The 140,757-nt window shown below is 39.2% G+C and overlaps 3 protein-coding genes, 1 non-coding gene and 1 pseudogene across 9 annotated transcripts; 2 read left to right on the top strand and 3 right to left on the bottom strand.

The window, feature by feature from the left end:
- Positions 1–3,643: 3,643 nt before the first annotated feature.
- On the bottom strand, positions 3,644–20,424 carry TRIM16 (tripartite motif containing 16). Its single transcript, XM_019757428.3, has 6 exons — positions 19,681–20,424; positions 14,238–14,333; positions 11,698–11,931; positions 9,426–9,591; positions 8,818–8,910; positions 3,644–4,573 (listed from the first exon to the last, which is right to left on the bottom strand). The coding sequence occupies exons 1-6, from the start codon at positions 20,158–20,160 to the stop codon at positions 3,990–3,992; spliced, it is 1,653 nt and encodes a 550-aa protein (XP_019612987.3). The 5' UTR covers positions 20,161–20,424; the 3' UTR covers positions 3,644–3,989.
- A 40,114-nt stretch (positions 20,425–60,538) lies between these two features.
- On the top strand, positions 60,539–78,179 carry ZNF286A (zinc finger protein 286A). 3 transcript variants are annotated; one of them, XM_088801907.1, is made up of 6 exons: positions 60,539–60,675; positions 61,087–61,329; positions 62,265–62,353; positions 65,817–65,931; positions 68,264–68,356; positions 73,821–78,179. In XM_088801907.1, the coding sequence occupies exons 2-6, from the start codon at positions 61,293–61,295 to the stop codon at positions 75,047–75,049; spliced, it is 1,563 nt and encodes a 520-aa protein (XP_088658033.1). In that variant the 5' UTR covers positions 60,539–60,675; positions 61,087–61,292; the 3' UTR covers positions 75,050–78,179. The 3 variants fall into 3 exon arrangements, with proteins under 3 accessions (XP_088658033.1, XP_088658032.1, XP_088658034.1); XM_088801906.1 differs by having other exon boundaries at positions 60,564–60,675; positions 61,000–61,329; XM_088801908.1 differs by lacking the exon at positions 60,539–60,675 and adding an exon at positions 60,689–60,863 and having other exon boundaries at positions 61,000–61,329.
- Positions 78,180–102,639: 24,460 nt separating this feature from the next.
- ZNF624 (zinc finger protein 624) lies at positions 102,640–134,431 on the top strand. 4 transcript variants are annotated; one of them, XM_074320336.2, is made up of 8 exons: positions 102,710–102,768; positions 108,885–108,976; positions 109,464–109,550; positions 111,021–111,086; positions 113,041–113,231; positions 113,690–113,816; positions 115,221–115,316; positions 123,258–134,431. In XM_074320336.2, the coding sequence occupies exons 6-8, from the start codon at positions 113,747–113,749 to the stop codon at positions 125,474–125,476; spliced, it is 2,385 nt and encodes a 794-aa protein (XP_074176437.1). In that variant the 5' UTR covers positions 102,710–102,768; positions 108,885–108,976; positions 109,464–109,550; positions 111,021–111,086; positions 113,041–113,231; positions 113,690–113,746; the 3' UTR covers positions 125,477–134,431. The 4 variants fall into 4 exon arrangements, with proteins under 4 accessions (XP_019612962.3, XP_074176437.1, XP_074176436.1 ...); XM_074320335.2 differs by lacking the exon at positions 113,041–113,231; XM_019757403.3 differs by lacking the exons at positions 109,464–109,550; positions 113,041–113,231 and having other exon boundaries at positions 102,640–102,768.
- LOC148756463 (synaptosomal-associated protein 23 pseudogene) lies at positions 105,463–108,426 on the bottom strand (annotated as a pseudogene).
- A 5,512-nt stretch (positions 134,432–139,943) lies between the features above and the next one.
- Positions 139,944–140,073, bottom strand: LOC148756462 (small nucleolar RNA SNORA33). The gene has a single exon (XR_016018120.1). It is a non-coding gene; the product is annotated as a small nucleolar RNA SNORA33 (small nucleolar RNA).
- Positions 140,074–140,757: the final 684 nt, after the last annotated feature.

The raw sequence follows: 140,757 nt of genomic DNA, 5'->3' as shown, positions 1-140,757 counted from the left end.
TTTTTCACTTGTATATGAGACACACACACACACACACACACACACACACACACACACCCTCTCTTTTCAGGTAATCCTTAGGGTCACTATGTAAATCATTAATTTGGAGGAAATAATTTAACCTCAAACGACTGATCACTGCTATGCCAACCCTGCGTCCTTGTTAGATGACCTGTTCTGCCTCTTTCTTTCCAGTACCTGGCCTACTTCCTTCAGAGAGGTGGTGGAATTTTCTCTACAAGACTACAGAGCAAACCAGAAATAGAAATCAAGACTAAACATATTCCAGCAAATTCTGGACAGCCAATCACTCTACCCGAGCCATCCACAGTATGTGCCCTGCATGTGGATATCAGATACTCAGGGTACAGTGAACCTCCCTGCAAGAACTCGTGTGCCCCGCCCCCCACCATGATGTCTCATAACAGGTGCGGAGGGAGGGGAGTCAGTGCCCAAATCGGAGGCAGCTAACAGAAGCAGGAAATGTACACACTACTTTTCCTTCCATCTTCTGTTGAGGCTAATGAGGCTGGAGTGGTGGCCCCTGGAACAGGGGCAGTTGGTTATAGAAATGGGGAGCAATCAGGGAGTAGGTTAGTAATGACACAAAATGGAACTCAGTCACTGAAGATGGCTGAGAAAACGTTCAATTAGAAGCTTGCACCAGAATATAAAAAAGTCCTGGTTTCACATACCACCTCATCTGTAATTGTCTTACATAGTATATTCCTTAGTTCTTAACACACAAACACTTTTCACTTCGATTTTAATCAACTTCTTGTGACCAAAATACACAGCTAATTGTCTTCTAAATGACTGTGTCTTAGCAACTAGCACAGTGGCTTGCATGTTATAAACGCCGCATACATTGGTTCGATTTTATTTGAGGACGGTCATTCCAAAAACATTCTGAACCAAGGTGAAGAGATAAGGGCTCTGTGACTGAGCCAATATTTATATTTCCTCATTTTATCGTGATTCTTGGGGAAATGTGGGAATTCATTCAGAATTAGTAAGATTCCTAGAAGAGAATGTCACATGCCCTTGGATTTCAAAAAGTTGACACAAGAATAAATTATGTAGTGGCTAAAATCGCATTCTGACTCTACAATCACAAATGGTCTGGTAATGGAACAAAATAATCTGGCACCAAAAGGAACTCTCAATGAGTTTAGATTTTTTTTCTTTTTTCCAAAATGAGTCTACACAATGGAAGAGGAAGTAAAAGTGGGTAAATACAGAAGAGTGACACACAAACAGGTTGGGGGAAATGGCAGAGAATATAAAATTGGCCTTTGTTCTCTTTTTTAAATTCTTTTGCTTGTTTTTAGGCAATTTTCAGTTTTCAGACCAAGAAAAAAGATATGCCTATCAGTTGAGGCAATGACAGAATTGCCTAATTCTCAATTTTGCTTTGATCTTTTATATCAAGAGGAAAGGTCTTGAAACTGAAAACAGACAAAAAGAACTGACAAGGAAACAAAATTCACAACAAGTAAGGAGGTACCCAAAGGGATCCTTTTATACGAGTCAAGTATTCGGGCCTAAACAAAATACATCTCATGACACAGACACAATTTACCAATGTGACTGAAAACCAGGCATTAATCTTAGAGAAATTAGGGAGAATGGTAGAAGATGGGAAGCAGAAAATTGTTTTGATTTTTAAAAAGAAAAATAAGGTAGATTCTGAAAACAACCGACTAGTTAACCTGATGTTAACCTACAGCAGAACTCTAAAATGGTTTATCAAATAGTTTGTGAGCATTTAGAAAAGAAAGTGACAAGCACCAATAACCCACAGGGACTCAACAAAAACAAAGCAGACCAAGCTAATCTCATTTTCTCTTTTGAGAGCATTGTTCGACAAGAACAGCAAGGAAATGTAGACATAGCTTATCTTGATCTCTGTCACTGAAAAAGTCCTTCTGTGGGTCCAGTGAATAAAGGGGCAAAAAAGGTAGGCTCCATTATTGTTCCGTTTTACCGATGCATAACTTATTGAATAACTAAACCCAGAGCGTATTGACTAAGTGCTATAAGATTTTGTATTTGACCCTACCCTAATATATATATATATATATATATATATATATATATATATATATATATATATATATACCGTGTTTCCCCAAAAATAAGACATAGCTGGACAATCAGCTCTAATGCATCTTTTGGAGCAAAAATTAACACAAGCCCTGGTCTTATTTTACTAAGCTCGGGTCTTATATTAATTTTTGCCCCAAAAGACACATTAGAGCTGATTGTCTGACTTAAGTCTTATTTTCAGGGACACAGAATATATATCAACAAGATCAAGACTTAAGAAGAAAAGGTTAACAATTCTGTCCATGACACTAGGCTAGGAAGGAGAGCTAATATATTGGAAATAGAATCACGAATAAAAACCATTTCAGCAAGCAGCAATAATGTGATCAAATTTAAAATTCAATAAAATTCAAATTTTTAAAACTCCAATAAAAAATTCAAGTCCTACACTGTATATATCCCCAGATACAAATAATAGGACAGGGTCTCTGGAAACAAGTCAAGTGACACTGAAGTAATAAACTCTTGAGACAGAAACATCAGACTGGTCAAAGGCAAGACAAATATTAGAACAAAAGATGCTCCCACTATTCTTATCATTTAGGAAATTACAAGGGTTTCAGGGGCTTTGTGCCAGGAACTGGGGGGCAGAGACCAAGCATGTATTTCTTATTATAAATCATAATATCACATTTATGTTCTCTGTTTTCTGGTTTTCACCCATCTATTTTCTGGGGGGAGCATCGGTCTGTGTAAACAAATTTGTCTTGACAAAAGTCACACAAAAAGAACCACAAGTTATATTTCTGATAGGGACTTCAGGTCATGTTCTCAGAAACTCATTTAAAGACAGTTTGTCGTTTGTCTAAAGGCTCGATGAACATTCTTACGGAGCATCTGTTGAAAGGAAGATGAAATGATGGGGGGGCAAGGGTGAAAGTTCTGGAAATTATGAAGAAAAGTGGCAAATACAGTGTGAAAACAAAAAAAGTGGGAAATACAGTGTGAAAAACTTCCTGGGAGGATATGCGTGAGAACCACCCTCAACAACCTGAAGAACTGTCCTTTGAATGAGACATCAGAGAAATCAGGTGACTTCAGAAGATAGGAATGAGACCCTTCCTAGAGGTCATGGGGGCTAAGACTTGGACTCCACTAACACATTTCTTATATCCCTGGATGTCCAAAAAACAGGTGAGTTTTCTGCTGCTGCAGAGCTGCGTGGCCCCGTCAGATGTGGGAAGTACAAAGAGATTTCGAAACTCTAAGAAGCAGGTTTAAGATGCTCTGTTTCCATGCGTGCCATTCATCATGTTGTTTATGCCCTTATACACAACACCCACGATCTAATGAGGAGGGCAGCATGGTATAGATGTTAAAAGTTCAATGTCAGCCCTCCCAGTTTGAATCCCAGCTCTGTCACCCACTCACCGTATGACCACAGTGACCTTGAGTAAGTTAACTAACCCCATGGACCACAGTTTCCCCATCTGCAAACTGGGGATGATATGAGCATCTACCCATGGGCTGTATGAGGGTCACGTGAGTTGATACACAGGAAGCACTCAGAACAGTGTCTGGGACATAGGAAATGTTCAATAAAGTTAGCAATTTATTAAAATTACTCTGTGATCTTTTTGATCTCTGAAGATTGCTGGTTACCAATTCTGGGCACAGTGTGCTGTTCACCTGAGCAGACAGAAGAGTATCATTCAAAGATAATGACGGGGACTTAGGCACCTGAACATGACTGCAAACACAAAGAGCAGCACAGAATGGAGCAAAAGGGAGAAGCCAGAGACCATTCTCATCCACAGGCTCACATGATTTCTGGAGCCAGTTACCACTGGCAGAGATTTCTGCTCCCAAGTCACCCTTAAAATGAAAGCTGCTGCCCAATCATTGTGGTTAACAAAAGTCTGGAAAATAGATCCTGGAGCCTACGGAGCAGTCTCCACTGAAGTCGCCGCTGGTTTCTGAGGTTCCTCGCCCAGATCCACAATCCGGATGCTGTTTTCCTTCTTGGAAAGCCAGAAGGCAGGGTACACTGGCTCTGAAAACTTGCAGTCAAACTTGTGAACCAGAGTCATGGCGTCAGGCTCCACGCCATAGAAGGAGAGGATCCCCCCCGGGAAGTTGACGTAGATCCCCAGCCTCCGGAAAGGGTTGGCCTTGAGCGGGGTCTCCGTGTCACTGTGCCAGGCAGTGAACTCCTTTCCGTTCCAGTGGAGGCTCCAGGAGAAGTTGTTTCCGGAAATGCAACCATTGCGCTCCTCCCCTTTCCTGTCGATGCCTTTGTAGGTCAGGCCAACGTAGGTGCCTGCCCCAAGCAGCTCTACCTCGAAATAGTATCTGTGCAGATACAGGCTCTGTTGGGACAGCACCTGCCGCCAGTGCACGAACCTGCTGGGGAGATCCGGGTAGGGATGCTCCCACGGCGTAGTGTTGGTGACCTTGCGATTGTCCTCCTGCAGCCGCAGATACCTGTGTGCTGTGTCAGGGTCAAAGGTGATGTCACAAGCATCTGAAAAGATACAGAAGTCAGAGAGAGGAAGTCAGAAACCAACAGCTAATTGAGACAGAACACTTCAAACCTGACCAGCCTCCAAAGTATGAGAAAATACCCATCTCCCTGTTCTCTGTTTACCCAGGCTGCTGTTCCTCCTGCAAAAGAGGTGGGTGAAAACCAGAAAACAGAGAACACAATGCGATATTGTGATTTATAATAAGGAATACATGCTTGGTCCCTCTCCCTGCCCCTCCCCCCATCCCTGACACAAAGCTCCTGACACCCTTGTAATTTCCTAAGCGATAAGAACACTAGGAGCATATTCTGATATTTGGTCTTTGATCCCAGTTCCTGACACAGGGCTCCTGAAACCCTTGTAATTTCTTGGGTGACTAGAGCATTTTTTGTTCTAATGCGGCAACTTGGGTGGGCTCCTGGATGGCTCCTGGATGAGGGCTGGTCACCAGGAAGACCAAGCTATGACTAGAAGCTTGGAATTTTCAGCTTCACCCCCAGTTCTCTAGAGAGGAGAGAGAGGCTGGAAATGCAGTTAATAATTAATTGTGCCTACATAAGGAAACTCCATAAAACTCCCATTAGTTGGGGGTTCAAAGAGCTTTCAGGTGGGTGAACACATCGACACCAAGAGGTGATGGTGATGCACCCCTGCTCCTATGCTTGGGGTGCTCCGAGACCTCGCCCTATGTACTTTTTTATCTTGTTATTCATCTGTATCCTTTATCATATCCATTAACAAACTGGCAAACATAAATGTTTCCCTCAGTTCTGTGAGCTGCTCTAGAAAATTTATTGAACCTGAGGAGGGGGTCGTGGGAACCTCTGATTGGTAGCCAAGTAGGACAGAAGTTGTGGGTAGCCTGGGGTCCTGCTACTTGTCATTGCCATCTGAAGTGGGATGAGAGAAGTCTTGTGGGAATGAGCCCTTAACCTGTGGGATCTGATGCTATCTACAGGTAGATATTGTTAGAACTGAGTTATTGTAGGAAACCCCCACACACGTTGTAAGTGGTCCCAGACCCCTTTTAACAAGTCACTCCACTTCCTTTCTTGATGAAGCTCAAATTGCTTGGCAATTAAGATGTTATTTGCGGGACTGAATCAAGAAATAAAATCCGGGCCGGCCTGGTGGCTCCGATGGTTAGAGCTCCATGCTCCTAACTCCGAAGGCTGCCGGTTCGATTCCCACATGGGCCAGTGGGCTCTCAACCACAAGGTTGCCAGTTCGATTCCTCGAGTGCCGCAAGGGATGGTGGGCAGCACCCCCTGCAACTAAGATTGAACCTTGAGCTGAGCTGCTGCTGAGCTCCCAGATGGCTCAGTTGGTTGGAGCGCATCCTCTCAGCCACAAGGTTGCCGGTTCGACTCCCGCAAGGGATGGTGGGCTGTGTCCCCTGCAACTAGCAACGGCAACTGGACCTGGAGCTGAGCTGCGCCCTCCACAACTAAGATTGAAAGGACAACAACTTGACTTGGAAAAAAGGCCTGGAGGTACACACTGTTCCCCAATAAAGTCCTATACCCCTTCCCCAATAAAAAAAAAAAAAAATCTAAAAAAAAAAGAAAAGAAATAAAATCCATCGATTCGCTCATTCATTCATTCACAAGTATGTAGTGAAAGCCAAGCACCATTCTACCCAATGTTGGCAAGGTTTTGGGGGAATAGGCACTCGCGTACCCACAATTGATCCATTCTTTATTTTTTTTAATATTTGAGCAATATTTAGCCGGGTGGACTCTCAAACAGTGCCCCACACATCTTCTTTTCCCACTCCCAGAAAATAATAGCTCCTCCCAGATAATAATAGTACACCCAGTTGCTCAAATCACACTAAAGTTATTTTCAACATTGTTTTGCCCTCATCCTCACCCCCACCTTGCTCCTCCTCACACACACACAGGCAGCAGGAAGCCCTATGGCTCCCACCCACTTCTCTCCAGCACACTGCTTCACCCCCCATCTAAGCCACCACCAAGTCTCGCCCAAAGTAGGGCAGTAGACTCCTTGCTGGTCATGTGGCCCTCCCCTGCTTCGTACACCTTCCCCATGACAGGGCCACAGTGCTGGTTTCAGGGTATAGGCTAAGGTGAATCTTGCCCAGTTTATAGCCTTTGATGGTGCCCCTTGCTCTTAAGATAAAGTAGTGACCCCTTGCCCCAGCCTGCATGGTGCCGCACGCCTGGCCCTTGCCTGTGTCTCCAGCCTTGTCTCCTGCCCGCTCCGGTTTGATCAGCATACTTCAGCATCCTGACCTCAGCTCCACCTAACACTGAACCCACTTCAGGGCTTTAGCACAGACCATTCCCTCTACGATGGGGTCATCGCTCCAACCTAACTCTGGGTGATTCCTACTGATCCTTTCAGGCTGCAGCTGACAGAGCACGTCCTCAAAGAGGCTCTCTCTGACCCCTACCTGAATCCGTCGCCTCCCCAGCACTGACTCTCAGAACACCCTGACTTTTTATACTTCATGCTACTCATCAAATGTACAATAATCTAGTTGTGTGTTTGTTTCATGCTTGCCCTCCTTCTTCTCTATAAGATCCACATTTTATGTGGGACTCTATCCTGGGGTTCTAGCCCAGAGAAGGTGCTCAGTATACACTTTGCAAATGAATTAGCATATTAAAGGCTATTTAAAAATCCATTAATTTAAAAAATTATCTTAGTTTAACCCAGAGCTTTCCATACACCTTTGGCAAGAGAAATTCTTAGTAGTCAATGAGACCACATCCTGGAAGAAAAGGACACAGCAGTTCAAAAAGTTAAAAGGAAACATGAGTGTGAACTAAGGACCTCAAAGGTGTATATAGTCTTCAGCTGTTACTAAAAGTGGCCCCCACATTATCTGCAGCAGCACTTTTACCCATCACCAACTCCTTTGCAATTCTTAGCACCCAGATTTTGAACAGTAATATTCCTCTAAGACTCCCAGGAGGGTAGGTGATTTTATGTCTTGGGACAAGAAAACCAGAATAGGAACATTCTGCTAGAAAGCAATGATACATTTAAGAATGTCAAGGGTAGAATGTTAATGAAAACGGCCAGTGTACAAGCAACCCCAACCGGTCACATTGGCAATTTGAGCTCCAGAACTTGGAAAAGTGAAACAGTCTGAGTCTATAAAATGTTAAATGTTCATAACAATACTCAAAGAGAAAAGGTTAATATCGTGTGTACAAAAAGACATTCATAATGCAAAAGAAAATAGGTTATAATAGGGTATGTGTCATTTTTAATGTGAAGAATGAAGGGTGTTTGGCTTCTTGTATTAATTATATCTGTCTGTAAAATACAGATGTGCTTCTGTCAGGAAGCAGGAAAGAGTAAAGAAAATTGTGTGGAAACCAAGAGGTCCTGGGAAAAATAGCAGCTGTGGCAGGAATAGGAGATTGGCATCCAAACCTGATGCTACACATAATAACCAGAGAAAAAGGAGGTCCAGGAGTTAGTCAGCTAGTGGTCACTCCCAGAAAACAAGCAGAAGCAGGATTCAATGGCATGTTCCAAAAAGATGAATTAGCCAAATGTCATAAAAATGAGCCTTAAATACACAGATGCAGTCCTTCCTCTACTAGGAGATGAAACCGCACCAGCTTGTTAACCATAATGCAGTATTGATTGGAAATGCAGTGTTTTTAACACTGCTAATTGACCAGGTCAATACCACATATGGTATATACCACATATGACAGGACAATGGGTTATGCAATTCTGGCAAGCCAGACAATAGTGAGCCATTTGGCAACTAGCCAGGATCTTCAAACATGCCAAGGTCACAAAAGACAAAGAAAGACTAAGAGACTGGACCCAGATTGGGGGAGACTAAGGAGGCATGAAAGTATTTGCGATCCTGGATCAGACTCTGAGCTAGAAAAAGGACATTGGCTGGAACACTTGTGAAACTTGAATAAGTTCTGTAGATTAGTTAATAACATTGCAGCAATGTTCATTTCCTGGTTTTGATAAGTGTACTGTAGTTATGTAAAGCATTAACGTTTGGAGAAGTGGGATGAAAGACATGTGGGAATTCTTTGTCCTATCTTTGCAATGTTTTTGTAAGTTTGAAATTGTTTCAAAATGAAAAGTTAAAAAAAATTTTAATTTAAAAAAATGTATTATTTAAGGATTGAACTGAGATTGCAAGAACCTGAAACCTATGTGAGAGACGGCATTCTTGCTTCAGCAAAGCATTATACTCACATCAATAGTGAGGAAGGGAAAGCTGTTTACAACTTACATTGGAGGAACTGCTGCCTGGTGCTGGGCTCAGGTTTTGAGGTCCAATACTTGCGCTCAGAGGTAGACACTTGAGTTCTGATGTTATACTCCTCTAGAAAATCAGAGAGTTGTGAATGCACACCTGTCCAGATGGTCAGGAGAATTTAAGAAGCAGGTCTTCCCAGCCACTCTTCCTTGGGCTTCTGGGGGAAGAAGGGGCTGGAGCCTAGTCATGTCTCAGAGAACCACACTCAATGGACTACACTTTCTCTGGTGGATGAAGCAAAATAGGCTGAAAATGATCTCAAACTGACTTGGATTTCACTTAAAAGCACAGATATTAGCAATCTGAGAAGCTGGTCGTAGACATGTCAGCCAATTGCATGATGTGACTAACTAGCCTTCTCTGGGTCTCAATTATCAAATGAAATCAAAATAAGTGTCCATTAGTAACATGGTCTAGCCAAAGAATGGCTTTGAAAATGAGACATTCCCCTTGATTTCGCCCTCCCTCCCCTGTCTCTCTCTCTCTCTCTCTCTCTCTCTCTCTCTCTCTCTCTCTCTCTCTCCTTCCCCATCAACCACTATGAGAGACACACATACCACAGCCCACAGAAAAATTTTCACCTTCCTTGGCGAACTCCTGAATCTTTTCCTTGTAGTTCTGTAGCAACTGGATTAAGTGCACAGTGGAGTCCGTGATGACCTTGCGGATGCCCGAGAGCTTATCCTTAAGTCCTATGTAAACACTAGGGAAGGAGCTGTCCTCGATGTCCTTAAACTTGCAGTACTCCTACAGGAAAGGAAACATTGGCTTGGTTTCTGTATTTCTTAAACTGGGGCGCTCGCCTCATTCATCACTTTCTACATCTATAAAATGGGTCAATGGTAATGTGCACTTCACAAAGAAAGTATGTAATGTGTCCAGCCCAGGGTCTAACAACACAGAAAGCATTTATTTTTTAAACTGAGAATGTGGGCTTTTAAAAAGGAAGAGACCAGATGGCACGAGCAGCTCCAATACACAGCCCAAACTGGAAACCAAAGAACTAAAACACATTTTATGCCAACAGCCCAAATGGAGATAACATTCCTGCTACACTCATACCCTCAGGACTTTTTAAAAAATCATTTAAACACAAGCCACAATAGGGAATGGAGGACCTGGTGCAGCTCTCAGAAGATTCACAACCATGTCCTCAGACAGGAATGCTGGCTGCCTTTTCCTTGTCAATTCAATCCAATACACGATTTTCTCTGATTCTTATGCTGTGATTTAGAGTTTGGAAAGTGTCTCCACATAGATAATCACCTTAAGCCGCTACAGTTCCAAACAATGTGGTGATCAGGAAAGGTTGCTTTCAGATATAACACATTATCAAAATTCAAATGCAGTTGAAGCATTGAGCAGAATGGATACAGCGTAAAACTTGGTGATGAACACCATTGTACCAAAAGGGTTTGATAGATCAGTTGGAAGAGAAGGAAAAGTACAAACCAGACAGTTGATAGAGAGAAAGGTTGATAAATATTTCAATACTGTATATAGATTTTGTACCACCCATGCTAAAAATAGTGTTTTAAATCAGTGGGGGAAGGCTAGGTTATTCAATGCATGTTGTCATTTCAACAGCCTAACAATTTGGGGGAAAGGAAGTTATTTTTAATCAAAATAAATAAGTTAATTTATTCTAAAATGTATTTTGTTTATGTTACACTTTTCATGTTAAAGTTATAAAAGGAAAAACAAAAATAAAGAGAAATCATTTATATACTCTTTGGGGAAACTATGACCTGGAAAGCCAAATTTTTATTCCCATTTTCTTTGTGTTTTGATATTGAAAAGCAAAGGAACTGGTAAAGTGACATTCTATCAGTATTTTTGCCTGCTTTTCTTTCTCTCACTCATTACAAGGTTAACTATGGCTGTCTTTGGGTGATGGGAGAAAGGGTGATTGTTTTCCTTCATGTTTTTCTGTATTTTCCAATTGTTTTCCACAATGGATATTTATGTTTGGAAATAAATATTCAATATTGTAACTGGAAGAGAATTTTTTCAAAAATGCAACTGAGAAAAATTACTAGTATTTAGGAATATTAGATCTGAAGGAGCCTTGCAATCACTTACTCTGAACTGATTGATAAATGAGGAACTTGAGACCCAAAGAGGTTAAGTGACTTGCTAAAAAACGACACTATTTGGTGACAGATCCAGGATGACAGAATTTATGCCCAACCCAGTGTTCCTTCCCTGCAAGACCACATGTGCTCAGGCCTAGCTCTGATTTGGGCCTTAGTGTATAACGGCACATTGTGATAGAAACTCTTGTCTCCACTGCTGGGCCTTTCTCGATCACCCCAGCACACATTAGCCCTCTTCGAAAGGCAGCAGGTCTCCAGTCTCACCCCGACAAGCAAGCCTCCTTATTACTGTGTGAGAGGTTTCTAAAGCACACTGATCTGAGCTCATCACTCCCCCATCTGATGCCCCCCAATGGCTTCTGTGACTTCCTGATGAAAAACAAACTTCCCTCACAGCCAGACGTCTGCCTGGCCCGGCCAGCCTCATCATCCATCGTTTATGAAAGCACCTAGTTCCCCAAATCAGTTGTGTTTTCTCAGACCTCTCTGCCTGCGCATATAATGTTCCCTCTCCTGGAGCATTACTCATCTTCCATGACCTGATTCCAGCCTCCCGCTCTGGGAAGTCTTCTCTCCCCTTCCTGTACTCCTGGACTCTGCTGAATCAAGACCTGCTTCTCTCTGTCCCCACAGCTCCCTGTGCCCCTATGTATCAAAGAGCAGTTCCACTGCCACATCTGCCAGTTAGTTCCCAGGCTGAGTTGTGTGGATGCCTCCACCTTCAAGCCCCAGCTGCCCCGCCCCCGACCACCTGTACCTCCAGAAACAGGACAGTGTTGCTAATGGCAGCAATCCTCTCCAGCTCCTGCTTGCTCTTCTCCATCTCCGCACTCCTGTGCTCCAGGTGGGTCTTGATGCCATTGGCCTGGCTCAGAGCAGCTTGCTCCTTCTCCTCCAAGAACCGCATCACATCGTCCTGGGCCTTCCTCATGGCAGCAAGGAGTTCCCCAAACTGCTCCTCAGCCACCGTCTTCACCTCTGACACCGACACCTGGCCGGGGGCGGGGGCGGGGGAGGGCACTGTTAGCAAGGCATCCAACCTTATTAAAGCTTAGCACACAGGAATGTAAACCTAAGAAACCTGTTAATTAGGGAGCAATATTCTATAGTAAAAGGAAGCTTTTATTCTCGTAGGAATTCTGGGTTCCTAGAATAAAGATTTACTCTCCAGCTTGTGAGAACTTATTTACCCATCATTAACAATCTCATCCATTGGATGAGAGAGTGAATTACGTGATGTCTGAGACCTCTCCCAGCTCTGCCAGTCAAGCTGCTATTCAAGGTTCTGATTAGTTTTCCTACCAGGGCAGTGCATGTATTCAGTGCACTTGATAGCCCTATTTATAGTGGTAAATGAATAATTTGGCTTCTTTGTACAAATCAGTAGCATGAATTAACTTCCTTAGCATTTCATTATGTCTTGTTAAAGTGCCCACTGAGGCCATGAGAGCCAAAAGCACATCTAAGCTTATGGTGTCTCTACCAGGCAAGGATGCTGTCTGGATGATGGTGGTCTAGAAGATGGGTCCAGGAGGTCTGGTCACACCGGTGGGTGTGTCAGGATAATGGGTGTCAGGTGGATGTCAGGTAGCTTGGATATGTGAGTCATTCAGGGGGTCATCAGAGGGTTATCTGGAGGTCGGATGTCTGTCCAGATGTATATCCAGGCATTGACACAGGGCTGGAAAGTTCAAAAATTTTAAGTTCCTGGGCTAGTTAGAAAAGAGTAGAGTCTTTCCTCATGCTTCTGCCTTCATAATTTTAGCATCTTGGTTAAAGTGACTCCATTTTATATATTCCCTATCTTCCCTCTTTTCTCAGAGGCAACAAGCATTTATTGGGAATCAAAAAGAATTGCAGTTTGGGGAGAGCTGATTCAGGCAGAAACCCAAATAGTGTCCCAATCACAGGATGAGGGCAAAGGTTTTTTATGAGACAAGGAAGAGAATAATTACATGAATAGAAGAAATAAATTTCTATTGGTGCTAACAAGCTGAGTTACTCTTTAGCTATACATGGCTGGTTGCTGATTCTATCTTCAGAAAGAGTCCATTGTCATCAGTCTTGTGGTCAGATTGTCTGCTTTCCTGTTAGCTTTGCAAACAGTTGTTTGTAAGACAATGTTGGTTTGGTTATGGGAAAAGAGTGGAATCCATTTACTCCCTATAATGACAACATGTAGGTGCCTTAGAGAAGCATGATACCATGGGGCTGAAAGCCAAGAGCCTAAAGTATACTTCAGGGTCCAAATCCACCCTCCTTCACCGAGGCCCTTCTGAGGAATGCGGGAGACAGCAAGCCTCAAATGATGCTAGTAGATTGACTCTTCTGCTGTCACATGCAGCCTCTCATTCCTAAACCTGCCCATGGACAAATGCTTCTTACTTTCATGTAAATGGAATGTGTGAAGGACATAACTTACTGCTCAAATGATGACAAATAAGGACTATGGAAGGAGGAGCCACAAACATATCAAAGTACGGAAGATAATAGTTTAAAGAGGTTAAAGATGGTACACATGCCCATCGATGTACTGAGGAAATTAAGTTGAAATGGATACATGTATTAGATATGGATGGATGGATGGACGGACGGATGGACAGAATCATTCTTGGTATGCAAAATGCTGCTGCTCACTCACTGTCTATGGCATTCTCTTCTGAGTGGTGGTTATTGGCTTGCCACTAATGAGAAGCATTTACGGGACTGTTGGAGTCTATTTAGAGTTTATCTGTAAAGTGGTCATGAACCCCAACAGACTAAAACTTAGTAGCCTGGCACACCATTGGCCTTAACAAGTATCATCCACTAATCCAGCAGTTCTCAACTCTTTTCTGGCTGCCAGGACATAGGACTAGCGAGACTCACATGCAGAACACCCTCCCATGATGGAAGAGGCCAAAATTATGCATAATACCTAGAGCTCTATTTAAACACCCCCTTATACTCCCCCACACCCCTTCTCTTGGTCAAAAAAAATGTAAATGTAAAAATAAGGATGCTGTTATTACAGGACTAGTCCTGCTTCTACTCTATATTATGAAAAAGTAATTCACTTGTCAGTCTTGAGCCTTAAACTAATGTTCTAGCAAATCCCAACAGCAAGGTTTGGCCACCCAGTGGTGTAGCCAGCTGTATCTATACCTACAATTCTTAGTTGCTGAGAAACCCCAAGGAGCCTATGGACGTGGAGGCTGGGCCCGCTGCCCTGTGTCCTACAATCCTGATGGGCCTGGCTGAGCCCACAGCAGCAGCCAGGTGTGCTGAAGCCTGGCAGGTGACCCAAACCAGCCTTACCAAAACCGATTTATGGTTGGCTTGGAGCCTGGCGATGGCGCTCTCATTCAACTTGAGTTTCCGCTCCAAGTCTAACTGGGTGGCCCGAAGCTCAGCCTAAGAAAAGGAAAGGACAGCGTTAAGCCCAGGGCTCACAGAAGGTCCCAAGAGCAACAGCACTCTCCACCTTCTTCCATGGAAAGGAGAGTTTGACCTTGAAAGCTGCTCTCAGAAGCTGGCCTAGAGTGCACTAAATGGAGACGCAGATGGTCATCTGTGTGCCAGCACCTTCTGGGGCTGAACTCAGCATGAATTGGCTAAAATATAGGGAGCACATACATTGTGCTGGTCATCATTTCAAGCATTTATATGGATTACCTCATATTATGCTGAGCACACACACATCATTATCTCCATTTAAGATAATAAAATCAAGCCACCCGTCCAAGTTCACACAGTTCAACAATCGAGTTGAGCCCAGGCCATCTGACCCAGAATAACCTAACAAGGAACACGGGCTTGGAGCAGGTAGTGGGGATCCCAGTTTTCTACTTAGCAGCTGAGACTTTGGAAAAACCTATTTAACATCTCCAGACTTCCATTTCTTCACCTGTGAAATGGGGTAAATAAAGTGCTTAATTTTTAGGGTTATTATGAGGGGTGAACGAGATAGCATATGTAAATAAGAACTTTGTACAGTAGCTGGTGCATTGTAAGGGCTCCAATGATGTCAGCGCTGCCATCATCATCACCATTAGTCTTATTCTTATTGCTGCCATGCCTGCTTTCCTTCACACACTCTTGTTCAGTTCTGGAAGCAGGCAGGCATAGTGAACTCTCCCAGCTGAGGCAAGTGCCTGCCTGAGAACCCACTGCCCAGCTTCACGGTCACCTCCTGGGACTCCTTAAACACTTTCTGCCAAAAAGTGTGCCAAGGCATGAAACCTAAGCGTCTGAAAACTTGCCTGCTTCCACAAGGGCAGGAGACGGCAAAACAAAAGCTTTAACTGCTTTTAATAGGTTATGTCTGTATTCAAAGCCATGAGTCATTATGCTCTAATAGAACTCAGAGGGTATAAATGACGTGTCTCACCCTTCTCCCGCTGAAGCCTGAGGGAATTCCCAGCCTCCCAGTGAGGGAAGCCTTGGCAGGCAGGGGACTCGCCTCACAAGGACACTCTGCAGAAGGCAGGTAACATTTACTCAGGCTCTGAGGGAACCCCAGGGACCTCCCACTCCTGAGACCTGAGACCTGAGACTCAATGCCCAGGAGTGAGGAAAGGGAGTGGGAGGGGAGGGGTTCTGGCCCATTTGGGGACAATCGTGGAGTCTTAATGTGTCGAAAAGACTTACACAGTGACCTGTTGGGGGAGGGGAGGACATAAACTGCTTGTTTAAAGGTGGTGGCAACACAATAGAACACCCTGGCAACATGCATGGACATGAGAATGTGGTACAGCCATCAACCCCAGCATGTCCAGAGCCACAGGGAGGCCCTCAGTGAGTCTCCAGTGAGAGATTTCTCTCCACTGTCTGCAGATTGCTGTAAAAAGAGCAAAGCACTCCTAAGTACCTAATGGAGGCCTCGCTGAGTGAGTCACCCAACTGGAAGTCTCTTCTGTTCACCACAAAAAGGTGGGGCCACTTTGGGATACCAGTATCTCCAGTTATTCCTGTTCCTAGAAAATGATGGGGTGCCTCAGACTCTGGTTTCAGGCTTTCCCAAGATGCCAGCCATACACACCTCTCAGGCCAGGGTGGGCCATGCACCAAAGCAGGACAGTGGTGCCAATGAGCGTACACAGCCCTAGTTGAAGGGTACAACTTCAGCAAGGTAATGACAAATTTTGTGCAAAAAGCACCGTATTTGGGGTCTGAAGACCTGCCATTGCTGGCTATACGATCTTTGTCAAATCATTTAGTATCTCCTGTGGTGCAGGGCCACAGAATAGGTCTACAGAATTGTTCTTGCTTCTATCTACAGAGCAAAGGTGGCAACGTGGAGCTTGGTGGCCAGGGATCGGGTTAGGAATGCAGATAGGAGGAGCAGAGAGCGTGAGAAGATAAAAGAAACTTCCAGGTGGCAGTAGTTCCTTTGTATTTCCAACCATGAGATGCTGGCCTTTCTGGAGTATTGGCATTTGGTTTGCCCCTGACTTCATACTTCCGTCAATTGGTCAGAACCTACTACATGCCAGTCCAGTTAAGTAAGACTCTCTCTAGGCTCTTGGAAGACATACAACCTGGTAGAATGTTTAAGAAAAAATAATTTACATAATACTGAGTCCAAGACATTCCTCAGAATTTCTAGAAGAAATTCCTTTCCTGAGTGGCCTTGAATCATCCATCTTCTGGATACCAGCAAACGGGCTATAAATAATGCTGGTTAACTCCCCGCCGCACCCAGATGCACAAAATGCTTGTGTCCCTCAGAAACTTGGCTCCTGCTCTACATGGAGACTTTCTGAGAGGCAGCATCCAGGTTTGAACTTTCTAGAACCAATGCTGATGTTGAATGTAATGCTCTGTCACTAATAGATTTTAAGATTTGAGACGGAGCCCGGCTCAGTTATCTCTCTGCCAAGAACCCTACCCTGACCTCTCCTGCCCCCGCCCCTGGACCACTCCCCTCTTCGATCATGTGGCAGTGTGTTGCCCCAGCCTTTTGGCACTACAGCGAGCCATGGAATGTGCTTTGGCTTCCTGATTAAAGTCCACACTCGCTGAGGATGCACAGCGTAGCCTCACACTTAGACCATAGGAAACACTCCATAATGTTTGATAAACTTGAGGAAGAACAAGAAAGAACCATGTGCATTTCGTGGGCCAGAACAAAGAGGAAAACAGTCAAAGGAGTGCACATTTTACAGCACATGCATGCACACAGTTTCATTTCCACATCAGCAAGCCTGAGATTCGCAGAAAGTGAAAGGAGGTAAGACCAGCTGCTCTTAGAAGCAAAGGGGCCTTGGGAAGCTGGCCTACAGCAAAGGGAAATGCTGGGGTCCCCATTAGGAAGAGCCCAGCAGAATAGAACAAATAATCAAAGAACACCCAGGACTCCCAAAATCCAGAGTTTTTGCCACCTGGAGTAGCTAGAGTCCTTCCGAAAGGACTCACTTGGTTAACTAAGAAATAAGTTGCTCTGCGGACCCAATGCAGGAGCTCGGCTGCTTTGTGTCCTCATGGCTGACCCTGCCATTTGCAGTTTACTATGCACAACATGCCTGCTTGAGTAATTAGCCCTTAACAGGATCCAAAGTGACCTTCAGCAAGTTATGCCAGCAAACTTGGGCCAGCTGAAGGGAGTATGAGGCTTCGGGAGCCTTAGTTACATCTAATAAAACTCAAAATAATCCTGGTGGCGGTTACTGCGTCTTTTGGGCTGCTCTCTTGGGCTCCATGCAAGAAATCTTTTGCTCCTAAGATTTGGCAGTGCCACCTAGGGTGTTGCTGCCACTTACAGAGTAAACTTTTTCTTAGAGCTGAAAACAAGGACACAGGATGGAAAGGACAAGAACTCTCTTAGGCAGACCAGAAAGTAGAGGTTGTGAATTGGAGCCATCACCAAAAATCTGGGGACTGGGGCTGTTACATTGTACTTACAACCATGATTGCTTTCCAGCACCAAAAACTGCCCTGGAACCCTTACCCAGTTGTCCTTATTTTGCCTTACCAGCTCTTTCCTAGCACATCTGGATTTGGGGTTCCGCACATGCTCTACACAACTCTTCTTGCTCAGAATTACCATTACCCTAAGTCTCAGTAATGCATCAGTTTACGCACAGAACATTTCTGAAACAAAACAAAAAAGTGTGGATGGTAGTGTTTGCCTCTGAGGAGAGCGATAGAGGACCCAAAATGGGAGAGAGACCTTTTCCTGGTATAATCTACTGCAATTTTTGGTGGAGATTGGTTTTCAACATGTACATGCATCACGTTTCCAGTTAAGTATAATGAAATTCAGATATTAATACCCAAAGGGAAAAGCAGTACACTTTGTCTTAATATCTCTACCAAATGTTTGGTAGGATTTGGGTGGGAAAAAAAGTAAGGTTGTAATATTGTGATCTTGGGTTCCTTCCCTTTTGTTCCTCCAGTGGGGTGGCTTCCCAGAAGCTTCCGTTCCTCACTCCATGACTTAGTTGTCTGCATGAGTTTGGTCAAATGTGGTGGAAATAAAAAGCTTACCACCTCATAGGGTTATTTGAGGACTGGATTAGGAAATCCACGGACAGCAATGCACAATGAAGACTAATTTCCTCAATTATACAGAGATCTTTCCTTTGATCTATCTATCTGTTAATACAGAACCTCTTCATAGTTGTGAAAGTAGGGAAATGAGGGACATTCCCTGACACTGGCAAGTGGAAACGATGACTCATTGGCCTCTGGAATACACAGCTTTCCAGAAAAATTCCCACTAACACTTGTTAAAACTGGTTAAAATCTATGTCTAAGAAAGGGCGTAGAGAAGGGGCCCTGGCAAGTAAACTACGCCTCCCAGAAACCTCTTTCTTTCGCTGCGCAGGACCACTAAGCCAAGAGTGGGCCTGCCGCTGTGTGCAGTGCAAAACAGGGAGCTGCCAGGAGTGTGAATATAAGGAATGTGGGACAAAAGTCAACTGCACTACCCCAGTGAGGACAGAAAAAAAAGGTGCTCATGGAAAGTCAAAGTATGAGAAACAAAGCATATAAAGTTGCTAAATCCATTCACAAGAACTTCTCTAGGCTCTCAGCTCTAGGGCTGGTTGTTCTAGAAACAGTGTCCCTATCTGATGGGACTAAAATTACAAGCTATGAGCATGGTGTTTTTCAGTCTCTCCTGATACCTCTATCTGATGAGGAACTTTTATTTTTTCCCTAAGTTAAGCCATCCTTGAAATTGTATCTGGAGGTAAGTTTCCAGTTCTCTGTTATCTTAGAGCTTTTCAAGCTCTTAGATTTCACACTGAGTACCTCCAGAGGGGCACTTTCTACTGGTCTGTTGTTTGGGGTAGAAGGAAGAAAATAAATTACGGGAAAGGTTTGATTCTTTTCTCTTGAATTTCTGCCAAGGTTTACACTTTGTTGTTAATAATTGCCACACAGACCCTGCCAGAGGGAAGCATCATTGCCCCAAGCCCCACAGTTTCTGCGCCCCACACTCAAACACATATCAATCACCACAGCTACAGGAGAAATAGCAGGGAACTAGCCAGCACGAGGAGACAGACACAGGCAGAGATAACAGAGAGCTAATGGGACCACGATGGGGACATGGTGACCGACTTCAGTTTCCAAAGCCAAGTGCAATAGATATTTATGCTGGAGGAACAGCCAGGTACTAAGGGTCAAGTCCTTTTCAGGTGAACTCAGACCGCAGCAGTGAAGTCAGCCCCTTTAGGAGCTCCGGCAGTGGCCGGGCCTCTCCCTGGGCACACCGTCTCCCACCTCCCTCTGCCGGATGGACCCCAGCACTTGCCTCCTTGTCCCTGCGGGCGGCATCTAGGGAGACTGAGCTGTGGCCCCTGTGCTCACCCTGGCCACACTGCTGGCAGATGCACTGCCGGTCGGGGTGGCAGAAGGCGACCAGCGGGCTGTGGTGGGCAGGGCAGGTGCGCAGGTCCCGGTCCTTCACCGGCTCGGTCAGCTGGTGACTGTGCAGTTTGCTGTTCTCCTGGTGCGGCCGCAGGTGCTCCTCACAGTAATTCACCATGCAGGTCAGGCAGGACTTCACCGCCCTCACTCTGCTGGCCCCAAGGCAGAAGTCACACAGGATCTCCTCCTCTCCCTCGCCACCAGGCGCCCCCTGTGCCTCGATCTCCCTCTGGGGGCTCCCCAGGGAGCCCTTGTCCTCTTCTTCTGCCGGACTGGCTGAGCCAGAGTCTGCGCTGAGAGTGGCCAGAGAGTGAGCAGAGATCTCGGGCAGTGGCCCTGAAGGCATCAGATCCAACTCAGCCATTTGGAAGGCTCTGCCGCCTGAGCTGTCCTTCCTCTGCTCCTTGGCCCAGGATCTGCGCAGCCCAAATCAGACCAGAGAACCACGCCTAGATGATTGCAGCTGCAAGATTTTAACTGTTTCCGCCCTCCCAGAGGAAGCTCCGTTAATCATTGCTTGGCTCAGGAATTGGACAGCCGCCAGCTGCAGTGACGACACGACAGCTAGATTACTTAGGCTCAGGACAGCTGGCTGCTCAGGATGTCTCCACACACACTCAAGCCCTTCCTCGGTCCGCCCTAAACTTCTGTTCTTATGTGAATCATTCCTCCCCCATTGGCTCAGCCGAAGACCACGTGTGTCTGGGCTGCTTTGGAAAGGACTAAAGATTCCTGAGCTTTGTTCCAAAAAGCCTATGTTGTTTTACAGTGTTTGACAGGCTAAGTTCTTTGTTTTCATTTTTCAAAGGGATCCAAAAATGTAAGGACTTGGATACATGTCTCATAGAATTGGACAGGAGGCAGCTAAAAACACGATACGTGTTTCTGAATCTGACCTTTTCTATTTCACCGTCTTGCATATTCCAGGAGACAGACTTCAGACGGGTATTCAGTGTGGATCAACAGGGTCGGGGGAAGAGCTTGTCTCCTTCCTTATATAGCTCCATTCAAACAGCCCTCCCAGCCTACACATCCTGCCCTGCGGTTCCTAGAAAGGGGTGTATGCCAAGAAATAGCCCTTTTTCCCACTTAATAACGTGCTCCTGGACATGAATATGAGTTTGCTTGGGCTGCCATAACAAAATACACTGACTGGTTGGTTTTGTTAACCTAAGAATAAAAGCCCAAATCAAAAGGCAACAAGCATTTATTTGAGATAAAAAAGAATAGCTAATTGGGAAGCACTGATTCAAGCAGAAACCTGGGGCAGAGGGGAGGAAGAAAATTTCTTCTATCCTTCTAGGTTCTTCTGACTGGTCTAATAATCAGATAGACATGAAACAGATTAACAAGAGAAAATAACCAAATACGGGAACCCCACATACATGGGAGAGTCAGAGCCCCCACATACATGAGAGATTTGGGGACCGAAAGGGAAAATGAGGTATATATGGTATTCTGAGCTAAGGATGAGGTAAGGCACCTTGGGGCTTCAGAAGGGAGAAAGGTCATTGTAGGATAAAAAGAACAGATGTTCAGTAATTAGTAGTTTGCCCTGCCCTATAAATAGGTCATGAAAAGTTCTCTCTGGTCATAACGCAAGGTCCCAAATTCAAATTGTTTAAGGGAGAGGTCAAAGTTTCTTGTGAGACTGCAGGATCTTAAGTGCTTTCAGCTCAAAAGAACTCATATGCCAAAGTGGCATAGCTTGGGGAGGCCTGTTCTGAACCCCTTCAAACCCAAATAGCTTTTTGATTGGGGGGTGAAGTCAAGGTGTTTTTATGAGAAAAGGGAAGGGGAATACTTGCATGAATAGAGGGAAGGAATTTCTGAAGGTGCAAATAAGCTAAGTTATTCTTTAGCTATATATGGCGATGCTAATTCTAAAGAAAGTCCTTATTTTTCAATCCAATAGTTAGGATGCCTGCTTTCCTGTTATCTTGCAAACGATTGTTTGAAATACAGTGTTGGTTTGGCCCAGTCCAAAGATTATTTTTCCCAGTTCAAACATTCCAAAGGTTGGAGGAGAAAGACACATGCAAGGCTGCCCTAGCTCTATTTTTAAATGACTTCAACTTATGTCAACTTTTCGCAGTTTAAACAACAGGAATTTATTTTCTCACAATTCTGAAGGCTGGAAGTCCCAAGATCAAGGTGTTGGCATGGTTGGTTTCTCCTGAGGCCTTTCTGCTTGGCTTTTCGATGGCCATCTTCACCCTATATCCTCACATGGTCTTCCATCTGTATATGCCTGTGTCCTACTCACCCATTCTTATAAGGCCATCAGTCATATTGGATTAGAGCCCACCCTAATGATCTCATTTTACCTTAATGATTTCTTTAAAGTCCCTGTCTCCAAATACAGTCAAATTATGAGGTACTAAGGCATTAGGACTTCAATTTATGGATTGGGGTGGAAGGGAAGACACAATTCAGCCCATTACACATGGCCAAAGGATGAAACAGGAAGTATCTAGCCTCTTAGAAGAAAGGCATCACCTAGGCATCCCCACTGGATAGGGATACACAGTGTGCTTAGTATTTGCCATATGAGCACCAAAGAACCCATGGACCCCAATTCTGTATCCTAGAGAGACTCTACAGCTTTCCCCCAGGATTTCTTCAGATATACTCATATGGATTTGGAAAACAAATGGAATAGAGAGAGAATAGGGGACGGGTCCCTGGTCCAGCTCACCCCTAGGATCAAAATTTTTCATTCCGCATTGCTCTCCACCCCTGCAATGAGTTCCGCAGGATCTGGATTAATCCAGATAAACCAAGGGAAGTTTCCTGTCAGTGACCAGGATATTTCATAAATCCAAGAAATCCAGAGGCTGCTCAGAATTGGGGGCAGAGAAGACTATAAAAATCTTTTTTCTTTTCAATCATGCACAGAATATGCATATCATGATTACCTAAAGCAGCCTTTTTCAGCAATGTGTGTCAAGTTTCCTAAGTATCCCTGTCCTGACTACCCTCTTCCACTGCTGAAGATCCCCCCAGAGAGGTTTCCTCATATTTCATTTCTTGGTTTTTAGGTCTCCCACCAGGAAGGAAAGGAACTGGCTTCTGCCAGTTGCCCAGACAGGCCTTAGGACTTTGTCCAATATTAAGACAGGGTTGCTTTCCTTTCAGAATGACCTGATGCTGGAAGCTGAACAGAGACTTTGATCTTTCTGGGGAGGAGGAGGGGAAGGCGGTTGTCTGCCTGACCCGTTCCACAGCTTCAAGTGCCAATTAGAGGGAACGGATTTAGCCTGGGTTTCCTTGTGGCTTCTCAGTCATCTCCCATTCTTTCCCATCTCTTTCCCACACTCTCCTTTGGTGAATTGTTTCCCGGCCACACCTGGAGGGCAGCTCATGGGCATGCTCAGCCCTTCTCTAGTGCCCCATTGAAGCCCTTGAGCCAGCTGACATTCCACAGCTGAGTGGAAAACAAGAAATCTGAATTTCCAATCCCAGGCTAGCCTGGGAAAATAATTTGTCCTCTCTTAACCTCAGTTTTGTCCATAAAATGAACAGGTTGGTCTAAGTCAGGGCTGGTAAATAAATTCCTGGTTTGGTTCTGGGTAACTGTGCTATGTCTAATTCATATCTGAGCTGAGTGGGAAAGGGCACCGTGCTCATATGACCTCCTTCCAGGAACTGCAGTGCATCTCACCATGCCTCAAACCTCTGTTCCACACTTCAGCACCAGGAGGTTGGGGCTCACGCCCTGTGTGTTTCCTAAACTCAAATTCCTATTGAAACAAGTGCTCCACAACCACGACCACCACCACTCCTTTCCTCCCAATGTGCCCTAGGACGTCCAATATCTTCAGTCTCCTCTTAGCCAGTTCCTCTTGTCTCCTTGCCTTAACTGAAATTTGGTTTTCCCCAAAGACTCCATTTCTCCCACTATCTCTCAACTAGCACTGTTCCTTCTCTCACTGGTTATGTATCTCAGAGCCAAGGTGGGGTGGGGGACCTCCTCACACTCCATCTCAACATCCAGACCGCCAGCCACCTCCCAGCCATCCTGCCAGACCGGCTTCAGTGATGCTCATTCTACCCAGCAATACCACCCCCTCCTCTCCTCTGAGCTGTCTTCTACCAGCCTCCCAGTCATGCCCCTTACTCATGGGAGACTGAAGCTCCTGCATCGCAGCCTCCCTCCCTCTCCACCCCAGCTCTGCCCTCATTCTCAATTTCCACCTCTGAATGCTTCCTTCACCACTTCATAGCTGAGGTTCTTTACTTCAGCCACCCTCCCTAAGGTCATGCCTGGGTACTTTTGGTTTTTTCTTTTTGTTTAATGTGGTAAAATACACAATATAAAATTTACCGTCTTACCCATGTTTAAGTGTACAGTTCAGTAGCATTCACTCTATTGTGCGACTATCATCGCAATCCATCTCCAGATCGAAATTTCATCTTTCAAAACTAAAATTCTGCCCCCAATAAACACTAAATCCCCATGCCCTCCCCCCAGCCCCTGGCGACCACCATTTTGCTTTCTGTCTCTATGAATGTGACTATTCTAAGCACCTCACATGAGTGGAATCATATAGCATTTGTCCTTTTTTGTGTAGCTTATTTAACTCAGTTATATCCTCAAGTTTCATCCATGTAGCAGAATTTCCTTCCTCACACATGGATTTTGAATTCACCAGAAATCTGTCTCCCAAATCAGGAAATGATAGTCCTACTCTCTTACTATACCCCACTGGCTTATTTTCAATTTTATATTTAAGCCCACTGGCTTAAAAGCCCTAGGGAAAAAATGCCTCAGCTTCCTCGGGCCTCTCATCTACTGCTCCCCACCATTTCCTCTTTGTTATCTTTCTCCTCCTGTCTTCATTTTCTTCTTAGCTTTTTTAGACTCCAGGGTCTACCACAAACATCATTCTCTTGTAGCTGCCCTCAGGTCCTTTGCCTTCTATCAACTTCTCGTGACAACCCCAGAACCCTCAATAACTCCAATTATCCACCTTCCCTGAGCCTGCACCTAAAAGTAAGGGTTATTGGAGCAAAACCACCAATCACACAGAGGAGTGCCTCTATAAGTTCAAGATCATTACCTGCCAGTGGGACCCTGGCATTGCACAACCATCCTGCTGTGTTCCTCTCTTCCCTCCCCAAAGACTGTGTTCCTCCCTCCTCAACCCTCTTACTTCTTCCTGCCTCCTCTCTGTGCAGAGGATCTTGACTCATGCTTTATAGTGAAAAAGAAGCCACTAATTAGGAATTCCCTAATATTCCTATGACCAGATCTACAAAGGTGTCAGCATCTGTAGCCTATCCTCCTCTTTCCTTCCTGCTGCAATGAAAGCAATGTCTCTAGAACTATTAAAGTCTAGTCCCTCCTCATGTGAGCTGGACTCCTCCCCCCCCCCCCCATTACTTTATCAGGGACTCTGCTCCTTCAGTGATGCTTTTGCGCATTTACTCTGTCCTTCTCCACCAGAGGCTTCCATCAACATGCAAACATACTCTAGTATCTCCCATCTTTAAAACAATTTTTCGGGGCAGCCGGATGGCTCAGTTTGTGGAGCGCGAACTCTCAACAACAAGGTTGCCGGCCCAATTCCCACATGGGATGATGGGCTGCTCCCTCTGCAACTAAAGATTGAAAACTGCAACTGGACTTGGATCTGAGCTGCGCCCTCCACGACTGGATTAAAGGACAACAACTTGGAGCTGATGGGCCCTGAAGAAACACACTGTCCCCCAATATTACCCAATAAAATTTTTTTTTTTTAAATGTTTAAAAAATTTTTTTTTATTCTGTCCCAACATGCTGGTCCAACTCAGATCTACAGGTCTCAGCTTCAATGTCCCTCCCCAGTGACCACCCCTACTGACCACTCACCTTGTCATTCCATTTTCCACTGTTTATCTAGCATCCATCATTTGAGCTACTGATTTGCTAAGTGAATGAGGAATGACTCATACAGTTCACTTGCTCCTAGAGGCTCCTCTGGTCTGTATAAGGCCCTGTAAGTTTGACAATTTCTAATACATTGCGATTTCCTGTTCCATGCTCCTATGAGGAGCTGGAGCTCTGATAGAAGCCATCTGCCTTCCACAGTCACTTAGGTGGAGTCCTGCTTGACAACTCCAGCAGCAAGAAGTGACACTGAAGGTCTGGCTGCCATTTTCCTCCAATTCCTGACTCTGTTCAGTTCAGCTCTGACCATCAGGTCCTATGGGCATTCTACAGTCTGCTGCTTGGTCTCCATAGCAGTGACTTATTCTATGCCAACAATGCACTGAGGTCAGCTCAGGCCAAGAGATGGTCTGCCAGAGTAAGGCTCACCCACGGTATTAATCAGACACCACTGATTTCATCCTAACCAACCCCAAACACTCAGCCTTGTATAAAATGAAGTGTCTCTCTCTTCACAAAATAAATGTAATTTCACCTAGGTATTCTTTCCTGAGTCAAACTTGCCACCAGGAATATTAAGGTCAAGTTGTGGTTTGGTCTTCTTTTCCAGAAGTGAGGGGGGTTTTTCTTCCCAGAATTTTGAGGACTCAGATTCTACTAAGCCATGTGGTAGATAATTGATATGTAGGAAGCTAATTATTACTTTGTCATCCAGTTGACTTTGTGACAAATAATCCCACAAAGTCCCTAAGAGGTACATTGACAATAAATGCCAACAGATCCCCTTCTAGTTTATGAGTATAAGGCCATTACCTTGAGACATCTGTAAGAATTGAAGAAAAGCTTTCTTAACCCAAAGACTCTATTTGGTTGTTTCTGGCTAAAGAAGCTCCCCAACTTTTTCTCCTAAGCAAATAGCTTTCAGTGCATCTCTTCAAAAATCTCATTAGATTTTTTTTCATTTGTGTCTCTATTGAGCGTTGCAGAGCTGTGATTCACATAATAACACTTGTCCATCAGCCTGTAGAAACAAATTAAAATCAGGCCATCTGACTGAGAAAAATAAGAGTAATATAATAAATTAATCATAAACTGAATTTGATCATTTTAAGGGATTGTACTTTATTGAGACTGTGCCCTTCACCCTCTTCTGGAATTAAAAGTCTAACCTTTTATGAAACTATGGTGATAATAGTGGGGGATAGAGTTATCTGGACGTTACATCTAAGCCAGTCCTCCAAATTCACTTTGCAATTTTCTAGTAAGATCACAAAAAGGTCACAAAAGCTGAGAACCACAGAGCTGGAAGTTTCATCACTCTTCCAGAAACCAGCCCAGAATTTTCTCCTGGTTTCCCTGGGGGGTGAGGTCCCAGTGGATTATTGGGCCTGGGGTTGCCATCAACTAACTGCTTCCCAGCCCTCCTAAAATAAGATGACCACCTCTTGAAGTGTTCTGGTCATTAATTATTGCTAGCAAAACAAGAGAACAAATTGAAGGAGAGGAGAACAGAGGTTACAGACTCACAGGATCATTGCTGCTAGTCTCAGGAGATGATGGTTGTACCACCCGCACCTCTCCCATAGCCTCCCATCTCTTTGGGGGGTAGTAATTGGTCTACTCAGGAAGGAGGGGCCACCCTAGGGTGTTGCACATGCCTTCTCTTCACAAAGATGGGGAACATACACATTGTTCAGAAGATGAGATTGCAACCTCTAATAGGGTCCAGCTTGCCCAGCACTGACCACAGTGCCTGACAGACTCCTTCTGCTGGGTGGAGAACACAGGCCAGAATTATCTTCAACTGTACCTTTAGCTATGGACATCCTCCAACTAAGGAAGTGCACTAGGGGTCACTTCCTCCCTAAGCATAGAAAGTATAGGCCTGGGTGGATCTCACGTTCCCTTCTGTTTGCCAATGAGGTGTGACCATGGTACACCCTTGATCACTTCTTCTCTCTAACCACCCAGGCTTGCAGGGCCAGAATTAGCAACTGGACCACCCAGGAACCTATTGCCTGGGAAATAGAGAGCTCAGGAATTTAACCACACTCTCCAATTGTTCTTAATGAAATCCAGACCCAAGGGCATGACATTTTTATGGGGCTCATAGTTCACACATTCATTGATCTGTGCTCTGTTGAAACTCCATATCAACCTCCATAAGAACTCTAAGAACTATGGTATAATAAAACCCAAAGTAATTACAGAAATTAAACTCTAGTTATCTTTATGAGTGAGGCCTAAAATGGAAAAATAACCTACTCAAAACAAATGAAATAAATCTTTGAAACTATGTAACAAAACAAAAAAACACCAAAAAAAAACTATGTAACAAATGTTATCTCTTGCCCTGAAGATAGGAGATGGGTTCCAAGTTTGGCTCACCCCAGAGGCCCCAAGCCAACTGTTGCTTTGATACTGCCAGTTTTCTGGAAGTCAGACAGCTGCCCAGCCCCCAGTCAAAACTGCCAATCTAGCTATTTGCTGGGATACCACACATTCCAGAGCCTTATTCACCTTCATAAAATTACCTTATGTCAGCCTAGGCTAGCCAGGGTGTGGTCACCAGCAGCACACGGAGAGCAGCAGGCATGCAACAGCTCACACCAGGCAAATGACAGTGGGGTAGGATGTGGGGAAACAGGCTTATGGGTGGGGAGCAGCCAGGTGGGCAGACACATTACAGGGCCAAGGTGAGGGACGTCGCAGGTTTAATAGTGAGGTACACACCTTCAGAGTTGAAAGGAATCTTGGAAAATCATCCCCTCCACCCTCCTCGTTCTCAACATTTACAAATAAGGCAACTCGGACTCAGCAAGTATGAGCATGTGATAGAAAAAAAAAAAGGACAGAGTAGGGATGGTTCCATGTGTGGTAGACTCAGCATACTGACTTTGGGTGCATGACTCCCGTGGAGCAGAGTAATGAGGAGAAGCGGGTTGCACAGGCCACTGTTGGGACAAAAGATGATTGTAAGCACCCCAAAATAAGCCCAAAAACCTTACCCATGGTCTGTGAATGTGTGCATGTATGAATTGCTGAAAGAACTGTTTCTGATCAATGTGTGACGTGAAAATTACCAAAACCCAGCAACTCCCAAAAAACGTGCCAGGCAGCCCAAAGTTAGACGAAGTCTTATTAAGAGATGAGGAAAACAGAAATGGGCCTATGGGCTGCAGAGTTTGGGATTCAATGGCCTCTGGGCCTAACAGGTGCCTGTGTGTAGTCTACACAGAGAACCAGGGCTGATGCCCTGGAGAAGCGCAGCCAGGCACTACCCAGACAGGGACGAAGGGTTTTCCCAAGGAGAGAGGAGAAATGGGGCCTCTGCAAGAAGATGAAGCTGCCCAAAGCCCCAGAACTTTCCTTCATCAGCTCAAGCAGAGGATGGTAAAACTGGACCATGAGCTAGCATGGACAGCACAAAAACAAAATTCAATGCAATCCAGAAAACATACAGCCCTGAGCTGGCTGACACATCTCTGCATGTCAAGTTTGATGGAACTCAAAGGCATATCATGTTCATAATACTAATGTCAATACCTGTGGGAAGGCTTTACATGTATCATATGGGCAAATCTTCACAACAATCCAAAGGGAGAGGTGCTATTGTTGCAGAATCCAAGACCGGAAAGAACCCAAGCGGCACTCAGAGAGTTAGGAGAGTCAGCTTTATTACGCCGATGGGCTCAGCGGGATCCTTCCCAAAAGACTGAGCCCCTAGCAAGGTTTTGAGCAGGTTTTTATGGGTTGGGAACTTCCTTGAGTTGGGGAAGGGGTAGGTGTCATCTGGTGATTGGCTCAAGGTGTGGCTTGGAGGGGGTTATGCGGAAGTTGGCTGGGGCTTAGTCTGGGGACTTCTCTCTCCGCTGGGGCCACCATTTTAGCTCAGTTCCACGTGGCAGGGAACCATTTTAAAGTTAGTTTCCCCATCACCATTACTGTTCTTATTTAGTAGATGAGAAAACTGAGGCTTATCGGGGTTAAGTATCTTGCCCAAAGATGCTGGGTTCTGAACCAGCTGGGACAGTAACCCAGGAGCCAGACTCAGAGCCCAGGATGCTAACCGGATGGATCCACAGTTTCTATTACAATGTGAGTTACCGCACTGCCTTGGGTAACTCCTCCAGCAGTCTTGGAATTGGCTCCTCTTATTTATTTACTTATTTTTTAAATAATAACTAAGGACTACTGACCTAGATCCCTGAACAAAGGGAGGAAAAACATTTTCATTCTAGGTCCAAAACCTACCCCTTCCTCCAGGGAATGTTTGTGGCCAGATCAGAGGACAATGGGTCTTTTTCTCTATAAACAATATACTCTGTGACTCACAAAGTCCCCTCCCTGCAGGAAGATGCTTGTCTCAGGAGCCACTGAAGCTCCGGTCTTAGTTCTCCTCCCCTGGGACACACCCATTTGCTCAAATGGTTTCCATTTCAAATTACCACATTGTCGAAAACCAGATGGTTGAAGAATGCTCTGTATTTCTTTACCCCCGTTTGGGTGGGGGAAACATAATAACTTCTTGTTACTCCACATCACACCAGAAATAGTATTCTCAGTTTTTTGGATTTTAACCATTTTAATAGATGTGTAACAGTATCTCATTGTTGTTTTCATTTGTATTTCTCTAATGAAAAATGATGTTGAGCATCTTTTCATATGCTTATTGGCCATTTGTATAACTTTTGGGTAAAGTGTTCGGTCAGATTTTTGCCTATTTTTAAATTACATTGCTTTGTTATCTGGGTTTTAAGAGTCCTTTGATCTTATATTTTGGATAAAAGTTATTTATCAGATATATGATTTGTAAATACAAGGTCTGACAATTAAGTTCCCGAACTCACTGCAACAATGTTGCTAACCTTTTTTTATATCAGAGAGATTATTCATTATGAATTTGTACCAACTGGACAAACTGTTAACCAACTTTACTATTTGAAAGTGCTGAAAAGGCTGCGTGAAAAAGTTAGACGACCTGAACTTTTCACCAACAGTTCATGGCTCTTGCATCACAATACACTAGTTCACATGGCACTGTCTGTGAGGGAGTTTTTAGCCAGTAAACAAATAACTGTATTGGAACACCCTCCCTACTCACCTGATCTGGTCCCCAGATCACTTCTTAAATTATATAAATGTCTAACCACTGTGCTGTACACCTGAAATTAATATAAAATAATATTGAGGGATTTTTCTGGAAAAATGGCGGCGTGAGGTGAGCCTCTGTAAAGCTCCCCTGCAATTTACAAAGAATCGAACAACAAAAACTCCACAAAGGACTCCCTGCACAGCAGACAGGCAACACGAAGAGGCCCACTACCGACTGAAATCACCTACAGGTGGGAGATTCACGCGAGTGGAGGGAGGAGGAAAGGGAGAAGTGCGCGGAGACGGAGACGCGCGGGTGCAGGACGCAGACCTAGCTCAGTGCGCCGAGCTCGCTGCTTCCCGGAGCTACCGCAGCTGCGGGAGATCAGACTGCTAGGGCTCCGCCAGGGCTCCACAGGGCTGAGGGGGCAGCATATAACATGGCTGAACCCAACGCTCACGGCAGAGACCTCGGAGAAAAGACTGAGGGAAAAAGGCTGAAAACGGTGGTTTAAGCCCGCACTGCCGAGCAGAGAACAGAGCCTTAGGCACTAAGACTAGCCGCCCCCTCCCTCCCCTCCCAGAGCTCACCCCGCCCACACCTGTCCGGTGCTAGAAGCGAAACAGTAGCAGTGTCAGATCAAAACAACAGAAAATTTGCTGTTTTGAGAACTGTGGACCGCGGACACAAATTCACAGCCCAACTAGTTCCGGCAAAGGGGAGGGAGCTGTGGAAGCAGCACCGGCTGTGGTGGTGGTCGCCGCCATTGCTCTGGGCCACCTCTCACAACTCACCCCGCCCCTGACCCCACCTATCTGGGCGGATCCCTGCAGGAGTAAACAGAACTGCTGAAACATACGGGCTCTGAATCAGGAGCTGGAAGAGCTTTGGAACATCAAAAGCTCTCCGCATACCCACCGGGACACTGCGCCCTGTGACCTAGACAAACTATTAACAGAAGAGAAGCCCGCCCGTCTCCCAGGGAATCCCCCCATTGTGTGAGAAGCTAGAGTAGTGCAGAGAAAACATAGCACTACCGTGTGGGAGAAGAAAAATAAATTGCAGTTGGAGAAATAATAAAACATTCTACCAACAAGTACTGGAAAACAAAAGAAAGACCGCTTTCTATCAACCTGTTGCAGAAGTCACTCCTGTAGATGTCTAGGAAGAGAAATAGTAAACCAGTAATCGCCATGAATAACCAAGGCAACAAGATAGCTCAGAAAGAAAGTGAAAAATCTCCAGAGAAGGCACTTAAAGATACAGAAATATGTGACTTAAATGACAGAGAATTCAAGATTGCAGTTCTGAAAAAATTCAACGAGATACAAGAAAACACAGATAGGCAGTTAAATGAACTCAGAAATTCAATCAAAGAACAGCATGAGCATTTTACGAAAGAGATTGAACTCTTAAAAAAGAACCAAATAGAATTTCTGGAGATTAAGAACTCAATAGAAGAAATTAAGAATGAAATAACCAGCTTAGGTAGTAGAGTTGACCAGATGGAGGAAAGAATCAGTGACATCGAAAGTACAAATCTGGAAATGACATGGATGGAAGAAGAAAGAGACTTGAGACTTAAAAGAAATGAAAGAACTCTACAAGAACTTTCTGACTCCATCAGAAAGAGCAATACAAGAATAATGGGCATACCAGAAGGAGAAGAAAGAGAGAAGGGAACAGAGAATATATTCAAACAAATTGTTGATGAGAACTTCCCAAATTTGTGGACAGAACTGGACCCTCGAATCCAAGAAGCAAATAGAACACCTAATTACCTCAATTCCAAAAGGCCTTCTCAAAGGCACATTGTATTGAAGCTGTCTAAAATCAACGACAAAGAAAGACTCCTCAAGGCAGCCAGGGAAAAGAAGACGGTAACTTATAAAGGAAAGCCCATTAGATTATCATCAGATTTTTCAGCAGAAACTCTACAAGCCAGGAGGGAGTGGAACCAAATATTCAAACTATTGAAAGAGAGAAATCATGAGCCAAGAATAATATATCCAGCAAAGATATCCTTTTGATATGAAGGAGGAATAAAGACCTTTCCAGACATACAGAAGCTGAGGGAATTTTCTAATACACGACCTGCACTACAAGAAATACTAAAGGAGGCTATTCGACCACCATCAACAGGGACAATTTGTGGCAACCAAAACTCAAAAAGGGGGAGAGTAAAGGCCTGAACCGGAATATGGGAATGGAGAAAGTAAGCGTGCTGAAGAAAATGGAATACTTTAAATATCAAACTTTCTTTTACATAAACTTAAGGGTAACCACTCAAAATAAATCCAGAATTGAAATATATACTGAAATAAAAGAAGAAACAGAGGGAAACATCATAGAATACCACTACACAGAAATAATAGACAACAACAAAAAGGCAAAGAAACAATGGAGACACAGCCTTACCAGAAAACTAAAGATAGAATGACAGGAAATCCTCACATATCAATAATCACCCTAAATGTAAATGGACTGAACTCACCAATAAAAAGACACAGAGTAGCAGATTGGATCAAAAAACTAAACCCAACCATATGCTGTCTCCAAGAGACACATCTCAGCTACAAGGACAAGCATAGACTCAAAGTGAAAGGGTGGAAATTGACACTCCAAGCAAATGGTACCCAGAGAAAATCAGGTGTAGCCATCATGATATCAGATGAAACAGACTTCAAGGTGAAAAAGATAACAAGAGACAAAGATGGACATTTCATAATGGTGAAGGGGACTGTACAACAAGAAGACATAACAGTCATCAATATTTATGCCCCCAATCAGGGAGCACCAAAATATACCAAGCAACTACTAACAGAACTAAAGGGAGAAATTGACCAAAACACAATTATACTAGGGGACTTAAATACATCATTGACAGCTACGGATAGATCATCCAAACAGAAAATAAATAACGAAATAGTAGCCCTAAATGACACATTAGATGAAATGGACATAATTTACATTTATAGAGCACTTCATCCTAAAACATCAGACTATACATTCTTTTCTAGTGTACATGGAACATTCTCAAGGATAGACCATATATTGGGACATAAAATCAGTCTCAGCAAATTTAAGAAGATTGAAATCATACCAAGCATATTCTCTGATCACAAGGCTTTGAAATTGGATATCAACTGTAAAAAGAAAGCGGGAAAAAACACAAATACATGGAGATTAAACAACATACTTTTAAAGAAGGACTGGGTCAAAGAAGAAATTAGAGGAGAGATCAAAAGATACATAGAAACAAATGACAATGAAAATACATCCTACCAAAATTTTTGGGATGCAGCAAAAGCAGTTTTAAGAGGGAAATTTATCTCATTACAGGCCTATCTCAAGAAACAAGAAAACTCCCAAATAAATAACCTCATGTTACACCTTAAAGAACTAGAAAAAGAAGAACAAGTAAAACCCAAGGTCAGCAGAAGAAAGGAAATAACAAAAATTAGAGCAGAACTAAATGAAATAAAGAACAAAAAGACAATAGAAAAAATTAATATGACAAAGAGCTGGTTCTTTGAAAAGATTAACAAAATTGACAAACCCTTGGCTAGACTTACTATGATAAAAAGAGAGAAGACAATGATTAACAAAATCAGAAACGTAAAAGGGGATGTTATCACGGACACCACAGAAATACAAAGGTTCATCCAAGAATACTATGAAGGACTATATGCCACCAAATTCAACAACCTAGAAGAAATGGACCAGTTCTTAGAAACATATAGCCTTCCAAGGCTGAACCATGAAGAACTGGAAAATCTAAACAGACCGATCACCAGTAACGAAATTGAATCAGTCATCCAAAACCTTCCCAAAAGCAAAAGTCCGGGACCAGATGGCTTCACTGGTAAATTCTACCAAACTTTCAAAGAGGATCTAGTACCAATTCTGCACAAACTCTTCCAAAAAATTGAAGAAGAGACAGTACTCCCTAACTCATTTTATGAGGCCAACATTACCCTGATACCAAAACCTGGTAAGGACAGCACAAAAAAAGAAAACTACAGACCAATATCTCTAATGAATACCGATGCAAAAATCCTAAACAAAATTCTAGCAAATCAAATACAACAATGCATTAAAAAGATTATTCATCACGACCAAGTGGGGTTCATCCCCGGGGCACAAGGATGGTTCAACATACGCAAATCCATCAATGTGATACATCACATAAACAAAATAAAGGACAAAAATCATATGATTATATCAATTGATGCAGAAAAAGCATTTGACAAGATACAACATCTATTTATGATTAAAACACTTAATAAAATGGGTATAGAAGGAAAATACATTAACATAATAAAGGCCATATACGACAAGCCCTCTGCTAATCTCATAATTGATGGAGAAAAACTGAAGCCCTTTGCTCTACATTCAGGAACACGACAGGGATGTCCCCTATCACCTCTGCTTTTCAACATAGTTTTGGAAGTCCTTGACAGAGCAATCAGGCAAGAGAAAGAAATAAAAGGCATCCAAATTGGGAATGAAGAAGTTAAATTATCACTCTTTGCAGATGACATGATGCTATATAGAGAAAACCCTAAAGACTCCACCAAAAAGCTATTAGAAACAATCAATGAATACTGTAAAGTTGCTGGCTACAAAATCAACGTACAAAAGTCCATTGCCTTCCTATATACTAACAATGAAATCTCAGAAAAAGAAATACAAAAAATAATTCCTTTTGCAATTGCAGCAAAAAGAATAAAATACCTAGGAATAAACTTAACCAAGGATGTGAAAGACCTATATGCTGAAAACCATAAGACATTTTTTAAAGAAATTGAAGAAGACACAAAGAAATGGAAAGACATTCCGTGCTCATGGATTGGAAGAATCAACATAGTTAAAATGGCCATATTACCCAAAGCAATATACAGATTCAATGCAATCCCCATCAAAATCCCAATGGCATATTTTAAAGAAATAGAACAAAAAATAATCAGATTTGTTTGGAACCACAAAAGACCCCGAATAGCCAAAGCAATCTTAAGAAAAAAGAACAATAATGGAGGTATCACACTTCCTGACTTTGGCTTGTACTACAGGGCTACAATAATCAAAACAGCATGGTATTGGCAGAAAAACAGACACATAGACCAATGGAATAGAATTGAGAACCCAGAAATAAAACCACATAAATATGGACAGATAATTTTTGACAAAGAAGCTAAAAACATACAATGGAGCAAAGACAGCCTCTTCAATAAATGGTGCTGGGAGAATTGGATAGCCACGTGCAAAAGAATGAAACTGGACTGCTATTTGTCGCCATGTACCAAAGTTAATTCAAAATGGATCAAAGACTTAAGCATAAGACCTGACACAATAAGCTGCATAGAAGAAAACATAGGTACTAAAATTATGGACCTTGGGTTCAAAGAGCATTTTATGAACTTGACTCCAAAGGCAATGGAAGTAAAAGCTAAAATAAATGAATGGGACTATATGAAACTTAAAAGCTTCTGCACAGCAAAAGAAACCATTGACAAAATAAAGAGGCCACCAACTGAATGGGAGAAGATTTTTGCAAACAGTGCCTCCAATAAGGGGCTAGTATCCAGAATATACAAGGAACTTATGAAACTCAACAACAAAAAAACAAACAACCCAATTGAAAAATGGGCAGAGGATCTGAAGAGACATTTCTCCAAAGAGGACATACAAATGGCAAATAGACATATGAAAGAATGCTCAACATCACTAATCGTCAGAGAAATGCAAATCAAAACCACAATGAGATATCACCTCACCCCAGTCAGAATGGTGATCATCAACAAGACAAATAGTAACAAATGTTGGAGAGGCTGTGGAGAAAAAGGAACCCTCATACACTGTTGGTGGGAATGCAGACTGGTGCAGCCATTATGGAAGGCGGTGTGGAGGCTCCTCAAAAAATTACGAATAGAATTGCCATATGATCCAGCAATCCCTCTCCTGGGTATCTACCCAAAAAATCTGAAAACATTTATCCATAAAGACACGTGTGCTCCAATGTTCATTGCAGCTTTGTTTACAGTGGCCAAGACATGGAAACAACCAAAATGTCCTTCGATAGATGAATGGATAAAGAAGTTGTGGTATATATACACAATGGAATACTATTCGGCGGTAAGAAAAGATGATGTAGGAACATTTGTGACAACATGGATGGATCTTGAGAGTGTAATGCTGAGCGAAATAAGTCAGACAGAAAAAGCAGAGAACCATGTGATTTCACTGATATGTGGTATATAAACCAAAAACAACAAAAGAACAAGACAAACAAATGAGAAACAGAAACTCATAGACACAGACAATAGTTTAGTGGTTACCAGAGGCTAAGGGGGGTGGGGGGTGGGGGGTGGGGGGTGGGGGGTGGGGGGTGGGGGGTGGGAGATGAGGGTAAGGGGGATCGAATATATGGTGATGGAAGGAAAACTGACTCTGGGTGATGAACACACAATGGGATTTATAGATGATGTAATACAGAATTGTACACCTGAAATCTATGTAATTTTACTAACAATTGTCACCCCAATAAATTTAATAAAATAAAAATTTTAAAAAAAGTAATAATAATAATATTGAATGTCAACTGTAATAGTAAAATTTTAAAAAAGAGAAAAAAGATGAAGGGGAATAAGAGGCTCAAATTTCCAGGTATAAAACAAATAAGTCATAAGGATGTAATGTATAGAATGGGGAATATTCACAATCGACAATATTGTGGTAACATTTTACAGTGTCAGATGGTTGCTGGACTTATGTTTCCCAAGCCCCCTTTAACTACACAGAAGTTACTCTCTAAATGCTGCCTCCCATGCAGACCTTGTCAGGACTTGGTTTTAAACTTTGATCTGGGGAATCCAGAGGTCTTATTCTCGGGTGTGATTCTTGCTCCTAAAGCCTTTCTTTTGGGCCAGTTAGACGATAGGGGTGTTAATAAGGTGATAACTCCCACTCTGCTCTGTCAGGGCCAGAACTCTAATGTCTAAGAACTTCTCTTCCTTCAGCATTACTTGACTTCTAGTATCTCTGTTCCACTTTCACACTCATAGTAGCTGTTATCTTGTAAACTTTGGACTATTTCACCCAGATCATGATCAGTTTCTCTCAGCCTTAGACTTGCAGGGGACCTCTGCATTTACTTCTGGGGCCCTCTCTTTACACAATTCTCTTATCTCTGTACTTCACCCCACAGTTTCTAGCTGCTCTAGCTGTCTGTGTAATGGTTAGGAAACTGTTCCAAGACAAAAAATTGGGTGACAATGTGGCTCAACTCATGAGTTTTTCTTTTGGTCAGAGATCATTAGTTTTGTGCTGCCTGTCATTCACTGCCTGAAAATAGCTATCTCATATGTTTTGTCATGTTTTAGAGAAGTTTATGGTGGGAGGGCTAGTCTGGTACCAATCACTCATGGCTGGAAACTGAAGCCCAGAGAAAGTTACCATATTTTGCTTTGTATAATGTGTAATTTTTTGCCCAAATTCGTGAAGGAAAAAATAAGGATGCGCATTATACATGAGTAGGACTAATTCCGTATCTATATAAATATTTTTAATTATTTTATTATATATGCTTATGAGTTAAAAGAGTAACTCTAGAAATCAATAACGATATCTATAAGCAAAATAATACCCTGGAACACGATAATTGGTTTTGTTAAACTTATGACGAACTTGCCACAAGGAAGAATTCTTGGCCTTCTATGATGTATAAATATCGTACGTTTGTTACCGATACATAAAATTTCTTATACCTTGTATCTGTTCTTGTGTTTTGTAATTAATTGTTACATAAAATTTCTTGTATCATAATATGTTTAAAAAATAAATGCTAAAATTCCTTTATAATACAAAAAACAAGCACCAAAATGTAAACTAATACAAATTCGAATTAAAAAATTAAAACAGAAGATTTTTTTTCCCTGAAAGTTAGGGCCAAAAATGTGAGTGTGCATTAAACACAGCAAAATACAGTATATAAAATATAAATCTTATCATGTTATTCCTCTGGTTAAAATCCTTCCATGGCTCCATAGCTCTAAGAATAAAGACAAATTTTAAAATGGCCTGCAGAGTCTTGTATGATCGGAGCCCACCTACGCTCCAACATTATTCCCCAGCTTTCTCTTGCCCTCATTCCTTCTTTAGCCTCTGGTCTTCTTTGAATTCCTCACCATATTTTCTCCTACCACTAGGCTTTTGTGCCTCTAGTACACTGCCTAACATTCTTTCCATCCTTCTTTACCAGTAACAAAGCTACAATGAATAAAACACCGTGAAACTGTCAGAACAGAATAGAATCCAAAAATAGAACAGAATCCAAAAATAGACCTATGTACATATGCATTTCATTATAGTAAGAAAGAAAGGAGTTATTTAATAAATGTTATTAGTTCAATTGACTACCTTTTGAGAAAATATTGTTTTATCCCTAACTCACACCTTATTCAAAAAACAAACTTTAGACAAAGCACTAATAACAAAAATACATAAAGAGCTACTTAAAATTGATAAAAATAAAGTAAGCCAATATAAAAACGGGAAAAGGAAATGAATAGGCAACTCATGGACTGTTAAACATATGAAAAGATAACTATATGAAAAGATATTCATCAGATGAAAATATAAACATATGAAAAGATATTCAACCTCATTAAGAAAAAAATATAGTAAAATGTAAATTAAAAATAGTAAAATATTGACAGTATCCAACTAGTCAAGAGTATGGGAAAATAGGTACTTTCCTGCAGTGTTAAGAGTACAAATTAGTACTGCCAATATATCAAGATTCTAAATGTACATACACTGTGACCCAGCTCTCACATTTCCAGGAATCTATCCTACAGAAATAATGCCAAGACTACAGAATTGTTTGTATAAGAAAAAAAAGGAAATAATTCAAATGTCCATCAGTAAGAACATGTATAAATATAGCACATCCATACATCATAACACTATGCATCCATTTAAAAAATGAGGTAGTTCTAAGTTACTTGTAGAGATATCCACAGTATAATGTTGAGAATTAAAAGTGAGTTGCAAAACAAAAGAAACAGTATGATACTTCTCCTATACATATACATGTATATACATATACACATAAATAAAAATCTGGACAGATCCATATCAACTGCTAATTATAAAGGGTGGGACTTGAAGGGGGAACAAAGGAACTCTTTTTTTTTTTTTTGCTTTATACACTTCTATATTATTTGAATCTGTTGCAAAGAATATTTCATTTTTGTAATTTAAAAACAATTTGTGTGTGTGTGTGTGTGTGTGAGTGAGATGAGAGTCATTGGCTATTCCCATCAACTGCTCTTCTGGTAGTGAACATCTTTGATCTTAACATCTCAACAGCAGGCATGACTGCCACCTAGTGGTCACATAATATGGTAACTTGCCTAAGGGTTTCTCAACATCAGTACTATTGCTATTTTGGGCGAGATAATTCTTTGTAGTGGGAGTTTGTCCCGTGCATTGTAGGATGTTTAGCAATATCCCTTGCTTCTATCATCTCCATGCCAGTTACACCCTCTCCCCAAGTTGTGACAACCAAAAATGTCTCCAGATATTGGCAATAGTCCCTTGGGGGGCAAAAATGCCCCTGGTTGAGACCACTGATCTAAGAAAATAAAGTCTTGTGAGTGCAAAGTAAATAAACAAAATGTGTTCATTCACTCACTCACAAAAATATCACACTAGGAAAATCTTTATGAGAGAAGTTCTGTCAGCTGGAATGAGTGGTCTCCAACCCATGGTTGCACAGAAATCTTTTTACAGCTTTGCGATATTCTGAGGTTTTAATTCAGTAACAAGAAATTCTATTTTTATCCAGCGAGTCTCTAATTGCTTCTGGCAGATCATGGCACTCGTACACCACACTCCACTCCCAGGCCTATGGCAGGAATTCATAGCACTCATATGTTGTGGCCTCATCACCATTCTCTAGTCAGTAACTGTCACTGAATAGTTAGCCGGTTCCTTCCTGGACCCCCTTCAGCCTGCTGATTTCCCCCATGCGGAAGGATGCTTCTGGCCATTGTATTCCTAGTATTACTCCTCTATAGTCTACACACAGCTAAGGGGTATTATGGGGAGAGGGGGGAAGTCCATGGACATTCAGCTCTGCTATTGACTACCCAAAACAAATGGCAGATCTCTATTCCTTGTTTGTAAAATAAAAGGCCTACACTAAATATTGGAAGTTCTCTTTCAGTTCTAAGATCTATGATTAGAGATTAGAAATGGTCCACTACAGCCTTTGCCATACCTATTACAATATAAGTATTTTCTCCAATAAGGATTATCCTGTATACAACTAGTTTGGTGTTACTGAAGTTTTTTTACTTATATATTTATTTCAATTCCAGGATTGGGGTCCTATAAAAATAGTGATGCTGAGTAAGCATAGAATTCTAAGCCATGGTTTCATATTTGTTGTATTTCTAGTGTTTTGGGTTTTATTGTTGTTGTTGTTTTGCCAGTGTGCATCATTTGATGTCAATGATATATGAATGAATTTTGTCTTTCCACTTTCACTATATTAATAATATATGTGGGGACAGAGCCCCAGAGAGCAGTTTCCAGGCTCTCGGCCTCACGTGGAAAGGTGCTGGCTCAGGTAGTAAATGGCCATCAACTGTGATTGGATGGCCATCAGCTGTGGCTAGTTGGCCATCAGCTGTAACCAGTGAGCCATTGGCCACTAATATAACTGCTGTGGCTACGCTAGCAGCAAATGGGGGCTAGCAAGAGGATGGTGGCTGAGCTAGCAAGTGCGAATTGCAGTTAGCACGGTGGATTGCAGCTAGCGAGGGGAGTCGGTCGGTTGGCAGAAAAGCGGACAGCAGGTCCCACGTCATGTGAATCCAGCCTCCAGTGAGATTATAGTGGTATGACTCCCCTACCTATGGCTCCGTGGGTGTTCCTTTTTGACCTAACCACATCCTGCGTTGAGACCCTGCAGGCCGCCCTGCGTGACAATATATCATGCATAATATGTGCACTGCTGATGCTAATTAAGTGAAGATAGAAGGCTTTGCTGCATTTATGTGACCTCCCCAGGGTGAATTCCCAGATGTAGAATAAAAGCTCAATGGTGACAGGTTCTCTCAGATTCACAGCATTTGTAAGATTTTTTTTTTCAGTGTGAATCATCTGATGAAGAATGAGGGTATAGCTATGACCAAAGGATTTGCCCCATTTGCTGCATTCACATATGTCTCTCTGGTGTGTGTGTTACAGTGAGGAGAAGACGTATGCCACAGCCAAAATTCTTCCACATTTAAGGTATTCAGAGGGTATCTTTCTAGTATGGATTATTTTATATCAAATCAGGTTTCACTGACTACTGAAGGTTCTTCCATTACTCACTACATTATATGGCTTCTCTCTAGTATGAGTTTTGTATCTATATCTAGGTATAGATACAGATATAGCTGTATATTTTCGCACTGTGTGTGTGTGTGTGTTTGTGTGTGTGTGTAATGTATATTATATTATATATAATGGCTGAGAACTATACACACATATATATATAATGGCTGATACATTATACATAATAAACATAATGTATAATGGCTGAGCACTTCCTCATATTTAGGACCTAAGCAGCAGTATTTGATTTTACACTTAATGTTGAAATTACATTCCTGGCAGTTGTCCAATTTAGGAGTTTTCATGAGTGAAACTTGTCAGTTGCCTGAAACCTGTCTCTTGAACAGAAGACTTCTCTGCATCTTTCCTAAAGTGTTCTTATGCATTTCTAACCAGTCCTTATCTTCACAGTTTTTTCCAAATGTGAAACCCAAACAGTCCCCAAAAGTCTTTCCAATACTTTTCTTTGAGGCTGTCCTCTCTGTAACTTCAGGGAACACCATTCACATAGACTACGGTGAGAATGTCACTCCTAGGAATCCTCTAACAGCGGTCCTGCTAACTGGATCGGTTGGAGTTAAAAAGTAATCTTTGGGAGTATGGGTTATGGAGACCCTCAAGAAAATTTCAAGGTACTTAAAATGCCTATGAAATGATACCCTTTTTCCTTATGATAAGTAGAAGGAATTGACAGGATATCTATTTTTCTTAAGAAAGGTCCCCCAGTAGGTCCCATTTCATTCCAACTCTAAGTTTCTTAAGAAAGGTCCCCTGGAAACAACCAAGATGGCGCAGTAGGTAAATGCTGTGTTTACCTTCTCTCACAACCATATCAAAATTACAACTAATCTACAAAACAACCATCATTGAGAATCTCCTAAAATCAAGCTGAACTGAAGCCTTTCAACTAAGGACCTGCAGAAGAAGCCACCTCCAGACTGGAAGGAATGTCAGAGACGGGGCACGGGCTTGTCCCACACCTGCGTGTGATCATTAAAGATCAAGAGGGCTGTTTTGGCTGTGGGGGTCCCTCTACCCCTTAAAGGAGCAAGAGATATCAGCCCCACCCCAGCCCAGTGTTCCAGTGATGGGGAGAGAAGTCCCCATAATTTTTGGTTATGAAAACCAGTGGAGATTGTGGCTGAGTGAGACTTAATGCAGCTGCACTTGCAGGCGCTCCTCTTAATGGGATTGCGTGTGGACTGACCCACCAGTGGAATCATTCACTCTGAGCTCCAGCACCGGGGCAGCAGCTAGAAAGGCAGCAGGGACAAATTATTGGGAATTGAGTTGTCTGGCTTGGGACGGGGGCTGGAAAGGCAGCTTTCTCCTGGACGGAGGAGCTGGTGGAGGCCATTGTTTCTTTGTTGAGCCCTCCCCTTCCCAGCACGCAAACACAGGTGGCCGCCATTTCTGAGTCTCTGCCATTTGTTCACCTCACCCTGGTGATTTGAGACCTGGCTCTGCCCAACTTTCCAGCAAACCCAGACATCTTCCAGAGGCTTTTTCGTGTGGACCGCCTGCCTTAGCTCAAGCTGCAGACTTTCCTAGGGTCTCTCAAAGGTTCACGGAACCCAGATAAGCAGCATCTGGCTTGAGTGTGTCCTGTCCCTCTGGGGAGCTGTACGCCAGTATTAGTAGCAGCCAGCCTTGGTTTACAGCTTGGCCTCTCAAGGCACTTCCAAGCATAGCATGGGTGGCAGCCATTTGCAGATTTCTTTCTGGCTTCCGCTAGGTAGCCCCAGATGGGCACAGGCGGTGGCTGAAGTAGAGCTACAGTGGATCCCCTCTAAGGTGGTCCTGGTGCTGGCACCTCCAGTGGCCAGCTTCAAAACGAGCTGGAGCATCACCCAGCCACCTTCAAGTACAACACACCCAAGGGGTGGACTGGGCAGGCACCAGAGTCCTGCTGAGGCAGATCCTGCTCTCTAGGGTCAGCCCCTGCATAACAACTCTTCCACTGTAGTCAAGGCCAGTTCTCACAATGAGTGAGCCCAAGGGTCACTCCCTCACATTGATGTGCAATTATCAACCAAGGCTCAAATATGAGAGGAGGGCACACACAACCCACACAAGGGATACACCTGGAGTATTTGGCTCAGGTGACCAGAAAGACTGCGCCACTGAACTCCACAGCACACCTACTACATAAGGCCACTCTACTAATACCAGGAGACATAGCAGCTTTGCCTAATACATAGAAACAAACACAGGGAGGCAGTCAAAATGGGAGACAAAGAAACATGTCCCAAATGAAAGAACAGAACAAAGCTCCAGAAAAAGAACTCAGCGAAATGGAGATAAGCAATCTACTAGACGCAGAGTTCCAAACACTGGTTATAAGAATGCTCCATGATCTTATAAAAATGGAGATGGAAATCATAAAAAAGAACCAGTCAGAAATAAAGGATACAATAATGGAAATGAAGAATATATTACAGGGAATCAACAGTAGATTAGATGAAGCAGAGGATCCAACCAGCGACGTAGAAGATAAAGTAGCAGAAAACACCCAACCAGAACAGCAAAAAGAAAAAGGAATCCAAATATTTGAGGAGAGTTTAATGGGCCTCCGGGACAATTCTAGCGTACCAACATTCTCATTATACGGATACCAGTAGAGAGAGAGAGTAAGGAATTGGAAACCTCTTTGAAGAAATAATGACAGAAACCTTCCTTAACCTGGTGAAGGAAATGGACATACAAGCCCAGGAAGCACAGAGAGTCCCAAACAAGGTAAACCCAAAGAGGCCAACACCAAGACACATAATTAAAATGCCGAAGGTTAAATACAAAGAGAGAATCTTAAAAGCAGCAAGAGAAAAGCAGTTAGTTACTTACAAGGGAGCCCCCATTAGACTGTCAGCTGATTTCTCAATAGAAACTTTGCAGGCAAGAAAGGAGTGGCATAAAATATCCCAAGTGATCAAAAGCAATGACATACAACCAAGATTGCGCTACACAGCAAGGCTGTCATTTAGAATTGAAGGACAGATAAGGAGCTTCCCAGACAAGAAAAGGCTGAAGGAGTTAATCACCAATAAACAAGAGTATTACAAGGACTCTCAGAGGGACTTCTTTAAGATGGGAGGTTAAGGATGGATGAAACAGGAAGGGATTAAGAACAAATTAGATGTTATACAAATTGGGTAGTCATGGGGATGCAGGTTATAGCATAAGGAATATAGTCAACAATATTGTAATAACTAGGTATGATGCCAGATAGGTACTAGATCTATCAGGCTGATAGATGGGAATGGGGTTGGGAGCAGGGTGAAAGGTGAAGGCATTAAGAAATATAAATTGATAGTTAATACAGTGTGGGGAATATAATCAACAATGTTGTAAAGATCATGTAAGGTGCCAGATGGGCACTGGACTCATCAGGGGGATCATGTCATAGACTGTGTAGATGCCTGACCAATGCGCTATACACCTGAAGAGCTGAAGTAGAATAATATTGAATGTCAACTCTAACTAAATATATAGTTATGTATAGTCACGCAACGTGGCGTACAACATAAGGAAGATAGTCGATGGTATATAGAAGATATAGAAGATAGTCGACAGCTATATAAGATGTCAGAGGGGTAGTAGCTTGGGGGTGGATTATCACTTTATGAGGGGTTTAAATGTCTATTATGTTGCTTTATACACCTGAAACTTTAATTTAAAAAAGGGAAAAAAAGAAAGGTCCCCTCACTGTCCATTTCTTCCCAACTCTAAGTTCAGTGCAGTTGGTAGCTTGGAATCAGCCACTATGGGAATATTCACATGATAGAAAATGACAAATGCTGCAAATCAGGGATTCACCCCCACACGACTGCTGTTGAAAATTTACCAGTGTACCACTGGATATAGAGTTCCACATGTGCCTGAGAGACGCTGCACATCTGCACTGAAGAACGTATCTGCACTGGAGATGCTGCATTTTTGCACTTATTCCCTAGGTTGAAACCTGTTTTAAATGGGAATTAAGCTTGTTTTATTTTGTACTTACTTAAAAAATTAGGAAGTTTGTCCTTCAGTGTCTAAATAAAGTGAAAGAAACTTACCATTGATATTATCAGAGCTATTTCTGTCCTCTCTGAACAATAAGAGATGAAAACACTCTTCCCATCCAGTACTGGTCCCCCCACCCTCATGGTTGCCTGCTCTGCCCACCAAGATCACCCTGTAAGTCACCAGCAGCCCTTCCATTTTCTGCCCCAATGCCAAGGGAGCAACAGCTTTGGAGAAGGTAAACGGGTGGTTCCTCACATTGATTTATCCTTCTCACCACACACACACACCCCGGGGGGGGGGGGGGGGGGGGGAACTAGGGCCATTTTCTCAAACAGTAACTCCTTAAATGTACAGTGTTTTATAAAGTTAGACATTTAATATATTAGTCTTGAAGTTCACGGTGAGCGCTTCTCCTTTTGAAACATTCCTTAAACCTAGTTCAATGTTTCTATTAGAAAATTCCTAATGTTTATATAAATCATTTTAGTTCTTTCAAGGAAGTTTGAGAGGGAAGGTTTGAAATTAAAAAATTAGAGAACATTAATTCACACTACAGAATAAAATATTTGACATTTTGCATATCAAAAATACACGGAAACATTTCCCAGTCCTACTGATCATATTCCAAATGTCTAAAAGAATCAACCTATATATTTTTCAAAAAAAAGTTGGGGGAGGGGACAAAAAAGGTTCCCATCTTTATTCTTTCTGAGAAGTTAAATGCCTTGGTGGAGAGGAACGAAATAGCATCTAATTCTATAGCACTCATCTGGGCAAAGAGTCTCCAAAATTAGGGAAGAACTGCATCCACACTTGGGGAACACTGGCAGCAGCGCTCCTCTATACAAACGCGGAGCGCTGAACAGGAAAAGGAGGCAAGTAGTGACCAGCACTGCACCCAGCCCACCTTGTTAGAAATTCCTGCACTTGGATTTCAGACACCTCCAAAGGGAGCCTCCATGGCCAGGACAATATTGTCTAGGATTTGTTCCTGTGTAGGCTCCAAAGCAAACAGCTGTGGACAGAGAAGGTCCGGCGCGCTCTGTAGCGGGCCCCAAGCTATGAATCCTAAGGTGCCACCTCTCTGGAATCAACCACTCCCGCCCTGATTTAATGAGGAAAACGCACTCCATCTTCTTCCCTGGACCGACAGCGATCAGGCAGTGAATCTCTCACGCCTGGAAAGTGCTGCCCGGGGCCGGACCCTCGCGTGTCCGGGTTCCCGCGATAGACACCGCAAGGCTGGGCCGCCCCACCAGCCGGCGGGCCACAGCCCATCCTCCCTGCCTGGCGTCTCCGCGCTGGTCCGAGTAACCGCAGCCGGGACTTGAAGTTGGCTGTACAGTAACGAGGCCGTGGCGCCTCGGGGCTGCCTCGCTGGAGGGTTCGGGAAGGAGCGGCAGGGCCCGCATGTGGGGCCGCAGGGAAGTCAGTTCCGGCCCTCGGGTCGACGATTACCCGTAGCTCCGCTCGGGATTAGAGGACCGGCTACCCGCAACCACCCACAGGTGCACGCCCGGCCCGACCCCGGGGCGACAGCTCCGGGCCCCGAGGCACTTCGCCAGCGCAGACAGGAACCTCTCGCTCTTCACCAGAGGAGGCCGTCTCCCCGGGAAGCAACGGGATGGCTCCCTAGCCAATCAGCAGCGGTGGCGCCTCCTCACTCCGCCCCCTTCCCCCACAGACTGCGTTTGGTCTCCATAACAACTCTTCAGCGTCCTTCCTTGCGCAATAAACCCAATCTCAAAGAGGGCTTGGGCCAAGAGAAGAGAGGCTGGCAAAGGTGACTCATTTCTGTGTCTTTATCACCTAAGCGAGAAGGGCTGTAGTAATAGGTAAAGGTTTTCAAGTCCTTTGCCCAATTCATGCCCAAATCCAATCCTATTCATGAATAAGAAGTTACAGCGAGCGAAGTTGGGTTCCGAACCAGGAACAAGAAAAATGCTGACAAACGAAGTGAATGTGAGCATTCCCTGGAAGAAAAACAAGAGGACTATTTCAAAAGTGAAAAATAACCACTTGCATCTCTTTTTTCCGAGTCCATGAGAAAAGCGAGCTAAGGATATAAACAAAAGAATACCCTACAAAGCAGCAGCGAAGTCGGACACCTTGGAGAACTTACAAAGCAAAAAGCCTTTTGTGAGGGAAAAGGCAAATATGCTCGCAATGAAGGAGCGAACCAAGGCATTAAAGGGCAGTCTTACTCGGAAAAGCTTTGGAAGAAAGACTCCAAATCCCCTAACTCGTCTGTGACTTTCCAGCCCTCTCCCCCAATATTGGAGACCTCAATCCCTCATTGTAAACAAGAGGTAATGACTAAATCCACACAGTACTGGATTAAGAGGAATAATTTCAAAGCATCTCAGAAAGTACATTCCATACTCCTAAAAGGACAAGAAATGAAAGGAAACAAATCTCAAGAATTTGCTATTATTCTAATTTCCTCTAACTCTCTTCTGGCTTCTTGAATTTACTCCAAAGAAAAGCTTCTGAATTCCTTCTCATGTGTGCTTATTACAATGTCATCAGGTACAAAGGAGGCAGAGGCACATTTCAGAAAGTCCTCTTCAGGAAGGACCATTAGCCCCAAATCTGTCCTTTGTCTCAGAGGACCCTGGCCCTGTCACAATCTTGAATCTTAAGGACCATGTGGGAGCTGCAAAAAAAATGCTGGCCTCTCTAAAAGGGAATGGTAGGTAAATTTGGGTTGTTCTACCAAGTAAAACCACTCTGACTTTCTAGTATGCTATTTAGTACCTTATTATATTTTTAGCAATTCCCTAAGTAGGCATTATCCGGAGAATGTGAAGACTGCTCTCAGAGCTTTACCTCCAAGTCAATATAGAAGCCCTTTATTCTTGGCATATCGCCTTCCCCAAGAATTTCCAGATTGTCTAACATGGAGGAAAGCAAGTTCTGACGTCTATAGTCCCCATTGGTCTCTTAGGCTCCCATAGACCCTAGCAGGTAGGTCCATTAAGTTACCACATGCCCCAGTGCTCCGCAAGCTCAGCAGCCCTCAACACTTATCTCAGAGCCATGCACACATGCAAAGAGGCAGTATAGCAAAAAGGTTAAGAACAGGGACTTTCAAGCTGGACTACTGGGGTTTAAATCTCATCTCCACATTGCTTACCAGTAGGCCAGTGACAAATTTTCTGAGCCTTGGTTGCCTAGAAAATAGGAATAAGAATGCCTACCTGAGAGCATTGTTGCGAGGAATGAATGAGTAGATGCAGATAAAGGTGCCTGAACAGTGTCTAGCACATAATAAATGCCTATAAATAGATATTAGCTATTGTTGCTTTTGTTATGTCAGGTAAATCTTCTAAAAATGGTTTGGAGAACTAAAAAATAAAAGGCAGTCTGTACACTGACTTCTGCCTTACTTCACGCTCATAAACATGAAAGACATGGAATATCAATGCCTACTTCTCAAATTGCATTTCTAGGATAAGGATGAAAATCAGGTAACTCTTCTTTCTTGCATTTACATAAAAAGAAATTTAAACTAGGTTTGCTTTATACACTGAGGCAATTATCCATATACCTAAGGCCAAGTTTATTTTGGGAAACAAGATTTTTTCGCCCTGAATTAACCAGAAGTGTTTCTCAATAATCCATGTTGCTGTATCATAGCAATCTTCCTACTAGGATGAATTAGCATATCGTCTACTATAATCAACCTAGCAAACAAAGCAAAAACATTCAAAGAGAGTAATAAAACTAGGACACAAATGTTTTGGCTGTGCCTCTGGATTTCTTGGAGTCAAACTCTTACACAAAGTTAGCTTCTATAGTCAGCACATGAGGTGAAAATAGGGTATTATTGATATTGCCCTTATAAATCTCTTACTTTGCCCTTAAAATATGGCTACATGGTTTTGTGTATAACTCTGATAACACACACTGTTATGTGTTTGTATGTATAAATGTATAAGTAAATAATAGAATGTTAAACAGATATGCAAAATAGAATTTTATAGCATTTTTATTGTCACTAATTTATCTGTTGGGATTTTTGGAGGGGGATCTTGGTGCATATGGTTGAATTCTTATTAAGTAAAATGTATGTATGATATGATTTTCCCCAAGATGTTTATCTCAAGCCACTACATTTTGTATACATGACTCTTAACAAAACACATCCAGAAATCCCCTAATATGTGATGTGTATCAAAGGCACTAAAGGGATGACTTCATGAGAAAACTCTATTTTATATGAATGTTTTAAATGATATGAAAGTATTATTTTGTTTAAAATCAACAATAAAAGATCTCACCAAAATACTTTCCTCGTAGGGAGAATTATGTTAAAGTTGGGGATAAAACCAGATACTGAAATCAAATGAAAATTATGTTTTATAGGCATATATGAGGGATATAAATAATGAGTGACATGAGTTTTCAGAAGAGGAGATTATTTTCAACTATGGTAGTTAGGAAAGCAGTGACACTTAAAGTTCCTGAAGGAGACTAAGTTGCAACTGAAGACTGATAATGTGACAACTGCCTCTTGATTTAAAAAAAAAAAAAAGTATTTATTCCCTCTCAGAAAAGGCAGAAAGCCCTGCTTTAACCAACAAAGATCTCTTCCTGCAATCCTCACATCGAGCCCAGGGTCACCGTACAATGAGCTCATCATAACAGTGGAAACTATGCAAGCTTCTTGGAGAAATTTGAGATGTAACATGTAATTTTCCCTTCACTGAACACAAGTCAGTCAAGCATAAGCAGTTTTAACCATATAAATTAGAAATTTTGATTTGCACTATTTAAAAACTAAAGAATCCAGATTACCTTCCAAAAAGAGATGAAAATGCAAAAATAAATAAAAAGTATTATCTAAAGCCTTAAATCAAACTCCAGAATTCACCACCACTATCCCCAAAATCTTGCCATAGTTTTAGATTAAGTAGTAAAGGGAGAGGGATTATATTCTCAAACAGGAGTGGATGTGCGTGGACAGCTTTTAAAAGAGGATCCTGTTAGAAACATCCAGGAAAAGAGTAAAAGCATAAATCCTACTAGTAAAGACTCAGATTAAAACAAACATAATAAGCTCTATGAGTCCAAGAATCGTAAAATTTCTGGAACTGTTCTGATTTCAAATATCTTGTCACTATGTCTTAGAAATTTTAATATTCAGGATCCAAACTATATTTAGACTACAATAAAATTAAAACAATTCACTATAATACAATCCACCAATTCATGCAATCCTCATATTCTAAAACAGGCCTTTTGTTCAAGGACACCTGTCCTGAGTTTTTAATTCTAAACTAGGTCATCACAGATGAGGCCTTGGGAGGAAGGGCAAAGGTATCTACAAAAAGCGCTGACTCCAGGGAAGACAAAGTTTGTGAAAGACTTTTTTTTTTTTTAAGATTTTTTTATTGGGGAAGGGGAACAGGACTTTATTGGGGAACAGTGTGTACTTCCAGGCATTTTTTCCAAGTCAAGTTGTTGTCCTTTCAATCTTAGTTGTGGAGGGTGCTGTTCAGCTTCAAGTTGTTGTCCTTTCAGTCTTAGTTGTGGAGGGCGCAGCTCAGCTCCAGGTCCAGTTGCCGTTTTCTAGTTGCAGGGGTCACAGCCCACCATCCCTTGTGGGAGTTGAACCGGCAACCTTGTGGTTGAGAGGTGGAGCTCAGCGGCAGCTCAGCTCAAGGTGCACTGTTCAATCTTAGTTGCAGGGGGCGCTGCCCACCACCCCTTGCGGGACTCGAGGACTTGAACCGGCAGCCTTATGGTTAAGAGCCCACTGGCCCATGTGGGAATCGAACCGGCAGCCTTCGGAGTTAGGAGCATGGAGCTCTAACCGCCTGAGCCACCGGGCCGGCCCCATGAAAGACTTTTTTACTTAAGTTGTTAATAAATATTATTTTAAGAGGTCTGATTCTGACAGACACTAACAAGATGACTCCTTTTCCCCCCTTTCAATTTCAAAAAGTTACTAAGGATTTCAGGTACATCAAAAATTATTTCCAGATGTCACCATTCCTTCAGAATATTTGATTTTACAGCTAATTTTCAGAACAAAATTCCTTTCTTCTCTACCTTCAGTTGTGCTTTTCAGCTCTCAAACTCTAGCCCTGTAAACTTTAAGCTGTACATAGCAGCTAACACTGAAGTTCTTTAAATAGAAGAGAGGGGTAAGAAAAATCAGTGATCAGGAAGAGTTCAGAGTATCCCTTTTAGTAAGAAAAATAAAAAGAAGGGAATCTCAAGTTCTGACTAGTAAATCTGGACTGATATGGGAAAGTCAAGAGACTCCAATCCTATACAATAATCTTCTTGGGTAACTGAGAAATGCCTACAACAGAGAAAAAAGTAAGAAGAAATAATCCATAGAAACCTAAAAAAGGCCCTTAAAATCAGTTTAAGCTTAGGATGACTTGAAAGACAGAAAAACTACATATATATATATATATATATATATATATATATATATATATATATATATATATTCACAGTATGATCAATAAATAATACCTGGCTTCATTAAGTACACATAAAATTTCTTAAGGCCATATACAGGAATTTTCATCAGACAACCCCAAGTAAATTAATCTGATGGTAATTTGATACAAATTCATAGGCTATATTTTTTTCTAAAGTGTTTTCTAAAAGTATTGGCTCAATCTTTCCCCAACTCTCCTGTCCAGGGTTGCATGAAACAATATATACCACGTAAGACTGTCAGTTTCCAAGGTAAATAATGTGTACTTTCTGAGAAGTGATAGCTATCACTTCAGCCTTGGGAAAAGAGTAAAGAAAGAAGATTCTAGGAAGGTGTTGGGGGAGGTCATCGAGAAGACATGACCACCAGTTGGTCCTCAGCTGGGCCCAGGCAATAGGCCTTCCCACCCCCTCCCCGTCCTTGGAATGTGTGTTCCACTTGCTTTCCCCATTCCCAGAAGCTATCCCAAGGATACAACCTTGAGATAGAAATGTGCTGTTGAGACTATCTGGATGGAATACTGAACTGGACACAGTTAAGCCTTCTATATAAACTTTTAATATTTAGTGGACAGGTGCAGAAAATCACTCATCTTGCAGTTGCCCAAGATAAGCCTCCTAAGTTTCCTTGCTCATTAAAACTGCCACCGACCAATCTGGAGTGGCTGCCTCTTTTTTCAGTCTCTCCCTACCCTCTTCGTACTGGGTCATGTTTCAGATTAACCAAGGAGGTTGCGAACCAAGAGAAGGGGGAGGTGATAAGAGCAGAATAGATTCTTCAACAGAAAAAAAAAAAGTAGCATTAAAAAATCATTTTGAGATAAGTGAACAAAGATTTTCTGGGAAAATGGATAAATAGTCTGATTCCATTTTTGATGTCTGGCCATTGATAGCATTTGAGCTTCTCCCCTTCCCCAATCCCATGTATTTGGTACTTTAGATAAGGAAATATGTGTATACTTCCTGGGCTCTTAGTACTGTGGCTGGAATCCTGCAAGCTTGAATCCCACAAGCCCATGCGTGGAAACTTCTCTAGCCCCATGCCCTAGCCACTAAAAAGGCCTAACCTGCTTTCTGCTCTCACCATCCCAGACTGGCTTGCACCTACCCTGCTCTTCTCAGAAGTTCTCTGTATGAATAATACTTTCAAATTTTCTTGGTGTCTGAAGTGTCATCAGTCTCAACAACTAGCCTATTAGCTGGGAGACATGCCATATTGCCTCTGTGGGATGATCACAAAAAAACTGGGACAAGGTAAAGTAGACAATAGCTGTCTACAGTAAGGTATATGCTGGGATACACTATATATTAGGGCACAGATTTATAGGAAGGTGCTGTTAGAGTATATAACCAACCATGAGTTCCTCTATTTAGTTTGGACATGGCACTTCTCCAGTCAATACAAGAAGGGGAAACAAGCTCAATTCTGAACAACTGGAATTCCTTGCTATGTTAAAATAGCCTATTCCTGGGGCCAGGGTTTAAAAAATCATTTCATGATGACATTAGCCATTTTCAGGTATGGATAAAAATACATACGTACATACACATATAAAGATTGATGTTTAGAGTCTCTTGTGCTATTCCAGATTTCAAATCAGTGTTTCTTCACTTGGATTTGTGATATTCTGGCAGCTAATATTTTGCAGGAATAAATGGGGGAGGGCATTTTCATTTCATAAAATAAAAATTGTAACACAACTGTAGCAACCTGTGAAAGTATGATTCTTTGGTATCTAACAAAGTGAGTGAAGAGTCTGAATGAATTTGGCCACACATTCAGAGTGATTCTCCACTGTGAAGTCTGTGATGCCTAATGAGGGCTGAACTGCACCTGAAAGCTCTCCTGCATTCATTATACTCACGAGGTTTCTCTCTGGTGTGAATCTTCTGATGCTGAGTAAGATGGGCACTTCTACTGAAGCCTTTCCCGCACTCATCACATTCCAATGGTATCTCTCCAGTAGGAACCCCGTGATGCTGCATAAGGGATGAATTCTGGCTGAAGGCTTTCCCATGGTCTTTACAGGTACAAGGTTTCTCTCCAGTGTAAGTTCTCTAATGTTGATAGAGTTGTGAGCTCTGACTGAAGACCTTCTCACATTCCTAAGAGTGTTGTCTCTTATTTCAATTTCTTTTATGGTAATTAATCTATTGAAGCTTTCAATTTCATTTTGTACCTTTTTATTTTCATTTTATATTTTCCTAAATTTATGTCCTTTATGTTTTCAACATATTCATTTTTAACAATCTGCTGTTTCTCTATTTTCTCTTCTTATTCAATTTGTATTTTGTATGCATATTCATCTGTTCTCTTTTTAAAATTCATCATTTTCACTTGAAGGTTGTTTATCTTATTACTCTATTCATTGAACTAGTGTTTGGTTTTGATAATTTTTTCTGTTGGTTTTAGTATACACTACTTCATTGGTTTTGACCCTTTATCATTTCTATATTTCTTATGTGTTTTGCTTAATATTTTCTTTTTAGCTCCTTGAGTGGACTACTGAAGTCATTTTTTCCAATTTTTTGGGGGGCTGGGAGGATAGGGAACAGGGCTTTATTGGGGAACAGCGTGTACTTCCAGGACTTTTTTCCAAGTCAAGTTTTTGTCCTTGCAATCTTAGTTGTGGAGGGCGCAGCTCAGCTCCAGGTCCAGTTGCCATTGTTAGTTGCAGGGGGCACAGACCCACCATCCCTTGTGGGAGTTGAGGAGTCGAACTGGCCACTTGTGGTTGGGAGCCTGCGCTCCAACCAGCTGAACCATCTGGCACTAGCCCACGTCAGAATCGAACTGGCAGCCTTCGGCATTAGGAGCACAGAGCTCCAACCGCCTGAGCCACTGGGCAGGCCCTCTAATTTTTTTTTAATTATAATTTTCCCTCTAAGTACTTTTTTAGTGTGTCCTAAAAATTTTGAATGATTGTTTTTCATTTTGATTCAATTCTAATTATTATATATCATTATTTTCTCTTTAATCCAAACTTTATTTGATAGTGTGTTTTCTTTTGCTTTGAATATTCATAAATAGAGATTTTTGGCTCTCTTTTCATTTTTTATTCCTATTTTATTGCATATAGTCAAAGAGCATAGATCTGTGTTGTACAATATGGTAGCCAATAGCCCTATGTGGATACTTGAAAGGTGCCTAGTCTGAATTGAGAAGCACTCTCAGTGTAAAACACACAACAGATTTTAAGACTTAGTGCGAAAATGTAGTGTCTTGTTAATAAGTTTGATATCGATTATAAGTTAAAATAAAAATACATTGGATATGTTGGGTTAAATAAATATATTTATTTAATGAATTTCACCTCTTTTAAAAAACTTTAAAATATGGCTACTTGAAAATTTTAAGTAAAAATAATGTAGCTTGCATTATATTTCAATAACCTATAACATATTTTGTGACAGATATATGATATTTATTTTAAATTTATTGGGTCATTTCTGTGTTTTAGCATGTGGTTGATTTTTCTGAATAAGGTATGTGTACTAGAATATAATGTATATTCTCTATTTGTTGCATTTCAAGTTGTGTTTAGATTATCTGGAGCATCTTAAGCTTTTATTACAAAGCTGATAGCTTTTCTTCCTCTTGTGTGCTTGATACATCAGTTTCTCAGATGATTATGTAAAACTTTCCTACTATAATTATTGTTTTATCTGTCAGTCATTATATCTTCTTGATCTCTCATTCCTTTTTTAAGTATAAATGGGTCCATAGAGGACACAGACTTATTTCGCCCTGTTCCTTCCTGCTAAGTTCACTATCTAATGGTATAAATAACAAATAAGTCTGACAAATGGAAAGAGGAAAGTAAACTAGGGAGAAAAAGAAATCTTCAGATACTGGTGGAACAGCATGGTGGCACAACATCTTATGACCCCCAAATCTAGCATTAGAAGGTGGACCAGGTAGACTAATTCCTCCCTGAGACTGAATAGGGGTCCCCATCAATAACACCAAGTAAGCACTGGCAGGGGGATTGATTGTATTTTGTATATCTTTTATTTTTTATTAAGGAATAGTGGGGAACAGTGTGTTTCTCCAAGGCCCATCAGTTCCAAGTCATTGTCCTTCAATCTTGCTGTGGAGGGTGCAGCTCACTGGCCCATGCAGGAATCGAACCAGCAACCCTGTTGTTCAGAGCTCACGCTCTAACCAAGTGAGCCATGCGGCCGCCCCCTGTATTGTATATATCTTGACAGTAAGCTGCTAGGAGAATTATGCTCCTTCCCCATCAGCCTGAGAATCTCCTCCCCGCATCCAGAACAACAGGTGAGTAAGCATCACCTGCAAGGGGGATTCTGCCACAAGAATCATGCAGCCAAGGAAGCCTCTTATCCCTTGGACTTGAGACTCCCACTCTCTCACTTAGAATTGAGGTGGGGGTGAAATGGCACTGACTAGAAGTGGCACTGACAGGGGGACCCTGACACTACAATTAATCTGTTAGAGAAGTCTTTTTGTGCCCTCATGCCTGAGAACCCCTCTCACCCCCGGAAAGAAACCAGGCTCCAGATGGCACCAGCAGGGGCATCCCTCCACAACGATCACCTGGCGCAGGAAGTGCATTCTGTCCCAGCCCGATGTAGGAATCTCTACGCCCCACCCGCAACGCATACACACCTAGAGACACCAGGTGGTTAGGTAGTAGTAATGCAGGGGGGGAATCCCTCCACTTAAAGGGAAGCACTCTTCTTCTCCACAGATTGGAGATTTATTTCCCCACCTTGGCCCAAACTGGGGAAGCTCCTTTCACTCATTCAGGCAGCACTAGCAGGGACAAGTGGGTGCCCCGGCAGCACCAGATAAACCAAGCAGACCAAAATAGTGTTACAAAGGCTCTAAAAATTAAATTAGCATTGAAACCATAGCCCACAGTAGTAGGCCAAAACGTGTATGTTACACCTAAATAGATTGACTGTGTTCTAAAACATAAGATTTCAATAGGACTTGGAGTCTCCTAACATAATAGGAAAAACATCCAGGAATCAATCCCAAATCACCTGTTATGCCAAGAACCAGCAAAATCACAATCTAGAAAATAATGCCAATACTGGGAAGAATCAGATGTAGGGATCATCAGACAAGGGTTTAAAGTAGCCATCATTTCAAACAATGGTTCTATTAAGAATTACAAATTCTCTCAAAACAAATTAAAAATAGAAAATCTTAGCCAAAAAAGGCTATTAAAAGAGCCAAGTGAAGAATTTAAAACTAAAAAATGTATGAGCTCAGACAATTAAGTTCATGAGCTCACCCTAGAAAAAGTGCTACATCCCTCATTGCTGAATATCACTATGGTCACCTTCGAAGTGCTCCCCTTGGGAAGCTATGCACCGATGCCAGTGCCTAGTCCACCCTTCAAAGCAATTTTAAAACTCTTTTCCTGGAATGGCCATCAGAGCTGTCATCGTATTACACTTGATGTCCTGAATGTCATCAAAATGTCTTCCTTTCAATATTTCCTTTATCTTCAGGTAAAGAAAGAAGTCACTGGGAGTTAGATCAGGTGAGTAGGGAGGGTGTTCCAATACAGTTGTTTGTTTACTGGCTAAAAACTCCCTCACAGACCGTGCCTGTGAGCTGGTGCATTGTCGTGATGCAAGAGCCATGAATTGTTGGCAAAAAGTTCAGGTCATCTAACTTTTCCACACAGCCTTTTCAGCACTTCCAAATAGTAAACTTGGTTAACTGTTTGTCCAGTTGGTACAAATTCATGATGAATAATCCCTCTGATATCAAAAAAGTTTAGCAACATCGTTGCAACAAGTTCGTGAACTTAATTGCCTGACTTCGTATGTGGGGAGAGGTGGAGGGACTTAGCGGTATATGAGTTATTTTCAAAGCAGAGAATCTCTGGTGGTAAAATGTGGGCAAGACCACTCCCCATTTACCACACTCTTTTCATCAGGTGATCTTATCCCTCAGGGAAACTTTCTATCTCTACACCTTTTTTGCAGCAATCATCTGATTCAGTGTGTGTGTGTGTGTGTGTGTGTATGTGTGTGTGTGTGTGTATGCACGTGCATGAGTGCACATCAGCATGAGAAGGAAGTGAATAAATCCCTTTGAAGTGGATCTATTTGTATCTATTAGTATCCACTCCTCTCTCAACCCACCTCTAAAACTACAGTGTGCAATAGTGCAAGAGTGGGCAAGACTTACCCAAGGCAATGTGCGAGTAGACAGAAACAAGCAAAATAAAATACTAAAACTCACCCCACTCCCTATAGGGACTCTCCACAGTCCCCCTGTGGCCTCTAGGAGTCTCCCGCTACTGCTACAATTCCCTTCTAATCTATGCTCAAGTGTGTGTGCACACGCACATGCACACACATACGAGCACCCTGGGTCTTCCAGAGACTTTCAAATGAATTTTTCAATGGTTTTTCAATCCAACAATCTCTTCCTTTCCAGAGGATCTCCAGGTTGGGTTTGGCGAAAGGAGCTAGCCATTTAACTTAGGATGTTATATTACTTATCTTTTTCTACATAACAATATTACTAATACTTGGCTCAAAAAAAGCACACAGTTATTATCTCACAGCATTGTGGGTGAGGCTCTGGGCACAGCTTAACTGGGTCCTCTACAGCAGGCTATCAAGGTATCAGCTGGGTATCAAGGTATCTACTCCCAAGCAACCTGTGGATTGTTGACAGTGTTTAGGCTCTTGCTGGCTGTTGGCTGAAGGCTACCCACCGTTTGTCATGTGGGCCTCCCCAACATTACCACATGCTTCATCAAAGCCAGCAAGAAGTCTCCTAGCAAGACAAGCATTAGAATCATATGTCACCTTTGTTGTATTCTATTGTTAAAAGTGAGTCACTGGTCCTACCCACACTCAAGGAGGGTGGGGGGGGGCATTACACAAGGGTGTGAGTATCAGGAGGCTCAGAGAAAGGGAGCCACATTGTATAATAGGAGCTGGATACGGGGTGCTATCTTGTGGGAACTAAAAATCACCTTCCCTCAAAGCTTTTGAGTCATTGAAGGATTTTAAGCAGTAAAGCTACGTTATATTCTTGCTTTAGAATGAATGATCATTGGGCAAAAAGTGTGGAGAATAGATTGGTGGAAAAGAAAACTTGAGTTAGGGAAATCAGTTAGGAGGCTGACTGTAATCCTAGTGAAATGGTGGTGGCCAGAACTACTAAGGTAATACTAGTGGGAATAGAGAAAGATGGGCAAATCGGAGTTATTTAAGAAATACAATAAATAGGACTTGGTGATAAATAGGCAGTGAGAGAAGAGTTCAGGATATTCTGGTTCTTGCTTTTGCAAATGGGTTTGTGGGCAGTGACACCATTCACTGAGAAGAGGAAAAGCAGTTTAAACATTTTGAATATGAGATGGGTAGATTAGTCCACTAACAGGATGATAGACTAAACCATGCTCACTTGAGAGAACAACCTCTTTTGATAAATTTAAATTAATTTTTATGCCTGCAAAGAACCTGTTGCTCAAATTTGCTGAAACCAGTTGAATCTCTTCATCTATCTCACACATGTGAACTTTCAGTATTTCAAGTAGTCTATGATGCATGGACAACGATTTGTGTGTATAACCCGCTGTTTCTAGAAATATAGCATCCACATTGTTTGAAGGTAAAAGAGTTTGGGGAGGACAAAACTATGGAAAAGTCATATACTCCTCACATATCTTACATTAAAGTAATTTAGGCTGAACTCAGCAGCCCTAAGCACAGTTCTGTGATCAGTCCCACGTGCAGGCGAGCGCGGGTACCCGCACTGCCTCTCTCGGAGTCTCCGACGTTCGCGCTCTCTCCAGCGCGATGTATCAGACAAAGCGATGCAGCTCAATACTCTCGCGAGAGGGAAAGAGACTGCGGCTCCTTTGCTTTCCCCAGCTACACCACTTACGCTCCTGTCTGCTGAGAAACGCAGTCTGGCAACGCCCAGAGACTTCTGGGAATCGTAGTTCCCGGGCTGGAGAAGACCCGCCAGCTTTGCCGGACTCCTTCCTACGCCTGCGCGACTCCGAGCTGGCCCGAGAAGTTCGTAGCCTTTGTGAAGCCCGGGATGAGGGGTGAGTTGGTCGTTTTCGTGCCGTTTTTCTCTTCTCAGCTTCGGCGGTAGTCCCCGGGGCATCAATCTGTGCCAAGTCGGGGTTGGGTTGTGCGTTTGTGAAAGGGGCCTCGAAGGCAGACCATGAGCCCCATCCCTTTACGCTCCGGCCTGAATCCCTCCAGCGGCTGCCGCCTCCCGGGAACGCGGGTGAGAGCGTGGTGCTGGCGGGACGCCACGGGCGGGGCGCGGGGCAGTCGCGGATCTTCGGGGAGATTCCCGAGCGTGGCGGGATTTGTCTACGCGCCTTGTATCTCGGCGGCATCCCCATCTCCATCTCTTCCAGCTGCTCGGTCCCCCAAGGGACAGTTCCAAGCAGCAAGAATAGGCATCTGAGGATCCAGTCTCAGGGATTCTGTCCCCGGGTTTCCAGGTGCCAACCTCGTAAGACCGAGCAAGGCTCGTGAGTGAGGAAGAAACCGGACCGGACCTGATCGAAGCCTTTCAGCAGAGCCCCCAGAGAGGAGGCAGGAAGGAGGACCAGGAGGCCTCCGGGGGCTTCTCACTATCCAGTCGAGAGAAGTCTGAATTTGGCGGGTGGGGTGTCAGAATCTTCAGAACCGGGAGGAGGTGGTGATCATGGAGAGAGATTTGGCCAAAACGCCCGCGAAGAGAGGTGAGAACTGCTGAAGTATTGAACTTGTGTTGTGGAAGGGCAAATTCTTCCTCCTGAAGGGAAATCAGTTGCCTCTGGGGAGGTGGCTCTCAGCAGACAGCGCTGTCCATCTCCTTTGTCTGAGAGATGGATAGGCTCTTTGAGTGAGAATGGAGGGCTTGGTAGGCATCACCCCTCTTTCCACTCCAGCTGAGTGCACAGTGGATCCTTTAAAGCCACCCCCAAAATGTCAGCGAAGTGTTAGCTTCTAAGGCATGAGCAAAGCCTCAATTACTTTTTCTCACACGTTCTTCCCAAATGATTATGCCTAGTCTCCATCAGTGAGTCTGAGAATTTAGCTTTTGGTTTGCAAAGATATTTTCCCACTTCTGTTGTTTCACTTTGCACAATAATATTATGATTTCAATAGAGGAAATATTTTTGTTTTACATGCTAGTAGAAAACAAGCATAGAAGTCAGTGACTGACGACCCATCGTTCTTGAAGTGACGTCTGTGACTTCCAACGACAGAATTACCCCTGGGGTGCTTATTAAATTTCTAGATTGCACCCCAAACTGAACTAATGATAATTATTGGGAAGTGAGATCCAGCAATCTACTTTTTAAGTAAGCTTGTAGGGTGATTTTTGAGAACTGAGCCTATTTTTCTGATATTTAATGTAATTAATCTTTGAAATAAACTGATTTATTCTAATTTCTAGGTTAGAGAGTGTCATCTACCAGTAGGTGTTATGATGATAGCAATAATGAATTTAAGCCCCAAGTAGCAGCATTCCTGGACATTCTCCATGATCCCAGGATCATGAGTTGTTTGGGCTCCCTTCAGTTGCAGTGTTTGTGGGAGCATCGTTTGTATGATGCAAGGATTTTTAGACTTGTAAATCTGAGTCACAAGATAGACTTAAGTCCCATCATTGATGCTTTCTTCCCTTTAGCCATGTCTTCCCAGGATTCTTCCTTTTCACAAGAGAAGAGCGCAGAAGAGGGAGAAGTGGCAGCCCTGCGCCTCACAGCCAGATCCCAGGTGAGTGTGAGTCTCTACTGATGATTGAAATTCCACCTTATTTCTCAGAGTACAGACACACTCCCTTCTTTTTGATGTGGAGTTTCTTTGTCCACTGGCACTCATCTGGAGAGATGAGTTCTAATTCTAAGGCTACTCGGGTGACTAATAGGCTCAGTAGAAAATGTTTTCTACTAACCCAAGGTATCTTCTCCACCTATTATTTATTGTCACGCAACAGGCATGTAAGGAACATTACCCTTCTTTAGCCTGTTATACTAATTTCTGTGCTTGGTAACAGGAAATTATTTTGAAAGAAAATATGGTGCATATCTCTTAAAATTTATGTTTCTATAGGGGAAACAATATACGCATAACTGTTAAGTAAGAATTTAAGAACGTACCTTTAGTGCTGAAGTGAATTATGAAAATAATAAATATTCAAAAGTTCAAAGAACTGCTTGAAAAGGAAAGCCTATGGAAGGCTTAATTTAAAGAGTTATAATGCAGCTCTCCAAAATGATGAATGCTGAAGTATTTTAGAAGTGAAATGTTACCGTGTCTGTAACTTACTCTCCAATCCGCTGTACAAGGGCACATCTTAAGAATTGTTGAATTTAAGTGGTAGTTGTACTATGTGGGTAATTAGTGTATTCGTCTTTCAACTTTTTGTATGTTTGAAGTTTTTATTAAAAGAAGTTGGGTAGGAGAAAAGAGGTCTCCATGATGTGTGTGGCATACCACAACCCAAAGATTCCTCCACTGGCCTTTCTCTTTGCTACTGTGGTCCCAAGTCTAAAAAGTATGTATTGCACATTGGTACCATTTGTGAAAGTAACTTCTCAGGATCCTTATATACTTGTCTGTCTTCACTGTTTCTCAACTGCCTGACATTGGTATTGAAGACTTTATTAGTCAAGTCAAGAAGCTTTAAGTTGCAGCTGGTAAAAGCTCAACTTAAATTGACTTAAGCAAAAAGAGATATTTATTGACTAAGTGAGAAACATTAGAAACCTATTCCTTCCATTTCACTGACCTTTTCTTTTCTCTATGGATTTTCCTCTCAAGTAGATTGTTATCCTAATGCTGGCCCTACCAATCTAGGCTTACATCTTCCCATGTTGAGGACCAGAGACAAAGGGCAGCTTGCCTCCTAATTATTGCAGAAGTCCAGGGATTAACTCTTTAACAGGGATTAGGCCCGTTCCTGGAACAGTTATTGTCCAGATCTAAGTGTAATTCTCTAATTGGGCAGACCTATGGAATATACCTGCACATACACATACAAATACACATACCACCTCTGAGTCAGAGATGGAATTAATACCACCTGAACTACACAGGCATAGCAGTCTGAGGAAAATCAAAGTACAAGTACCAGAAGAATGAATGCTTTATATATTTCAACACTTTGGTATTTAACTCAAGACTGTTAGTCTTGGGATAGATTCAACCTTTTAGGAAAGTTTTAAAAAACTTTCTTTGTCCTTTTTGCATTACATGAGATTTTTATCTTATGCTAATATTGTAACTGTCTTATTAGAATTTGCCTGGACAATTTTTCTGTCTTATTAGATTTTTAAAATATTAAAGGTTTAATTCTTGTTCATTGTAACAGGTGAGCAACACAGACATATATCAATATAAAAGTAATATTACTTCCCTCCCCAAATTCAGTCCCCCACTTCTACCTACTGAGGATAACAGTTTGATGTGTATTTTTCCATATGTTTTTGTTGAACTTGTACTGCTGTATTCAGACGTGATATACTATATTTCCTTCCATCTCCCTCCCACCAACTTTGGGTTATTTTGGGGGGATGTCCTATTCGTGAACAGGATGTGACTTTTAAAATAAATTTTTTAAGGGAAATGAACTAATTCACATTAATATGATTACTTGTATGTTTCAAATGTTTCTTGCCATGTGATTTTTATAATTCTGTTTACTATGCTTTCTGTTTCTTTCGTATTTTTTTCTGCCTTTTTGTGCAGTGTTTTGCATTTTTGTTCTAATTTTTTTTTTTCTTCTCATGGTCTGAAAGTTAATTTCCATTGAGTGTCAGTTTAGCTGTGGATATGCAGATTGTAGGATACAGTCATTTTTCCTCAAAATGTTTTGTGTACTTAGTGATCTTTACATTTCACCCAGCCCCCCCACCCCCGGGATGATTCTTACATTTTTTTAAGTCTCAGATTAAACTTTATTTTTGGAAACTTTATTTTGAAATAATGCAGACTTAAATGTTGCAAAATAGAAAGATTTCTTATTTACTCTCCATTCAGATTCTCCAAAAGTTAACATTTTCCCTCACTTTATTCTTATTTTCTCACATTAGGAAATTAACATTGGTATGTAGTACTGTAACCTAGTGACCTTATTCAGATTTCCCACCTCTCCTATATTTCTCATTTCCCCTCACCTTAATTTCTGCTTTTATCCTGTAATTCTTCCTATTTTTTTAGTTTGTTGTTCTTTCTCTAACTTGATTTGTATGTTTTGTTCATTTATTTACATTATTTTTTTAATGAAATGGAAGTGTTTAAAGCTATGAAATTTCCTCTGAGTACAGTTTTAGCCATTTGCATTTGTTTTGCATTTTATTTCATTATTTTTATATTCTTATGAGTTTTTTCAACTATCATCAGTTATTGCTCTGTTTTGGAGTTTATTTAAATTTACTTTGTTACTTTTGCAAATGTTTCAGGATGTTTAAATAGAAGGTATTTTCTACATACCAGTGACAGCATTTGATATATATTTCAACAACCTTGGAATATTATTCCCATTCTCTATGGCCTTACTTAAAAAGGCATATAATACTTATATGTAACTACCTCTTTACAGTTTTTGTATTTTTGTCTTATATAAACTTAATCCTATGATATTTACACTAAACATGTATGAGTTACACCTGTACCCTTAATTTTGCCATCATTTTTCAATTAATGCTTTTAGCCTCAAATTAATTCCATGTTTTATTGGATTTGGTGCTCTATTGCCAGTCTCATTCCATGGCACCTCCATTCACAAGGTCTGTATTTCAATTCATCTTCTGATTGGCTATATGTATTCTTCAAGTTTTTATTGAGGACTCACAAGGAGAGTTATGCAGACATGCCTTTTTTCCTCCTCTGCCTATATTTTGTTTACTTTGCCAAACTACTTTGTTGACTGACTGGTTCATGTTTTAACTATTTATTCCCCAGAAAAATGATAGTCTCTCAATGGAGAAACCATGGTCAGATTTCTTTTGGTTCTCATATTACACCTAGCGCAGCGTGCCTAGCACATAACTGATACTCAGTGACTTCACATAGAATGTTCAGAATCCGAATATTATTAGAATACTTGTCATTTATCACTGTCATTTTCCCTGTTGAATATATTCAACTGCTGTGCTCTAGGAACAACAGACACTGGTGGCTGAAAAGGGTGCTGTCAAGCAAAAGATGGTAAACATAAGTATGTTTTGTGTCTTAGGCGTCTGTGACATTCAAGGATGTGGCCATGGACTTTACCCCAGAGGAGTGGGGGAAGCTGGATCCTGCACAGAGGGACGTGATGCTGGAGAACTATAGGAACCTGGTCTCGCTTTGTAAGGATGGGTTCTCATCCTGTGACTCTGAAATCATTACTTTATTGAAAGTGAAATAGCTTAACAAAGCCTTCACTTTTCCATTTAGGAGTCATAAAGTATTAATCCCTTTGGGCCCAGAGAAAATCTGTTTCAGTTCTAGGTTCATGGTGAACTGTCTATGCATGTTTTGTATCGGGATTCTTTGGATTCAAGTGACAGAAACCTAATTCACAGTAGTCTAAAGAGGGAATCTTTTTTTCACTGTTTTTTCTTTTTTTTTAATCTTTATTGTAAGGTGATTAAATTTATCTGTTTTCTAAAGAGAGTTCACTTTATCCTGACTACCTTCTGCAACTGAGTAGCACTTGATCACCTTGATCCTGCCTGATTATTTTTCCTATGGTTCTATTTCATTTTTGCCCTTACTCCTAAGTAAGGTGTGCAGCCCTTACTCCTTGGGAGGGGAAATTACTTTTAAGGTATTTGTCTTCTTTGAAGTTTGTGTCCTTATGGGTTTTCAGCTAAAAGCCCACATTGTAACAGCTTGTCCACATTGATATGGGATGAAGTACAAACTCTAGAAATCTATAGTTTCTAAAATCTCTCTGCAGCATTTTATCCCCCCAGATGTTTTGTTCTACTGGGTAACTTAAAGTTGTGCTTTTCACATGTACAGCTCAGGACTCAAAAAATTGAATGGTGTTTCCATGTTTCCCCGAAAATAAGACCTAGCCAGACCATTAGCTCTAATGCATCTTTTGGAGCAAAAGTTAATATAATTTAATATATATTAAAATAAGACCGGATATAATATAATACTGGGTATAATATAATATAATACCGGGTCTTATATTAATTTTTGCTCCAAAAGATGCATTAGAGCTAATGGTCCGGCTAGGTCTTATTTTCGGGGAAACGCGGTTATATATAAATTTTGGTACTTCTTGTCTATAGTTCCTTCCTCTCTTGGTTGTGTTTCTTAAATCACAGTCTTTTGATGGAACTAAATTGCTACCCCTCCCAGCAGCAGTAAGACTTTTGGCGTTTTACTTATACTCTATTGCCCCACACCATGATTTAGAATTATCACCAGGGTGAATATGATTATTACATCGTATGTTTGCTTCTGTCAAGTACTATAGCCCAAGTCCTATGTGCATTGATTGCTCATCTATGCCTTCAAAATGTAATTTGATGTAAGTTAATTAGGTTATTTACTGGTGTTTGTGCAAGAGTTAATCTGTCAGCGTGTTAGTGGGAGGTAGAAAAGGATGGGGTATCTTTGATCTGATCAAACTCTTAGGTGGGCATTGTGAACCTGGGTTAGAAGGTGTGAACTTCACAAATATTTCTGTCCTCCTTCACTCACAATGCTGGGCCTAGTATGTATCCCTACCCTTCTTCCAGGGGTAAATACTCTTTTTATTTTCCATTCCCTTCTCCCAGCTGCACGGGTTTCCACCACAGTCCTCAGGTATCGGTGTTGGAGTCCGTCCCCTGAAGGTGAAGGCTTTTGTGAATTAAGACAGATGAGTCTAGGTAGAGTTTAGGTGTTGGATTCCATTCCCCAGGGGAAAAAACTTGATTCAAGGAAGTAAATATATGATCAGGAATTTCTTGTATTTTTTAATCACATGGCTTGGCTTTGCCATGTATTGGCTTTATTCTCCCTATGTGGCAAAGATGGCCATTGGCAGCTCTAGGGTCATATTATTCTTCTAGTTAGAGAGGTAAGGAAAAAAGGACAGTGGAGTTTCAGCAAATAGGGTCATGTGTTGAACAATTGCTAGAGCCAGGGAGATAGGGCACTCTGGCCAGTTTGTACCCTATGCCCACCTGTGTGTGTGTACACATGTGCACATGTGTTTTTATAAGGAGTACCAGGAACTATGTAAGCCCTTCCCAGACCTCAGGTAATAAATTCCCTCAGAAAGTCGGTTCTAGCAACTAAAGAAGGAAGAAAGGAAAATCATTAGAGGACAAAAATTCTAGTTTCCCCAGTCCCAACTTCGTGATGCTGCCACTGAGGTCCCATTTTCCCAGTCTTACCTAAGCTAAGGATTGACCTATGGTATCTCCCTGGAAACTCCTCAGGAAAGAAAGAGTACTCTTCTTTTTTGACAGGCAGAAACATTTGTGTTTTCCAGTGCATAAAAACTCCTTACCAGGCCCAGACTCTTGCTGCAAATATTTTAAGCTTCATGGAGCCGTCTGTCCTCTTTCACTTCAGATCTTCCTGTAATTTCCGGTCCTCTTGGTGGATCAGGGTTGGCACTATGCTCTAGGGTAGATCTTTGTGCCCATCACAAATAGCTAAGTCCCTTTTCTTTTTTGAATTTTTAATGAGCAGGGCTTCCAGTTTCCAAGCCTGAGAACTACAGTTTGGAGAATGGAAGGGAACCGTTGATGTTTGAGAGAAAAACCCCCCAAAGCAGCCATTCAGGTAAGTCAGATAGATGGGAGGCTTCAGAAATAATAGCTCTACAGGACAGTGAAGAAGTGACACTTTTCAGTGCTTAAGAAAGACTATTGGAAGTACCTATGTGTTTTTATTTTAAAATATTTTAAATTATCTAGCAATTTAAATACATACAAAAGTCAAGGAAATAAAATAACACCTATGTATCCACCACCAAGATCAAACACATGCTAATATTTTGCTTCATTTCCTGCTGTTCCTTCCTTTTTTTCAATATACAATAACTGAAAATATAATTGTACAGGTCTATGAATTTTCATAAGTTGAAAACATTCATGTAACTAGCACCCAGATTAAGAAACGACCTTACTAGCACCCCTACAGGCACCCTTGTGATCTCTTTAAGGCACCTCCCTCCTTCCAAGGGTAACCTTATTCTAACTTCTAATATCACAGATAAGTTTTATCACTGATTTGTAATGCTAACTCGGTGATAAACCCAGGTCCAATACACGCTTGGATCTGTTTTTAGGCTCTCTGGTTTACTTATTTATCTGTGTTCCGATACCATATGTTTTAATTAACTATACTTTATAGTATGTATAGCATAAAGAAAATCTTCCCTTAATGCTCTTTTTTTTAATAATCTGGTTCTTTTGAATACTGAGTTTTAAAATCTTCCCGTGATATGGATATGTCTGTTTCCCTTTCTAGGCCTGTCTATTTTTGTGACTTACCTATTCACCACCTTTCTCTTTTTTGTGTGTATGGGTGGGGGGAGATATTGCCATTTTCTTAGTGATCTATAAGAACTCTTCATGTATGAGGTATTCTTTGTTATGTTACAGATATGTTTTTCTAGTTTTTGCCTTTTGGTTTTGCTATGCTTTTTAATGTACAAATTTAATGTATTACAATCTTTTATTTCCTGTGTTTTGATTAGTGCTGAGAAAGTTCTTTCTCAAAGATAATAGAAATAGTTCCTTCTGTTCTCTTCTAGTATATCTGTCTTTTAATATTTCCTTTAAAACCTTAATCCATTTGGAATTGCCTCTTACTTCGCTGGTTGTATCTTCTCAACTTTCTTTTCTGAACAATTAAATGTTTGGATTGCTCAAGGTTTGGTTTGAATCTCCCTTCCCTCTATATACCTGCAATCATAAATCTGAATGCCTGCATGGGCCAGGAGGTAATATAGTGAGTGAAATAAGCAAACTGGAACAGCACATGCCGCAGCTGAAAGGGGTCATTACTCCATTAGCTTTAGTTCAAGGGCTGACAAACTTTTTATGTAAAGGGCTAGAGAGTAAATAATTGAGGCTTTGTGGGACATACGATCTCTGCTGCCACTACTCGGTCTGTCTTGGTAGGGTTAAAGCAATCATGGACATTTCACAAATGAATGGGTGTGATTGGGTTCCAATACAATTCTATTTAGAAAAATAGGCAGTGCGCTGTAGTTGCCAACCTCTGCTCTTAATTGGTTGTCACTCAGTATGCTTCCAGTTGTTTTTTAAGAGAAACCCAAAATTTGAATTTTCATGTGAAATGTCCCTATTTTTAACTCTTGGCAACTAATCTCAAAAATTTGTATAAATAGTGTGGATCAAACAAATATCTGAGGGTCAGATTTGTCTAACTGGTCACCTATTTGCAGCCTCTACTTTTTTTGTCAGTAGTCTCATCCATTTCAATAACCAAATTATCATCTCTTATCTAGATGAATCCCAAATTTGTGTTTCCATCCCAGACCTCTCCTTGGGGCTCTTGTTCTGAACATTTGTGTAACTATTTGATGTGTCCATTTGCTTGTATCAAAGGCACCTCAACACAACATATTTAATACAGAATACCTGATACATGCCCAAATTCTCCATCGCCCCAACAGGATCCTTTCCCAATAATTGTCTTAATGACACTCACTGTCTTATCAAATTGTACAAGCCATACATTTATGACCAGTCTTTACACTTCCATCTCTTCCTTTATCCAATCCTTCATTGTGTTTATCTAATTACATTCTGAATATTTCTTCATTGTTAGCATTATCGTTTTGTTTGCCTGGACTACAGTGATAATCTCCTGATTCCACCTTTGCTCCCATGTATTCCGTTCTTCATAACATTGTGAGAGTGATGTTTTCAAAATACAAATCTGATGGTGTCACCTCTTGGTTTAAAACATTTCAATGGCTTCCCATTGCTCTTAGAATAACAACCAGAATCTTGGACGCTTTCAATACCGTGCACAAGGTGTCATTTACTTATTCCAACCTTATTTCACACGTACTCTCCCTCCACTTTTGTACTCTGCTTAGCGGTTCTTAAATGTTTTGGCATCACAGTACCTAATTTATTCCCCAAATTATCGAGGACCCTAAACAGCTTTTGTTTATGTGAGTTATTTCTACCAATATTTACTATATAGAAATTAAAACTGAAAAAGATTTAAAACTATTAGATAATTTATTTAAAAATAATTATAAACCCATTACATGTTAATACCAATAACATAATTTTTATAGAAACAACCATCTTCTTTAAGAAAAAAATATTAAGAAGAATGGCATTGTTTTACATTTTTACAAATCTCTTTGAAAATATGGCTTAACAGAAGACAACTATATTCTCACACTTGCTTCTAAATGCTATTTGCTGTGATGTGTTGTTTTGGTCGACGTGTATGAAGAAAATCCGGATTCACACCAATATATAGTTGGAAAAGAGAGGAGTGTTTTTCACCTCTTCAGATACTTATAGCTATTCTGATCTGACACCAAAACTGGGCAAGTGGTTGTTTCTTAAAAATTAGTTAACAATGTGGCATCTGAAATCACATCCATGAGTTTTTCATACTCTTACATTCAAATCTATTGATCTTTTGGAAAATATTGGTTCACTGAGTTACACAAATATTGACACATTACATTATACAATATTTTTTAAATGACAGTTTTTAATACCACCACTGACCTGGTCAGAAAATTCTTTAAGTATTAGGAAGCTATCAGGCTATCAATGGTTGATAAAAGTTTTCTAAAATTCTAATTTCTGTCTGGAAGCTCAAATTTTATAAAAAACAGTCAGTCGTTTTTCTTGAAGTGACAGTCTCACTTTGTTCATTTTTTAAGAAAGTGTCTGCCAAATGCCCAACATGGATAACATAATTATCTGTGTCATTCTTTCAAGAAAATCTGTGGTCTGTGAAAAAAGTGGCTAGTTCAGCTCATAACTCAAACGATCTCATGAGTGTTATAACCAGAATTGCTTTATGAATATTTCCTGTTTTATAAATCCAGAATGTTAAAAAGGCGTGTATTCAAGGTTTGAAATTTAATAAAATTAATGTTTACTGTTCATGCAGACATTTTCAAGGCTTTTTTTTTTTAACTGAGACTACATGGTGGTGAAGAACACAATAACGACTAGTGAGTTTGGTGTCATTGTCCTGATTCACGCTAAGTCATGACAGTTTTACCACCATTACTTTTGCAGCATCAGTGCAAATGTCAAGACAATGAAAAACTCAGATAATATCTAAATATTAGTTTGAAAATAGTTTTGAACTTACAGACTCCCAGGGGTCAATGGACCACTGTTTGAGATCTCTGCCTCTACCTACCTATACTAACCTGAGATCAATTTATATTTTATGTGTTTAACAAACACTTATGTAGCATTTAGGCTGTGTTAGAGTTTTAAGTTCTTTATAAATATTCTCATTTAATGCTTAAGGTAAGTGTTAATTATTACTCATGAAGTAGGTACTGTTATTTCCCTTTCTTACAGATAACTGAAGTAGAAAGGTAAATAACTTGCCCCAGGTCACACAGCTAGTAAGTGGCAGAGTTGGGATTAAATTCATGTGTTCTGATTCCATAATCCATCCTCTCAACCACTATGCTTTTCTTGAATGTCCCTCTTACCACAAGACATAGATCATTCCCTCTGCCTGGAACACTCACTTTAGTGCTTTTGTACATATTACCTGAAACACACACCCAAATCCCAACCCCAGTTTCATTTCAGTTCAGTGATGTACCTCAGGGAAACCTCACCTCATTTCCCTAGATTCCCTTTCTTATATTCTTTCGGAGCATCATTTGCCTTTTATTTCTTAGCACTTACTGCAGGTATAATTTTATATGTGTTTGTGAATGTTAGACTAAATTCTCTCTCCCCTCATGTGCCTAGGAACTGCAATTGTTTTTCCCCAGTGTCTAGAACAGAGCCTAGTGTATGGTAGGTATTCAATAGATAATTGTTGAATAAATGGGTAGAAGAGGAGATAGATGGATGAATAGAGTTGATTTGGCTGTATGGAATGAGGGACACGTTTCTCCTAAATGCTTAATCAGCCATAGCACCATTTGTTGGAAAAACAAATTATCTTTAGTTCACTGACTAAAATATTACCTTTATATTGTCCTTAATTCCTATATATACTTGCTTTATTTCTGAACTTGCTCTTCTGTTTGATCTATTTATTCCTTTAAACCACACTCTTTAAATTATTTTAGCTTCATTGTTTTATACGGGATACAAAAATTCTAATGTTTATATTAGATATATTTAGAGAAGTCTGTTTCCATTTCTACCCTTCTCTATTCTGGTACTTTCCCTATAGGTAACCATTTTTATTAATATTTCATTTGTCCATCTTGGTTTTGGAAAGTAGAATAAAACATGTCTATATATTTGTATCTCCCCTTTTTTCTCTACACAAAAGTAGCAAACTATACACTCATTTGCAGTTTGCCGGGGTTTTTTTTTTATTATTATTTAATATATCCTAAAGATCACTTTGTAGGAATATGTAGAGATCTTTCTCATTTTTTCAGAAGTTAGATAGTACTCCATTGTATGTATACACCATAATTAATTGGTTCTCTATAATAGGATATTTGAGATGTTATCAGTTTTCACTGCTTCAATTAGTCTTGTGCATATATAATTTCATATATTTGCCAATATATCCATGGGAGATCATAGAAACTTTTGATCAAGGTTATATTATAAAAGCATTTTTAAGGAAGATTAAACTGGAAATGAAATTAATATTTGGATGTAAGTAGGATTAGATGACTGGAATCTTAGGAGTTACAACTTTCCTCAACACTACAATGATAACTGCCTGGATATTTATTATAGCAGTAGGTCTTCTATAAGAAGTTGTGTCTCCCTGATTTAGTACGCTCATTTCCTACTCACCCGGTGGTAGATTGCTTCATCTGAATTGGTTCTCCTTCTCCTGTGTCTCTGGTCATATTTCCCCCATTGACTCTCCTGGATAGAGTGTATTCATTTTCTCTGCGTACGCTCTGCATTTCCCTCCATTTGTCTCTCTTTGCAAATCATCTCATAAGAGTCAAATCCACTTACTCATTGAAGGCATGCTTTTTCACCTTCATTAACTCTTCCCTATTACAGAACTGCCTTTTTGTTGAGCACAGAAAACAAAGGAAATTTGCATTTCCAATTTCTTTCAGACTTGGAGAGTGGACCTGAGAGCAAAGATTCAACTTCAATGCAAGATTTTTCCAAAGAGGAATCATGCAAGGTTGCAATAATAGACAGACTGACGGGGAATAGTGTCTATGACAGCAACTTGGAATCTACTCTTGAATGTGAAAATTGGTTAGAGAATCAGCAAGGAAATCAGGAGAGACACTTGAGAGAAATGTTCACCTACATGAATTCACTCCCTGAAGAAAGAACTCATGAGCATGGTGTATATTGGAAAACCTTTAGTCAGAAGTCTGTTCTCACTCAAGACAGAGTTCCCAAAGGATCCTATGTCTTTCATACACTTGAAAAAAGATTGAAACAGAAATCAAACTTAAGGAAAAAACAGAAAACGTATAAAGAGAAAAAACCTCATAAATGTAATGACTGTGGTGAACTCTTCACTTATCATTCTGTGCTTATTCGACACCAGAGAGTCCATACTGGAGAGAAACCATATAGTTGCAATGAATGTGGGAAATCTTTTAGCCACAGAGCTAATTTAACTAAACATCAGAGAACTCATACTAGAATTCTCTTTGAGTGCAGTGAATGCAAGAAAGCCTTCACAGAAAGCTCATCACTTGAAATACATCAGAGAATTCACATTGGAGAGCGACCTTATGAATGCAATGAGTGTGGGAAAGGATTTAATCGAAGTACACATCTTGTGCAGCATCAGCTGATTCATACTGGAGTGAAGCCTTATGAATGTAATGAATGTGATAAAGCTTTCATTCATTCATCAGCACTTATTAAACATCAAAGAACTCATACTGGAGAGAAACCCTATAAATGTCAGGAATGTGGGAAAGCCTTTAGCCATTGCTCATCCCTTACTAAACATCAGAGAGTTCATACTGGAGAAAAGCCATATGAATGTAGTGAATGCGGAAAGACATTTAGTCAGAGCACACATCTTGTTCAGCATCAAAGAATTCATACTGGAGAGAAACCCTATGAGTGTAATGAATGTGGGAAGACCTTCAGCCGGAGCTCAAATTTCGCTAAACATCAAAGAATTCATATTGGAAAGAAACCATACAAATGTAACGAATGTGGAAAAGCCTTTATTCATTCATCAGCTCTTATTCAACACCAGAGAACTCATACTGGAGAGAAACCCTATAGATGTAATGAATGTGGGAAAAGCTTTAAGTGCAGTTCATCCCTCATCAGACATCAGAGAATTCACACTGAAGAGCAACCTTAAAAAAATTAGTAAATGTGAAGAAATGTAAGTTGGTTTTATCACTGTGTTAAATACCTGCGTGTTTAGGTGGAAGACCCTTAAATGCTGCTTGAGGACTAATTTCATATGCATCTAATTTTATTTGCATAGTACGTATTTTTGAGCCATAAACAAAATGTTTCTTATATCCGTTGATTTGATAATTGTGAAAGCCAGAGATTTCAGATTTTGATCCCTAACCCCTCCCGATACCCTTTTGTGAAAATTTAAGAAATCCTTGGGAGTGGGTAGCAATATAATCATTGTGAAATCCAGTTTCTCCTTTTCGTTGTCACATCAAAGCCCTGTTTAAAAGCTCTTACTTTGTAAGGAAGTTCTTATTGGTAAGTTTAGGCAGAGGGCTCATGTCCTTATCACAAAGACATAGAATTGTTCCTCTTTGAATCCAAAGTAGAGATCCACATGTACAGATGGTCACTTCTCCTGAGAGTGTCATTTCATTTAGATTAGCTATAAATACTTAAAAGCTAAGACTTGAAATATGCTTCGTATTTTCTCCCTCCCCATAGAGGCTACTGTCTAATTTGATGAACGTAAATATAAACAGACTGTATTTACAGCAGGTTCTAAGTTATGTTCACATGGATTATGCTGGTCATAGACTTAGATAATTGTTATCCTTTGGCTACGTAGAACTTCCTTTTCTACTTCCTTGGAAGTTACCCTGAAGTTGCATGGGTCAAAATCTTAACTGTAGTTTTTCATCAAGTCCCTCTTTTTTTTTTTTTTAAGTCTCTCTTTTCTTATAATTGGCATTCATTGACTGAATCCTTGGTTTTGTATAATCACAGTATTAGGAGATTTTAATTCTTTACATTATTCTGCTTTCTGTAAACTGCTTTGTCTCTTTGAGAAAAAAGAGATGACCTGAGATGTAGTTGATGGGTTCAATATATTGTTATATTTAGGATGTCATTCAAGAAGAACTGAAGCAACTGTGAGGCACAAGGATATACCTTCCTGTCAGATATGGAAAATAGCTAACAGGACAGTGACTCACTTGAGGATAAGCAGCTTCCCTCTAAGGAGAAGTTGCCATTTTTCTGGCCTTCATGTTTACCCACATTTTTGTTGTTCTTGTCTCTCTATATGTTGGTTGGTCTTTGCTATATCCCAGAACCCTAAAGAAGATCGAAAAGGCTTGGAATCACAATGATATATTGGCATAAGTTACATCGGTGACCAAAGATCAGGGATGGGATTGGGAACACAAAAGCAAAAGTTCAAATAAATATTTAGAAAGAAAAAAAAATCTATACCAATGTCAGTCTTTATTGTTATTTTACATGTTGTGTGAAAAGAAGATTATAGAAAAGGTAGAGGGAAAAATGTAGTTACAGATTTCTTTCTTCTAAATTCTATCCTTGATGAACATTCAGCAACCAGTCCATGTCTTGCCTCCTGCACATTATTCCTGTGACTTCTTATCATTTCCTCTCTGTAGACTTTAGTTCTATTATTACAGTATAAGAATAGTTTAAAGAAGTGGTGGTAGGTGGAGAGCAAGATCATTAAGGATGGGTCAGTATAAATCTAGCAATGATGGAAAATAGGAAATGGGCCTGAAAGGACTGGGAATAGTTTTGCAAAGAAATTTAAAAAACACATTGAAGGGGATTGAGGTAGTTGGGAAGGCTCAAGGTGTGAGAGGTAAGGTTAGGAGAATGGCTGACACAGGAACAAAATAAAGGAAAGGGAACTCAACCCTTTTCATCACCTAAATAGTGGTCTACAGCACGTATTGACAAACTATGGCGTGGACCCACGGACCAAGGTCGTCCACTGCCTATTTTCCATCAGTAATGTTTATTTGAAATTCAGCCACACTCATTCATATACATGTGTTTGGCTGTTTTGTGCTACAATGGCAGAGTTAAGTAGTTGCAACAGAGAGTATATGTCCTGAAAAGCCTAAAATGCTTGCTATTTCTCAATATGCCAAATGCTTGAGTGAAAATAAATTCATTTGGGGGCTAAAATTTGACAACAACATCAACATGGGCTTTTTAAAGCTGGGTTTTAATTCTACCACGTCCACTTAGCAAGTATGTGACCTTGAAAAGCTATTTATTCTCTGGACCTCAGTTTTTTTATCTGTAAAATGGGAATAAGTCATCCCTCTCTGATAAAGTTGTGAGGATTAAATATAATAATGAAAGTAAAGGACCTGGCACACAGTAAGTGCTATAGCGTCTTGTGGGGGGGGGGGGGGGTGCACCCTTGTGTGCGCATAGATACACACAATTTAATGAAGTGGTGTCAGTCCATTTGGGCTGCTATAACAAAATATCATAGACTAAGTGACTTATACACAACATTCAACAATCTCACAGTTCTGGAGACTGGTAAGTCCAAGATCAAAGACTTGGCAGATTCAGTGTCTGATGAGGGCCTGTTTCCTGGTTCATAGACAGCAATCTTTTCACTGTGTCCTCACATGGTGAAAGGGCAAGGCACCTCTGCCCTTATGACCTAATCACCTTCCAAAGGCCCCACCTCCTAATACCATCACAGTGGGGATTAGGTTTTAACATGGATGAGGGGGCACAAACATTCAGGTTATAGTAAGTAGCTAAGCATCCATCAGTAGAAATTAAGAATAAGCGTGTCTTCCATACCTTCTATTTACCAATTAAGAACTGTGACCATCCTATCCAGGTCATCATAGAGAAGGGGCTTCCCTTTCTAGCTTCCTTCTGGTGCTTCTCCCTACACAGCCTCCTTGAGACCTTGAGGAATTTGCTTTTTTTCCTTCTGAGTACCAGTTCACCAGGACTATCTGATAGTTCCAGAGACTCAAGTTTGTAATCTAATTGCAGTGTAAGTACTCATAGTGTTAAAGGATTTGCTCTAAGTTAGCTTAACAGAGAACTCTGGCCCTTGGCATTTCGGCATTTGTTGTTTTATGCCTGGTGTTCATTCTGACTGTGTGTGTTGTTTTATGCCTGGTGTTCATTCTGACTATGTGTTTGTACTGACATGAATCTTGGCAGTCTTAGCATTCTCCTTTTTAAATGTTTTTGGTTACCTGCAAACTAAATTTGACTGCTCTTACTGGCCCACTGTCAATAAAGTGGTTTATTTATTGTCAGGAACTTTTATGAATTGCTTTTAAATTCTCCTAATTTAAGCATATTTTAAGAGGTAAAGAAAGACCAACCATAATATACCTCCATATCATTCAAGAAACCAATCACATTTCTAATTGTTCATCAGGGCTTCACAACTTCTGGAGACATGGATTGGGAATACCCTCCACAGCCCAAGTGTCTGCGAGAAGGTTAGAGTAGAGGAAGGATGTTTCTACCAAATGGTACTAAGTCCTCAGGCCTGTAAGTACAGGCACCCTTAGCTTAGCAGGAGTCCTGGGGAAGAACGAGCTTCATATGAAAAGTACAGTTAAAACTAGGCAGCATAGGGTAAAAAATTGATTTGGTGTAAAGTTTAAACTACATCTGGGTTTTGCGAGAATAATTTAATATCACCCAAAAATATAAATACTGTAGTATAAGAATACCAAACATTATTCAAATTGTTGGCAATTAACTAGTTTAATCATATATTAAAAGTCTCTTAATCTTTGTTTTCTCATAAGTTTTCACTTTTTTCATAATACATCAGGGCCTACCTAAGTTGGAAGCTCTTTGTCCCTGCTTCCTCCCTTTCGTTACATAGTTCTTTTCTAGGCCCCAACTAGTCAGTCTTGGGATCTAGAGCCAAATGAGCTGTCTTTCACCCTCGGTGTTATTGGCAAGGGGGAAAGGTGTTCCCCTGTGGAAATACGTATAATTTGACACCTATGGATTGCCTTGTAGTTCCAATTAATGCCCTCAAAAAATCAAATGTTTGAACTGTTCTTCACATTTTTCACAACGTCACCTCCTATTTTTTAACTTCTATTCATCCAGAAACCAGATAATCTGTCCTTAGGTTGAGCTGACTAAACATAAAATGTGCATACCTCACACCCAACCTCACTCCTGCCAGTTCATCCATAAACATTATCATCACATCGAGAAGTTCACATATCTGAGGAATCTAAAGGGTGTAATTAGACACTCAAGCGTTCCTAGATCAAGGACTATTTACCCTCGTCTTTGCTCTGCTTTCCTCTGTATCGGCTATCTTTTCATCAGTCTCGTCCAGTGATGACAAATCTATCTACTGGCAAAATTCCAGGCTAGTATGGTTCTTAGCATTTACAATCCCAAGGAGAATACCTCTTTTGAAATCACTCCGGCAAAATCCCAAATGCTGCTTCTCAGCTTTTCTCGAGTCATGCTGGTCACCAAACCGCTTACTGCCTTGAGTTGGGGTCCTCTCATTATCAGGCCTGATTCCATGTAAAACCCTGGAGCAGGAGAGGATTATGTCCATCCCACTCAAACAACTTACACTGCAGTGAGGAAGGGCTGCTTCCCTAAAAATCCAGGGATGCTGCGGGGATAAAGCAAACACTAGTGCAATTCAATAGCAAACTTCATCATAAATAAACCTATCTAACCTACTCCTCCCCACCTTCCCCCAAAACATGTTTTCCAAACATCAGTGACATTGATAGAAGGCCAAAACCTAAGAAAATGTTCACAACCTGGACACAACAGGGCTTCTGTGGGGATTATGAGATGACACGTATGAAAATGCTTTGTACGGTATAGAGCATGTTGTAGTTATAATGATAATTTTCTACTCTTCAATGTCATGCTCTGGTATATACACAAAGGGCATATACCTCTCACGAGAGTGTCAATTCTTAATGCTAACTTGTGCTACCTGTCCACTGTGAGTTGGCAGGGAGTCTGCTCCTCAATAGTTATCTTCCCAAAGTGATACAGAGCAGCCACAATCTTATTAAACATTACTTTTGTCATAACGAAAACATGATTATGTATAGTCAACTCAATTCCCAGTCTTATGATCCATGCATCCCAAAAGGGTTATCGTGATTAGAGAGTTTAAGGTTAGATATGGCTTCAGATATGACAGCATTCAGATGTTCAGAAGATGTCATCAGATCATTCTCTGGCTGTCGTAGCTGTTTTCCTCCAGATTGGTTCCACTTTGAAGCAGGCAGAATGGCAAGGGTGGTCATTGGCAGCTTTTGGCTTGAGTTATCCTGACAGCTGTTGATTGCAGAGAAAAGAGTATTTTATTGTCCATGGTGCCATTAGAAGTTGCAGGGTAGGTTCTGATTGAATGACTTGGATTCCATACCCATCCTTGAACCAATCACTATAGCCAAGGGAATTGAGTACTCTCAGAAGGGAAGGAAAGAAGCATGCTGAGCAGGAAATTTTTTAAAAATGTACTATCCCAGGATCTATGTGTACCCAGGCAAGGGACAAAGACTGTACTTACTGAGATAGTGCAGAATGAGGGCATTTTGCCTTCTACACTACAGAGCCAAACAGCAGTAGAGCGAGAAAAGCAGCAGTGTGAACATGAATGACTCTACTTATTTGTCCCTCTTCAGGAGTTGTAGTTTCCCTCAGGTATATGGCAGCCCAAAGGGTTGAAGAACTTGGCTCTTTATTTCCAGGGATCTTATTTCAAAGGGCTTCATGTGCACATGAACATACGCATTAAAACAAAGATCCCTCATGCCCTCCATAGAAACAAGACAGGTTTGAGTGGATCCTAGCCCCTCGGTTAGTTTCTAAGTCTTTCATTCCATCTCCTTTACATTTAGAGCCATGTATGTGTACTGGCTCAATTTGAGTCCCATTCTGTCATCTGTGTTAGACATAATTGAGAGTAGGAGAGGGAAATCCTCTGAGGTGTGCCTGCTGGTGGGGGAGTTGGGTCACATCTACTCCCAGGTGTCCTGATGTAGTAGGAGTCCTGAGAAGAGAGAAATGTATAAGAAAGAGGAGGTGGTGTGTGCTATTTTTCTCCTGCAGAGATTGGAGAAAGATGTCCCAGATTTTCCTCATCACTTAACTGGATTGTGAAATGAGCAAACCACTATAATGCCGTGTCTGCCTTGGCCTGTTCACTAGAATGCCGATTCTTGGTGCTTGTCTGTGTGTCCTATCAACGGGGTGGCAGGAAGGTTCTCCTGATCATTGTCACTGAGGGACTCAAGCTCGTGAAGCAGTCACCGTCCCAAATATTACTTTCACCATGCTAGAAGGAAAGGAAGCATCTAGAGGGTCTTGCGTGGACATGCTTCACTTCCACTCACAATTTTATTCACCAAAACGGTCACATGCCCCCATCCATCCTCAAGTGGGGAAATACCGTCTTCTTTACAGCGTCACAGGAGAGGAAGCTCACTCTCTATACATTGTATGTTTAGGAGATGGCACAGCAGCCTTTCCTTGCCTTTTTAAAACCTTCCTCATCAATCCTCATGTACAAACACCTTCTCTGAGGCTAATGCCCCTGATGCTACCACTTCTCTTCCTTGTTCCCATCGTCTACTGACTCCCTGCTCACTCCTCTGTATTCACTGAGCTTTTCGGCTTCCTATCGTTTGGCACCGCTCTCAGTATCATCCTGAGTGATGTCAGAGCCCGTGTGGGTGACTTCTCTAACATCCTGATCGTACAAGTATTTGAACTCAGTTTTTTTATTGAAATATAACTGACATATACCATTATATTAGTTTCAGGTGTACATAATAATTCGATGATTGTGTATATTGTGAAATGATCACCATAATACATCTAGTTATTATCCATCACCATACATATTTACAAATTTTTTCTCTTGTGAGAACTCCTCAGTTTTAATGACCACTTCTTTTCACTCCCAGCAACTTGCTTCCATGGTAATTCCCTGTCTCCACCTGGAATTGTTCAGCAAGTGCTTTTGAGCAACTACTCTGTGTGAGGCACTATATACTAGGTGCTGGGGGGAAAATGGCAACTAAAACACAGCCTCTGCTCATAGCTAAGAGATACTGCCAAGTACAGGCAATTGCATATGGTACGGTAAGTGCTCATACAGCAATGCATAAGACACTATAGAAATGCACAAGAAGGCCACCCAACACAGCTTTTCATGGTCAGAGTAGCTGGCATCTTAAAAAGCCAGAAAGATGCCATCACACCTGGATACCAAGGAAAAAGAACTACACAGTGAAGAGATTAAGTGGGAGGGCATGATATTCTAGGCAGAAAGAGCAATGTGTGAGGTGGAGGATGGTGCGTTATGTGCAATATAGCTCTTTATACCTCGAGCCTAGAGAACGAGAGTAGCAGTGGTGAGAACTGCAGATACATTATCAATGGGCAGATTCTGAAGGGCCTTGTAAGTCAATTTGGATCCTGAAGGATATGGATATGGATGGGAGGAGGTGGTTTGAATTGTTATTTTTAGCCAGTGAGAGTAGCATGATCAATTTTCATCTTTAAGCTATCACCATAACTGCAGTGTTGAGAATGGACTGGAAACAGGCGAAACTGATGGCCAGGAGCAAGTTCAGAGGTTATACAGCAGTAATTTAGGGAAGAGACAACGGTGCTCTAGATTAAGCTTTCTCCTTTTCCCGCCCTTCTGTATAGGTTTCTTCATATTGTCTAGGTTTCAAAGCTATAGTTAAAAGCTCTTAAAGATACAGGTACACACACATAACTATTTCATAGGGTATATAATTCCTAGACATTTTTGTTTATCACATTTTTATCATAAGAGCAGTTTACATTATCCAGTACAGAAAATGAGGCATTACATTTTGCTGTTTTCTTCAACCTAGGAGACAAGATGTGTCAAAGTATCATTTTTAAAAAGTTAAAAACATGACTCATAAATATATAAACGTGTCAAAGATTTATTGAACTCATTAATGAGAGAACTGTCAGGCTAGTAAGTCTGGTTCAAAGATAGATATTAGAGACTGGTATATGTGTAGTCAGTGAAGGAAAATGCTAAATTAGACTACTAAATTATATAGAAAACTGGTTAATGTTCTTGCTAGAGGGCAATAAAACCATAACTTTTGGGACTGTCTTTTCTACCAAACATAAATTATTTGCAGTCTTTCAGGATTTTTTTGGTTGTTGTTTTTTTACAAGTCAGCAAATGACTTCAGTGTCTGGCCCTAAACAACAGTAAGTAATAAGTCAAACAAAGTTTCAAGTTTCACTTTCTCTTGTTAAGAGCAGACTATCACTTAAGCAAAGTTATAAGTAAATTCTAATGTTACATTAATATGATATTTAGATTAAGTATTTTGCACACATTTAATGAATAAACCCATCAAAATCAAGGCAACTTTTGTCAAAATGTTAACATGTTTTATTGCTTCTTTTTAATATTTGCAGCTATTACAAAACACAAGAAAAAAAAAACCACAAGTAAAGTTTCCCTCAAATATTCTAAAACTTACTGTATTCTACTTTTGTCTTCTAGTTTTGTATTCTAGTTTTGTCTTCTACTATCTTTTTTCACACCCTGGAACAACCAGACTTTTTACTTTAAGACAAACTTACTCTCCTTCTCTTGAAAAACTGAAGCAACAGCCCATTCCCTTACATACACGTTTGGGGGTCTCCAAGATGACCCCCAGGCTCACTGATCGGCCAAAAGGACTCATAGGACTCAAAATATTGTGACACTCATGGCTGTGATTTATTACAGTGAAAGGATACAAAGAAAAATCAGTAAAGGGAAAGGCTCACAGAGCAAACTTTGGAGAAAATAAGATCTGCGTTTTCAAGAGTCTCCTCCCAGTGGAGCCGTACAGGACATGCTTAAATTTCCCCAGCAACGAGTTGTGATAACATGTGAAATGTTGTTTACCAAGGAAGCTCACTGGAATCTCAGTACCCAAGGTTTTTATTAGGTGCTGGTCACAGAGGCACCTTCTCTCTAGCATATACCCGAACCACAGACTTCCAGAAGGAAAGCAGGTGTTTAGCAGAAACCACACTGTAACAATAGTTTAGGCACAGGGACAGCTTTTTTCATTCCTGGGAATGTTGGGTGGGACCCATCTAAAGCCGAAGTACCTAGATGCCAACCATGGGCCACCCTTATCAGTAGGCCTTTCTAAAGATAGCAATCTCAGGCTTGTTATGTTAACTCTTTTCTGCAGTTTTGTTGCCACTGTTGTTCCAATATAGTCTTTCAACCACTCGTATTAATCACAACTTTGCTAACCATAGTAATTAACTGAGACATATGTGATAAAAAAAACTCTGTTACACAAAAGCAATTTAACAGATGATCAAAGCTCACAAACATAATATGACCTCAGCCACACATATCCCTTTTACATTTTCTTAACATGGCAAAAATACATATACTTGTATATACAAATGTATTTCCTAGCTCTGTCCACTTACAGGGGCTAGAAGCAAACCCTCAAGTCACAATGAGCTCAGATCTTGATTTCTGACACCATTCTCCAGTAAAAGGAACCAGGGTTCCGCAGAGAAATTGCTGATTCCAGGTCTGAGGGAAGGCAGTTATAAGAAAAGCCTGAGGTATCTTATTCCAGAAAATAAGGTAGTACTCAAAAAAAAAAAAAAAAAAAAAAAATGATGAGAGTAGGTCACAAAGGCAAAGAAGCTGTCTTCAGGTAGCCCTCACTGACCAAATCCGGGATAATCTGAGCACCAAAAGAATTAAGACACTAATGAATTATTAAACCAATAAGTAGTGCATAAGCTCACATGATAATAAGAAGTAAATAAACAAGGGAGAACAGAGGGCCCTTTCTTACAGCAGAATGCCCAATGCAAACTGGTAAAAGTGAAGCTGGAAAATCATTTTGCAGCCATCACAATAAAGATTGGTTCAGGCAAGAATCATCAATGGATGATAAATCTAAGAGGGGAAATTTTGATGAGGAATAGGATATTTGCATAGTATTAAAATCTCTGAGTAATATTTTAAATAATTACATATTATATGGGAAAAACCTTGATTACATGATCAGAGTTAATATAATGAACAAGGGGTATATGGCCATTGTGTGTCCCAGATGTGATACCATAAGAAGGACACAACACAACTTATGTGATATTATGGAATGCATAACTGAAATCTAATCACAAGGAAACATTCAACAAACCTCAAAATGAGGACTATTAAAAACAAAAGGACTGCATTCATCCAAAATGTTAATGTCAAAAAGACAAAGGAAGACTGAATACTTGTTCCAGATTAAAAAGGACTAGGAAGTCATGACAACTAAATATATGATCCTTGACTGGATCCTATAGAAGAGGGAAAATACTATAAAGGTCATTATTGGTTCAATTTTTCAAAACTAGAATACAAGCAGCATAGTAGATAAAAGTATTGCATCAAATGTTAAGTTTACTGAAGTTGATAACTATATCATGGTTGTGTAAAATAATATCCTTATTGAGAAATGTACATTGAAATATTTGGGGATAAAACATTATAATGTATGCAATTTACTCTCAAATGATTCAGAAAAAAACTAGGTGTATAGAGAGAACAGATGATAAAACAGAAAAGATAAAATGTTAACAATAAGTGAATCTGACTAAAGGAAACATGGGTATCCTTTGTACTTCTAATACATTGCTCCTGTAAGTTTCAGGTTATTTCCAAATTTAAAAAAAAAAAATTAAGAAAACAGTAGATTAACATGACCCAAAGTTAGACCCATTTTTATAACATATTAAAAAGGGGAGCAAAAGTATACATAATACAAATATGTTAAATGGCTTTTTTCTGTCTTATTTAAAACTTATCTAATTATCTAAAGAAAATCCATTAATACTGTTTTTTGAATGAGAGAAGACATTTCACATTTAACTGAAAATTCTCAATCTATTTCTTAAAATTCATCAAAATCATTTTGAAAGATCAACAGAACAGTAGAAAATGTGCAAAAAAATTGCACAGACCCTTAAAAGCAGTGTATATAAATTTTAACAGCCTTTTAATTAAATTTATTGGGGTGACATTAATAAAATTATATAGGTTTCAAGTGTACAATTCTACAATACATCATCTGTATATTGCATTGTGTGTTCACCACCCAAAGCCAAATCTCCTTCCATCACTGTATATTTGACCCTTTTTACCCTTTTCTACCTCACCCCCTTTCCCTCTGGTAACCACTAAACTAAACTGTTGTCTGTGTCTATGAGTCTTTTTTTCTTTCTTCCTTCTTTCCTTCCTTTCTTTCTTTCAGTTTTATATCCCACATATAAGTGAAATAATTCGGTTCTTGACTTTTTCTGACTTATTTCACTTAGCGTGATATTCTAAAGATCAATCCATTTTGTCACAAGTGGCAGTATTTCATCTTTTCTTATGGCTCAGTAATATTCCACTGTACATTTATACCACATCTTCTTTATCCTGTCATCTATCGAAGGACACTTTGGTTGTTTCCATGTCTTGCCCAACATGAATAATGTTGCAATGAACATAGGGGTGCATATATCTTTATGGATAAATGTTTTCAGATTTTTGGGATAGGTATCCAGAAGAGGGATTACTGGGTCATATGGTAATAAGTATATTTTTATATGTGTTTATTAAAAATGTATGCATGAGGGAAATGTGCTGGGCCCATATATAAATTTTTAATAAACATATAAAAAATGTGCTCAGGCCTTTTAATAATTTAAAAATCAAAATGAATCAAGGGGAAATACAACCACCTACTAACCAAAACAGCTAAAATGAGAAGAATGACACAATCAAGTAATTCCCAGTACTACATAGAGGGAATAACTACGGCTATCATGGTTTCTACTGTGGGCATCAAGACAAGAAGAGAAGATGTGTCACAATTAGAACTCTCTTAAACTTGTGGTTGAATTGCATATTGGTCAAATATCTTTGGAAAACATTTCAGTGACATTTATTAGGTTTGAACCTATGAAGTCACTATGACCAAGCTATTTTACTTGCATATCCATACTTAACTAAAATATCTCCATGTGCACCAAAAGAAACTAACAAGAATGGCCATAGTTGCATTATCGCTAATAGCACCAAACTAGAAATAAACCAAAAGTCCTTCAACAGCAGAATTTGTAAATGTGGTTTATTCATACAAAGAATACTGCAGATCAGTGGAAATGAATGGGTTACTCCATGAAACCACATGGATCAATGTCACAAATGCAATGCTAAGGAAAAGAAGCCAGATAACAGAATAATTCTTACTGTATGGTTCTAAATACACAAATTTATAAAAACAGGCAATACTAATCTGTTGTGTTAAAAACTAGATGATTGTTAGCTTTGCAAGATGGAATTAGATAGTGGTTGGAGACAATCAGGAGACGAGCTTCTGCATTGATAGTTTTGTTTTATTTTCTTGAATTGTATTTCAGTTACTAAGTGAGTACACAAAGGGTGTACTCACTTTGTGATAAGTCATTGAGTAGTAGAGTTGTGATTTCTGTGCTTTTTGGTACGTATGTTGTACTTCAATAAATGCATTTGAATACAGTTTTGCTGCTAGGACAAATAATGTAAATTATAATAAGACTTTGCAATCTTAATATTATTTCCATTTCATGAAAAGTGGTTACCTAAAGGACTCCAAACTTAAACATTTCAACTATGGAGCTTATATTTACAAACATATATACTTTTGTAGATCCATACTATTTGATTTAACACATTTATGCTTATAGTCAGCTCAATCTGTAATCTTTTAGGTGAAAGTTGAGCTAGTTATCCACACATATCAATGAAACTGCTTTCACAGAAGAGTCTAATCCATGACAATTGATGGAGACTTCAGAAAAGTAATTTATTCTTCATTATCTATGTAAAACATTAGATTTCTTAGAAGCACAGGCCATCAAATTCTCACTTCAGGGTTTTCTTTCTTGTTTTCTATGATCTTGTTATCAGAAAAGAATTTTTATGTTCCAGTATTGCATAGAGAGAATAACTATGACTATCATGGTCACCATTGTGGCCATCAAGACAAGGCACATGATTCCCAGGATCCCAGCAATGACCCTTCCTGGATGTAATGGGAAATCTGTCAGCCAGAAAGTCATGGATCCTCTCCTGGGGCGGCCTGGTTACTGTCTGAAAAGAGACCTGCTCTGGGAACTGTGGGGCTGAGTAACGCCTCTGCAAAGTTGTCTCTATGTCTGATGCTTGAAGTCCACAGTCAGTAAACAGGGAGGATCACAAACAGGCTGGGACCCCAGGAGCACAAGCCAGGACCTCATACAGATGGACTGAAACCCTGAGTCCATTCTTGATGCCTCTGACCTTGGTGACTGAGATGTCCTGCCGAAGCCAGGATCCTTTGTCATGGAGTTAAACAGGCTATAACCCAGGAATCGGAGCAACTAAAGGAAAAATGCAGGGGAAGGCAAAGCAACTGCAGGTCCAGCTTCTGCTTCATGTCAGTGAGGTGAGTCAACAGATCAACAATGTGCATGAGTGTGTCGTGTGCTCGAGGTAAAAAATACAATTAATTCATTTTATTATCAGTTCTAGGTCTTAAAGTTAACTGAAGTCCTTTGGAAATTAGGTATAAGCTAACTACAGAGCAACACAATTGTTGATAACAAAAAGTTTGTCACAAGTATAATTCAATGCAATTAAACACACAATGTTAAATTTTCATAATCTTAAACATATGGAAGTAATATAATTTAGCTGACAAATAAAACCGGGAGTTTAGATTAACTAAGCCCCCACCTAAGGGTGGGGGCTGGTTGCCTGGAGAACCAACCATGTGTTTAGAGGGCTGGAATATTCAGTCCAACTCCTCTGCCTTCAGGGAGGGGAGAGGGGCTGGAGGGTGAATCAATAACAATGACCAATCATTTAATCTATCATGCTATGTAATGAAGATTCCATTAAAAAAAAAAAAAAAAAAAAAAAAAGGATGGGGTTTACAGAGCTTCCAGGTTGGTGAACACGTGGAAATTTGGAGAAAGTGGTGTACTTGGAGTGGGCATGGAAGCTCCACACCCTTTCCTCACAGCTTGCTCTATGCATTTCTTCCATCTAGCTATTCCTGAGTTACATACATCCTTTTAAAATAAAAGGGTGATCTAGTAAATAAAATGTTTCTCTAAGTTATGTGAGCCTCTATAGCAAATTAATCAAACCGAAGGTGGCGAGGGGGTGTTGGAACCTCTGATCTATAGCCAGTGGGTCAGAAGTACAGCTGACAACCTGGACTTCCAATTGTCATCTGAAATGGTGGGGGTGGGGACAGTCTTGTAGTACTGAGCCCTTAACCTGTGGGATCTGATGCTATCTCTGGGTAAATAGTATCAGAATTGAATTAAATTGTAGGACACCCAGCTGGTGGTTCACAATTGCTTGGATGTATGGGGGTGGGGGTGACGGGGACATGTACATTGGAATTGGTGATCAGAAACATACCAAGTCTTACAAAAACTAGAATGCATGCTTGCAGTATATTCCATACTGATAAAACTCAGGAAGAAACGTGTGACTGTTTTTAAACCAAAATTATCAAGCCAGGCTAATTTGTTCACTGATCTGTATTGATTATAGACACTTGGATCCTGATATTAAAAAACCCCTCTTAACTAGTGTTTCTATAGCTAGTTTTAGTTTTCATTCCTTAAAAGGCTGCATTCAGAGTATTAGAAGTTGAGTTTCTTCTCTGGGAATCCTAGAGTTTCCTTATGTTAGATTTATTAAAATCCTTATTATTCTTTATAAATGAATCAGAATTCCTTTACCTTAAGAGTCCTTATAACCTAATTTATTAATCCCTTCCAACTTTAGAAAAATATTTGAAACACATTCAATGAGGTAAATGTAACTGTGTCTCATTTACAGACACAGTTAGTTCATAGCTTCATTTCACCAAGCTTAGCCACAGGTCAAAAGTAAACATACAAAATCTCACGTGTGCAGGTTTATAAGACTGTTTCCCTTTTTGTTGGATATGAGACATTTCTTGGAGTTGTATGAAGTCACATACAAACAAACCAGTTTCTGACTTCTGTCATACATCAGAGAATAGGATGATCCCCCATCATCTCCCCAACAGAGATCTGATCTGAGCAAATTTCTAAAGCAGAAAAAATCTTAGGGGACAAGAATAGCAAAACTTATAAATAATGCTATGAGTATCCCATTTTCTGGAAAAATCCTAGAAACATGAACTTCTTAAGCAGACAGCAAGACAACAAGAGGAGTCATCTGATATAGAGTCCAATTTCTTACAAGATACCTCAAAGTAGGGGGTTCCAGTCAAGATGGCAGGATACATAAATGCTGTGCTTGCCTCCTCCCTAACCACATTAAAATTACAACTAAATTATAGAACAATTAACCTGGGAAACCAACTGAAGTCTAGCTGAACAGAAGTCCTATAACTAAGGATATAAAGAAGAAGCCACATCAAGACTGGTAGGAGAGGCAAAGACACAAAACAGGCTTGTCCCACACCCACATGTGGCAGGTGAGAATCAAAAGGCATATCTCATCCACAGAGGTCCCCCCTGAAAAGTGAAGGGTCACAGGCCTATACCAGGCTCCCCAGCCTGCAGCACTGGTACAGGGAAGAGGAGCCCCCACAATATCTGGCTGTGGAAATCAGCAGGGATTCTGTCCATCTGGGTGAGACAGAAAGCTACAGGAAACCCAAGCGTCCTCTTAAATGGCTGGTGCACAGACTCACTCACTCCCAAGTACTCATCCTGGGCTTTGACAGAGGGACAGCAGCTTGGGAGGCACCAGAGACATACAGGGAGAGAATGAGTTGTGTGACTTCAGGGTGAGGGCTGGAGGGACAGCCACCATTGTCCCTGTGTTGGGCCCTCCTCCCATGCAGCCAGTGGGTGGGTGCCAACTTTCTTGTGTTGAGTGCTCCCCACACACAGCATAATCTGAATCTGCATTAGCCTGGTGCACACCACTCGCCCCACCCTGCTGACTCCCTGAGACCCTGCCTCACCCAATTCGCATACCACCAGATGTTCTTTCAGCAGTTATCCTTATAGGCAGTGGCAGGCCTCAGGGTGCCCTAGGCTTGTTGCTTAGCTGCCCTAGAACCAGTAGTGGTGGCAGCCAGCCTTGGTTCACAGTGTGACCTCTCCCAGTACCTCCAGGTTAAGCACAGGCAACCACCAACCATGGACAGCCTTAGAGCTCCTATCAGGTAGCCCCAAGCAGGTCACAGGCAGCAGCTGACTTTACCCTGCACAGGAACCCCTCCCCAGAGGCCCCAGAACCAGTACACATAGAGACTGACTTCAGAGCACCACTTGATTAGCCCCACATGTGGCATATCCAAAAGGCAGTCTCAGCAGACACCAAAGCCCACAGGAGCACCCACTCCATGGGGTCAGCCTCCACACAGCAGCTTATATGCTGTGGTCATGGCCAATCCTCACACCCAGACAGCATGAGGGTCAATCACACACTGATGTGCCAGCATCAATCAAGGCTCAACTACAACAGGAGGGCACACACAACCCACACGAGGAACACTTCTGGAGCACCTGGATAGGTGATCAGGGAGACTTAGACATGGGGCCCCACATGAAACTTACTACATAAAGCCACCCTGCCAAGACTGGGAGACATAGCAGATCTACCTAACACATTGAATCAAACACAGAGAGACAGCCAAAGTGAGGAGACAAAAGAAAGAACAGGAGAAAACTCCAGAAAAAGAACTAAATGAAAGGGAGTCAAGCAATTTATCAGAGACAGAGTTCAAAACATGGGTTATATGGATGCTCAAGGAATTTAGTGAGAACTTCAGCAAAGAGATAGTGAGCAGTAAAAAGCACCTAGCAACCATAATAAAGAACCAGTTAGAAATACAGAATAAAATAACTAAAATAAAGACTACACTAGAGGGAATCAGCAGCAGATTAGATGAAGAAGAAGATCAAATCAGTGATATGGAAGACAAGGTAGCATAAAACATTCAGTCAGAACAGAAAAAAGAATTTTAAAAATGAGGATAGTTTAAGGGACTTTTGGGACAAAGTCAAGCATACCAGCAATCACATCATCGGGGTACCAAAAGGAGAAAATGAGCAAGGAACTGAGAACCTAGCCAAAGAAATAATGATGGAAAACTTCCCTAACCTGGCTAAGAAAATAGGCATACAAGTCCAGAGAGTGCTGAGTCCCACAATAGATGAACTCAAAGAGGCCCACACCAAGACATATCATAATGAAAATGCCAAAGGTTAAAGACACAAACAGAATCTTAAAAACAGCAGGAGAAAAGCAGCTGGTTACCTACAAGGCATCTCCAATAAGACTGTCAATTGATTTCTCAACAGAAACTTTGCAGGCCAGAAGATTTGGCACAAAATATTCAATGTGATGAAAAGCAAGGACCTATGATCAAGACTATTCTACCCAGCAAAGTTACCATTTAGAATCGAAGGAGAGATAAAGAGCTGTGCAGAGATTTCCGGTCAAGATTGCGGAGGAGGTAAATGTGGGTCTCACCTCCTCTCAGAACCACATCAATTACAATTAAACCACAGAACAACCATTATTGAGAATCACCTGAAGTCTAGCTGAACTAAAGCTCTACAACTACGGACATATAGAGAAAGCCACCTGGAGACTGGTAGGAGAGGCAGAGACAAGGAATGGGATGATCCCATAACCACATGTGACCATTAAAAATCAGGAGGGATATCTCAGCTGCAGAAGAGCGAGGGGGTCCCAATCCCAGACCAGGCTCCCCAGCTCAGGGTTCTGGTGCCAGGGAGAGAAGTCCCCATGACTTCTGGCTATAAAAACCAGTGGAGATTGTGGCTTAGTGAGACCATAACAGCTGCAGTCTTAAGTTTTCCTCTTAAGAGGCCTGCACACGGACTTATTCCTGACTGGACTCACTCGCTCTGAGCTCAAGCACTGGTGCAGCAACTCAAAAGGCACCAGGAACTTACAGGGAGGAACTGAATTGTCTAGCATCAGGGTGGGGGCTGGAGGGGCAGCTTTCTCCCAGATGAAGGAGCTGAAGGAAGCCATTGTTTCTTTGTTGAGTCCTCCCCATCCCTGCATGCAGAAGCAGGCAGACACTGTATCTGCATCTCCATCAAACTGGCTATCACCTTTCATCTGCCCCACCCTACTTATTCCCTGAGACCCCACCCCACCTAATTTTTGGGCACCCCCAAGCCGCTTCCAGTGGCTTTTCTGTATAAATGGCCTGCCTTGGCTTATGCTATGGACTTTCCTAAAATCTCTGAAAGGTTCACAAAACCCAAACAAGCAGCATCTGCCTTTGGCAGGTCGTGTACCTCTGGCTGAGTGGCCCTACGCCTGGCACTGGTGACAACCAGTCTTGATTCATGGCTTGGACTCTAAAGGCACCTCAAAGCACAGCGTGGGTGGTGGCCATCTTTGGATTGCTTTGTGGCTCATGCCAGGTTGCCCTGGGCAGGGCACAGACTGCAGCTCAACTTGGCCTGCTGCAGGTCCCCTCCCAGGAGGCCCCAGGGCTGGCAAGCCCAGTGGCCAGCTTCAGACTGGGTGGGAGCATCACCCAGCCATGTCCAAGGATGACACAGCCAAAGGGAAGACTGGGAAGGCACCAGAGCCCTGCTAACGCAAGCCCTGCTCTGTAGGTCAGCCTTTGCACCACAGCTCCTCCACTGTAGTCACAGCCAGTCCTCACAACCAATAAGCCCGAGGGTCAATCTCTCCCATTGACATGCAAACAGCAACCAAGGCTCAACTACAAAAGGAGGGCACACACAACCCACACAAGGGACACACATATGCAATGACTAGGTATAGTAACAGGATCACTTCTTAAATTATAGAAATGTCTACTATGCTGTACACTTGAAATTAATATAAAATATTAGTGAATATCAACTGTAATTGAAAAATTTAAAAGGGGGTAAGGTGAAGGGGAACAAGGTTCAAATTTTCAGGTATAAAACAAATAAGTCATGAGGCTGTAATATACAGCATATGGAATAGTCAATAATATTGTGATAGCGTTGTATGGTGTCAGATGGTTGCTGGACTTATCATGGTGATCGCTTCTTTAGGTGTATAAATGTTGAATAACTATTGTGTACACTTGAAACTAACAGTATTGTATGTTAGTTATATTTTAATAAAAATCTTTTTAAAATTTTTTTAAAAAGAGCTTCGTAGACAAGAAAAAGTTAAACAAGTTCATCACCACCAAACCAGCATTACAAGAAATGTCAAAGGGATTTCTTTAGGAAGAAAAAAAAGATAAAAAATATGAATAACAAAATGGCAATAGCTACATACATATCACTAATTACTTTAAATGTAAATGGATTAAATACTCCAATCAAAAGAGGGTGGCTGAATGGATAAGAAAACAAGACCCATACATATGCTACCTACAAGAGATCCACTTCAATCCAACATCCATTTATGATAAAAACTCTTAGCAAAGTGGGAATAGAGGGATCATATCTCAACATAATAAAGGCCATATATAATAAACCCACAGCTAACATCATACTCAATGGGGAAAAGCTAAAAACATTCCTCTTAAGATCAGGAACAAGACAAGGATGCCCACGTTCACCACTTTTATTTAACATAGTACTGGAAGTTCTAGCCACAGCAATCAGGCAAGAAAAAGAAATAAAAGGCATTCAAATTGGAAAGGAGGAAGTAAAATTGTCATTATATGCAGATGACATGATGCCATATTGAGAGAGAGACCCAAAGATCCCACCAAAAAACTATTAGAACTGATAAATGAATTTAGTAAAGTAGCAGGATACAAAATTAATATTCAGAAATTAGTTGTATTTATATACATCAATAACAAACTATCAGAAGGAGAAATTTTTTTTTAAATCCCATTTACAATTGCCTCAAAAACAATAAAACACTTAGGAATAAATTTAACCAAGGAAGTAAAAGACCTATACTCAGAAAATTGTAAGACATTGAAGAGAGAAATTAAAGAAGACACAAATAAATGGATACCTATACCATGCTCATGGATAGGAAGAATTAATATAGTTAAAATGTCCATATTACCTAAGGCAATATATAAATTCAATGCAATCCCTATCAAATTACCAATGACATTTTTCACAGAACTAGAACAAATAATCCTAAAATTTATATGGAACTATAAAAGACCCCAAATAGCCATGGCAATCTTGAGAAATAAGAACAAAGTGGGAGGTATCATGCTACCTGACATCAAATCATACTACAAGGCTATAGTAATCAAAACAGCATGGTATTGGTATAAAAACAGACACATAGATCAATGGAACAGAATAAAGAGCCCAGAAATAAATCCATACCTATATAATCATTTAATCTATGACCATGGAAGCAAGAATTTACATTATGGTAAAGACAGTCTATTTAATAAATGGTAAATAGACTGGGACAACTGGACAGATACATGCAAAAAAAAATGAAACCAGACCACCTTCTTATACCATATACAAGAATAAATTCAAAATAGATTAAAGACATAAATTAAGACTCAAAACCATAAAACTCCTAGAAGAAAATATAGGAAGTAAATTCACAGACATTACCCTTAGTAATATTTACTGATATGTGTCCTCAGGCAAGGGAAGCAAAAGAAAAAATAAACGTAGGACTACATCAAACTAAAAAGTTTTTTCACAGCAAAGGAAACCATCAATAAAACAAAAAGGCATCCTACCAAGTGGGAGAAGATATTTGCCAATAATACATCTGTCAAGTGGTTAATATCCAAAATTTATTTTTAAAAAACTCATACAACTCAATACCAAAAAAAAAACAACCCTATTACAAAATAGGCAGAGGACATGAAGAGACATTTCTCTAAAGAGGACATACAGATGGCCAACAGACATATGAAAAACTGCTTGATGTCACTAATCATTAAGAGAAATGCAAATAAAAACCACAATGTGATACCACCTCACTTCTGTCAGAATGGCAATCATCAATAAATCAACAAACAAGTGTTGGCAAGGATGTGGAGAAGAGGGAACCCTCGTGCACTGTTAGTGGGATTGCAGGTTGGTGAAGCCACTATGGAAAACAGTATGGAAGTACCTCAAAAAATTGAAAATGGAACGACCTTATGATCCCGCAATTCCACTCCTGGATATCTATCCAAAGAAATCCAACACACTAGTTTGAAAAAATATATGTACCCCTATGTTTATTGCAGTGCTATTCACAATAGCCAAGGTTTGGAAACAACCAAAATGCCCATCGATAGACAATTGGATAAAGAAACTGTGGTACATTTATACAATGGAATATTACTTGGCCATAAAAGAGAATGAAATCCAACCATTTGCAACATGGATGGACCTTGAAAATATTATGCTAAGTGAAATACTCAGAATGAGAAGACAAATATCATGTGGAATCTAAAGAACAGAATAAATGAGCAAACAAAACAGAAATAGACTCAGAGATATAGAAAAAAAAAGCTGTTGGTTGCTAGATGGGATGGGGAGGGGATGGGAGAAGGTGAAGGGATTAGAAAGTGCAAAGTAGTAGACACAATATAGTCATGAGGATATGAAATACAGTATGGGGAATATAATCAATAATGTAAAGATTATGTAAGGTGCCAGACAGGCACTGGACTTATCAAGGGGATCACTTCATAGACTGTGTAGATGCCTGACCACTGTGCTGTACAATTGAAGCTGAAGTAGAATAATATTGTATGTCAGAAGGGTAGTCGGGGAGGGAGGTTATACTTTGTGAGTGGTGTAAATGTCTAACTTATATGTTGAGAGAGAGGTCCACTTCAAATTGAAAGACACACAGAGACTGTAAGTAAAGGGACGAAAAAAGATATTTCATGAAAATGGAAACAAACACACAAACAAAAAGCTGGAGTAGCCATATTTATACCAGACAAAGTAGACTTTAAAACAAAGACTATAACAAGAGGCAAAGAGGGACCTAGTAATCCCACTTCTGGGTATTTATTTGAACAAACCCAAAATGCTACTTTGTAGGGACATGTACATCCATATGTTCATTGCAGCATTATTTACATAAGCCAAGTTATGAAGGCAACCTGGGTGTGCCTGAATGGATGAATGGATAAAGAAGAGGTGGTACATATGTACGATGGAATACTACTCAGCCGTAAAAAAGAATGAAGTTTTGCCATCTGCAACATGGTTGGACTTAGAGGGTATTGTGATGAGTGTAGTAGTAAGTCAGACAATGAAAGACAAATTTCATGGGATTTCACTTATAAGTGGAATCTAAAGCACAAAATAAACACATGAAACAGAAACAAACTCATGGATACAGAAAACATATTGATGGTTGCCAGATGGGAGGGGCAGTTGGGCATAAGGATTAAGACATACAAATTGGTTGTTACACAGAGGGGATGTAGTGTATAGCATAAGGAATATAATTAATAATATTGTAATAACAGATGGGCACTAGATCTATCAGAGTATTAAATGGGAGGGGGGTTGGGGTCAGGGTGAAAAATGTGAGGGGATTGAGAAATACAAATTGGTAGTTACAAAATAGTCATGGGGATGTAAAGTATAGGGAATATAATCAATAATATGGTAATAACTATGTATAGTGCCAGATGGGTACTAGTCAGGGGAATCACTTCTTGATCATTTATATAATTTATATATAAATGTCTAATCACTATGCTGTACACCTGAAATTAATATAAAATAATATTGAATGCAACTCTAATTGAAAAATTTTAAAGGAGGGAAAAAATAAAGAAGAATAAAAGGTTCAAATTTCCAGATAGAAAACAAGTCCTGGGATGTAATATATAGCATAGAACTATAGTCAATAATGTGATTGTGTGGTACAGTTGGGGGACTGGGTAAAAAAGGGGGAAGGGATTAAGATGTGCAAATTGCCAGTTATAAAAACAATCATGGGGATGTAAAGTACAGCATAGGGAATATAGTCAATAATATTATAATAACTATTTATTGTGTCAGATGGGTACTATACTTATTAGGGTGATTACTTTGTAAGTTATATAAATGTCTAATCACTACTTGTGTTGTACACCTGAAACTAATATAATATTGTATATCAACTGTAATTGAAAATTTAAAAATTACTTAATAAATATTATTTCTGAGTTAATTCTTTAAATTTGTTTATTATCCTGTTAATGTTTTGCTTCATTCTAGTTTTTCACTAATGGATAACATGGATTCATTAAATATTAATAGATAGCTTTGTGCATATACATCTTACTATGTTTTGGTCATTTTCATCCATTGTTTTCTTAAGGTAGGGACTCAGAAATAAAAATACCTGTTAAACATGTGATTTTTATGACATATTTAAACCTATCTTTCAATATAGTTGCAGCACCTTACACTGCCACTATAAGTATATGAAGATAGTATTTCCACTAAACTCTCAACCTACCAGAATGTCAGCTCCTCTCTTTTTAGTGTAACATAGAAAATTCGATTGAAGGTCACCGAGAGTAGGTTTGAAGGACACTAGGTGACTGCATTGATGTCCCAGGTTTTTGTTTTTGTTATCAATTGTTGAACTCCCACCTTCTTAAATGGCTTATGTAAGTAGATAATGTTAAAGAGGAAGTATTGAATGAGGACAGCAGAGCCTTCTTTCCTGATGAAATTTGGGGCAGGGAAGTTATTTTATTTGGGAAGAAGAAAAAGTAAAAGCAGCTTCCTGAGAGGGACAACTTCTGGAGAAACTACATTAAAGCCAGTTTTTCAGATGTTTCAGTATTTGATGTAACCGCTTTCCCAAGAGTACTTAAGTAAACATATAAAATGATCATCCATGTTTTGGAGATATATTTAGTTGTTTGTGTTAACCTAAAAATAAAAAGCCAAAATGATAGGCATTAAGTGTTCATTTGGGATCAAAAAAGAATTGCCATCTGGGGGGCATAGATTCAGGCAGAAACCCAAATTATGTTCCAGCTATGGGGAGAAGGCAAGGGGTTTATGAGAAAAGGGAAATAATTACATGAATGAAAGAAAGGAAATTTATATTGATGCTAACAAGGCAGTTTACTCCTTAACTATACATGATTTGTTACTGATTCTAAAGAATGTCCATAATCATCAGCCTTGTGGTCAGGATTTCTGTTGCCATTGTAATCAGAAAGCACTTGACTACACACTGCATACTAAGGATTTATATATTTATATATATGTGTGTGTGTGTGTGTGTGTATGTGCATATATATATGTATATGTGTATATATATGTATATATATTGGCTAGATCATATATTTTAACGCATGCTGCTTCTTGTTTTTTCACTTTTGGCTTCTCTTACAGTTTTCCTGCTTTACATTATTGAATATTATCATCAAATAGTTTTGGTTCATCTCCAGGGAGAATTTTAGCACAATTTATATAAGCAATGTATTTTCTTGTTCCCATGTATCTTTAAATTACAGTACAAAGGCAGAGACATTACAGGAAGAATTTTTGCTGCATTGCTATTGATAAAACTCATAACCTGGGTTGACAGTCACTTCTTTCAGCACTTGAAAAATGTTGTCCCACCTCCTGGCTTCCATGGTTTCTGATGAGAAATCCATATCATTTGAATTGTTTTTCTTTTACTGGTTTGGTCTCCTTTCTCTCTTCCTGCTTCCAGGATTCTTCATCTTTAGTTCTCAGGAGTTTGATTATCTGTCTTAAACTGGATTTCTTGGCATTTTCTTTGCTTCTTCAATCTGCAGATTTATATCTTTTGCCAAACTTAGAAACACTTTGAGAATTCTTATGATACTCTTGATTTTTATTTAAATTTTATGTTTTAGCAGGCCTTCTCTGACACCATTCTGATGAGAGAAGGAAGGTCACCACCACCTGGTTATTGTTTGGTGGGGACAGAGTCCAGGTTACTCAGCCTTTATTGACAGCTCTGGGGAGGACAATTTCTTGTTACTCCTGGGCAGGGGTAGAATTTCAGCTCCCCACTAGACCACCACCACTGACAATACTTTGTCAGGAAGGGAGAGGCATTCTATTGCTTCTTCCAAATGGCTGCCACTGACATTGTGTGGGGAGGCTTAATACTACCAGATGTGAATGAAAGTCCCAGCTCCCTACACAGCCTTCTCTGACACCACCCCTGTAGGGACAGAGGGGCACCTCATTATACTCAGATAAGGGCAGAAGTCTACATTCCTTACTCAGCCTTTGCTGATGGGAATGAAGTGGGACCAGTTTTGTCTGTAGTGTTTAGCTAAAGTAGTTACTTTCTTTAAATTTTTCTGTTGTACTAGGCTGCCTTTTTCTTGGTCCTTTGGCTGGAGAGAGCAGGCTTTTCTTGAGGCTTTTAAAAACTCTGCACTGATTAACATTTTTTTGGGTTGCCAGCTTCTCCAGCACCCAGGCCAGGGTATTATGAGGACAAAGAAACCCAAGGCGACTCACCACTATATCTTTCCTCAAGTTGCAAGGTCCCTACCTGGACTGCCTTCTGTCCGATTTTCAGTCTTCTTACACTTGTTTTATATATAACATTGAGGGGTTTAGCTGTACTTAGTGGCAAGCATAGGGAAAATTGTGTTTACTTCATCTTATCCTGCTACAAGGTCACCTTCATTTATAAAAATATTTTGAATGGTATAAATTTCTGGTCTAATAGGTTGTTTTTTTTTCTTTCAGTACTTTAAAAGTGTTGCTCCATTGTCTTCTGGCTTACTTTTTTTATTTTCTGTAAGAAGTAATTCTCTTTGTTCCCCAGTACATACATTTTCTTAGATCCTCTGTTTTTTAAGATTGTTCTTTATTGCTGATTTGTATCAGTTGATTATGATGTCCCTTGGTGTGGTTTTCTTCATGTCTTTTCATTTCATTGGATCTGTGGGTTTAGACGTTTCATCAAATTTTGAAAATATTTAGTCATTATTTCTTCAAGTGTTTTTCTACTCCCTCACTCTCTCCTCTCCTTCTGGAATTCTAATTATGCATAGTTAGGTTACTTACTATTGTTCCATAACTCACTGGTGCTCCGTTCATCTCCATCTTTTTTCTTCCTGTTTTATTTTGGACAGTTTCTCGTTGTACAAGTATGTCTCTGACTTCACTAATCTTTTCTTTTTCAGTGTCTAATCTGCTCTTCTTAACCCAATCCAATCCAATCCAGTATATTTTTCATTTCAGATATTGTATTTGTTATCTCCAGGAGTTTGATTTTCCACTTGCATTTCCCCTCTGATAGTTCGTAGGTCACTGGGTTATGCCCAAAGTTATCCATTGGCTCTTTGACATCTCAAGAGCCCAGTTTTGCCCTGTGTTCAGTTTCACTGAGCTTTATATTTCCCTGCAGATCCCCATCTGGAGGGGCCTGAGCCTGTATGGGCCTCATACACGATCAAAGCAGCAGACAATCCAAGGCACACAGAATAGGAATGGGTTAGAGAGGAAACAGTCTCATTGGGTGTGTTTTTTTGTTTGTGTGTGTGTGTGTGTGTGTGTGTGTGTTTAATTTATTGGGGTGACAATTGTTAGTAAAATTACATAGATTTCAGGTGTACAATTCTGTATTACATCATCTATAAATCCTATTGTGTGTTCACCACCCAGAGTCAGTTCTCCTTCCATCACCATATATTTGATCCCCCTTACCCTCATCTCCCACCCCCCTCCCCCCTTACCCTCGAGTAACCACTAAACTATTGTCTGTGTCTATGAGTTTTTGTTTCTCATTTGTTTGTCTTTTTCTTTTGTTGTTTTTGGTTTATATACCACATATCAGTGAAATCATATGGTTCTCTGCTTTTTCTGTCTGACTTATTTCGCTCAGCATTACATTCTCAAGATCTATCCATGTTGTCACAAATGTTCCTATATCATCTTTTCTTACCACCGAATAGTATTCCATTGTGTATATATACCATAACTTCTTTATCCATTCATCTATCGAAGGACGTTTTGGTTGTTTCCATGTCTTGGCCACCGTAAACAAAGCTGCAATGAACATTGGAGCACACGTGACTTTATGTATAAATGTTAACAGTCTCATTGTTGGGGTAGCTGCCCTAGAGCCCTTGAGGAATCTATCAGACTGACGTGGATAATATGGCCGTTGAGCATGAAAGCCATGGAATTGAGGCAAAAGAAAACATGCTTTAAAAATAATAATCATATAAGAATTATATAATATTAATAAACATTATTAATATATAATCGATGTTATTAATATATTATATTGTGATATAGTCACATTTATTAATTGTATCATATAATACATTAATTACATTGTATATTAGTGTTATTTGAATAAGCCAAGAAAGCAAGCTCTGGTTCAAAACCCCAGGAACTATATAATAAAGGCATTTTTTCAGTGAAGAACTTGAATGAAAGACATGCAAAGGCGTGAACACACACCTACCCACTGTGCGGCGGGCATCTGGGGTTTTAACTAAGTTACAGGAGGCCTACCTCTCGATGGCTTTATTTCTTTAGTTAAAGGGAAATATTCCGAGGCAAGGATTGTGTCATTCTTCTTTGTGACGCTAGTACCTAGTGTTAGTGCTTTACACACAGTTGTGGTCTTCCAATAAGTGTTTATTCAATTTGAATTTTCAGGTCATCCAAACTGTCGACAAACACAGCCAATTCCCTCACAAATGCAGACAAAGAGAAGAAAAAGAAAAGGCTCCCGCGCGGAGGACTCTGGGCACTGTAGTTCCCACGCCCCGGTTGCGCACGCGTGCAGGCGTGCTGGCCGCTGGCCCAGCCGAGCCGGCGCCATTGCTGGAAGCGTTCCCGCCCTGCTCTGCGAGTGCCCTCAGTTGTCCTCAGCTGGGCCGCCAGGTACTCATCCCCGGCGCCAGGTCTCGTTTTCCCGCCGCCCCTCCCTCGGCGCTTGGCTCCCCGCGGCGGCCGGGGCGTGGCCGGTCCCTCCAGATCCGCGGTCCCTGAGCTGACCCGCCCACCCCGAGAGGCGATTGGGGCTGGGTCTCCAGCCCCGTCTTCTACGCAGTCGCCCCCAGGCCGGCCTCGGGAGGCGGTCGGCACCCGACGTGGCAGCCTCGCCGCGCTGGGGTTGGGGAGCGTCGGGCACGGGGCCTGGGCTGGGGGAGCGACCGGCCCTTGCCCTTCTTCCCGGTCCCGCGTCTTTGATGGAGGGAGGAGGGGACCCCCCCCCAAGTTGGCAGAGAAGGGCAGTTAGGGAAAGAGAAAGGCACAGTCTCCATCCTGACTTCTGAACCGGCCATCTGGTAACTTGACAGGTGGACGTTCTCCTGTCTTTGGGTAACCCAGGCGGCTTTTCCTTGCCGGCTCATTTGACCGCATTTCAGATGATCACTGTTAGATCACTCATCTCTCCCTGACATGACAATGGTATCATTGCTTTGGTTGGGAAATGCTTGTCTGGTCCATGGCACTGAAGTTCTCAGGAAGAACATGGTTTAGGAACCACCGCAAGTGAAGTTTCTCCTTAATTCTTCTGCAGTGCTTGGGTGGACAGGGCTTGGGTAAAGTCACATCACCCAGAAAAAATACCTAAGAAATTATGACTGGGGAAATAATGGCCTAGGTATCCTCTGCATAATGTCAAATTTGCAAATGCCTCATTTGCTAATAACAGATTCATTGTACTTCAGTGACTTCCCTATAATCACATTTCTACAGTAGCCAAACCAACATTAGAAGCTGGGGGCTGTGGACAGCCACTCTGGAATTTTATTCCTGTAGGAAACTACTATGTATATATAGATACTTATTGTCGGTTTGGAAAGTACGGAAAAGTAGAAAAAGGGTAAACATCATAGGCCCAGTTCTCAGAGGTCTGGATAGTTTGGCCCTACTCACTTGCAGTCTTTTTCTCTGCATTATTTTACACAATTGAGATCAAACTGAATATACTAAATTTTAAATCGCGTTGTTTATTCTGATTATAACATTTTTTTTAAATGTTTAATTTAAAGTTTGGTTGTTAAACATATTTGTCTAGCATTATCTACATGGCATATTACCAAGGAGGAATTTATTAATCTTTACAAATTTAAAAAGAAAAGGTGACTCAGATCATTCTTAATAAGTTTTAAAGATGCAGAAAGCCATTACTGTATTCCTTGGAATTGAAAAAGTCTTAAATCACTCTGCAGGTCTGCTTTTCTGTTTTGGATAAAAAGGGTTTTTTTTATTATTTCTTATAGCCAGGCCTTTTCTTTCCAACCTTATAAAAATGGACTTCTTAATGTCGGAGGTCAGTGTTTGGGTTTGGGAGGGGTCAGATTTCAAACTCCCTGAAATAATGTGCAGCATCATATATGCATGTGCATTATTCTGTGGACAAGGTCAGATTCTCAGACGGATCCCCCAAAAGTTAAGATCCATTGGTGTTGATATATAGTCATTGTTAATATTTGTTAGAACAGTTTCAGTTATTGTTTTAAATTGTATTTAAACTTGGCACAAGTATTGTTTCTGCACTGTGAGATGAAGAGTAGTTCAAAAAGTACCAAGTGTGAAGCAGAAATTCAGCTGAAGGAACTAATGCAGGACCACTGCTTTGCCTGGGCTCTAGAATCCTCTTGGTAAAAATATTTCAGTAGGATTTTCAAGTGTGTAAAGAAGGGTCTTTTTTTTAATGGTTTATTGCTTATCATTTGATAAACATTGTATTTTCCATAGAAGTTAATTAGGAAAACTCCCAATACTCTGTCACCCCTCAATACACATGAACTCAGGTAAACACCTGTATACTGAAAGTAAGTTTTTGGGTTTTTTGTTCGTTTGTTTTTATTGGGGAATATTGGGGAACAGTGTGTTTTTTCAGGATCCATCAGCTCCAAGTCAAGTCATTGTTTTCAACCTAGTTGTGGAGGACGCAGCTCACTGGCCCATGTGGGAATCGAACCAGAGACCTTGGTGTTATGAGCACTGTGCTCTAACCAAATGAGCCAACCTGCCGCCCCAAGAAGGGTCTTTAATTTGGGGTTCAGGAGTTATCTTAAAACTATTTCTCAAGGTACTTGTTGAAAATGTAGATTTCTGTGCTTCACACCTAGAGGCCCTGATTTAAGTCTTGGATGGAGCCACATAATTTCCTTTTTAAGAAGCTTGCCTTGTGAGCGCTTTTGCATCCTCAGATTTGAGGCCCTTCTACAGTAGTACCTCGGTTTTCGAACTTCTCTGTTGACGAACATTTGTTTACGAACACTGTAAACCCAGAAGTAAATGCTTCAGTTTTCGAAAACGCCTCAGAAGTCAAACATGTCACGCGGTTTCCGCTGAGTGCGAGATACATGAGGCCTGTCTGTCGGCTCTTTTCGAACGTTTCAGAACTCGAACGGTCTTCCGGAAAAGATTACGTTCGAAAACCAAGGTACCACTGTAATTATATGTATGAGTTTTCTGGGAGAAGAGCCATAATTTTCATAAGCTCTGCAAAGGAATCCATGGTCTGTAAAAAGGTAGAGAAACACTGGTATAAAGGAAAACCTCTTTTATTAATAACCTTGAACCTTCAATATAAGGAATCCTCTCAGATTATTTTCTTTATCCAAGCCTTATCTCCACACTGCGCTGTGTTTTTTCTTCCCTAAACTTATTATTTCTCTTACACCAAAATCTTTTCATTGTGTCTAGTGAAACCCCCCTAGTGTCATGGAATAAACTACATTGTTAAGATATTCACATTTTTTCTTGATTTAACTAAACCCTGCTTACCTGATACCTTTAATTTATTCTTTCATGACCACTCACTCTTAGTTAGGAAATTAATTTTGCAGCTTTAGCAGAGTCCCAAGTGGTTTGAACAAGAAAGACAATTTCTCGCTCATATAAATAAGTCTGAGTCGGTAGGTGGCTGGCAGTGATGAGGGTAGGTAGGGGTAGACAACTCTGGTCCATTAGGTCATCTGGAAACCCAGGTTCTATCCATCTTTTTGCTCCACCAGCCTCGAGGGTGTCTTATCCTCCCTGTGACGGAAGCTGGTTCCCTCTCATATTGTGCATTTCAGGACTTTGCAATGGGAGAGAGGGAACAGTAAGGCAAACAGCTTCCTTTTAGAGATGTGACCTGGAAGTTGCATACCATCTCTTTTATTCAGATCCCATTTGTTGCAGTTTAGGGACATGGGCACACCCGCCTGCAAAGAGGTTGAGAAATGTCTAGCTGGGTGGCTTTGTGATCAGCCTCTGTCAAATAGAAAGGGACACTGGATGTTGGAAGGCAATTAGCAGTCTGCTATATTGGCCTACTTAAGTTTTCTGCTGTTTGATTCAGTTTTAGAAAATTTTTAAACAATTATCCTTTGGGAAATTTTATTTTTATTGGCATACAGCTTTAAGACGTTTTATCTGTTATAGGCCCTTTCTTATTTCTATTTTTGGTTAATTGGTATTTTCTCTTTTTTGACTGACCTGTGACTTGTATATTTCATTATTTAGAGAATCAGCTCCTGCCTTTCACAGCTGTTTTTATTTGTTTTCTTATTCATTAGTTTCTTTGTTATTTCTTCCTTAGGGCTTGCTTGTTAATTATTTTTCTTCTTTATTTGAATGTTTAATATCTTTATTCTTTTTAAATATTTTACTTGAAAGTATTAAGGGTATAAATTTAATCTCTTTAAAGCTTTGGCTGAAACCCATGCATTTTTAATCTGTAATACTCTTATTTTCTAATTCATTGGCAATTATATTTTAACGTTCTCTCTGCCTTAATAGCTACTTAGGAGGGTTTATTTTTTTTCCCTCCCTTCACACTTCCATTTACATTTGTAATTCTACTGCATCATGATTAGAGAATGTAGTGTATTCAATTTCTTCTTTTTGATTGAGATTTTCTTTGGTCAGTGGTCTTTGTGGCATATGATTACTTTTAGCAAATGCTCCATGAATGCTTGAAAATAACTTTCTTTTTTTTTTCAGTAATCAAAACAAAGGTGTAATTTTCCAAATCACTTTTAGTTAAACAGAATTCTAACTTTTTAAAAGTCTAAATCTACGTGAAACTCAAAGCAATCTAACAATTTTACTACCTGAGATCGAAACTAGCTTTTTTCCTATCTAAAACATAATTCTTGCTTTGAGGTAAATCTGAATAGGGGCATTGTTACTCCTCACCCTTCTTCCACATAATCAGATTAGAAGACTGTGGAACCAAAATTTCAAACTCTGAAAAGGCAATGACTTTGAAGGAAAAGCTAGGCAAGTGAATACATGGTGAAGAAGTACAGCAGTACTTTAGCTATCAGTGAGTTTCTCTGCTCTGCCATTGGCTTGTCAATACAATCTTTGTTGGTGTCTGCCTTTTCTGTGATCCTCTCTATTTTTCGATTTTAAGCCTCAATTCCATTGCCCATGTCCAGGGCCGTATTTTTCAGATTTCCTAGGATATTTCCTACTTGAATCAGGTTCTCTTCCATTTCATCTTCCCTGGCATCATTAATTGTACAATTAATGCATCCGCTGCTGGCTGCTCCTGTGGTTGCTTGCTGAGGCAGACCATTTGTCACTCGGTCTGGCTGCTTAGATACTACATTGCTAGAAGAGTTGTCTCCACCATCTCCCCATTGCCTTATAGGCCTTACCAGCCTCAAAGTTCTTTGTCCTATTACATGGGCAGACACAAAGGCCACAGCACTTGTTGAGTTCTGTTAAAGTCTTCTCTGTCTCTTTCGTGTCTTTATTTATTTAGTCCATGCCTTCTTCTATGCAGTTTAGTTGTTCCCCTTGTTCATCCAGCGTAGTAAATAGTCTTGATTCCTGCATCCTGAGACTCAATGGCTAAACCCAAGGTTCTTCTTGTGCTTTGTAGAGACTCATCAGTAGCCTGGTGAGCTCTCAACTGAATTTCTTCTGGTGATAGATTATCCATGGTGAATTAGAACTCTTGATAGGCACAGAAGCTGAAATGTGGATGTTCAAGCAGTTCCGGCCACCCCTCTCCGGCCGCTGCAGCTCGGACACCACGAGACCAGTCTAGGAACGGTGTCCTTGAAAATAACTTTCAATAAAGTTAAGTTTTAGTACACGCATATCTATTTAAATCATGTGTCTCTAATGTTCTTTGAATTTATAATAGCCTTGCTTTACATAATTTTTATTTTTCAGAAGACAGTAGTTCATTACTGCAAATATTTCAGATGAGCTACTGATTGACAGTCTGTAAGATAAGATTAAATTCTGCTATGTTTATCGAGCAAAAACTCAATACTGAATCTTATGGGAAGCAAGGTGCTGGTTCAAGGCAGGAGCAGATTCACCATGTTTAAGCATAACAAAGTCCCTAATTAAGGGGCCATGCAACTCCTGGTAACAAGCTGAGTTCCTTTTTAGCTATATGTGGCTGGTTACTGATTCTAAAGAATGTCCATAGTCATCAGTTCTTGTGTTCAGGATGTCCGCTTTTCCTGTTGGTTTTACAAACAAGTATTTATAAGACAATGTTGATATGGTCCAGCCAAAGGTTATTTTACCCAGTTCAAACATTCCAAAGGCTCAAGGAGCAAGATGTATAAGGCATTTCCTCTGGAATGGCTGCTCTGGTTCCATTTTAAAATAGCTCCACTTATATCAACTTTTCACATCACAAAGCAAGTTAATTTAGTGGAAAAGGTATGGGCATTGGATTTAGGCGGATTCGGAGTCATGCGTGGCCTTGGATAAGTAATTTTTCTAATCCTCAATTTCCTTATCTATATGTATAATTCTCATTGGGTAGATATGAAGATCAAATGAGAAAGTATTTTAAAAGCTCCTTGTACAATGTCTGGCCTGCTAGCTGTGACTACATTTAATACTATTAAAATTTTCACAATCTCTGGGAGCAAGAATTTTTTTTTCTCTCCCTGATCTTAGGGGTCCCTCTTGTGTTCTTAGGGAAGTCATGCTCACTTGTATGTTAAGATTCCTACTTGGTGAGTCTGAGATTGCCACGGCAGGATTGATTTTCATGGTTTATTTCTCTTTCTCAGCTATGTCTTTGTAGTAGGACTCCACTCCTTCTACAGAGATGAACAAAGAGGAACAGATAATGGCTGCTATGGTTTCTTCAGTTGGACCTCTGGTAAGTTGGGGTTTCCTTTATTTCTGACCTGTTGGCTTGGTTTGAGAACATGTCTTTTCCTGAAGTCTTGTGACTTCTCTACCTTACCCACACTCCTCTGGTAACTGAATCAAATTGTTTGATTTGTGAGTAAAGGCTGTAATCTATAGGAAAATTCACTATTTTTGGTTGACATATTGAACCAAATTTCAAGACATAGAATCTTTCAAAAAATATCTGGTCTATCTTTAGATATGATAGGCACTCTGGGAAATTTACTTTTGATTAGTATTTTAAAATTTGTATTGTTCCCAGGAAATTTTGGTTATTTATGGGGTAGTAAACTGGAATATTTTTCAACTAGAAAATTTCATTTAGGAAAATTTGGAGGAAAAAATATGTTTACACACACACACACACACACACACACACACACTCATACTCTTAATTCATAGGGACCATTCCCCTGTGCCCACTCTCAGTGATCTCCTCTTTTCTACCCATTAAGAAGTGATCAAGCTTAATAGATGACATGGAGAGAAGAAGATGTTTAAGACACAGTGCATGGCTGTAGGGAGCTTACAGTCTCATTGAGGTAAGGCATATAAAAGAAATAGTTACATAATTTATTTAGGTGGATGATAGTTGCTTAGCAATATGACAGAGATGGTGAGTGCTATGTAAGGAAAGAAACGGGACATTAGTATGGGCTAAATTGGTCATGGAAAGCTTAAGAGGATAGTTAGGTGTAAGCTGGCACCCAATTACAAAAGGGATTTAGATTGTCAAAGTATTTGTGAAGGTTCTTAAGGTGAGGAAGGAGTTTAGGCACAGAACAGTGGGTGAGCTAGTGATTCAAGATGGAAAATTGTGAAAGATAGGACTGGAAATTAGGTATTTAAGCTGAATCTTTTAATGTTTCCCTGAAGAAATTTAAGTGTATATATGCATGTGTGCATGTGTGTTTGAGATGGGTATTAATGTGATAAGAGTTGTGTTTAAGCAGTGATTTTTTAAAATGAACTCAGAAAAAAGGTAATGCCAACAGACAGAATTAATTATATTAGGTTGGTACAAAAGTAATTGCGGTTTAAAAGATTAAACATAATTGCAAAAACCGCAATTACTTTTGCACCAACCTAATAGTAATGATCCATAATAACCTGTAGTAGTGATCTTCTATTCTTTGTAGCCAGGATGTGTAACATGTAAAGAATCCTTAAAATATACCCTTGAAAGGATAAAAACCAAAATATTACACTTGGTTAGTAGATCCAAAGTGTCTCTCTAGTATTGGCCTGATCAAACCTATCCCTGATTATCAGAAGTTGACGTTCAAATCATCATAAATTCTCTGGACGGTGAATATTTATTTTTTTTAGATAAGAACTCGGGATGAGAAAATTAAGATAACATTTTCCTCAATGAAATTTAAGTAAATAGTTTTATTATCCATATTTTTTTTAATGGCACAAAATCTGAAATTGGTAAGTACTACTAGACAGTATAGTAAAAATTTCATTTCATTTATAAAATCAGGCCCTTGTAGGGATATACGAGTAGTTTCTAAGGTTTGGAAGAAAACAGTGTTATGAGAGGACCCTGAAAATATTTCCTGAGTAGCTACTGAGACGTGTAGCTACATTGTAATGATTCATCTGTAGAAAACTGATGGTGTTAATAGGTTTTGAATATGTTCTTGAGCAAGATAGAACCTATCTGATAAATAGATTTCATCCCCATATGAAAAAGAAGAATTATATAGCATTTGAAGTCCCCTTATTATAGTTTATTTTGTTTTTATAGGTTCTTTGTTAAACGCCTCCTTTAAAAACTATGCAGTTGTGTCTTTCTCAGTCTTATGTGAGTTTGTTATTATTTCAAACAAGAGGAAAGGAGATCATGATTGGATGTTAGTTACTATGGGACCTTAATTTCAGGCCTAAATAACAGAGTAAAAGGTCATCCCATATACACCACATCCACAGCCAACTGCTGGTGCTGGTTGAGGCTCTGCGGTAGGCATAGGCAGCCTCTCACTGAGTGATCTTATCCTGTCCCTCAGAATCCTGAAGTTTCCCAGCCAGACGAAGATCTTCATCTTCAGGTAGAAGAATCAGAATTGGTAAAGGTAATACCTACCATTGTATATAAGGGGAAGAAAGAGAATGCTCCTTTCTTACTGTTTCTAATTCTTCAGCTCCCAGTTCATTGCAAGTTCACAATGAATACCATCTTGTTTGATAGCGCTGGTAAACCCAGGGCTGGTAGCATCAATTTGACAAATTTCATTTCTCAGTGGTGGCAGCCCTAATATATCACATAGTCTGATTCCTGCATCACACTGTAAGACCCCATACCGTTAAAAATACCAAGAATACATCAACATCAGTGGGAATATTAAGATGAGTTTAATTTGTTTAGATCGTTTTATTTCATCATATTTGTTAAGCTCACTTACTTATTTGTGAACACAGAATCCACCTGATTTTCCCCAAAAAATATCAAAACAAACACGTATGAATTGTGTTAAGAAAAATTATACAAAAGTTAGAAATAAGGCAAAAGATATGTCCTTTCAGTGTCATATTAGACCGTTGTCTAATCAGCCTCAGGATCATATGACATAGCAGGGAAAGTTATGTTGTTTGATTTAGTATTTACTATTGATTAATATCCAGACCCTCGAAGTTACATGTTAACTTGTAGAAGACTGAAAAAAACAAATTATTTCTACTAGGAGAAAGATAATCACAAAAGTTACAATTTTATTGTCCTGTAGGATATTCACCAGGTTTCTATCTACTTTTGCAATCTTATTCCAGCATTCTTTCTCCACTATCTATAGGTATGTTTCTTTTATCTCTTTGAACCAACTTGTCAAGCTGTTTATCTCTCATTAATGACTTAAGTAAATATTTGACATGTGTTGATTATACTTTTAGGAGAATTATGGTTTGTTTGTTTTAATTTTTATGTAGGAGAAGTTCAGCCCCTTGCTTTTTTTTTTTAGAATTTTTAAGTTTTTGAAAATTATACTTTGAAAGTTGGTTTTATTCTAAAAATGTTTTGTATAAAACTGGATTTTTCTTTTTGTTTTTATGAGAAAATAACATTCTGAGAGTCAGTCTAATACATAAATTTTTTGAGGTTTATTACTGGACCAACGATTCTTAAAATTGTCCTTTAACATATGACAGTTTAGACTTTAATATAAAATATTAATGATTTCAGACTTTGAATCATGAACCTTAGAAAATACCACAATTTTGGACATGGTGAATAAATCATATGGTTTATTTTTGTGATTCTGACAGAGGGAGTCTCTGGCAGAAGATTAATTCTCTCTGGCTCTTCCTTAAACTCTGCGTCCTGCTTATAAGTATTGAACTTGATTTAATTTGAATTTGAATAGAACCAATATTTCAATAATTATTTTTAACACTGCTATCTCTGCAAAAAAGGCAGATGTAATTTTTATAGGACTTATGTTGAATCTATCGATCAATTTGGGGAATATTGCTATCTTAACAATATTAAGTTTTCCAAGAAAAAGAATCTTGGAATATTCCCATTTTTTTAGGTATTCTTTAGTTTCTTTCAGTGATGTTTTGTAGTTTCTAGTATATAAGTCTTACACATTTTTTTGTTAATTTATTGCTATGTTTATTTGGGCAAGGTGCTACTTTAAACGGATTTTTTTCTTAATTTCTTTCTGGAATGTTCATTGCTAGTATGTAGAAATAATTGACGAATGTACGCGGTCCGACAATTAAGTTCACGAACTTGTTGCAAAGATGTTGCTAACCTCTTTTGATATCAGAGGGATTATTCATTATGAATTTGTACCAACTGGACAAACAGTTAACCAAATTTACTATTTGGAAGTACTGAAAAGGCTGAGTGAAAAAGTTAGATGACCTGAACTTTTTGCCAACAATTCATGGCTCTTGCATCACGACAATGCGCCAGCTCACATGGCACTGTCTGTGAGTGAGTTTTTAGCCAGTAAATGAATAACTGTATTGGAACACCCTCCCTGCTCACCTGATCTGGCCCCCAGTGACTTTTTTCTTTACCCAAAGATAGAGGAAATATTGAAAGGAAGACATTTTGATGACATTCAGGACATCAAGAGTAATACGATGACAGCTCTCATGGCCATTTCAGAAGAAGAGTTCCAAAATTGCTTTGAAGGGTGGACTAGGCACGTGTCAGTGCATAGCTTCCCAAGAAGAGTACTTTGAAGGTGACCATAGTGATATTCAGCAATGAGGTACGTAGCATTTTTTTCTAGGATGAGTTCGCGAGCTTAATTGTCCGACCTCATATATATAGGCCAGGGTTTTGAGGGAGAAAAGATGATTTGGGTGGAAACTACTAGCTGTTATCAAACATTTTAAAGACTTTCTAGAGAAGGAGGAAGCCATGCTGTTTGACTCCATAATATCGTAGGACCAATATTTAGAAGTTACAGAAAGCCAGATTTGAATTAGTATTAAAAATATATCCTGCTGTTATGTCAAACTCTAAAAATGGAATGGGCTTCCTCTTGTGGTTTTAAGTTCTTGTCACTGGGGAGATTCATACATCCTTTAAAGGTTTCAACTGGGTGACTTCCACAGTCATTGGGTGATTCTGATTTCTGGAGTTTTCCCCCCGTTTTCTGTAAATTCTTCTGCCTAGTAGATCTAACTGCATATTCCCTGGGTGATCACAGTCTATTTATTTTAGGAATCAGTGACATTTAAAGATGTGGCTGTAGACTTCACGTTGGAAGAATGGAGGTTGATGGACCCTCCACAGAGGGACCTGCACAAGGATGTGATGCTAGAGAATTACAGGAATCTTGTCTCCCTGGGTAAGGATAGCGTCTGTGTTCATGTATCTGCCCATGTGACCAGGTGGGCTGAAGATAGAGGGCCTCATGGGTGCTCAACTGAATTTTGGGTTCGAGTTTAGGCATTAAAATCTCTTAATCTTAGCATATTGTTGGGAGTTATGCTATTCCTCACTCTTAACTACATGATCCACCTGTTGTACAGTAAGAAATACATATTTCATTGGAATCTTGGAGATTATTGACAGTCCCTCAGATTTAGGATGAACGTTTTTTCCTAGTGACTTCCATAAATGAAAGTTACCAGTATCTCTAAAAAGAAAGTAACAAATATGTTCCTTTTTTAAAAAAACTCAGATTATTCCCATGATCTGTTATCCCAGCAAACTTGGGGTCATAGTGTTGAGCTTCATGGAGATACCGTTGTAATTCTCTACGACACCACTGTACAATAGAATGTTCTGCTATGATGGGAATGTTCTATGTCTGTGCTGTCCCATATGGCAAGCACTAGCCGCTTGTGGCTATTGAGCATTTGAAATCTGGCTAGTCCAATTGAAGAACTGAATTTTAAATTTTACATAATTTTAACTAAATTCAAATGGAAATACCACATGTGGCCATTGGCAACTATCTTGAATAGTGCATCTCTAGAACTTCCTATAGTGCTACTCTGCACAGGAGATTAAGAAATGAGACTGAGGGTAGGCCCAGTGGCTCAGGCGGTTGGAGCTCTGTGCTCCTAACTCCGAAGGCTGCGGGTTCGATTCCCACATGGGCCAGTGGGCTCTCAACCACAAGGTTGCCAGTTCAACTCCTCCGAATCCCGCAAGGGATGGTGGGCTCAGCCCCCTGCAACTAAGATTGAACAGGGCACCTTGAGCTGAGCTGCCTCCCAGATGGCTCAGTTGGTTGGAGCATGGGCTCTCAACCACAAGGTTGCCAGTTCGATTCCTCGAGTCCCGCAAGGGATGGTGGGCAGCGCCCCCTGCAACTAAGATTGAACATGGCACCTTGAGCTGAGCTGCCGCTGAGCTCCCAGATAGCTCAGTTGGTTGGAGCGCATCCTCTCAACCACAAGGTTGCAGGTTCGACTCCCACAAGGGATAGTAGGCTGCGCCCCCTGCAACTAGCAACAGCAAATGACCTGGAGCTGAGCTGTGTCCCCCACAACTAAGACTGAAAAAGACAACAACTTGAAGCTGAACAGCACCCTCTACAACTAAGATTGAAAGGACAACAACTTGACTTGGAAAGAAAAGTCCTGGAAGTACACGCTGTACCCCAATAAAGTCCTGTTCCCTTTCCCCAATAAAATCGTTCAAAAAAATATTATTTAAAAAAAAAAGAAAGAAATGAGACTGAATTTGGCAGTAGTTCTTGCTCATAGGCACAATCAAATCCCATTTATTTTTCTCTGAACAGGGCTTGCAGTTTCCAAACCAGACATGATAGCTCATTTGGAGGATGGAAAAGGACCATGGGTGGTAGTGAGAGAAATTTCAAGAATCCCCTATGCAGGTGAGTTAATAACCAGGAGGATGGGATTTATTCTGTGGATGAAGCAGAATATCTGAAATATTTGGCAGGAAGGATTATCTTTGCTCAAAGCTATCTCAAAGGAAAAGATTCTAACATATACCTCCTTCTCTCTCTCTTTCCTTCCCTCTCTTTCTCCCTCCATTTCCCTCTCTTTTTCCCTCTCCCCCTCTCTCTGTCCTCTACTTTTCATTTCCATGCCATCCTATTTTGCTTTCTTGGGTTCATGATTTTCATAATTGTTCCTTTATTCCTTTTTCATTTCAAACATGCATAAAATATCCCCTTCAGTTCTATTCTTTCCAGTTAAATGTGTATTTTTTCTTTGTTTAAACCATTTGTGTAAATTGTTCATTATCTGACATCTCTTTCCTTCATTAATTTTCTTGAAAATGTTTTCTTGAGAATCTGCTCTGATTTTTTTTTAAGCTAAACCTACTTATTCATTATTTAACTTCATTTATAAGCCTGCTGTAGCTTTGGGGGAACCGTCTTCCCTTCCTACAGGTTCTTAACTAATTGAGAATACAAACAAGAGATAAGTTGTGAATCAAAATACTGTATTTATTTAATCAATATGTATTGACATCTGTATACTGTGCACTGGGTTAGTGTTTCCTAAAAAGGCCGTGTATGGAAAGCAGCCCCCAAATGTGAAAGAATCCAAGAGGCCAAAGAACAAAGCCCACAAGTATAGCTGGTTGGTTTAAACAGTTTTAATAGGAAACTTACTTACAGAAACACAGTCCTGGGTGGCAGCAGGACAAAATGGATCCCTGCCCCATTCACCCACAAGACCACCATTTTATACCCACCTAAGAAGTGGACCTAGGCCTCTGGAAGGAATACAGGGGTGTTCAAGGGGAAAGGGACCAGATACTGGGGACTCTGGTATGGGGGTGAGATAACATTGAGGGCACCTTGCCCAGGAGGAAGCATTCACAAATAACCCAGAGTCAATGTACACTTTCCATACTCCACCCGGAGGGAAAGGGGAGAGGGGTCAGGGATTCAGGCAGATTAGTTTTAAAATGGAGTCCGCTATATATGCAGTTAAATACTAGGTTTCCAGTAAGTAAGATGGATGGACCAGGTCCCTGCCCTCATGAAGATTAAATTTTGAGAAATCGATAAATAACAAGTAAATAAACAAAAACAAGCTAAATAGTGGTTGTAATAACTTTTAGCTATGAGATAAACTGGGGGATATGAAAGAGTAATTGGGAGGGAGAATGAGGGTGCCTCCTTCAGATAGTGTGCTCAGAGAGGTTTTCTGAGGACGTGACATTTAAGCTGCAATTTGATCAATCAGAAGAAGCCAGCCATGGGAAGAGCAAAAGAGAGCATTCCAGGTAAATAACTTGATACAGAAAAGAATGCAATGTGTTCTAGAAATCGAAGGAAGCTGCTGTGACTGCAGCATAAATGAGAGGGAGACTGGTATAGAATAAGATTAGAGAATTAGACAGGAGATTGCCTCTTCAGGGATTTGTAGACTGTGGTAAGGAGTTTGGATTTTAATCAAAGTGAGTGTGAAGGCACTGAAAGATTTTAATCAAGGAATTTGAGGAAATAACTCATAACTCTGTTTATGGAAATTGAATTTAAGGGCATAAGTCAGGTAATCAATTAAGAATAGTCTAGGCAAGAGACAGTAGTAATTTTGATTAGGGTGATAGTGGAGATGGAAAAAAATAAGTGGATTCTAGTTCATTTGAGTATTCATTTTATTATGATGTCATCCATAACTTGCATATGTGTTATATGTATTGTTTTTATATATCAAATATTATATATTTTTTAAAGAGTGAATGAAAAGTAGACATTGGAGATAGCTTTAGATGACTGTTTAGAGAAGGGTTCCCTCCCTGCCATGAAGAGGGAAATAGAAATTGAGCAGTAGCTAGAGGAAAGTACGGGATTAAGAAAAAATTCTTTTGTTATATTTTTGAGATGGGAGTTCTTATGACATGTTTGAGTGCTGATGGGAATGATGCCCCAAAGGAGAGGGAGAAATTGATGTAACAAGACAATGATGGGATCACTGAAGAACTAAAGTGTGTGAGAAGGTGAAAGGGAATTAAAATCTAGAATGGGAATGGAGGGATTTACATTTGATAGGCAGGGAAGCCACCTCCTCTATTATAACATTAGGAAAGATGGAGAAGTTGGGTGCAGGCAGATATAGGTTGACTGGTGATAGAGGCATTTTATTATGATAGCTTCTGTATTCTCAGTAAAATATTATGGCCATGAGCCAAAGTAAGGCCATGAGCTTATTGTGAGGACAATAAAAAATTGTGAGAGAAGAGTGAAAGTTATACATTTTCTAGTACATGGAGTTCACCAGGGAAGCCATGTTGACCTGAAGTTTTTATTGTGGAAGGTGTTTAATTACAGCTTCTATTCCTTTTGTAGTTATAGAACTATTTGTATTTCCTATTTCTTTTTGTTTCAGTTTAGTAAATTACATTTATCTAGGAATTGATCCATTTAACCTAAAATTTAAATTTTTTGGCATGTTCTCCTCTATCTTTTAAATGGCTATGTGATTCTGAAGTGATATCTCCCTTTTCATTTCTGATATTCATTTTTTGTCTTCTCTCTTTTAATCAGTCTTGCTAGGGTTTATCAGTCTCATTTGGCTTTTAAAGAATAATTTTTATCATTTCTATTGTGTGTTTGATTTATTTCATTGCTTTCTTATTTCACTATTTTTTACCTTCTTAGGGTTTAATTTGCTGATCTTTTCTAACTTCTTAAGTTGAATACTTATATCATTGATTTTCAGCCATTCTTTTTTTCTAATGTATTTAAAGCTATCAAGACTATGTCACCCCTTTTTTATGTAGTACCTTCATAATTATTGAGTTCAAAGTATTTGATAATTTCCATTGTGATGTCTTTGGCCCTCAGGTTATTGAGAAGCATTTTTCCCTTCTTTTTTTTTTATTAGTTTCAGGTGTACAAAACAATGTAATAGTTACACATTTACACCCCTCACAAAGTAATAACCCACCCTTCCCCAATCTACTACCCCTCTGACATCATATACAGCTGTTACAATTCCATTGACTCTATTCCCTATGCTGTGCTCCACATCCTGTGATCCTACATATATTATATAATATATATATATAATATATATAATAATAAACATTACATATTATATATATAATATATATAATATATAATATATATGTACTATATATTAAATTATAGTTGACATTCATTAGAGAAGCATTTTTTAAAATTTTTTACCGTATGGGAGTTTTCTAGTAATCTTGTTACACCTTAAATGCTACTGTAGTCAGAAAAAACATTCTGTACGATTTCAGTCTTTGCAAATTTCTTAAAATGTGCTTTACCACATGGCCAATTTTCATAAATATTTTGTGTGCAGTTGGAAAAATGTGTGATCTATAGATACTGAGTGCAGTTCTAGATGTCATTTGTTAATTATGTTGCTAAAATCTATGTACTTACTAATTGTCCGCTAATTCTATCGCTTATTGAGAAAAAAAAATTTAAGTCCCCCAGTATGACTGTAGATTTTCTTATTTTATTTCCTTTAATTTTTTCCTTTATGTGTTTTGAAACTGCATTATTAGGTAAATACAAAGTTAGAACTATTATATCTTTCTGACAAATTCGACCTTTTATCATTATGAAGTGTCTTTTTAAATTTCTGTTAATGATTTTTGCTGTAAAGTCTCTTTTGCCTGATATTAATATTACTATAGCATCACTCTTTTAGTTATTGTATATATGGTATATCTTTTTTCATCTGTTCACTGTAATCTTTTATATGTACTCTTATTTTGTATTTCTCTTGTAAGAAGCATATTGTTAGGTTTTTGTTTTAACTGATCTGACAGTCTGTATCTTTTAGGATATTTAGTCCATTTGTACATAATACAGTTATGTAATATTTAAATCTACCATCTAACTATGAAAATATTTTGCCTGTTCTGTATTCTTTTCCTCCCCATGCATGTCTTCCTTTAGATATATCATTTATTTTATTTCCCTCTATAATCACTTGATAATTATAAATTTTAAATTATTTGTTTAGTGGTTAACAAACAAATAATATAGATTTTCCCTCTTTCTAATCAATATAAGTATCTTAGAACAGCTTATTTCATTTGACTTCATTTCATTTATATGTTACTGAAGTTGTATATTTTAATTCCGTTTATATATGTCAAATCTCATCAGACATTATTATTAATGTTATGTGCAGTCAATATTCATTAAGATTTACCTATATTTTTACCTGACCTTTCTCTTCATTTTTTTTTCTCTGCTTTTCTGGGCTTCTACCGAGAATTATTTTTTTTCTGCTTAAAGAATGCCCTTTAATGTTTTCTTTTATTGCAATCTGCTTGTGTTATATTCTCTCCATTTTTCTTTTTGCCTAAATATGTCTTTATTTAACCTCATTCTTTTAACTTGTTGTGTTCTAAAATTGAAATAATTTTTGTCAAGATATATTTGCTTTAGACATTTCATCATTAGTCAGTGTTCTTGACTTTGACCAGGCATATCTTACTAGTATGACCCATGGCATTTATTTTATGGTAACTTCTAGTGCCACTATAAATTAATAGAATATTGGTGCTTGTGGCATGGGTTCCATATTCAGAAGAGCAAATGGAAGACAATGGATGACTTCTCTGAGGACAAGGTTTCCCAAAGTTTATTCTGTGTGTTATGTGGGATATTAGTAAATTTACTAAAAAATATCTCAATACCTTTAATATGCTTGTATTTCTCATATCTCAAGGAGGCATGACAAAACACATTGGCCAAAGGACACTTATTTTTCCCCGAATAACTTGGGTCCATACATTAAGAAAATTATATTGTAACAATGATAATAACAGTCACAATTTATTAGACATCTATTACTGGCATTCTTCTAGGAAATTTACTTATATAATTTCATTGAATGTGACCTTTAAAATAACTCTATATAGTAGACATGTACCTCTGTTTAACAGCAAGAAACTGAAGCTCAAAGCAGTAAAATGCGTACAATTATTGTCACAACTGGTATTTGGAAATTAATATGTATAACTAAGTCTGTGTTCTTGTCACTATGCTTCAGAGAAAAGGAGACGGGACCACAACCTGGAAATAAGTTGAAAGAGGGGTAATTCCAAGGGCACAGGCCTCAGGAAAATCCAGTAAGAACACAATGTCTACCTCTGAGAGTCTGACATAATAGTGAAGTTCTACAAGGCAAGATGTCTGACTAGGTGGTATATTTTAAACCACTGAGCTGTGTTTGGAGGCAAAAGGCCCATCTCTAAAAGGAAAAGAGATAGGAAAACTGAATAAGAACCTTCAGCACATGGGAAGTTAAGGGAGGAAGGCTGGAGACTATTAAGAAACTGGATTCTAGCCACCAGAACTAAAGAAATAAGAGGCCTGGTGAGCATAGGTATCTGGAACCATGGTGATACTCAATTATGACAAGGATTATAATGAAGGTAGAGTTCTCACTTTTAACACCTGGATTCAAACCTGGATCTGTCATTTATGAGCTTTAGTTAACCATGTTGAACTTCAGGTTATGAATCAAAATGAGATGGTTGTTGTTAAGAATGGAGATACGTTTATAAATGTGTTGACTATGGGATATTTAGCCTTTATTTTTAAATGATATTTTTGGTAAATTTAGAATTTTAGGTTGGCATTTATATTCTTTCAGCATTTTGGTGGTATCATTCCATTGTTTTCTGTCTTATTACATAGAATCTGTTGAGAAGTCAGCCATCTCTCTGATTTAGGAGTTAGCAAACCTTTTGTGAGAAGTGGGTATTTTAGGCTTTGTAGGACTTTAATGTCTCTATAGCAATGACTCAATTCTTCATTATAGCACAAAAGCATCCACGGACAATATTTTAAACAAAGAATATGGCTGTGTTTTGCTAAACCTTCATTTATGGACACAGAAATTTGAATTTCATATAGTTTTACTGTGTCACAATACATTATTCTTTTGGTATATTTTTCACCCATTTTAAAATACAAAAACTATTCTTCCTGGCCATACAAAAACATACAGTGAGCCGGATTTGGCTGTAATTTGTAACCTCTGATCTCTCACTCCTTGAAGGAAATGTCTTTTTTTGCCACTGCTGGCTGAAAATTAAAAGATTTAATTTTCAACAGTTTTACCACTGTGTGCCTTAAAATTTTAAAAGATTTAATTTTCAACAGTTTTACCACTGTATAGTTTTCTTTGTATTACTCCTACATAGAATTCATTTGGTTTGTAGAACATGTGACTTGATATTTTTTTTATCTGTTTTGAAAAATCCTTGGGCATTATTTCTTTGAATTTGCTTGTATCCCATCCTCTCTTCTCCTTCTAGCCTTCTAGGGCTCTTGTTTACACCTGTGATAGACTTTTTTATTCTATCCTTTGTGTCTCATATGCTTTTTAAAATAATGTTTTCAAGTTTTTCATCATTCTGTGCTTCAGTGTAGATATATTCTACTGACCTATTTCCCATTTTGCTAACACTTTCACATGCCTTATCTGCTTTTAGCCTATCCTTAGTTCTTAATTTGTTTATTTTCCAGAATTACCATTTTGTTCTTATTTTATACTTTCCAATTATTTGGTGACATTATTAATCTTGTCTTGTTTTCTTCAATATATTAATCATGGTTATTTTAAAAGTTCATGTCTAAGACCTCAATTATTTGGATCCCTTTTAGATCTATTTTTATTATGTTTTGTTCTTGAGTTTTTTCTCATATTATTTTTATGTCTTTGTATGCCTGATATTTTTCATTGTCAGGCACTGCATGTGAAAACCTATAACAATAATTTGAGGTTCTGGATTATGTAGTCTCTTTACATAGAGGATTAATGTTTGTTTTTTGGTGAGCTGCTAGGATATGAGGCTCTAACAATCTTTAGTCACCTTGATTCAACTAGGCATTTAAATGAGCTAAGTTTTAATGCTTGCATTATAGGGTTTTCTTCTTTGTTGGCCCTGAATTCAAGTCTTGGACCAGCCCTGTGCGTCCATACCATAAGTTTTAAAGTCATAAAACCATTCTATCCACAAAAGATTTTGATCTAATTTCTTTTTAAGTATTTAGATACAATTACCTATAAATGAATTAGAAATATAAAAGCATAAAAGGTTTTAAAAAGTGAAATATTAAGTTGCATATGCAAAAAATGAATTTTGACAAACTGTCAGAAATGTTCTCAAGACATAAAAAGGTTATAAAACTATTTCTAATAATTATCACTATTTGAAATATCAATAACCACAAAAATTAATTTTGACTAGTTTGTAGTTCAGCCTGTTTTCTGAAAGGTTAGTGTCCTTTTCCCTAAAAGTTTTTTTAAAAGTTATGTAACAAAGACTTGAATAGCTACTGTGACAGGGAAATTTGAGAATGCCCTCACTTCCCCCCCCCAAAAAAAAAAAAAAAAAAAAAAAAGAATGAAAAATTTAAAAAGAAAGAAAAATTAGCTAGTCAGCAAAGAATTAAAATAAATAGAAAGATAGAAAGTATGGTTGGGGGCAAATATCTGGTTTGTGGAGTAAATGAGAAGCAAGGTAGTCACAACTTATGAAGAATGCTCTCTAAACAAGTTGACTAAACGGAATGAAAAAAGAAATATTTGAGAGACTTAGATTCTAGGAGCTTTACCATGAATGATTTTTTTTTTCATAGAGGAGCTACTCCTTGAATTTACTACTTTCGTTCTTTGCTCTAGCAGCCTCCCTTAACTCTACCTCTTTCTTCCTAGAAAACAAGGCCAGTTTGCAAGCAGTTAAAACCACATATTTATTATCAACCCAAGTTTCCCTTTTTAGTATTCAGTTTAGTGAGAGCTCCCCAACTTAGGACATGGGCTCATTTGACTTTTCTTTTTCCCCCCAGAGTTGGAGACCAAACCTGCAACCAAGAATGCAATAGTAATAGAGGATATCTCTGAAGATTTATTACAGGAGACTATAGTAGAGAAACTCGCAGAGAATGGTCTATGGAACTCCAGAATGGGAGGATTATGGAAATGGAATGACAGGATATCAAGACTGCAAAATAGTCAGGAGAGTCAGAGCCAGAGAATAGTTATACACAAGAAAATTGCCACTGGTCAAAGAGGCTTTAGATTTGGGTCTATCGTTTTTCCAGAACGAGGAGTTATCACAGAAGAACCCCATAGAAAATGCCAAACACATGAGGACAATTTCACAGAGAATTTAAATTTGAATACAGATACGCATTTGGAGAAGAAAAATTGCAAGGATACAGAAGGCAGCAGAGCTGTAAGGCCTACTTCAGAACTTACTTTAGGGGGAAAAAACAATAATAAAGAAAAACCCTATAAATGTAGTACCTGTGAAAAGGCCTTTCGTTATAGGTCATTACTCATTCAACATCAGAGAACTCACACTAAAGAAAAACCTTATGAATGTAATGAATGTGGGAAAATGTTCAGTCAGCCTTCATATCTTAGTCAACATAAAAAAATTCACACTGGAGAAAAACCCTATAAATGTAACGAATGTGGAAAGACCTTTATTGCTTCTTCATCGCTTATGGTACATCAGAGAATTCATACTAAGGAGAAACCTTATCAATGCAATGTCTGTGGAAAATCTTTTAGCCAGTGTGCCCGCCTTAATCAGCACCAGAGAATTCAAACTGGAGAGAAGCCCTATAAGTGTAGTGAATGTGGAAAAGCTTTTAGTGATAAATCAAAACTTGCACGACATCAAGAAACTCACAATGGAGAGAAACCCTACAAATGTAATGATTGTGGGAAAGCCTTCAGGAATAAGTCTTATCTTAGTGTACATCAGAAGACCCATACTGAGGAGAAACCATATAAATGCAATGAGTGTGGGAAATCCTTCAAGAATACCACAATTTTTAACGTTCATCAGAGAATTCATACTGGAGAGAAACCCTTTAGATGTAATGAATGTGGAAAAGCCTATAGAAGCAATTCAAGCCTTATTGTACATATAAGAACTCATACTGGGGAAAAACCCTATGAATGTAATGAATGTGGGAAAGCATTCAATCGTATAGCAAATTTCACAGAACATCAGAGAATTCACACAGGAGAAAAACCCTATAAATGTAATGAATGTGGGAAAGCATTCATTAATTATTCATGCCTTACTGTACACCACAGAATGCATACAGGAGAGAAACCTTATAAATGTAATGAATGTGGAAAGGCCTTCATGCGTTCTTCATCTCTAATTATACATCAACGAATTCATACTGAAGAGAAACCTTATCTATGTAATGAATGTGGGGAATCTTTCAGAATAAAATCACACTTAACTGTACATCAAAGGATTCATACTGGAGAGAAACCATATAAATGTACTGACTGTGAGAGAGCATTCACCAAAATGGTAAATCTCAAGGAGCATCAGAAAATTCATACTGGAGTGAAACCCTATAAGTGCTGTGATTGTGGAAAATCCTTCAGGACTAAGTCATACCTTATTGTACATCAAAGGACCCATACTGGAGAAAAACCATATAAATGTAATGAATGTGAGAAAGCTTTCACTAATACATCACAGCTTACTGTGCATCAAAGAAGGCATACTGGAGAAAAACCCTATAAATGTAATGAATGTGGGAAAGTTTTCACAAGTAACTCAGGATTTAATACCCATCAGAGAACACATACTGGAGAGAAACCATTTAAATGTAATGACTGTGGGAAAGCATTTAGTCAGATGGTACATGTCACAGAACATCAGAAAATACATAGTGGAGAGAAACCCTATAAATGTGATGTCTGTGGAAAAGCCTTTAGGAGGGGTTCATACCTTACAGTGCATTGGAGAACACATACTGGAGAAAAACCCTATACATGTAAAGAATGTGGAAAAGGTTGTATTACTCTATCACAGCTAACTCTACATCAGAGAATTCATACTGGGGAGAAGCCCTATAAATGTGAAGAATGTGGAAAAGCCTTCAGAACTAATTCAGACTTTACTGTACATCTGAGGATGCATACTGGAGAAAAGCCCTATAAATGTAGTGAATGTGGAAAAGCCTTCAGGAGTAGCTCAAGCCTTACTGTACATCAAAAAATACATCAAAGAGAACCTCAGTTAATGTAGAGAATAATAAATCATCATCCAGATGTCTACTCCACAAGAAGAAGAATAAACTGTATATTTAATGAATGTGGGAAGACTTTCAGAAGCAATTTGCCAGAAAATACACCATAAAAGACACTATAAACATGTATGAGGAAAAGCATTTAATCATATTAAATCTTAGAAGTTATAAGAAAACTCACGATAGAATGAAATGTACAAATGAAAACTTTCATCCAGATTTCATACATTATTCATTTAACAAATTATTTTCAATGAATTGCCTATATATTTTTTGGCTATTTTTCTATTGATTTGTCTGTCTTATAAATCTGGAGGTGCTCTTTATGTATTTTAGGTATTAATCATTTGTCATGTGCGTTGCAGATGTTTTTCTTAATCTAGCATTTGTCTTTGTACTTTTTTTATATGGTAAAAGAAGTCACCACATTTTTTTAAAAAATTTTTATTGTAAAGTATACCTTTTCTTTTTAAAATTCTTTATTTACTCTTTTAGTTAAAAGAGTCTCCTTAACCCCTAGTTTATACATAGTCTCCTAAATCTGTTTCTAAGATTTTGATCATTTTATTTTTTACATTGAAGTCTTTAACCCATCTGGACTGGAGAGCTATTGATAGAAAAGCAACTCCAAATGATCACTAACCTGTGAAATATTATGAATCTAAATAAAACTCAGGGAAATGCAAATTAAAACATCCAATCAGATCTAACTTTCACTTCATGAAATTAGCAAATTTAGAGATCTTTTGTTAGTGGGGTTTGGGAAACCATGTACTCTTACCAAAAGGTTATATCAACTTTTATTTCCACCAGCAGTCCAGAAATACACATTTAATTTTTTAAATAAAACTTTTTAAATGTTTTGACCCAGAAGTCTCACTTTTGGGAATCTGTCCTATATAATTAACAGCATCAATGCAAAGAATAAACAGAAATAAGGATGTTTATTGAAGTATTGTTTGTAGAGGCAAAGAAGAAACCCAACTGGAGACAAAATAAATGGCCATTAATAGGTGAATGGTTGGATGAATTGTGATATACCCTGGTATATGGAATAGTATGAGAGTAATTTTTAAAACGAATTATATGTACACTAGTTGATTTCAAGGTTTTTCCACAACTTATGACAAGGAATTGCTTTATTACAAGTAGGTATGTGTACAATATTTCATTTTTGTTAAATGGTTAACCCACTTATGTATTTATGTGTATTATGTGATTAGATGAGCACAGAAACAAATATGGAAGAATATACACCATACTGTTAATATTGGTTAATTTGAAGAGAGGAGAAGAAGAGAAGTTGGGAGATAAGTAGGGGAAAAGACTGGGAAAAAATAAAAATGTAAGTGCAGCATGTATGGTATAAAACTATATGTAAAACTATATATTTGTGTGAACTTTTGAGAGCCGTGAATGAAAATAGTCTCCAAAGCATTAACGATGGTTACTTCAGAGTTGGGGAAGTATCAGATATTTTTTGTTTCTTTGACTTTCCTGCGCTTTTCTGTACTTTTAAGTTTTTCTTTCTAATAAGCATGTAATATTTACATAAACAGGAAAAAGCTAATTTATTGGACACCTGTTATATACCAGGAATCACCCTAGGCACTGGATGTGCATTGGTGGGGGAAGGGCGGTCATGGATCTAAGAACTTGGGAATTAGTTTTGATGCTGCCTTGATTCCAAAGAAGTTACCCAACACCTTACTCCTCCCACCCTGTTTCATTTGGAAAAGATAATAGAAATTTCGTATAGCTGGAAAACGTGTCCAAGAATATCTAGACTTGTATCCAGGTTATAGAGAAGACCACAAGCCTCAGAGAGAAGTTCCACTTTCAACATGGTGCAAAAGTAAAGGTCGTGGTAAAAAGTTCTGTGTATAGCCTCACAGAACATTGTGGAGTATAGAGAGGGGAAATAGCCAGGAACTCCCAAGTCCACAATGAAAGCGTGGAAATTCTGGGAATACTAAGAGAGTCCTAGATTCAGTGTGGGAATCCAGAGGCTGTGGACCTGATACTAGAAAGCTCTAACACCGTGGACCTGGTATCCAAAAAGGACAAGGCATGATGAGCTATGCTTCAATGGAGACTGAAGGAAAGAAAAATACCCCTCTTACAATGTATACAATAGACAAATATCTATTTAACATTGGGAAGAAGATGTTGGATGAATGATGTGAGCTATCTCCCATCATAAATGAATAATTTGACATTGTCGTTGAAATGACCACTTCTGATTGAATTTTGATAGTGAAATTTATTAACTTGCCAAGAGACTCATCTTCTTTGGATACAATGTACTACTTCCTGATCGGAAAGTTTGAGGGTTAGACCTTGAAATACTACCCTTAGAAAACCCTGCTGTTGTTACAAAATAGTCACAGGGATATAAAGTACAGTATAGAAAATATAGTTAATATTGTTACAGTTATGTATGTGTCATGTGGGTACTAAATTTATTGGGATCACCTAGTAACTTATATAGTTGTCTAACCTCTATGCTGTACATCTGAAACATAATAATGAATGTCAACTGTAATTGGGGGGAAAAATTAAACCCTGCTGTCAAACAGTTGACTTGACGATGTCAACTCTATTGGCTATTCCTTTCTACCGCCTAACTCTCACCACACCTAAACCCAGCCTCCGATCCCTGTCTCAGAGCCAAGCATTTCAAGAAGAGGAGCATGGTCAGCAGGTTCAAATGACTTAAAAACTGAAAAGTGTCCATTGAAGATACAGGCCACCTTTACTACAGCAGTTTCAAAGGAGTGGTAAGGTGCAAAAGCCTGGTTCTAGTGTGTAATTTGTTATCTCAGCATAGGTATAATTTCCATTTCCTTAGGGACTAATAATGTTGAGACCCCTTTTAGGTGTTGATCAGCTTTTCAATATCCTCTTGAGAATTGCATGTGCAAGACTTTTGCCCATATTTTTATTGGAAACTCTTTTGTTCCTTAATATTCTGTGTACAAGGTATTTTTCAGATACTTGCATTACAAATATCTCCCTATCTTGCAGCTTGCCTTTTATCTCTAAATAAATTTTTTGATGAATTGAAGTCTTTAATTTTGATGAAGAGTAATTAGTCATTTGTTTTATAAGTGCTTTATGTGCCCAGTTTAAGAAATCTTTTCTTAACCCAAGGTCATAAAGATTTTTTTCTTACATTTTATTCTGCATATCTACTGTTTTTACTTTTAGGTCTACAATCTGAAATTAATTTTTATGTATGGTGTGGGGTAAAGGTCAAAATATTTTCCATTCACATACACGATTTATTCAACATCATTTAATGAACAGACCATCGTCTCCCGTCCCTCTTGGGTTGCAGTGGTACCCTTATGCTATATCAGATGATCATATTATGTGAGGGTGTATTTCTAGATTATCCTGTTTCATTGTTCTATTGAACACAAAAGGTTCTTAGTGAAAACAGACTTGTAGTACTATAATATAATAATATGATATAATACCAGGTCTTATATTAATTTTTGCTCTATATTTAAAGATGCATTAGAGCTGATTGTCCAGCTAGGTCTTATTTTCGGGGAAACATGGTAAGTCTTAGCATCTGGCAGTATATGTCTTCTAATTTTGTTCTCGTTCAAAATTGTCACTGCAATTCTAGGTCGTTAGCATCTTCATATATTTTTTGAATGATTTTTTTCAACTACTGTATGCCAAAAATTTGGGATTTTCATGGGCATTGCATCAGCTATATAATTTTGGGAGAATGGGCACCTTAACAATATTGAGATATCCAATCTATGAGCATGCTACACTTTTTCATTTATATCTTGTAATTTCAGCAATTTTTATATTTTTTCAGTGTAAAAGTTTGAGCATTTTTATTAGGTTAGTCCCATGTATTTGATATTTAGATGTTATTATAAATACTATCATCTTTTGTGATTTTTGGTACATATAGTATATTGTTACAGTATATATAACATAACATTACATTTATAATATGTATAGTATATATTATATGTAATAGATTTTTTTAAACTGACCTTATATCCAGTGACCTTGCTAAATTCACTTGCTAATTTTAATAATGTGTTCATTCTTTTGGACTTTCTCTGTACACATCTGCAATAACATCTTTTTACTTCATTCTTTCTAATCGTTATAGCATTTTTTAAAACTTGATTATGCTGCCTAGGACCTCCATGTGTAGTGATTATGGACATCTTTGCCTTTTTCCCTAAATCTAAAGGAAAACCTTAAACATTTTACCATTAGGTGTGAAATGAGATATAAATTTGTTTATAGATAATTTCTATCAGATCAATGAAATTCCCCTTAAATCCTAGTTTGCTGAGATATTTTTTCATGGACAGGTGTTGAATTTCATCAAATACATATTTTTGCAACTATTGAGATGACCATATGGTCTGTTAATGTGGTTGATTTATATGGATAGATTTTTTTTAATTTTAAAAATTGTGATAAAATGCACTTAACATAAAATTTACCATCTTGACCATTTTTAAGTGTACAGTTCAGTGTTATGATTACATTCATATTGTTGTGCAACCATCACCACCATCCATATCCAAAACTCATCTCTCTAAGCTGAAACTCAATACCCCTTAAACAATAACTCTCCGTATCCCCCTCCCCGTACCTCCTGGAAACTACCATTCTACTTCTTGTCTCTATGAGTTTGACTACTTTAGGTATCTCATATAAATATTCATTTGTTGGGACTGGCTTATTTCATTTAGCATAATGTCCCCAAAGTTCATCTGTGTGGATTGATTTTTGAATGTTAAGGCAACTTTGTATTCCTGGAATAGATTCCAACTGCTCATTATACAGTATCTTTTAAATATATTGTTGAATTAGATTTTCAAACTTTTCTGTAGGAGTTTATGTCTGTGTCCATATTGTCTTGTATGTTTCTTTCCCAAAATGTAGTAGGTTTGTAAAGGTTTAGTATTAGAATAATGCTGGGCTCATAAAATGAATTGAGAGTTGCTTCCTTTTTTTGTCCTCTGGAAGAGTGTGTGTAAGATTGGTATTACTGGTGTTAGTATTGTTTTTCATAAATGTTTTCTGTAAAAATCACCAGTAAAGCTATCTGAGCCAGGAATTTTCTTTGTAGGAAAGTTTTAAATTATAGATTTAATTACTTTGATAAACATAAGACTATTGAGATTTTCTATCTCTTGTGTCAGTTTTTAATTTGTCCATATCATATTATTGAAATATTTAATTATTGTCTTAAATAATTCATAATATCTGCTCTTTAAATTTTAATATCTGTAGGATCTCAAGTGATGTTCCCTTTTCAGTCTTGGCATTGGTAATTTGTGTGCCCTCTTTTTGTTTTCTTGATTGGGCTTTCTAGGAATTTAATACTTTATTAATCTTTTTAAGAAACCACCTCAACTACTATACAGCTAATTTCTTTTTCATTGATTCATGCTCTTTTATTTCCTTCTTTTCACTTTATTTGAATATGATTCACTGATGTTGTTTTATTCCTATATTCTTGAAATCTTAGATAATTAACTTTCAACCTTTCTTTTTGGCTTATATTTGTATTTAACATTCTGAATTCCTCTATAAGTACCTATTTAGTTTTATCCAATAGAGGTTTTTGTCACCTTTATTGACACAATAATAAATTGTACCAAATTTAACTTTACATTTTAATAAACTTTGGCAAATTTACATATCTGTATAACCACCACTAAAATCACCACTAAATCACCACCACTAAAATAAGGAATATTTTCATCACCCAAAAAATTTCTTGTACCCTTTCCCAGAAAATTCTCACCACCTCTAACTCCAAGAAACCATTAATCTGTTTTCTGTCACTATGTATTAAATATTATTTTCTATATTTTCATGTAAATGGAATTATATACTGTTTTGTGTCTACCTTCTTTTACTCAACATCAATTCTGAGATCATTCACGTGTGTATTACCTAGTACTTCATTCCCTTTTATTGATGGTTGACTTCCCATGTATCAATATACCACAATTTATTCATTCACCCATTGATGGACATTTGGATTGTTTCCAGTTTGGGGCTATTATGAATAAACTTGCTGTTAACATTCATGAACAAATTTTGTGCAGACATATTTTCATTTATAAATACCTAAGTTTGGAATTTCTGGGTCATATGGTTAACCTATAATTTTAGAAACTGCCAAGTTGTTTTCCAAAGTGTTCGTACTATTTTGCAACCCACCAACAATGTATGAGTTTTCCTCCTAGGCTTGCCAACTCGTGATATTATAAGTCGTTAATTTTAGTTTTTCTAACATGTATAGTAGTATTTCATAGTTTTAGTTTTCATTTCTCTGAAGATGAACGGTATTGAACATTTTCATGTGTTTAGTGACCATTTATGTCTTTCTTTTGTGAAGCATCTGTTTAAATTTTTTGCCCATTTAAATTAGGTTATTGTTATAATCATCATCACCATCATGATATAGTCTAGAGACAAGTCCTTTGTCAGATATATGTGTTGCAAATATTTTCTTCCAGCCTTTGGCTTTCCTTTCAACTTTCTTAGTGGTGTCTTTTGAAGAGAAGATGTTTTTATTTTAAAGGATATCAGTTTAACATTTCTTTTTTATGGAGCACATTTTTTGGGTCCTAAGAAATCTTCACTTACCCTAAGGTCCTTAAGTATTTTCTCCTATGTTTTCTTTTAGAATTTATATGATTTTAGATTTTATATGTAGGTCTATGATCCATTTTTTAGTTAATTTTTTGGTTCATAGATTTTAATATGTTGTATTATCATTCAATTAAAAATATTTTCTAAGTGCCATTATCATTTCTACCTTAACCCTTGATTTATTTATAAATGTTTTGCTTAATTTTAGACAATATGTGGGTTTTCTCTTTATTTATTACAGTTTTTTAGTTTAAAATTTCCACTGTGATCAAAGAACAAACTGTATTATTTCAATCATTAGAAATTTGTTGATACTTTATGGCCCAGCATTTTGGTAAATACTCAATGTTCACATGAAAATTGTGTGGAAATAAGAATTTCCACTCAAAATTTCTGCAGTGAGATGTTATAGTCTATAAATATTAATTAGATCACATTAGTAGCATTCTTCAAATCTTCTATATTCTTAGTGATTTATTTTTCTGCTTGTTCTACCAGCTACTAAGAATGGGGTCTTCAAATCTCCAACTTGTATGATTGTGGATTTACCTTTTTCTTCTTTTTCCAGCAGTTTGATTTAAATATTTTGAAATATATTATTCAATGCATATAAATTTAGGATTGTTATATCTATATCTTGTTGAGTTGACTATTAATGTTAAGTATTCTTCTCTATCTTTAGTAATATTTTCTGTTACAAATTCTAATTTTCTGATATTAATATAGCCCAAGCAATTTTCTTTTGGTTAGTGTGTACACATGGTGTTTTAAGCAGAATTCTTAAATGGGCCCTCAATTCTCAGCCCTTGGTATGCAAGAAATTTGAAGTTATTCCATCAAACACTAATCTAGCTGCTTTTGTGAAGGGATTTTACAGATGTAATTAAGGTCCCAAATCACCTCAAAGATAAGGAAATTTCCCTCAGTGGGCCTGACCTAATTGAGTCAGACCTTTAAAATTATGGACTTCTTTCAGGTCAAAGAGACTTGACATATTGAGGGGATTCAGTGTGAGTGACATTCTTCATTGCTAGCTTTGAAGATATAGGGGCTATGTGACAAAGAATGTGGGCATCAGTTAGGAACTGAGAGCACTTTGTGGCTGACAGCCAGCAAAGAAACAGGGACCTCAGTCCTATAACTTCAAGGAACTGAATTTTGCTAACAGATTGAGTGAACTCAAAAGCAGATTCTTCTCCAGTCTCCAGATAATCCAGCTGACTCCTTGATGTTTGAAACCCAAGCAGAGATTCAGCAACGACATGCTTGGACTTCTGATCTACAGAGCAGTACACTAATAAGTAGTTGTTTTAAGCTACTACTTGCATTAATGTGTTATGCAGCAGTAGAAAACAAATATACATGGTACAACTTTTTTCCATTCTTTTTATTTTAAACCTGTGTCCATGTATTTAAAGTGTGTCTGTTGTAAGCAGTATATATTTGGGTCTTATTTTTATCTAGTCGGATAATCTTTGTATTTTAATTGGAATGTTTAATCTATTTATATTTAATATAATTACTAATATGTTTGGGTGTAAGTCTGTCATTTTGTTATTTATTTTCTATTTGTTTTATCTGTTTCTTCTTTTATTTCTCCTGGTTTTTCTTTGGATTCATCAGATATTTTTCATTATCTCATTTTCTACTCTATTCAATTATATACTCATGTATTATTTCAGTGGTTACCCTAGAGCAGTGGTTCTCAAAACAATTTTCATAATAGTTCTAAAACATTATTTACCCATTCACTCTCATTTTTCTCATGAGAGTAGATTGGTATTTTTCAGAAACTACATGACGTGATGTTGCAAAAAACTTAATGAAAGAGATCTGAGAATTCAGCTATATTCTATTCAGATATTGTTATTGACTGAATTGTGTTTTCCCCACATTCATATGTTGAAGCCCTAATTGCCAGTACCCCAAAATATGACTCTGGTGATAGGGCCTTTAGAGCGGTGATAAGTTCAAATGAGACTGTTAGCATGGGCTCTAATCCAATCTGACTGGTGTCCTTTTCAGAAGAAGAGATTTGGATGCACAGAGAGACACCAAAGGTGCACATACAAAGAGACAACAATGTGAAGAGGCAGCAAGAGGGTGGCTACCAGCAAGCCAAGGGGAGAGGCCTCAGGAGAAATCAACCCTGCAGTCACCTAGATCTTGGGTTTCTGACCTCCAGAACTGTGAGAAGTAAGTTTATGTTGTTTAAGCCACCTAGTCTGTGGTATTTTGTTATGGCAGCCCTCGCAAACTAATATAGTCAGACATTAAAGAGATTTGCAAAAATGTAATACTACTATTTGCACTGATTTTTTGTTTTGAAAATATTATTTTTATCAAAAATATTTTTTCAATAGCATGTAGTTCATTGTTTTTTAAGATAAATATTTTATTTTTTTGCATTTTAATTTTAAATATAGTAAATTCAATAGCTATAACCTACCTAAATAAAAGCTCTTTGGTTTCCTCAGTAATTTTTAAAATCGTAAGGGTTTCCTGAAACTAAAATGTTTGAAAATCATTGTCCTTAAAATTCTTTATGAATCTTTGGCTCATTGCTGTGCTCTTGAAATTAACATTTCAATATTTCACAGCAATGAAATAACTAACAATTTAATTCCATATACTCCTTAACTTTTGTTCCATTGTCATATACAGAGGGTGCCAAAAAAATGTATGCACATTTTGAGAAAGAAAAAAAACTGTATTAAAATTATAATACTCAATATATACCGATAACAAAAGATGAATACAAGTCACATTTGACATCTGCAATTACAAGAGGTGCTCAAAGTGGTTACCATCAGCGACCAGACACTTCTGATTATGGCAAACTACTGCTTGAGCAACGTTGACCAAAGTGTCCACTTGTATTGCTGCGCATACTGTTTCAATTTCTTCCCGAAGTACCGCCAGTGTAGCCGGTTTTCTACAGTACACCACGTCCTTTAATGTTCCCCATAGGTAGAAGTCAAGGGGTGTTAAGTTGGAGGTTCTGTTGCATACTCACGCCTCCATTGTTGTTGTATTTCCACAATGTTCTTGAATTTCAAATACCATTTCAAAATGGTCTTGCACTCCTCTAATGACAACCCAAATGACAACCGCGCTCCCACCATTTTCTTTGTCCTGCTTGTCACATGGTGACACTAGCATTCATTTGATTAATGCCACCTTTTAAGCAAACGTCATACTACACATTGCTACCATAATTCAATTCAACTTCGAAAAGTCATACATAGATAACATCTCTTTAAATGTGTATACATTTTTTGGCACCCCCAGTATTTTATTTCTACATATGTTTTAAGCTCCAAAAGATATCTATTATTGTTTTAAGCTATGTTTATTTATATTTATTCACATATTTGCCTATCCTAGTGTTCTCATTCTTTCCTGAAGTTCCTTGTTCCAGCTAGAATCATTTTCTTTCTGCCTGGTTAATTCATTTTGGCATTTATTGTAGTATTCCAGGGGATTATGTCAGATTTTGTCTGAAATATCTTTATTTTGCATTAATTTAGGAAGGATGTTTTCTTTTAGGAAGGATATTTTCACTTGAATCAGGATTCTAGGCTGGTCTTTTGGGTTTTCTTATTGTTACTTTCTTTCATCACCTAAAATGAAATAACATTCCATTGTCTTCTGGATTTCAGAGTTTCTATTAAAAAGTCAAGTATGATTCTCGTCTTGTTTTTATTTTCTTCTACCTGCTTTTAAGATTTTTATTTTTGCCCTTGGTTTTCATAAGTTTTAATGTGATATGCCTAGGTTTGGAGGATTTTTCTGTTTGTTTTTAAATCATTTTTATAATTTGTAGAGCTTCTTCAGACTGTGTTATGATGCCTTTCACCAGTGTGGAGAAATTCTCAGTGAAATTCTCAGCTATACTCTTTAAGTATTGCTTCTGCCCCATTTTCTCCTTCATTCTAGGATTCCAATTATATATAAATTAGACCTTTCACCATGTTCCAGATATTGCTTAATATTTTCTGTATTTTCCATCCTTTTTATCCTCTGTGTGTATCAAATTGGATACGTTCTACTAGTATCTGTTGACCAATATCTATTCTGCTGTTTTTAATCTGCTGTTAAACCCACCTTTTAAATTCTTAATTGTAGTCAGATTTTTTTATTTCTGGAATTTTTGTCCTATCTTTATGTGGATTCTAGGTGTCTGCTGAAATTCTCCATTCTTTTTCTTTTTTCTTGAATTTATTAGTATTTATTTTAAAATTATCGACTGTTAACCTCAATAGCTGAATCACTTCTGAGTCAGTTTCTATGTTTATTATTTTTCTTGCTATTAGGTCAGCTGATCCTTTTTTTTTTTTTTAGCATGCCTTCTAATATTTCATTTAATGCCCAACATTATAGATGAAAAGAATTCTAGAGATACCTCATATAGCTTCTTCTAAAGAAGGGAGGGTCAAGTTTTATTTTTGCAGACAGTGGAAATACCAGTGGATCACTCTGGTCCCATTTATGATTGACTTTAGACTGTTAAAGTTGGTCTATTTCAGTTTTGCCCTTACTTCTAGAGCATGGTTCTTTTGCACTCTCAACGGAAAGTTGTTTACCAAAGTGTTTACCAAGCCCCTCTAACTTGGTAGGGCTTGATCTTAAAACTATAATCTGTTTTTACAGTACTAGGCAGCTGCTGAAAATCTTTGCTCATCTATTTAGCCTCTTAGGTGCTGGTTTTTATAAGTCTTCTCTTATTTTCACCACGCACAGCTTAGGAATCAGCTAACAAGTTGAGGGAAATTTTTGTGCAAACTTTAGGGCTGTCTCCTCTAGGATATTTATTTCCTCTTATCTAAACTCTGATACTATGACTGTTATTCTCTGCCCAAGCTTCATAATCTGGAAATTGCTTGCAGAAGAAAAGCCAAGTAAATGTGAAGTTTACCTTTTACACTTCATTTCTATGAAAAAATCTTACTTGATGTCAGTCAGCTTTTGTCATTCATTACCCAGTGCTGACAGGATAGAAACATGAATGAAGTAGACCTGGTGTCAGAGTTATACATACAAGGTCTGACAATTAAGTTCACGAACTCACCCGAGAAAAATTGCTACATACCTCATTGCTGAATATCCCTACGGTCACCTTCAAAGTACTCCCTTTGGGAATCTATGCACCGTTGCCAGCACCTAGTCCACCCTTCAAAGCAATTTCAGAACTCTTTCTGGAATAGACATCAGCGCTGTTGTTGTATTACCCTTGATGTCCTGAATGTCATCAAAATGTCTTCCTTTCAATATTTCCTTTATCTTTGGGTAAAGAAAGAAGACATCGTGGGCCAGATCAGATGAGTAGGGAGGGTGTTCCAATACAGTTATTTGTTTACTGGCTAAAAATTCCCTCACAGACAGTGCCATGTGAGCAGGTGCATTGTCATGATGCAAGAGCCATGAATTGGTGAAAAGTTCAGGTCGTTTTCATCCAACTTTTTCATGCAGCCTTTTCAGCACTTCCAAATAGTAAACTAGGTTAACTGTCCAGTTAGTACAAATTCATAATGAATAATCCTTCTGATATCAAAAAAGGTTAACAACATCATTTTGACTCTTGATTTGGACTGACGGAACTTTTGAGGTCGTGGCTGACTTCCATTGTGCACTTTGACACTTTGTTTCAGGGTCGTATTGATACACCCATGTTTCATCACCAGTGATAACATGGCCCCAAACATCGTCTTGCCTCTCCAAAAGGTCTTGGCAAACTTCGATTCTCCTTTGCTTTTGTTCATCACTGAGCTCCTTTGGGACCATTTCTGCACACACCTTTTTCATGCCAAGATTTTCAGTTAAGATTTTTCTAACTGTATCGCTATCAATGTTTACTTGGTCTGCTATGCTTCTTACAGTCAGCCAATTATTTTGACACACACTTGGAAAAATTTTTGCAATGTTTTCATCAGTTCTGTTCATTACTGGCCGCCCTGACCTCTCTTCATCAGTGACGCTTTCTCGCTCCTCAGAAAAACGTTTAATCCATTTGTACGCTGCCATTTTCTTCATGGCATTATCCCCATAAACTTGGACTAACATGTCCCTGATTTCACTTCCACTCTTGCCAAGTTTAACAAGAAATTTAATGTTTGTTCATTACTCTAATTCAAGCTCAGACATTCTCTCAATAACATACAAAAACACGCAACAACAATAATGAACGCCACTCAGCAAGACACCACCACACATCTACACGAACACAGCTGTGAGACACTGATATACCAAGGTTATGAAACCTTACTGAGCTGTTTGTACAGTGCTGTCAATGTACGCGCATGGTGTCAAGCTGTGAACCTAATTGTCAGACCTCGTAAAACAGATTAACAGGAGAAAAGCATACAAATTTATTTAATATAAGTTTTACATGACACTTGAACTCTCATAAGGAAATTAAGACCCAAAGAAGTGGCAAAACCTATATGCTGTTTTAGTAGGCTGAAAAAAAGAGCAGAAATTGTGGAAAAGTAACTAAATATATGGGAAGGCTATAAGGCAATAAGAATTATTTTAACAAGGTCTGTTTGCACGGAATGCTCTCAGTCTTGATTCCCTGTCTCTGCTGACAAAAAAATGATTCTTTCCTCCTAGTATGGAGAGTTCTTTTACACTGGAGTTTTATCTCCTGCTTTTAGGAAGAAACAGGAGGGGGCATCAGAGTGCACCTGCTTGTACCTGCTATTGTTCAAGAGACTTAGGTAAAATATGCCAAAATGGCATATTTTGGGGGCATATCCTGCCACCCTCCACCTCCAATTATCTAACCCTTAAAACAACATAGAATCATCCATGTCATCTTTCAACGGAAAATGAATAAAGTGGATCTAATTATGAGCTACATAAGATAAATCTAAACTGTGCAATCTTTCTTTAAATGGGGGAAGAAGGATATGTGTTATTAAAATATGCCCACGTCATCATTGACACAGAAAAGCTGTGGAAATACTCTAGACTAAAGAAAGTAAAAGATACTTGGTAATTAAAAGTAGACTAGATCTGTACTGTAGAGAGGGGTAAAAGGATATTTTAAGTCATTTGACAAAATTATAGTATGCACAGTAAGATATATAAAATTATTGTATCAACACAAAATATAGTGTTAACACACGCATTGACCTCACATATTTACCTTTTTTGTGAGAACACTTGAGTTCTGCTCTTAGCATTTCAGTTATACAATACAGCCTTATCAATATAGTCACCATATTATGCATTACATTTTCAGACTTTATTCGTATTATAATTGAAAATTCATACCCTTTTATCAGCCTCTCCCTATTTTTCCCACTCCTTAGCCCCAGGCAACCACCATTCTATTCTCTGTTTCTATTAGTTTAATTGTTATTTCTAAATGATTATACATATAAGTGATATCATGCAATATGTCTTTTTCTGTTTGCCTATTTCACTTAGAATAGTTCCTCAAGATTCATCCATGTTGTCACAAATGATAGGATTTCCTTCTTTTTTAGACTGAATAATATTCTGTTGTATGCACATATCATATTTTGTTTATCCATTCATCTGTCAATGGATACTTGGGTTGTTTCCATATCTGAGCTATTTTGAATGAACAAGTGGGACTACATCAAACTAAAAAATTTGCGCACAGCAAAGGAAACAATCAAAAGAGTAAAAAGGCAGCCTATGAAATGGGAGACAATATTTGCAAACCATTTATCTGAGAAGGGATTAACATCCAAAATATTTTTTTAAAAACTCCTATAACTCAATATCAAAAAGAAACCAAATAACCCAATTTTTTTTTTTTTTTTTTTTTTTTTTTTTTCTTGTAGCCATTTTCAGGGACCTTAACGACTTCAATGCCTTTAAGGCTCGTAACATGGCTTTACTATTGCCAGCTTTCTCTAAATTTCTGCAGAAACACATTCAGGTAAGCAGATTTATTGGCTGGCTTCAAATAACCCAATTTTAAATGGGCAAAGGACTTGAATAGACAGTTCTCAAAAAAAGACATATGGTGGCCACCAGTACATGAAAAGATGCTCAACATTACTAATCACCAGGGAAATGCAAATCAAAACCACAATGAGATATCACCTCACACCTGTCAGGGTAGATATTGACCAAAAAAAAAATAATAAGTGTTGACGAGGATGTAGAGAAACTAGAACCCTTGTGCACTGTTGGAGGGAATGGAAAATGGTGCAGCCATTGTGCAAAACAGTATGGCGGTTCCTAAAAAAATTAAAAATAGAATTACCATATGATCCAGCAAACCCACTTCTGGGCATACATCCAAAAGAATTTAAATCAAGATCTTGAAGAGATATCTGCACTCCCATTTTCATTGCAGCATTATTCACAATAGCTAAGGAAATTTTTATTTCTTTTTTCTTTTGAAAATTTCATAAAAATCAAGTACATTCTATTAAAACTAATAAATTTAAAATTGGTAAAAGAATTCACCATTGCCCTCTCTGACTGCACCCTAGAGACTCACTGCTGTCCTCTCTTGTGCTCCCCTTGACTCTGAAGAGGTCTCACCCCAGCCGGCACCTGACATTGGGTTGATTGATGCACCTGCTGAGAGGTCATCTCTCCAACTAGACCTTGAGCTTCCTCACACTCACCCCTATAT

Source organism: Rhinolophus sinicus, chromosome 12 (assembly GCF_057876585.1).
Source record: "Rhinolophus sinicus isolate RSI-liver-muscle chromosome 12, RSI-T2T, whole genome shotgun sequence".
In the NCBI taxonomy this organism is placed as follows: Eukaryota; Metazoa; Chordata; class Mammalia; order Chiroptera; family Rhinolophidae; genus Rhinolophus; species Rhinolophus sinicus.
This window is presented reverse-complemented; position numbering and strand designations above follow the sequence as displayed.

What these genes read in the sequence shown, in the direction of transcription:
- TRIM16 (XM_019757428.3), bottom strand. Translation starts at nt 20,160, where the DNA reads ATGGCTGAGTTGGATCTGATGCCTTCAGGGCCACTGCCCGAGATCTCT. An exon ending in CCAACCATAAATCGGTTTTG is followed by an intron (nt 11,932 to 14,237) that starts GTAAGGCTGGTT and finishes GCCCCCGGCCAG; the next exon opens with GTGTCGGTGTCAGAGGTGAA. An exon ending in TCAGGAGTTCGCCAAGGAAG is followed by an intron (nt 8,911 to 9,425) that starts GTGAAAATTTTT and finishes CTGATTTTCTAG; the next exon opens with AGGAGTATAACATCAGAACT.
- ZNF286A (XM_088801907.1), top strand. Translation starts at nt 61,293, where the DNA reads ATGGAGAGAGATTTGGCCAAAACGCCCGCGAAGAGAG. An exon ending in GCCTCACAGCCAGATCCCAG is followed by an intron (nt 62,354 to 65,816) that starts GTGAGTGTGAGT and finishes TTTGTGTCTTAG; the next exon opens with GCGTCTGTGACATTCAAGGA. An exon ending in CCCCCAAAGCAGCCATTCAG is followed by an intron (nt 68,357 to 73,820) that starts GTAAGTCAGATA and finishes AATTTCTTTCAG; the next exon opens with ACTTGGAGAGTGGACCTGAG.
- ZNF624 (XM_019757403.3), top strand. Translation starts at nt 108,923, where the DNA reads ATGAACAAAGAGGAACAGATAATGGCTGCTATGGTTTCTTCAGTTGGA. An exon ending in AAGAATCAGAATTGGTAAAG is followed by an intron (nt 111,087 to 113,689) that starts GTAATACCTACC and finishes TATTTATTTTAG; the next exon opens with GAATCAGTGACATTTAAAGA. An exon ending in TTCAAGAATCCCCTATGCAG is followed by an intron (nt 115,317 to 123,257) that starts GTGAGTTAATAA and finishes TTTTCCCCCCAG; the next exon opens with AGTTGGAGACCAAACCTGCA.